The sequence below is a fragment of the Lemur catta genome, chromosome 15 (genome assembly GCF_020740605.2).
Source record: "Lemur catta isolate mLemCat1 chromosome 15, mLemCat1.pri, whole genome shotgun sequence".
NCBI lineage: Eukaryota > Metazoa > Chordata > Mammalia > Primates > Lemuridae > Lemur > Lemur catta.
In genome coordinates, this window is record NC_059142.1 from 16,734,199 (window position 1) to 16,875,250 (window position 141,052).

A 141,052-nucleotide genomic window follows, 5' to 3' on the forward strand; every position below is an offset into this window, starting at 1 on the left:
GCAAATTAAGTAATCACTTCGTGTTTGGTCTTGAATATAAACCAAATAGAAGTCGTGACTTATTTTTCGTTCATTGGTGGCCAACTGTCTAAGAGTCCAGGAACCCCCAAACGTCCCATATGTAACAGGCAATCCAGTGAGTTTCGAAAGCGAAAGGCACCCGAAAGCGGGAGTAGAGAACGATGAATGGAGGCGCTCCAGGGCCCACGTGAGAGAGCGCCGTGGGAACCGGGGAAATTACCTGCAGCTGGCGGGTAGGGGAGAGACCAGGTCACAGGCAGGACAGTGGCTAGACTGCGTGTCCCCATCCCCCGAGCCCTGTTTGCCCGCTAGTCTCGGCGGTGGGCAGCTGGAGCGCAGACGGCACACAGGCCGGGGCCCTCGGCCCGGTCGCAAGTTGGGCAGACACCGTGGCAGGCGCAGCGGCGACTTCCGGCGAGGGACGGCCCCGCCCGCGGGCTGGCGCGGGGCGAGCTGGGAGCCGGGGGCCGCACGCACGAGCCGGCCCGGACAGTGTTGCGTCCAGCTCCGATGACAGGCGGGACACGCCCCTTTTACGTCCCCGCATCCCCTGAGCGCCTCTTGTCTCAGCCTCTCGCCGTGGCGCGCTCCCCGGAGAGCCCCGCCTCTTCCCCCGGGCCGCACCACCCGGAGGCCTCGGCACGCTCGAGGCCCGCCTCTTACGGAAGCCGAGGCGGACGGTCGGATCCGGAAGAAAAACAATCGCGCGCGAGAGAGGTGTCCAGACCTGGTGTCTGAGACTTGCCGCCCGGAGGCTGCCCCGGCCGGGACCAGCTGGGGCGGCGAGACGCGAGCCTGCCCGACCACCGCGTGGGGACGATGGCGGCCGTGAACTTGCGGAAGCCGACTGGGCTGAAAGGCAGGAAGCTCAGGTGAGGAAGACCCCGCGGCAGGCCAGCCTGCTCCAGGCGGATCGCTGCCTCCGAACCAGTCGGGGTGCTGGCCTGGGGGCGGAAGCAGACTGGGAGAGGACGGCCAGGCTGACAGCCCTGCCGCTGGTGCACAGGCTCTCCCAAGTTCTCCCAGGCCTTTGTCGAGTGCCCTATCTTGGGCCCGAGCCTCGCGCCCCCTCTCAACTTAGGCTGCCAAGCTTGTTCCCACTGGGGCACCCCAAGCAGGTGTCTTAATTGCTTTGTGAAGGAGACAGCCGTGTTGGGCTGTTTGAAGTTAAAGACATAACAGGGCATTCACCTCTCAGCTCTAGAATAGAAATCTTGTTCCTACTTTTGATTCAGCACATGCATCATGAAGTCTGCCTGATCCCGTTGTGACCTCCGGAAATCCGAAATCAGATTTAGATAAGATCCTTTAGTGAAGTGACATAGCCTGGTCTCTTGCCTGCTCTTTCACGAGGAACAAGGCTAATCGCTAGCTTGGTGCAAGTCACAATGCATGGATTTGCTGCTAATCGTTGGACCTGAGAGTGGGGACAAGAAATCCCAACTTTTGCTCTCCAACCACGTAGAGCAGGTCCTTGGGAAAACAAGAAGCCTTTGAGTAAAACGTCTGCGTTCCTTAATCCTCTGTTGGACAGCAGGGGGAGTTCGTAAACAAACGAAGCATGGAATCTGAGCCCCAGTCCCTGGGAAGGTGGTTTTTGTATTGTTTTGTTTATGTTCATATGGAGGGGCAGGAAGTTGCCTTAAGCTGGCCAAGAATTTCTTCAAGTGCTTTTGAGAACATCGACCTCTAAGAACAGGGTCTGTTGGAGAAGAGATGTTTGAGGGCAAACTACCCCTTTCTCCCACTCCCCTGTACCCTCTGCTGTTCTAAATCTTCAGCTGCTGCAGGCCTCATGGTGTACCTGGGACTCACATGAGGCTTGGTGGCTGCTCTTCATCTCTGCAGAGTCTGCAGCTCCTGCCTGCTCTGTGCTCAGCACAGTCTGGGGCTTCCTTGCAGTGTTGCTGTAGCTATTCAGTTAAAGAGCTCTGCAAGTCTCTCCTTCCTCTGAGCCTCTCGTGGGAACAGTGTCATTGAGAGCCCTTGATCTAGGTCCTTTGCTTCCCTAGGACTTGTATGAAGCTGAGGTGGAAAATGTTATCCAACTGATGATTTTTTTTTCCAAGAGAGGGTAGACTCTTGAGAGAGATATTGAGAAACCTGTTACTTAGAAGCGTCTCCTTAGGCTCCCTGAGGTACTTGCAGAATTGGTTGTGCTCCAGGGATGTGCTAGGAGGAAGTGGATGGGGAAGGGAATGCGGTGTTGTTATCTCTGTTATTTTTTAAATTGCCCTATCTTTTTGTTGACCCGGCCTCTCACAAGGTAAAAATCTGAACACCCCCACCCCCCAGGATCTTCCTGATGGTCCTAGGAACCCCTGGGTTGGCGGGTGGGGGTGGGAAGTTGCTGACTGAGCCATAGATGATTACCAAGGTGTGGATGGCTGGACAGACTGCGGGAGTAATAAATTCCTGGCCATCCAGTCCCTCCATCCTTTCCCTTGTCTGACCTCAAAGCCTTGGGACTCCATTTGGCAGCTCTGCTATTGTCAGCAGCACCAGCGCTTACAGGTATGGGCAGCAATGGGCCTGCATGAAGGAGCCAGTCCAGGGTGGGGATTTCCTGCTTCAGGGAACAAAGGTGAAGACAAAAGGCTTGTAGTTCAGTGTCCCTATTCCCACCATCAGATGCAGAAATATGCATTTCCCATCACGACTGCAGGGCATTGTGGTGCAGCCATTAGCAGGCCTAGACCCCTGTCCGTTATCTGGACAAGGTCTGATCCTCCTTCCTCCATAATTTCCCTTTGCATCCCTTCCACAGCATACATGTCGTGACATGGAACGTGGCCTCGGCAGCACCCCCTCTAGATCTCAATGACCTGCTTCAGCTGAACAACGAGGACTTGAATCTGGACATATATGTCATTGGGTAGGTGTCTGCAGGGCCCCTTCACCCATCCCTGACCAGTCCCAAGTTGTCCCCCCTTGCTCTGGAGTCTGGAGGCTAGGCACTTTCAGCCTGCATTGGAGCCAGTCCCATGTCTCTTGCCCTGGGTCAGCAATGGCAAGGGATTGGAGCTCAGCAGCCAGGAGAGGAAGATATCATGGTGATCGGAACCCAGGGCCTGAAGGCCTGTGAGGACAGTACTAAATGTCTATCGCACAGGAAGTACCCTCCAGGCCAGGGGACAAGCCTCTGACCTGGGATGGTCAGTTTGCAGGAAATGAACTCTGGGATCATAAACCGCCTTTCTGATGCTGCCTTTGAAGACCCATGGAGCAGTTTCTTCATGGATGTGCTTTCCCCTCTAAACCTCGTCAAGGTAACTTACAAGTTCATGGGCAATTGAGAACTGTGTCTTACCTCCATTAACCTCCCGTCATTTGGACTAACATGTTCCTCTTACTCCCATTCAGCCTTTCATGTTGTTCCCATTTATTGAAAGGCTTAAACCTCACTTGCACCTGGCTCCCTGGGGCTCCTCCCTTCCCCGTGCCTTTTCTAGGTAGCTAGAGCTGAGCTGCATCTCCAGGGGTTAGGCTAACACCTAGAGATTTTTCAGCTTGGGAGCATTCCTAGGGGAGGTGCCGCAGGGCTTGTCAACACCTCAGTTCCTGCCCCTACCCCAGCTGCCAGTCTCTACACACATGCCCAGCCTAAAGTGTAATAATGATTGTTTCCATTTATCAAGTGCTTACTTAGTGTTAAGCATTACAAATAGCTCTTTATACATATTATTTTAAAATCTTAGCAACTCTCTTGAAATAGCGGTATTTTACAGATTAAAACCAAGACTCAGAAGTCACACAGGCTATCTGGGACTTCAGCTGAAGTCTTTCAAACTTCATAACCCATATTCCTAACTACTATACTTTATTGCTAAATTGGTGAGCTCTAAGACTGACCATGGCTAGCCTGGTGGTATCAGAGGGTATCCTCAGATCACAGTGGACATGCACCTTAAATGAATTCCAGGAGCCCAGAGGTTAGGAGAGAGGAGAGAGATAGGGTGGGGAAAGGTTCACAGTTTGAGAGACCAGTGTACTTTGGGGAATCTTTAGACCATAGGAGAATCCACAGGAAGGCTCTGGGTTGCTGGATCTTCGCCTTGTATCTGCCCTGCACATCTGAGGGATGAAACACACTGCCATGCAAAAGCACTTAGTACACAGCTGTTGGAAATACCAGAATTTACTGTTTCCTAGCCTGGGTGACTATTGTTCTTCAGAAGTAATCGTTACCCTAGTTTGCCTGCAAGTCCTGGGGCAAGAGCTGTGTGTCCTTCAGAGGAGAGCAGAATGGGGAGGGGGGAATATAAGGTTTAGTCTTCTGCTAAGGCTAGAAAATGTCAGTCCCTGAGTCCTTGGATCCCTCTAACTCAGACCCAGAGGCCTCTTCCTACAGACCTGGAGCCAGGTCCTCACAGAGGGCAGACCCACTTCTTTCTCACCACGCACTCCCTTCCCAAGACTGCGGGCCTCCTTGTTCCTCGGCTGCCTGGCAAGGGATTGGTAGGATGGAATCAAGCTGAGGAGATTAGCTCAGCTTGTGGCAGGGACACAACCTATTCTACACATGTAGCCTCCTGAGGTTGGAGGGCCAGACTGAGGGCCTGGCACCCAAAACGGATGCCCTTCCTTCCCCCAGCTTAGGATCACCTGGTTACAGCCATCGGTTGAGAAGCCTGGGGCTGACCCCCTTTGACTGCTCCAGGGTTCCCAGCCACGTCCTGCTAGTTCTTTCTTTAGCTCCTCCTACTTCATTTCCTCCAACTGGAACTTCCCCTGGAAATCTACTGCTTTTCCCCACAGCCCCACCCTTTCTCCCAGTCTCTCGGTCCTTCCCCCATGCCATCCTCTCCTCCCCCCACTTCCATTGCTGCTTCATCACAAAGTGAACGAGTGGCTTTGTGGTGGAGCCCAGTGGCCTAAACCCACTCTATGAGGCAGGATTAAGCTTGGAACTATTCTTGAGTCTTTATCAGCTCCCTGCCTCCGGTGGTGACCCTGGGAACCAGTCCCTCATCGTCCTGCCCTCCTCCCACTTCTGTTATACATGCTTGTGGATGAGAGAGGGAAGACTGGGGGTGGAGGGTGGGGTTGAGGACACATTTGTAGCAACCTCTGGCCAACCTCAGGTTCTCATGCCTCCCTCGCTCGATCTTGGGTTTGGGGTTCCCCCTGCTTTGACTTCTCCACTGTGCTAGTCCTCCTGGCCTGTGGTATCAAGTTTCATAATTCCTGGAAGGCCCCAGTACACACTCCCCACCCGGGGATTTCCTCCTTGGCCTCTACACCTCATGCTCCGGAAACAGCTCCTCGGGTGCTGTGTACAGACGGCCCGAACCCGAGGGGGAGGGCCGCTGGCTACGGCCCGTTCCCACCCCACCTTTTGCAGCTGCAGATAGTAGAGATTTTGTCAGTTCTGGCACTTTGGTGTTGTTATACATGTAGACCTGCTGGTTCCTTAGCCTCCCTGAATCTCAGTGCCCCGTCTGCAGAGCAGGGACAGTGATTCCTTACAGGGTTGGCATGAGGAGTAAGTTAGATATGAAGCCCTTCAGTAGATGTTAGCTGTTCTCCCCAACCTGTGAGCGTGTGTCCTCTATACTCATTGCACGCAGTCTATAGTTATAGGGAATATTTTCTTAATTTTTTTCCACTGAGTTATAACATGTACAGAAAATGTGTATGAATTATAACATATGCAGAAATTAAGTATACAGTTTGATGGATCTTTACATATATATATATATATATGTATATACACACACACACACACACACACACACACACACACACGCACCCATGTTACCATCAGCCAAATCAAGAGACAGAATATTTCCAGCACCTTAGAAGCCTCTCTCTTGTTCCCTCCCTACATTTACTTTTAAGAATTGTTAAACAGTCCAGCATGGTCATTCACACCTATAATACTAGCACTCTGGGAGGCAGAGGTGGGAAGATTGCTTGAGATCAGGAGTTCAAGACAAGCCTGAGCAAGAGTGAGACCCTGTTGCTACAAAAAATACAAAAATTAGCCAGGCATGGTGGCACGCACCTGTAGTCCCAGCTACTCAGGAGGCTGAAGCAGAATGGCTTGAGCCCAGGATTTTGAGGTTGCTGTGAGCTATGGAGATGCCACTGCACTCTAGCGCAGGTGACAGAGCAAGACCTTGTCTTAAAAAAAAAAAAAATCCTTAAACAGCTGGGTGTAGTAGCACACACCTGTAGTCCTAGGTACTCAGGAGGGTCACTTGAGTCCAGGAGTCTGAGGCTGTAGTATACTATGATCACACCTATGAATAGCCACTACACTCCAGCCTAAGCAATATAGTGAGACCCTGCCTCAAAAAAAAAAAAAAAAATACTTCAATCAAAAAATAATAGCTGTCAGGTAATCCTCACAGAATCTATGAGATAGTATTATTCCTGCCTGATGAATGAAAAAATACACTGAGAGACTTGCCCAATATCATCAAATACTAAGAATCAGAGCCAGGATTTGAACCCACATCTGGCTAGCTTCAAAGCTGGTATCCTTAGCCACAATCCTGTGTAGCCACATTCCTCTTTGAGGCCCCGGCCAACAAGGGTTGCACCCTGAGAGTATCCAGAGGATCTCAAGATGGCATCAGTGAGGAGCACCCAGGCATGCGTGGGGCTGGGACTGAGGAGTTAGTGCCCTCCTAATGGCAGGGCACCCTGGCAGCCTCACCCCCTCTCCCCTCCAACCCCAGGAGCAGAAACTGAAACTCAGTTCCCAGGATGCAGCATTTGGCAGCTGAGGGGAAGAAAGGAAAGGGGTGGAACTCTTGAGACTCAAACTTGGATACCACAGACCCTGGGCCAGGGCATTGTGTGTGTCTCAGGGCACTGTAGAGCACAGGGCCTGAAAGGGATGCACTTGACCTGTACTGCTTAACCAGTGACCTTTGCCCTCACTCTCCTGCAGGTCTCCCATGTCCGCATGCAGGGGATCCTCTTACTGGTCTTTGCCAAGTATCTGCATTTGCCCTATATCCAGATTCTCTTCACAAACTCTACCCCCACAGGTCTCTTCGGGTACTGGGTAAGGACTGCACGTTGTCTAAGTCATGAGCTGGGAACTTCAGAGCTGGGCACAGGAAAAGGGTGTGGAATAAGTCTTGGTACTCTGTCCAGCTCAGTGTCCTGCATGCTCGTTCTCCTGTCTCAGGGGGCTTGTTATCCCTGAGACCCCAGGCTGGGTGAGCTGGGCTCATGCATGGAGAGATGACCCTGGGAAGTTTGGTATCCCTGGGAGACCCTGGGGAAGGTGAGACTATCTCCCCACAGGCCTAGGATGTGAAAAGAGGGGTGTGTCCAGCCCAGAGTAGCTTCCCACTTTTCTGTCTACCTGTCCTACCAGGGGAACAAAGGAGGAGTCAACATCTGCCTGAAAGTTTATGGCTACTATGTCAGCATTATCAACTGCCACCTGCCTCCCCACATATCCAACAATGACCAGCGGCTGGAGCATTTTGACCGGATCCTGGAGATGCAGAATTTTGAGAGACAGGATATCCCCAACATCCTGGACCATGAGTGAGCCTGGAGCTGCAAACTGTTATCCCTGCCCTCTCCCCTGTGCCAGCCCAAGCTAGTGTCCTCCACCCAGCCACTGCTCCATCTCCTGCCCTCTCCAGCCCCGTCCCTGATGCCCCATCTGCTGTCCCCCCCAGCAGTGCCCGCCCAGGCTCTCATTCCTGCAGCCCCTCTGTCTTACCTAGAATCCCTCAACATCCCAAGTTAAGAACCTTGTGGTTCCTGAGGTCATCAGAGGGCGGTGGCCAGTTGAGGGAGAGGAAGGGAGGGCTGGAACTGCTCTGTATTTGCCATGTGCCCCTCTGGGCTGGTCTCTTGGCTCGAATGGTGCTTTAGGAGCCATGAGAACAGTTCCATTGGAACCGTGCACGCCCTTGTCCTCACCTGATCCTCTCCTGGCATCTGGCTTCTCACCTGCCCCCTCGAGCTTTCCAGCAGCCCTTGGATTGAGCAGACCTGAGCCACCTGTCGCTCTCCCTTCTCTGAATTCATCACAGACCCTCAGGCTGCCCTCCTTTCTTTCTGAAGCCTTATTCTCTGGTTTGGAGACATGAACTTTCGGATCGAGGACTTTGGGTTGCACTTTGTTCGAGAATCCATAAAAAATCAGTGCTACAGTCACCTGTGGGAGAAGGATCAGGTATCAAGCGAAAGGAGGGTACCAAGGGGTGATCTGAGCCCACAGTGGTGAAACGTGTGGAGCTTGCTCAGGTTCCCAAGCAACTGCTCTCCGTTTCCGGTGGTGCAGGTTGGGGGGCTGTTGAGCAGGGCTTTGCACCTGGGGGTGGGGCAGGCACTCCCGTCAGTGCCTGATCTTCACGTGGAGGAGCTAGGAGACAGCCACTGGTGTGCTTTAGAAGAGGGAGCCAGAGGGCTTTAGTCTGCCATGCCCTGTACCATGCATCAACCCACTTGTGTCCCTGTCATCTTCCCTGTCCCCAGCCTTGCTTGCCTCCTGGAGGACAAGATATCACTCCTTTGGAGAACTCGGGCTACCCCAGGTTCCCCTCTGACACATGTCTGCTAGTGACCCTCCCACCCCCAGAGATGGCATTCAAAGCCTGGTCCCTATAGTCCAAGGACTAGGAAATGGCGGGCAGCTGCCTTCCTTGGGCCAAGTGCTGCCAAAAGGATTTAGCTGCTCTCCTGGGGGTGAGGGTGGGCTGCTGAAGCACGGCCAATGGGGCAGTGAGGAAGTGGCATGGCATTGCTTGACTTTTGCCCCACTTAGGATGGCATGTGTGGGCCATTGGGTTGGGACTGTTGGGAGACGGAGACTGTGCCTTTATCTACAGCTCAGCATTGCCAAGAAACACGACCCGCTGCTCCGGGAGTTCCAGGAGGGCCCCCTGCTCTTCCCGCCCACCTACAAGTTCGATAGGAACTCCAGTGACTATGACACCAGGTGAGGAGGAAATGGGGGCCCAGGAAGTCCAGGAAGTGAGTTTATGCCAGTGCTAGTGACAGTGTTAGGGAGGCAGGAATAGATCTAGCCATCGCCTCTCAGGAGTGACGCCTCCTACCTCTCTCATGAGGCGCTGACTAGGGGAGCTGTCCGAGATTGTCCTCAGAGAGAATGGGAGGGACAACCGGTACTGGCAAGGACAGGGGAGATGGGGAGGCAGACAGGGCCAGAGGAGAGGGTGGGGGCAGCTGACTCCTGGCTTAGGAGGGACTGCACTTCAGCGTTCTGGAAACCTTGCCCCCACTTCCCAGGACCTTCTGGTCCCCAGTTGGAGGACAAAAAGCTTGGCTCAGCCAGTTACTGGTGTTAAGTATCCTGCCCAGCCTGTGAGTGGGGCATGTACTAGGTGAGAAGATGAAGTAGTAGTCACCGGAGAATTTCATGGGGAACAATACAGACAGTGCATCTGGTAGGCAGAGGCACAGCTCTGCCTCTCATCAACTATATGACATTAGACAAGGTGTTTAAGCTCCATTTTGTCATCTATAAAATGTGGATGATAACAATTGACACCTCATGAGGTTGAAGATTGAATGAGACCTCGCTTATGCTTAGCTGTGCCTGGCAGCCAGTCAGCATGGGAGATAACTGCTATGGTTATTTTTTTATTTGTGTCTTCAGGTAGCAGTTTTACTGAAAACCTTTCTGTGCTAGGTGTATGGCTCAAAGCTATAATCCTAGCACTTTGGGAAGCCGAGGCAGGAGGATCGCTTGAGGCTGGGAGTTCAAGACTAGCCAGGGAAACAAAGTGAGACCCTATCTCTGAAAAAATGTTTTAAAAATTAGCCAGGCATGGTGGTGTGTGCCTGTATTCCCTGCTGCTTGGGAGGCTGAGACAGGAGGATTGCTTGAGCCCAGGAGTTGGAGGCTGCAGTGAGCTATGATCACACCACTGCACTCCAGCCTGGGCAACAGAGTGAGACTCTGTCTCTAAAAATTAAAAAAAAAGGTAAAAATTAAAAAAAGAAAACAACCTAAGAAGCTGAGAGGGGCCAAATAACCACTAAAACATAAGGCTTAGGGGCTTAAGCAGAGGAGCAAAAGTACCACTGGCAACAGGTCCCTGACCCAATTTAGGGCAAGGACCCTAATCTCTTTGAAGAAAAGAACCCCTTACATGTTACGTTTCACTTGAAGCAGCTCCTTCATTCCTCCTAGCAGGGCTGTCTTGTAAGGCCGGAGGTGCCTACAGGGCAGCCCAGGCCTTTGGGATTTGGGGAGTGAATAAGTGTCTCCACAGACAGGCCAGGGCAAGAGGTAGAACTGCAAACTTGGCTCTGGAAATGGTATGGCAGAGCCAAAATGTCCTCGGCCAAGGAAACGGGGAGAGGGTGAGCCATTTCAGGAGTGTGGAGCAAGACAGAGTAGGGTCATGGCCAGGGCAGTCCACAGAAGAAGAGGCAGTGAGCACTGGGGACAGAACCCAGGCTGGGCAACAGAACAGACAGGAAAGGAGGTAAGAGGGCAGGCTGTGGCAGGCTGGGTGGCTGGGTCCACAGCTGCAGGGAGACTGCCAGTCCCTGCAACCATCTGTTGGAAATGAGAGTCATGGTGGAAGCTGTAAGGCCTCAGTGGGACAGGCTGGGGCCTTAGGGGCTGGGACTTCTACCAATGGACTTTTAAAAAACATCTTTAAATTAAAAACTGGCCAGCAGGAAAAGCTGCTGACAGGCCATGTGGCCAGGTGTCCCTTTCACCCGGGTTATGGTAAGGAGACCTGAAGGAGATTGAAAGTCGTTGCAAAAGCTGGGTCTGGGCTGGAGTGAGCAGACTGGCAGGGTAGAGAGGCTTCCCCAGGCAGCTCAGCTTAGTGAGTGATGGAGCTGGGGCTCACACTGAGTCTCTGGACTCTGTAGCCAACAGTGCTTGCCTCAGCCTAGTGCCTCAGAACTCACGGCCAGCCTTGCCAGCAGCAAAAGGGAAGGCAGGCTCAGAGTGGCCAACACTGCTAAGGAAGAGGCAGAGACTTATTTCCATGTAGTAGCTCATTGTGATTGACAATATTGAGCGATTACCATGTGCCAGGCGTTGTGCAAAGCGCTTTGCCTGTATCACCTTACTTAATTCTTACCGTACCCTCATTAGGTAGACATGTTATTATTGACTTTTACAGATAAGGAAACTGAGTCTCAAGGAATATCTAAGTAAGGTAGTAACAGACTTAGTGATCAAGCAAGGATTTGAACTTGTCTGTATATCTTTAGACCCATAAGTCTCCCTCCCCTTGCCTGGAGCCCAGGAAATGAGGGAATGTCTGGGCAGGAACAGAGGACATTACAGGGGACATCATAACTGAAATATTGCTGGTTGGAGCCAGGGTCCAGAGGCAGCTGGGAGTTCCCTGGGGTGGGCAGGGCCTGAGCCCACCTGGGGAACAGAGACGTTCCTGCCTAATCAACCTGTTATTTATCCTTGAAAACCCAGTTCAGATTTCAGCTCTCCTAGGAAGCCTTCCCTGACCCCTCCCCGTCTCACTGAGAGTTCCTCTCCTGCCCTGTGCTGCCACCAAGCCTGCATACACCATGCTTTCAATATTGCTTTTAAGGCACAGTGTGCCTTTCTTGCTGCACTCTGAATGCCCAGAGAGCAGAGACGGGATCTGATCTAGGGCCATCCCTAGTATGTAGCAGTACCTGGCATTTGTTTGAATTGGGAGCCAGAGAGGACAAAAGGGTAAGACGTGGTATTTAGGGAGCAGCCAGTCCAGCAGAGGGACTCACGCATGGCAAAGAGATCCCAATAATCATTATCAAGCCCAGGAGTTAGCCAGTAGAAGGTTTCCAGAACTTTCTGCAGAATGCTGGAGTGAATGGTAAGGAGGCAAGCAGCTGAAGCCAGGGGACATCAATCAGACTTCTTCTCAAGAGAGCATCTTGGAGGCAGCAGAATTTGGCAGAAGGGAGAAGGACAGGCATTGTAATCAGTCTTCAGCACCGATGAGAGGCGCCTGGAGGGGAGTCTGACCCAGCAGAGACCCTGGCAGGTCCCAGCTTTCCAAAGCGACTGTGGCTGATGTGTGTGCCAGGCATGGTGTGCAGCTTTGGCCAGCCACTGCAGTGTCCCTGAGCCAAGATGTAATGAGAAACGAGGTCAGCTTCATTGCAAGGGAGGGTGAAAGGGCTGAGGGCAGGGCAGGAAATCCTGTTAAAATCAGCATTTGCACTAGGGCTTTGTTACAATTGCCATTATGAACCCGGACAACCTCTGTGTAGGCAATGAGCAGAGGACATTATGACCAAATCTATTCAAGACTGGTGTCCCAGAGCCCTAACGTACCTGATGAGTTAACCATGGCCCAGAGTTCAAGGAGACACTTAAAACAAAAGCCATCTATAGGGAGCTGAAAGGAACTGTGCTTTTGGACCCAGAAATTGAGCACATCACTGCTTTGGGGTCAGTAAATTGGCTCAGTTTTTAAGTCAAAAGAATCTTGCAAAGATACTTGATTATAATTTTTCTAAAGTAAAGACCTGCAAATTCATCACCAGAAACAATTCTCATACTCAGTCTTAACCATTCAGCGAAAAAGCATGGGCAAGTCCCGGCCCTGGTAGTGCACACTGGAAGATAGTTCCTATCACTGTGAGTAAATTACAGCAAGGCTATTTGGAGGAGACGGAGCTCAGTGGAAGGAACACGGACTTTGTAGGGAGCAGACCTGGGCAAGCATCTGGCTTCCACCTGGACGGGTAGCCGCTGAACTTCAGTGTCTTGCCGTAAAAGGAGAAAAATGTGACCTGTAACTGACGATTGTTGGAAAGATTAGGACAGCCCGTGAGACCCCATCACAGTGCCTAGTGCACAGAAGGACCCAATTTTTGCTATTGCTATTATTAGAAATAGGGAACTGGGAGACCATATGGAATATTTAATTTGTACACGTTTATTTCGCTTATTTGTATCTTGGCTTTTGTCTGTCAGACAAGCTCCTCAAGAACCTTGTCCATCCTATTTATCATATCCCTAGTTGCCTGGCATATAGTAAGGGCTAAGTTAATCTTGCTTGAAAGAATGAATAATCCAGGTGCCTGGTGACAAGCCTGGCCAGGGCATGGGACAGGAGAAAGGGGGGCAGGCTGAGAGGTCCTGAGGAGGAAGGAGAGACAGGCTGCGGGTCAGGCCACAGGGAAGATCCTGACGTGACAGTAAGTGTGTGCTCCTAACCATTGTAGGGAAGTTGGGGTGGCAGAATGCTTTGAAAGAGAGAAGGTACATTATGTAGTTTATTACCAGGTTCTAAGCATTGCCAGGCATCTAACATCCAAGGTAGATTCAAGGATTCACTGTCCTAGCACTCTGGGAGGCCGAGGCGGGTGGGTCCTTTGAGCTCAGGAGTTCAAGACCAGCCCGAGCAAGAGCGAGACCCCGTCTCTACTAAAAATAGAAAGAAATCATATGGCCAACTAAATATATATATAGAAAAAATTAGCCAGGCATGGTGGCACATGCCTGTAGTCTCAGCTACTCGGGAGGCTGAGGCAGGAGGATCGCTTGAGCCCAGGAGTTTGAGGTTGCTGTGAGCTAGGCTGACGCCACGGCACTCACTCTAGCCCGGGCAACAGAGTGAGACTCTGTCTCAAAAAAAAAAAAAAAAGGATTCACTGTCTGTAATCTCTGGGATGGGAATACCACATTCCGATGTCCTCTGAATGTTCCTCAGAAGAGTGAAAGGTTGGCAACAACCCAAGTTGCCAACAAGCAGACCGTGGTTTGGCCAGAGTTACTGCTTCTTGACCACTCCCTTGACGCGCTTTAATTTCCTTAATCCTCAGTCACTCTTTGAAGTAAGTACTGTTATCACCCCATCTTAGAGTTGAAGAAACTGAGGCTTAGCAAGGTAAAGTCACTTGGCCTAAGGGCATATAGCTCTTAATGAACAGGACAGAACCTTCCCTCAACTGGTCTCTGATTCTAGAGACTGAGTTCACCACCATGACGTCATTCTCCTCAATTGCTGGAATACTTACCGTATTGCTGTTGATGTGCCAACAGTATATTAGAAGTGTTTATTTAAAACAGTAGTTGAATAAAGCAGGAGACAAAAATAGTGTTTCCAACTGATTACAAGTATATGCAGCTGTATATATTAACATGAGATAGGCTTTTTTTTTTTTTCTCATAGAGACGGGGTCTCGCTATGTTGCCCAGGTAAGCAATTGAGCTTGGGCTTTTTAGTTAGTGTGGTCAGTTATTGAGTACCTCTGTGCTAGGACCTGTGCTAATGCTAAGGGCACCAAGAAGATGTACTAATGCAGACACCAAGAACCAGTCCTTTCACATACTACCTGATGTGCTGACTGGGAAACAGAAAATTACACCATGTAATTGTATAAGTACTGGCATAAAATGCTTTGGAAGCAGAAAGGTGAAGTCAGGGGTGGCTTTATGACAAAGGCAACATTGGAATTTGGGCCTCTCCCTGGTGAAGAAGCGTGGTCCAGGCAGGAAAAACTGCAAGAGCAAAGGTCGAAAGGCTTGAGAGAGTCACGAGGGCAGGCTGGGTATCTCCATTTTACAGATGGGGAAGCTGAGGCCTAAGAGGGCTTGGCCTGGTGGTTAAGAGCACAGCTCTGGTCATACTGCCTGGCCTTGAATCCTGCCCCCACCACTTAGTAGCTGTGTGACTTTGTGAAGGTGACTTCCCTCATAAGACTCAATTTCCACATCCGTAAAGAGTGAATGACCACAGACACGTAGATGGTTAGCAGAGAAGCCAAATTCAAGCTCCGGTCTGTCTAACTCCAAAATCCAAACCTCAGCTTCTTTGATCTACTGCTGCTTTTGTTCAAGAAAGAAGAAAAGCCGGGCGCGGTGGCTCACGCCTGTAATCCTAGCACTCTGGGAGGCTGAGGCGAGTGGATCGCTCGAGGTCAGGAGTTCGAGACCAGCCTGAGCGAGACCCCGTCTCTACTAAAAATAGAAATAAAAATTATCTGGACAACTAAAAATATATATAGAAAAAATTAGCTGGGCATGGTGGCGCATGCCTGTAGTCCCAGCTACTCGGGAGGCTGAGGCAGTAGGATCGCTTAAGCCCAGGAGTTTGAGGTTGCTGTGAGCTAGGCTGACGCCATGGCACTCACTCTAGCCCGGGCAACACAGCAAGACTCTGTCTCAAAAAAAAAAAAAGAAGAAGAAGAAGAAGAAAAGCTTTAAAATGGAATGTTTCTGAGTCACAATTTGATTCATAAAAATGTGAACTAGGCAGAGGGTCCTTGGCTAAGTCTGACAGGCCAGCACCCTCCTGCCTGCTGCCACATTCCCTCCAGCCCTGTAGACACTGGAGTTAGGGGCTCCAGCAAGCTCATGGGGACACATTCCTGCTCTCATGCTGACCTTTAATTCTATCCCCATTCTTGCTCTTCCCCCACCCCCAGTGAGAAACGGCGCAAGCCTGCCTGGACCGACCGCATCCTGTGGAGGCTGAAGCGGCAGTCCCAGGCCGGCCCACATGCCCCCAGACTGCCAGCCCCCTACTTCTCGCTGTCTCTGAGGAGCTACGTCAGCCACATGGTATACAGCATCAGTGACCATAAGCCTGTCACCGGCACCTTTGACTTGGAGGTGAGTTTCCAGGCTGCCTGCCACTTGACAGAGGAACAGCTATACTGAGCCACGTCCCCCGGCCCTGGAGGCCTGGATCCTAATGTCAGCCAATCCCCCAGGGAAGACCTGTAGAAGGCCATGATTGCCTTTCCTCCCAGGTCAGGTATCCCCGCTCTTCTTAGGAGCTGTTGATGGCTCTGTCTGTCAAAAATGTGTTCAAACCCTTTGTGAATAGGTTTCCATTTCCTCTGGGTACTCTCCCTCGGGGCTAATGAGTTCCATTATGCTAATTGCCTACTGTGTGAAGTAGGACTTCCTTTTATTTGTCCTAAACCTATCTGGATCGGGTTGCAAAGGGAGCTCCCTGCATCCTCCTGTCTTGCCATCTCATGACCAAGGCAGTGCTGACCTCCTTCAGGCTGCTGGCTGGCCCCTCATTCTTCACATTTTCACACTGGTTTCTCTGTCCTTACACTGTTGTGTCTTTCCACACTCTCACAGCTGTTTTCACCAGAGCACCCCCCTCCACAACCAAAATTGGATTCAGGGCTTTGGGTCAGATACCTGGAGGCCCGAGAGCAGCTGCCTGGCTTCTTTCTGAAACTTCTCGGCAGCTCCCCCACTGTCCTCCCTCCCTCCCCCTCAGCACTTGGCTGCCTGTGTTACCTACCTGGCTCTCAGCCCCCATGTCCCTGACAGGACCAGCCACCACCTTGACAGGCCTTTGGCCCTTTCTCTTTCCTTCTGGCCAGCCAAGGTCAGCTGGAGCAGCCTAGTGCAGTTGTATGCCCACCCCTCTGGGGGACCCCTACCCCCGCTGTCAGCAGGGCACCGTGAGGAACAGTTGCTTCCAAGGACGGAATGATGCTATGGGAATTCAATGCCCTTCCCACCCTTGTGTCTAGCTGAAGCCATTGGTATCTGCCCCACTAATCACCCTGATGCCCGAAGAGAGCCTGTGGACCATGGAGAACAACATGGTGGTCAGCTACTGCTCAGACCCTGGCTTCCCCAGCAGCCCCTGGGACTGGATTGGACTGTACAAGGTGATGTGGCAGGCAAGGCGGCGAGTCGACAGCAACAGCTCCCTGGTTTATGCTTCCTGAGTGCTTACGGGAACTGGGCAGGCACCGAGGAACTCACCTTTGTCCACCCCAGGGTCCTCGCCTACCTAGAGGCTGGCGATAAAGGGAGGGGGGAGGCATACAGTACGATGGCCAGCTGCAACAGACCATCCTCTCCTTGAGGACTTGCCACAGGTCCCGTGTCCTCCCAACTACTGATTGCTCAATCCCCTTTCCCACAGGTGGGGATGCGGCACGTTAATGACTATGTGTCCTATGTCTGGGTAGGGGACAACCAGATATCCTTCAGTGACAACCTGAACCAGGTACATCTCCAGCAGGTGGGCTAGCCTGAAAACTCCTCTGTCTTCTGGAAGGGTCAGAATGCTGGAAAAACTTGTCACTGAGAGGTGGGTGGAGCCCAAGACCCTGGAGCTGACCCCGTTCCTGTCCACCCTCCCCTCCAGGTATACATGGACATCAGCACCATCCCTAAGACTGCAGATCAGTGTCTCCTCTGTTATTTCAGCAACAATCTGAATTCCATCGTGGGCATAAGCAAACCCTTCCAGGTAAGGAATGCTGGTGGGAGAAGGGGAAGGGTGTCAGAGAGGACTTGAGCCCATCATCGGTTCCCCGTGGAGCCGCATCAGGTGTGGAGTGGGAGTGACGGGAAGCAGGGTGGAAGGCCTGCTCTTCCCCCTTCTGCCACCTCTTTTATCCTTGCAGATCCCACCTCGCTTCTTTTTGAGGGAGGACCCACTGGGTGAATCCCAACCACAGTTCTGAGCCGGCATGGGAGTGGATCCAGGGCGGAGGCCAGAGCTAGAAGCCAGCTCTCCCTTACCGCTGCCAGGAGTGCTGGGGGCCCAGCCCAGCCCCCCGAGGGGACATAACAAGTGTGCTCTACATACCCACCACCTTCGAGCTCTAGCCAGCCTCCTTCGCTCTCTCCAGTACAGATCTCTAGAACTGGCCGCTTAAATACAGGCTTTTGTTGCTGAGATGTGAGTAAAACAAGGTAGTTTGTCAACAGTGAAGACTTGGGGACAATGCACCAGATGTGGGAAGGACCCTCCAGCCTGCATCTCATTGCTTGATTTTCCCCCCTACACACTTCTAGTCGTGCCAGGCACATGCCCCATCTGGCACAGGCCTGCATTCTTGTCATGCCATCCTGGGTCTCAGGCTGCCTGGGAGGGAGGGATGCTCACATTTGTACAGGCTCTATAGACTGGTTGGCGCAAGCAGCATTGGGTTCCAGGAGTCTTGGCATCTCATAGCCTGTCCCCATGAGAGATGGACAGAGAGTCTGGGATCCCTGCTTTCAGCAGAAACAGTGTGACTAAGCGGGTAGGATGGAGGGGCCCCTCTAGCCAGGCTGTTAGGTAGTAGTGTGAACAGGGTCCTTCTGCTGACACAACCTTCTCCACTAGCCCCTGCGTGGAGTCCAACCAAGGAAGTTCCAGGGCCTGAACAGAGAGAATTGGAAAGGACCCAGGTTAGCTTCTGCCCTCTTAAGAAGGGTTGACAGGTGGTGCAGGAGCTTCAGCCACAGACTTTTCTAGGGTGGGCCTTGCCAGATCAAGCTCTTCTCTCCACCCTTGTCAGGACTTTGGCCAGTAACTGCTCCTCTCTCTGCACCCCCGCCCCCCCAGGACCTAGAAATGGGGGCAGGCAAAGGGAGAGCTGGATCGAGATATTTTGGAGGATCTGGCCCTGGGGGTCTTCCGAGAGCATTCTCCAGGTGCTGTGTGGACATGGCTTGTCCCCACTCCCACCACTGGCCTCCTGCCAGTGGTGACTCAATGGCCCTTCTCAGGAGAAGCCACGTCAGGGAGCCTGCTCAGTGATGGTCCTGCCATCCTATGACCTGAGATTGAGGATCACTCCAGTTGCTGTGCGTTCCATACTGCACCCAGGGAGCCATGTGTATCAAGAACTGTCCCCTGGCTTCTGGCAGGCCATGGCTATCTATGTTCTGTGTCTATTACACTGGGGAGTAATAAGAAACATGGCTTTTACACTTGTGTGTGACTCTTTGATGATGGGGGGCACGTGGCAATGGGCCCAGAACTCCTTGTTCAACTTCAGGGACAAGGGCCCTGTAGATCCAAACTAGTCTTTCTGTGTCTGAGATCAGCAGATGTGGCCAGAGTGGGACTAGGATGAGGTTCTGGGGTGGTGACCCTGTGGGTCCCCAACCCAGGTGGAGCATGTCATGTGTGCTGTTGTTGGATGCTTAGTTTACTCCAGGTAGGATGGGTTTCTTGGAACTGACAGCCCATGGGAAAGGTGCTCTCAGTGGTTCATCCTTCCTCACTCACCACTCTCTCACACCCTCGTCTTTAGCCTGTTCCTGGGTTAAGCTGTCCAAAATGTCACCATCTTTTCTCTCTGCCCCACTTCTCCCCTGATCCTTCCTGCTGAATCTCTCCCCGGGGTACCCTATCCTTGCCCCCAATACATACACCTGGGGAGCTCTGAACCCCCTCACTTGCCCGCCTGCTCTTTCACCCATGCACAACTATCATGAGTGCTGCCACAGAGCACCCTTCATTTGGCAGATGGGAGAACCAAAGTTCAGAGAAGTGTGACCCCTTCAAAGTTACACAGGCAGCTGTAGTGTCATGCAAGACCAGAAATACAGGAATGGGGTCTGGATCCACATAAGAGTCTTAGTTGTCTGTAAAATGCAAATGATGTACCTATTCATTCACAAGATTATTGTGAGAGAACAATTGAAAAAAACACTACGTCCACCTCCCCATTCTGATTGATGTAGCTGCAGGGCTTGATTTCAGGAGTGCCCTGTTTTTCCTCCACGTGCTTACCTCTCTCCTTCCTCACACACCCCTGCCCCTGCCTCCTGTTGCAGGCCCCTTCCTCGCCAGCCCAGAGGGGTGAGCCCAGCGGTGATTGAGAGGCGGAAAGGGGAAGGGGGAGTGCTCTCAGTCCTCTTGGCCCCAGTCAGGATATGGCTGCTCTGGGCCCACCCCGACCCGCTGGGTGGAAACAGGAAATATGTGAGACTTGGTGTGCGCTGGGTCTCTGCGCCTGGCTCCACGACTGATAAGGCCCATTGTGTGGCCGAAGGGGATGAGCCTGCCCTGGATAGATGTGCTTCCCGGAGGAAGGAAGGAAGCTTTGCTGGTCTTTCCTGAAGGAAGCTTTGCTGGCCTTTCCTGGGCGGAGGAAGCGTGGACAGGGGAGGGAAGGGTGCCTGGGGGGAGGTCCCTGCCTCTAGAGCTGTCACTGCCAGCACAGGCCCACTGGACTCCAGCCCCTCCCATGCCAGCCTCTACCTCTGAAAAGGTCTGTTTCCCCCATCCACTTCCCCATCCTCACTTCCTATGAGGAATGGCTGGAGACCAGAAGGCTGAGCCTCAGGCCAGGAAAGTGTCAGCCGTGATTTAGCAACAATATAGAAAACAGGAACATTAAGGGTGGGGGAGCACATGGGGATATGGTTGAAATGTAAGGAGCAAACAGGGCTAGAGGTTGCCCGTACCCAAGGAGCCCAGGAACTAACTCCCCAAGCATTTGAGGCTCTGGAGGAGGGTAGGACAGGGGCCTCCTGCCTCTCCTGACAACTCCCTCTGCCTGGCATGACCAGCCCTCAGCAGCCCTGGCCTCTAAAACTCAAGGGGCTCACCTGCTGCTGTGGGAGGCAGCCAAGTTGGGGGAATGTGCAGGAGAGGCAGTGCCTATCCAGGAATCCTCTTGGATTAGAGGAGGATGTGCCTTCTGGTTTGGGGAGTGGTCACTATGCTCTCTAGCCGATACCAGAGACTGGGCGGCAGGAGCGGCCCAGCCATAAAGGGTAAGGGGAAAGGCTTCCTACCCTTTGACCCGGAGCCCAGGGTCCCCCACGAGTGGCTGCATCAGCTCCTTGGTTACCTGGGACAACAGGCATTTCCTCCATCCCTCAGCTCCTCCTCTTCCTGCCCCAACCCTCCGGGCCAAGAGGCCTCCCAATCAGACCTGGGCTGCTCCAGCTGTGTCCTGAGGAGCTGGACCAGCCACATCCCCTGGGGCTGGAGTTGAAGCAGAACCAAGTGGCCATCCCATCGATAGACCATAGATTCCTGGCTCCGGAGCAGCCAGAGCCAGCGGGCGGACAGACAGCTTTGCACACAGGCCCCAGTGCTCAGCACACTGGCTCTCCGCAGGAATGGCGCTGCAAGTGGAGCTGATACCCACCGGGGAGATCATCCGCGTGGTTCATCCCCACAGGCCCTGCAAGCTTGTAAGCCGGGATGCTCTGGGCTGGGAGGAAGGGTGACAGTGTCTCCCTGGGGCTTGGCGGCCCCCTCTAAGCAAATCCCTCTGGAAAGAGGTGAGCAGTGAGGAGGGGTTCTGATCCTTGGGAACAGGAACAGACTAGACACGAAGGGGTAAGTGGAAGGAAGGAGTAAGGGTTTAAGGGATACTAGAAGCAGGATTTTTCAAAGCTTGGGTCTGGATTGGAATGTTTTCTCCAACTCCCTGAACCTCAGTGTGCTGGGCTATGAACTGGGCACAAGCCGGTGACAGGGCTGCTCTGAGGACAAAGGACTAGTGCATGTCAATCTCCAGGCGCATAGTACGGGCTCAGTTAATACCCCTACCCCTTTCCTGTCTGGTCCGCGGAACTGGGACTGCCCCACGACTCAGAGCAGTAGCGTGGGTGTGGGAGGTGGGTGAAGGGAAGCGGTAGTTAGAAATGGGGAAGAACTGCCCTGCCTGGCAGGCCGGGGGAAGGTCTGTTTTGCTCTGGAGATGCAAAAGGGCTCTAGGATGAGAAGAGAGAACTCCACCAGGCGCTCCCACCCACCAGCACTGCAGTGAATAGGCCGGGTCTTCGGGAGAGTGTGCACGCGCGCGCGTGTTTATTTGTGTGTGGCTGTGGCGCGCCTAGTCCCGGGACCTGGTTGGGGACTGTGCCGCACCAAGTCTGGGCGGACGCCGGCCAGGGTGGGAGCCTGGGCCAAGGCCGGCTGGGGCGGGGCGGGGCCGGGGGTGCGCGCGCGCGTGCCCGGGTCTGGGCCCTGCCCGGGATGACGACAGGCGGCAGCCCGGCCCCTAGCGGGCCCTGGGCGGGGAGAGCGTGTCCCGGCCGCGGACTCCCGAGCCCGCCACGCCGCCCAGCCCGGCCCCCGCCCACGCTCCCGAAGAGCCGAGCCGGTGGGTACATGGGGCACAGGCGCGGGGCGGGCAGCGGCCGCGTGGCCCTGGGAGGCCCCCGCTGGCCGGCGGGCTGGGGGGAAGAGCAGGCGGCAGGGCGCCAAGCCGGGCCCGGAGCTACCGTGAGGGAGGCGGGGGTCACCGGCCAGGGGCCGCTGGGGCCGTGGATCACCCAGCCCGGCCCGTAATCGGTCCCAGGAGCGGGAGGCGCAGGGACTCAGCCTGGTGGAGACTTAGATTACTTGCGGGTAATGTGACGGCGGTGAGGAGCTGCTTGGGTGGCGGGACCCAGGCACCCTGCGCGCCCTTTGGGCCCCTCCCGCTGCCCAGTTCTGCCTCTGGGTTCCGGAGAAGCCGTCCGCGCGCCGCCTCTTCCCGTTCTCCGCCCCTGGGGCCCAGCCACCCAGTGGCCCCTGCGTGCCTCGGCGCGTGCGAGTGCGACGGGTGAGGGGCTCCGAGATGAATGGGAGAATGAATGGCTGGCCCGAGGCCTTGTTCACTCCGGCACGCTCCGGGGGGATCATACTCCCGGGCTCTGAGATTCATTCATTCATCCAGGAGGCGTCCGCAAGGGGGTTACTGAGCCCCCACTGTGCCTAGCTGGTTGTATGCCTGGCGTGGGAACAGTCTCCTGGGAAAGGCCAACAATGAAACAGGCGATTAGTGCTGAGCGGGATAAGGAGAGGCTGTGTGTTCGGGAGAATCAGAAAGGGGTTCTGGAGGAGGCGAGCCCTCAACAGAGTCTCCAAGGATCAGTAAGAATCCGTGAGGTGGGGAGGGAGAGTGCACTGGGCCAAGGAAGCTGCAGGTGCAAAAGGCACAGAAGCTTAGGGAACCACGTGCGGTGGCTGGTGGCAGGGTGCAAGAGGCTTCTCCTGGCTGTATGTTTTGGGTGGATGGTAGGGGAGGGATGGGGACAGGAGAGGGCCACCTGTGCAGTGGCACTGGAATGCAGGAGCAGTGGGGTAAACTGAGGACAGTGGGGGCTGCAGGAGTCTATTTGCAGGGTCCTGACAAGCAGTGAGTGTGAATCACAGGCCTGGCATATGCCCTATAAACCTTCACTCTATTAACCTGAGATGTTATTTATTTATTTATTTTGAGACATTGTCTCACTCTGTTGCCCTGAGTAGAGTGCTTGTGTTGTTAGCCTAGCTCACAGCAACCTCAGTCTCCTGGGCTCAAGCCATCCTCCTGCCTCAGCCTCCGGAATAGCTGGCACTACAGACATGCACCCTGATGCCTGGCTGATTTTTCTATTTTTAGTAGAGTCGAGTTCTCACTCTTGCTCAGGCTGGTCTCCCAGAGTGCTAGGATTACAGGCATGAGCCACCATGATGGCCAACCTGAGATGTTAATTCATTTGATTTGCAAAGGCTGTGGGAAATGGATTGGTAGCAGGAAGGTGAGGAAGTCAGTTAGGAGGTTGCTGTCTTGGTCCAGGAAAGGAGCAGTGACAGAGGAGCAGAGGTGAGGTTCAGCAAGTCCTGATGGCTTAGAGTGACAAGTGGAGGGAGGAGAGCAAGACTTTTAATGCCCCGCTGTGAAGACCAGCTGCAAACATCACCCTCCTCTCTACATAAAGTACACTGAACAGGGAGAATAGGTTAGGGGGCCAGGGGCTCTGTTTACTTTTGCTAGACTCCCAGGCAGAGGTGTCTGGCAGGCCAAAGGCCCACGGTTCTAGAGCCACAGTGTACATCCCTTGATTGGGGCACTGTGAACAATCAGGATGGAGACCCTCAGTCCCCACCTTCCCCTCCTCATTTCCCCTCATAACAATTCCCTGAAGCCTGAAACAGTCCTTGGTGGGGCAGCTAGCTGTCGTTGAGACAGGCTGTGGTTGCCTTTCTGTTACCCCAAGAGGCTATGATCCCACGCTGGGAGAACATTTGAGGCTTCCCACTGCCCCCAGAGGTCAGGCTTGGAGGCACCTGGCCTACACTAGCTGAAGGGCACTGGATGACCCAGGTCTGCTGGGCTGCCCCATCCCCAGTGGTTCCAGTAAACACCTCCCCAGGTGGAAGGAGACCCAGAGGCAGCCTTGGGAAATAAGTCCCGGATCACTCAGGGGCCATGGCTGTACCCTAACCTTCAGCCAGCCCTTAGGCCCAGGGCCATGCTGGAGGAGCCAGAAGCCATGGCCCACTCCTTATCTGCTACCCCTAAGGCCAACACATCTACAGACTCACACAACAAGGAGGGAGCTTGTACTGGATCACTGATCACAGCCTGCCAGAGTAGCCCTGTTAACCACACGGAGAGGCTGGGAGGTCAGGGTAGCCCTGCAGAAGTAGTGAGCAGTAGGCTTGCCGGGTTCCAATCCCACTCCTCCTTTTACTAGTCCTGAGACCTTGAACAAGTCACTTCAACTGCCCAGCTTCAGTTTCCCCTTCTAAAATGGATTAATAACACACACCTCGTGGCTTGGCTGGGGGCATTGAAGGGAGTAACGTAAGAAAGCGCTGCAGCCTTAGTCTTCACACTCTCTGTTCCCTGCCCTCAGGCTCGCGCTTCCGTGCAGTGAGGCGGGGCGGGCCTGGGGGCGCTGGGGGCTGTGGCCGGCCCTCAGCCCCGCCGGCGGGGACACGCCCCTTCCTTCCGCCGCCGGGCGGTGGCTGCGGGGGCGCCAGCGGGCATCCCGGGAATGCGGCGGCGCGGCCCGGGATGGGGGGAAGCCGGCCGGACCCCTCCGCACGCGGATTCCCCTCATTCCAGCCGCTTGACGCGGCGGCGGGCGGGGCGGGGCGGGCACTGCGGCCGCGAAGCCCCGCCCTCCAGCCCGTCCCCTCCGCCCCCGACTGGCTGGAGCCGGAGCCCAGTGCCCCTCCCGCAGGGGGTGGGGAGAAAGCCGAGCTCCTGGTAGGGGCTCTCGGGACCCTCCGCCCCCAGTCTTCTAAGGCGCGCCTCTTTCCTCGGTGGGCTGGGCTGGGCCCCCTCCCGGGTCCCTCTTGGGTTTTAAACCTGGGGGCACCGCAAAGGATCCCCCCCCGCGCCGTGATCCCGCTCCTGCCCGCGGCGTTTGACACACCCTCTCTCCGCTCCCTCCAGTCTCCCAGCTGCGCGCTGCCATACCCAGTCCCCTCGGCCCCTCCAGAGGGCCCCATCTCCCAGCTGGCGCCCCCCCCCCGCGGGGTTCCCCGGGCCGCGGCTCCGGCCAGGCTGTTGTACTTGAAGTAATGAGCCTTCCCCGCGAGGATGCAAGCCCGCACCTGCCGCGGCCTCACCCCTCCCCGGGGAGCCCGTGTCCGAGGCGCTGGGTCCCAGCTCTGCCTTTTACCCGCTGGGACAAGTCAGTATCCACCTTCCCATGCCTCCCGTTCCTTATCTGTCTAGTGGGGGACAGGTAAAGTGCCTTAGAGCTCTGTTTAACTGGCAGACACGCCTGCCTGAGGGGCTTTCCCTACCAGATGAGACGTGGGACCCGCCTGCCCCTGGGCCTGGCTCTTAGTAGGTCTGCCTGGGAGCACGTGTGGAATCAGTGTCCGGCGGAGAGAGGGGAGGGAGAGAAGGGGAGAGGGACAGGTGTTTACAGAGGGCCTGGGAGGTGCCTCAGCGCGTTATCTTAGACTACCCAGCCCACACTTTTAGGCAAGTATCAGCCACATTTTAAGGATGGAGAACAGGCTCCGAAAAGTTAAGTGACTTGCTCGGTCATGCTGCCAGTAAGAAAAGGCTAAGCCTTTTGCAAGCAAGCACTAGGCATCACCATCCCCACCAGCAGTGGGATCCGCGCTAGAGTTCGCCCTCAGGGCAAAGGAGGCTGGTGCGTCCCGGGAGCCCAGCGAGGGTGGGGCTGCTGGAGGCTGGTTTGGGGAGAGGGAAGGCGTCCTGGGCAAAGGGTGTGGAAGGATCCAGAGGGATAAGAGAGGAGAGCGCCCTCCAGAGGAAGGAGAGAGGGGAGGAGCCCCTGGGGCGCAGAGGCCCGAGTGGGGTGTCGGAGATGGGAGAGAAGGGTGTTGGCCCCATATGCCGTAGGTCGTATGCGAATTTCCAGATGGGAAACTGAGACCTTCAGGTGCGCTCGGCAAGGGCACCATGTGGCCGTCCCTGTTCCTGGGGCGCGCGCTCCGTGCTGACACAGGGACCTAAAGAGATTCTGGGGGGACTTAAAGTACGGGACCCGCCCCCCAGAGTGTGTATGGGGGTGGACAGTGTCCTGCACCGAGGCTCCGCCCGCCCGCCCTGGCGCGCCGGCCGTATTTGGACATTTCGTTCTATTTTTAACTTTCCCGGGACTCGAGGTTGGGGGGCGGGGAGGGAAATCCTTCTTCCTCTGGGATCCACCGGCCTCAGCCCCTGTCCCGCGCCTGGCCTGGCCGCGTAGTGTAGACACAAGCCCGGAAGTGGGTTCCGGGTCCGTATAGACGCGGCGGCCGCGCGGGTTCCGGGCTCCACCCTGGAACCAACGACGTCCCTCCAGGAAAACCTGACTCAGGCTGAGCCCAGCCCGGCAGGGAGCCCCGCCCCCGCCCACCCCCGGCCCAAGGGCCCCCTTAAGCCCCTTCCCCACCCCCACCAGCTGGAGGGGGACCCTGAGTCCTGGCCCCGAGGGAGGCGGGGGAGGTCGGGGAGTCCCGCGCTTCGGAGGCCTGCGGAGGGGGCGGTGCGGGGGGCGGGTCGGCCCCTCCCTCGCTGACGCCGCCGCAGCCGCCACCGCCGAGCCCCGGACCGAGAGCGCGGGCAGCGGAGCAGGGCGCCAGGCCGGTCCGGCAGGATGCGCTACCGGGCGTCGGTGAGCCAGGGGGGCGGGCAGGGCTGGGGTCCGGGGTGTCCCTCCCTGCCTCGCGGCGTCGCCTTGGCCCTGCCAGGAAGCGGGCGCGGCCCAGGAATTTCGGGTGGAAAAACGTCCCGGAAAGTTGCAGGGGGAGGAGGCCGAGGAGGGGAGGGCCGCGGGGACGCGCGGACCCTGGGCTGGGCGATTAGCTCCTGGGGACTGCTGAGAACACCGAGACCCCTCACCCGAGGACACGGGGGCGGGGACTGCGGCCAGATTTGGCAGCAGCTTTGGGGCGGGGTTGGAGAGGCCGGTGAGGGACCAGCCTGGGAGAGGCAGGCCCCCAGCCCGGAGGGGTGCCCCGGGCCAGAGATCTGGGACCATCTGTGGTCAGAGGTTACCTTGTGGCCTCTATGGGATCCACACCCCACCACTACCACCACCACTTTGTTCCTCTCTGACCCTTGACACTTTTAGTGTCAATTTTCTAGAGCCCCCAGACCCGTTTTGAAGAGGGAATCTCAGCTCTGATCAGCTGAGCCTACAGGACCCGGAGGCAGCTGGGCTTTCTGTGGCAAAACCCCCACCCCTTGAGCCTTCTCAGGACTCTCTGGGGCGATGGTGTCTGGGAAGCCCAGCAGCTGGGGGGGAGGGAGTGGCCCCAACTACAGGGGGGGAGGGCCACCCCCTTCTGGAGTGGGTGTTGAGCCCAGCTGGGGTGGGAGGCCCTCTCGGGGAATCCGTTTTCTGTAGTCTGGGGGTGGCCTCTTCCGCAGTGCTAAACACCCTAAACCTGGAGATTTTGGTCGGTGGCGGTGGGAGAGCTGGCCTCACCCTGCCTGCAGAATTCACCCTGAGACATTTGTCCTCCAAAGCACCTGTCACACGTGGCCCAGAGCTAAGAGACCTGAGATCACCTGGTCTAACAACTCCTCCTTGAGGAGGAAGCAACCCAGAGAGAGGAGGGGATTTGTCCAAGGTCAACAGAGCATTCTTTCTGCTACTCCAAGGTGTTCCCTCTGCTGACCCCCCTTCTCCACACAAAACCAGTGCCTCCCTGGATTCTGTGGCCGTGCCCACAAGTCCTCTGGGTCCTGTAGGCTCCAGAATCTTGTGTCCAGGTCCCTTGTGCCTCACGTGGTCTCTATTCTGTGTACCTGTGTCCTCAGTGTCCACGTGCCGGCGTACCGAGACCCAGGCCCTCTGTACCCAGCATGTCCTGTGTCTCGTGTCCCGGCCCCGTGCCACATGTCAGTCCTGCAGGCATAGGGGAGGAAGAATAGTGGCCTTACCTTACCCTGCTGGCTCTGACCCTCTTCCATGGCCCATTCTCTGCAGGCTCTGGGCAGTGACGGGGTGCGGGTGACCATGGAGAGTGCACTGACCGCCCGTGACCGGGTGGGGGTACAGGATTTCGTGCTGCTGGAGAACTTCACCAGTGAGGCAGCCTTCATCGAGAACCTGCGGCGGCGGTTCCGGGAGAACCTCATTTACGTGAGGCCCAAGTGGGGAGAGGGCTACGGGTGCTGGGGGTCACAGACATGGGGCTGAGGGGTACTCTGAGGCACCAGGGGCCTCTGGGACAAACTTTTGACCCTCCTCCCCTAACCTCCAGACCTACATTGGCCCTGTCCTGGTCTCTGTCAACCCCTACCGCGACCTACAGATTTACAGCCAGCAGCATATGGAGCGTTACCGTGGCGTCAGCTTCTACAAAGTGCCACCCCACCTGTGAGTGGCCCTCAGCCCCTCCAAGAGTGACTCCCCTATCTCTGTCTGAGATGGCCCCACCCGACCCTCACTCTAACATGACCCCTGACCTCCCACTTGGGTGAGTCAGTATTCACATCTGTGAGGAGTCCCACAATCTCTCAGCCTAGAGGGACCTCAGTCTCCACCAGAGATGACTCTCTCAGCTCCATCTGGGTGGGAGCCCCAGTTCTTCCTCCCCTCACACCCATGACTTATTGCCCAACTGTATGGGCATGGCCCCCCAACCCCTGACCCCGACCTACAAAGACCTCCCAACCCTAACTGTGAGTGACCCTAGCCTCCACCTAAGTGACCTCCAAGACCCCCACCTGTGAGTGACCCTGTCAGTCCTCCATCTGAGCGTGGCCCCTCCTGAACCGTGAAGGATCTCCCTTGATCCACACCTACCAGGGACCCCCATCCCTACCCTCCAGGGTGAGCCCCCACAAGGGAACTCCCACCCACAAGGGAACTCCAACCACATATGGAAGTGGCCCCCCCAGTCCTACCTGTGGGACTCTGCCACCTGCAGCCACTGGGCCCTCCACCCCCCACCCAACTCCCTGATGAGCCTCTGCCTCAGGTTCGCAGTGGCCGACACTGTGTACCGCGCACTGCGCACGGAGCGCCGGGACCAGGCAGTGATGATCTCCGGGGAGAGCGGGGCAGGCAAGACGGAGGCCACCAAGCGGCTGCTGCAGTTCTATGCAGAGACCTGCCCAGCCCCCGAGCGAGGGGGTGCTGTGCGGGACCGACTGCTGCAGAGCAACCCGGTGCTGGAGGTGAGGGGACAGCAGCATCTGAGGGGACAGAGGGGCAGGGAGGGAATGCCAGGCATCCCTCATACTGCCATCCACTCCTAGGCCTTTGGAAATGCCAAGACCCTCCGGAACGATAACTCCAGCAGGTTTGGGAAGTACATGGACGTGCAGTTTGACTTCAAGGTACCTGTGGGTGTGGCAGGGCGGGGGAAGGGGTGCCCCCATTCAGCAGGCTCAGCATGTGTTGAGCACCTGCTATGTGCCAGGTACTGTTCTAGGCACTGGTGGTACAGCAGTGAAGCAGACAGAAATCCTGCTTCCCGAGGTGACAGACAATAAACTGAAAAATAATAATTCAGGCCATGGCAGAAAATAAAGTAAAGTAAAAGCTGGGGGGCAATTGCAATTTTAAATAAGGCAGATAGGGTAGGCCTCACTGAGAAGGTGGCATTTCAGTAAAGGCTTATGGCAGACAGAGAAGCAAGCCGTACACATAGCTGGGGGAGAGAGTCCAGGCAGCAGGGGTAGCCAGTGCAACGGCCCTGAGGTGGGGTGCCACTTGATGCGTTCAAGAACAGCCAGGAGTGGCCAGAGAAAAGAGCAAGGGGGGCCAGGTGCGGTGGCTCACGCCTGTAATCCTAGCACTCTGGGAGGCCGAGGCGGGAGGATCACTTGAGCTCAGGAGTCCGAGACCAGCCTGAGCAAGAGCGAGACCCCGTCTCTACTAAAAATAGAAAGAAATTAGCTGGACAACTAAAAATATATAGAAAAAATTAGCCGAGCATGGTGCTGCATGCTTGTAGCCCCAGCTACTCGGGAGGCTGAGGCAGGAGGATCTCTTGAGCCCAGGAGTTTGAGGTTGCTGTGAGTTAGGTGGACGCCACAGCACTCTAGCCTGAGTGACTCTGTTTCAAAGAAAAAAAAAAAAAGGAAACTGAACCTCCCTCCTCACGGCCCCCCCTAAAAAATTTTTTTTAAAAAAGGAAGAAAAGAGCAAGAGTCTGAGGAAGGTGAGGCCAGATGGTATAGGCCCTTTTGGGTCTTTGTAAGAACTTTTTTTTTTTTAAACTCTGAGTAGAAGGGGAGTCACCGGAGGGTTTTGAACAGAAGTGTGTTGTGATCTGACTCTCCTCTTAAAAAGATCACTCTGGCTGCTCTGTTGGCAATAGATGGCAGGGGAGCCAGGCCAAGCCAGGAAACCGGTTAAGGGGCTGATGTAATAATGCAGGTGGCAGGTGACAGGGGCTCAGAGTGGTGTGGTGGCAGTGATTGGATTCTGGATGTTTTGGAAGTTAAGGCAGCAGGATTGGCTGTCTGATTGGATGTAGGGGACGGAAGAAAAGGAGGCTTCCAGGAGGACTGCCAGCTTCTTGGCCTGAAGGACTAGAAGGATGTAGTCACATTGACCAAGGTGGGAAGACACTAACAGAGCTCGTTTGAGGAGGGGGAAGATGAGTTCAGTTTCAGGCCTGTTGAGTTTGAGATGTCTGTCAGGCACCCACGTGGAGATGCCAAGTAGATGGAGTTGAATCTCCCCATTTCTTAGATTAAGAAACTGAGGCCAGAGGGGGTATCATGCCTGAGCTCACACAGCTAGTAGAAGGGCTGGAATTAGAGCCTGGGTCTGGCCGACTCCCAAGCCCAGGAGCGCAGAGGAGAGAAAGGGGAAGATGGGCTCTATTCCCCAGCCCGTGACCAATCCCTGTGCCCTGTCCTGCCCATAGGGCGCCCCCGTGGGTGGCCACATCCTCAGTTACCTCCTGGAGAAGTCTCGAGTGGTGCACCAGAATCACGGGGAGCGGAACTTCCACGTCTTCTACCAGCTTCTGGAGGGGGGAGAGGAGGAGATGCTGCGCAGGCTGGGCCTGGAACGGAACCCCCAGAGCTACCTGTACCTGGTGAAGGTGAGTGGCTGGCAGGTAGGGCGGGTGCCACCGAGGGGGCCCGGTGCCAGGGCTGGCAACCCAGCTGTGCCCTTCCTCCAGGGCCAGTGTGCCAAAGTCTCCTCCATCAATGACAAGAGTGACTGGAAGGTTGTCAGGAAGGCTCTGACGGTCATCGACTTCACTGAGGACGAAGTGGAGGTGAGGCCTCTTCTGGGGACCCTCTCTTTTCTCCTGTCACACCCCAAAGGTCTCCTTTTATTTTTAGTTATTTATTTTATTTTATTTATTTTATTTTTTTTTTGAGACAGAGTCTCACTCTGTTGCCCGGGCTAGAGTGAGTGCCGTGGCGTCAGCCTAGCTCACAGCAACCTCAAATTCCTGGGCTCAAGGGATCCTCCTGCCTCAGCCTCCCAAGTAGCTGGGACTACAGGCATGTGCCACCATGCCCGGCTAATTTTTTCTATATATTTTTAGTTGTCCAGCTAATTTCTTTCTATTTTTAGTAGAGACGGGGTCTCGCTCTTGCTCAGGCTGGTGTCGAACTCCTGAGCTCAAATGATCCGCCTGCATTGGCCTCCCAGAGTGCTAGGATTACAGGCGTGAGCCACCACCCACGCCTGGGCTTCCTTTTACTTTTAAAACCCATTTCCACTTCTGGCCCCCTCCTCCTCTCAAACACTTCATTTGCTCCCTGCTCTTCTCACCATCCATCTCTTGGGGTTCTCTGTCCCCACCTGCTCCCCCAGGACCTGCTGAGCATAGTGGCCAGCGTCCTACATTTGGGCAACATCCATTTTGCTGCGGATGAGGAGAGCAATGCCCAGGTCACCACTGAGAACCAGCTCAAGTACCTGACCAGGGTGAGTGGGGTGGGCAGATGGCAAGGGGCAGGGTGGCAGGGGCAAGGGGGGTGCACCCTCACCACACCCATGCCCCACCCTTGGCAGCTCCTCGGAGTGGAAGGCTCGACGTTGCGGGAAGCCCTGACACACAGGAAGATCATTGCCAAGGGCGAAGAGGTGAGCCCGAGCCTTTGCCTCCCCAGCTGGTGGGGCACCACGTGTTCCAAGGCAGCCCTCCTGCTCCCATCATTCCCCCTTCCCTGGGGGGCTCAGAGAGGCACAGCAAGCTGGCCAAGGTCACACAGGAAGAATGACAGAGTCAGGCTGGAACCAGACTCTCACTTCGAGAATGAAGCTTCTTGTCCCTATGCCACCTTCTCTCTGGTGTGGTTACTCAGTGCTCCCCTGGCATCCCTCTGCCACCACCATCCCCAATCCCTGGGCTCACTGGAGCTGGAGGGCAGGTGGTCACAGTCTCCTGCTCTTCTGCCTGAGCCAGAAGGGAAGGTGCGATGCAAAACTGTCTGTGGCATTCATCTGCTTGTCCCATCCTACACCGACAGCTCCTGAGCCCACTGAACCTGGAACAGGCTGCATATGCACGAGACGCTCTTGCTAAGGCCGTATACAGTCGCACTTTTACCTGGCTGGTCGGGAAGATCAATAGGTCACTGGCCTCCAAGGTGAGGCTCAGTCCGTGCTGTTCCCAAAGCTGTCAGGAACGGTGGTCCAAGGGGGCCGGGGGCTGGAGCAGAGGGGTAGTGAACAGTGAGACCCACGCTCTCGCTTACGGCTGGCCCTAGGATGCTGAGAGCCCCAGCTGGCGGAGCACCACGGTTCTTGGGCTCCTGGACATTTATGGCTTTGAAGTGTTTCAGCACAACAGGTCAGTGCCACCCTTATCCCCTGCCTGTCTCTCCTCCTGTCCCCGCTGTCCTGGTCCCTCTCTTCTGTCCCCCAGCCTCGATCATTCCTGCCCAATGACTCCCCCAGCCAGCCTGAGTCCTGCTCTGTGTTCTTACCTTACCTGCTCAGGAGACTTGTCCTGTCTTTTCCCTCTCCTGCTCTGCGTCCCCTTGAGCTACTGTGGGCTTTTCTCTTTCCTGCACAGCTTTGAGCAATTCTGCATCAATTACTGCAACGAGAAGCTGCAGCAGCTCTTCATCGAGCTGACGCTCAAGTCGGAGCAGGAGGAATACGAGGCAGAGGGCATCGCGGTGCGTGCAAGCCTGCGGGTGCCCCCCATGTACCACGGGGAACCCAGGCATCGGGGACTCTGGGAGAAGGTACTAAGACCCCACGATGGTGCCTCCCCTCCCTTTTTCCCCTCAGTGGGAGCCTGTTCAGTATTTCAACAATAAGATCATCTGTGACCTGGTGGAGGAGAAGTTCAAGGGCATCATCTCCATTTTGGTGAGTCCTCGGCTCCTCCAAGACCTCGGGCTGGGGGCTGGCTGGGAGGATGTCCCCCCATCCATCCCCTTTCTCTCCAAGCTGGTCCACAGAGAGCCGGAGTTTGGGGATGAGCAGGGACAGGGCAGGGCTGGGGGGGGTGGTGAGGAGCTGGCCCAGTCTGGAAGCTGTCTGTGGGAGGCTTCCTGCACGGTGCCCCCAATCTTCTCTGCTCTTGGCTCCCCGGTACATCCCTCCCCCTGTGCCACACACCCAGGATGAGGAGTGTCTGCGCCCTGGGGAGGCCACAGATCTGACCTTCCTGGAAAAGCTGGAGGACACAATCAAGTACCATCCGCACTTCCTGACGTGAGTGGGCTGCAGGGCTGCTCGGGGTGGGGACGCACGTGGGGCAGAGCCTGTGGAAGGCGGGGCCCGTGCACAGCCACAAAACACCAGCCACAAGGAGGTGACCAGGGGAGGTGCTAAGGTAAGCACAGCTCTTGTGCATCCAGAAAGTAAGAAGCTAGTAGCATGGCTTCCTTCTCATGCTTTTTTGAAAATGAAACTTGCTAAGATTTTTTAGCTCCCTTATTTGGAATTTGCTTTTTATTTAAGGGATCTCCTAATGTAGGGAGAGGTAGAAACAAGCACCTCCGTCTAGGTTGGTTCTGTATATTTTATGCACGTCATCTCTGAACCTGCAGTGACCCTTTCCGGAGGTGTTCTTGGTGTGCTTTCCATTTTACTGAAAGAGGCGAAGGCATTTGCCCAAAGTTATCTCACATCTAGGTGGCAGGGCTGGCGCTCAGTCCCAGGGCTGTCAAATGCCAAAGCCTCAGGGCCTGAGCCCTACTTATTAGTATAATAAAAACTTGTTTCTGATTACAAAAATGATATTGCTCATTAGAGAAAAGCTGGAATGCGTGCAAAAGCCACTTGTAATCCTGTCACCCAGAGGTCATCCCTGTTAACAATGTGAGGCATTTCCTTCCTGCCTTTTTCTATACATTTTTTTTTCGCAGTCGAGAACTTATTGTGTAGAAGGCTCAGGATAGTGTTGTATCATCAAACAGAAAGTTTTCCTCAAAACACTTCCTCCAATGGCTCTAACCCTCGGGTACTCCAGGGTTCTCACCAAGCCTTCGGGGGCCCCTGGCCAGCCCCCAGGTTTCTGCTGCATTTAACAAGGCTGCCACAGACATCTCTGTGCCTTAAATCTTTGTCTGTATCTCTGGTTAGTTGCTTGGAATAGTTCTTAAAAGTAGTAAATGAGGCCAGGCGCAGTGGCTCACGCCTGTAATCCTAGCACTCTGGGAGGCCGAGGCGGGTGGATCGCTCGAGGTCAGGAGTTCGAGACCAGCCTCAGTAAGAGCGAGACCCCGTCTCTACAAAAAAAAAAAAATAGAAAGAAATTATCTGGCCAACTAAAATATATATAGAAAAAATTAGCCGGGCATGGTGGCGCATGCCTGTAGTCCCAGCTACTCGGGAGGCTGAGGCAGTAGGATCGCTTAAGCCCAGGAGTTTGAGGTTGCTGTGAGCTAGGCTGACGCCACGGCACTCACTCTAGCCCGGGCAACAGAGCAACACTCTGTCTCAAAAAAAAAAAAAAAAAAAGTAGTAAATGAGCTAAAGGGTTTAACGTACTTAAGACTTAAGTGTTCTCTTAGGGTGGATTCCGTTCTGAAAATGATAGTGGGCAGCTCACCATTTTCTGAGCAGTCCTGCAGTGGCCAGAGGCAATGAAAGTAGCCCTCTGCCCTTCGAGCCGAGCCCTGGCAGTCCAGAGGCCTGGGTCCTAGTGCTCGCACTCTGTGACCCTGGGCAAGGCCATTAACCTCCTTGAGCCTCAGTGCTCTCCTCTGTGCAGGGGGCTGCTGGCCCCACCTTGCCTGTCCCATGGCAGGTGGGTTGCAGGACGGCCCTCCTGAGCAGGAACCAGCTCGGGAGGTCCCTGCAGCAGGCAGAGGGCACAGCTCAGGTCAGCCATCTGTAGCTTCCTCTCCCCATCACCCCCAGGCACAAGCTGGCTGACCAGCCAACCAGGAAGTCTCTGGGCCGAGGGGAGTTCCGCCTCCTGCACTATGCTGGAGAGGTGACCTACAGTGTGACAGGTGAGGATCCTGGGACGGGGTCCCCACAGGGCCAAGGAGGGGGAGCCCTCCCTCACCTCACATCTGCTCTCCCCCTGCCTCCAGGGTTTCTGGATAAAAACAATGACCTTCTCTTCCGGAACCTGAAGGAAGTGAGGAGGACACGGGGGGTCGGGGGGCTCAGGACGGGGGCTGGGGGAGTGCACAGCTCTGCACAGGAACCTGCCCCGCCTGCCCCCGGGCTTCCACCCTGACCCCTGCTCTGCCCGCACAGACCATGTGCAGCTCCCAGAATCCCATCATGAGCCAGTGCTTCGACCGGAGCGAGCTCAGTGACAAGAAGCGGCCGGAGACGGTACAGAGGATGTGGGACCCAGGGGGACGCGTGTGTGCCCGAGCATGAATGAGTGCCCGCATGATCCCGGGAGCTGGCAGTGTGTGTTTGAGCATGTGTGTTTGTAGGTTTGTAGGTGCCTGTGTGCGCATCTGTGTGTGTCTGCAGGGGGCTGTGTGGGCCTGTGTGCGTGTGCCTGTGTCTCTAAGGGCATCCATGTGTACACACCTGTCTGCGTGGGTGTCCGTACATTACACCTGTCTCCGTGGGTGCTTTCGCGTGTCCACCCACTCAGCAGACATTTGTAGCAGACATTGCTAAGCACTGAGGATACGAAAATGAGTAGGTGCACTCACGGAAATGTGTGCAGAGTACTTTGGAAACTTAGAAGAGGGAGCAGCAAACTGCCTGAAGGAGTGGAAGGAGTCAGGGGGTCAGGGAAGGCTCCCTGGAGGAGGAAACATTTGGGATAACTTGGGAATGAGTAAGTGCTTGTCAGATGGACCTGTGGGAGGGCGCTGTGGGCAGCAGGAGAGCCCAACACAGACGCAGGAGAACAACACCATTCGGCAGAGGGGCTGGGAAAGGCAGGTGTGGCCAGCGGTGCCAGATGCAGGGAGAGCTCTGGTGAGGTCTGGCTGTTGGGCTTGGCAAGAGGAGGGTCAGGGCGGCCCCAGGAAGAGCAAGGTCAGTAGGTCAGCAGGGAGGTGGGAGCCAGACTGCTGCAGGCTGACACGTGTTCACCAGGGAGGGCATGAAGGCGTGTTGCCCAGGGTCTGGCTCCCTGGGACCCTGCCCTCCTCACCCTCTCCCTGAGCACCCTCATCCTCCTGGCCTCAGTGTCTCCCTGCTGAGGACGCTTGCACGCCCACTCCTGCCCAGGCCTTGACAGCAAGCCACAGATTCGTGTATCTAGTGATCTCCCCCCAGGGACCCCCAGGGACCCCAGACTCCACTGCTCTGTAACCAGTGGGCCCTTGGTTGCCCAGCAACACCCCCTCCCAGGCTTTCTCCTTCTGTGTCACTAACTCAAGACAGGGATCACCCTCCACTAGTCCCCCAGGCCAGAAACCTGGGCATCATCTGTGGTTCTTCACTCTCCACCATCTCCCTCATCCAACCGCTGGATCTTGCCCATGGCTGTTGCCTGAGTACTTCTCAGCTCCTTCCCTGCAAGCCCTGCTCCAGCTCAGGCCTTGTTATCTCTCCTCTGAGCTAGCCGGCCTCCTCCCTGGCCTCCTCCCTGGCCTCCCGGATTCCCACCTGCCCCTGCTGGCCCGTTCTCCACACATCTGCTGTGGAGATATTCCAAAGTGCATGTTTGTTTCTGTCAATCTCTTACTACAGATTCTTCATTGGCTCCCTAGTTCCCTCAGGCTAAAACCCAGTCTTCCCCAGTGTGACCCTCCCATGATACTGCCTTTGCCTGTCTCTCTAACCCCACTTTTTTATTCCCTGCCTTGATTCTTACATGGCTCGGAGCTCCCCATGTACATCAAGCCTTCACTCAGCCTGTCCTGCCTGGAATGCCTTTCTCTCCTCTCTTCCTTCTGGCCATTTCTTGCTTATCCTTTAAATCTCACCAAAGGTCATTTCCAGAAGGCCTTTCCTAATGCTCCCTACCCCACAGACTGGATTAGTTGTCCTTTCTTGGTGCTCCCAGAACCCTCAGGCATACACCCCTATTATTAATGGGACCACAGGGATTGCAAATCTTTGCCAAGGAGACAAAATCTTTGCCCACAGGCCCGAGATCCTTGAAGGCCCTGCAAAGCAATGTACAGAGATAATGGTTGAATGCATAGCGTAGGACACACTGCTTAGGAATGTATCCCTGAAGTTCTAGAAAGAAAAAGAGTGTTTGCTAAAGGGAGATGTAGGATTGAGGCTGCTGAGAGACCTCAGCAGGATTTTTAGGCCTGAGTGAGGTTCCTAAGCCGAGGGCTCTCGCTCAGCCCAGGATGTAGGGCGGAGTCTGGCCCCTCCTCTGTTGTGAGGGTGGGGTGTGGAAGGAAGTAAGGGCCCAGCAGAGGCCAGGGGCTGCTGAGGGGTCAACAGCTGGGGGGGGGGGGTGTTCCGGTGCAGGGGTCAGTGGCTTCAGCCCCGCTCCGGCCAACCTAACATTCCCCCTTGGCTTGCCAGGTGGCCACCCAGTTCAAGATGAGCCTTCTGCAGCTGGTGGAGATCCTGAAGTCTAAGGAGCCCGCCTACATCCGCTGCATCAAGCCTAATGACTCCAAACAGCCCGGTAGCCCCTCCCGCCCCATGGGGCTTGGGGGCTGGGCCTCCCCTGCAGGGCCAGCTGTCAGTTAAGCCTGCTGACCACCTTGTTACCCCTCTCCCAGGCCGCTTTGATGAGGTGCTGATCCGCCACCAGGTGAAGTACCTGGGGCTGATGGAGAACCTGCGCGTGCGCAGAGCCGGCTTTGCCTATCGCCGCAAATACGAAGCTTTCCTGCAGAGGTGGGGGGCCCGGCACCGCTCCAAGGGAGGGGAGTGGGAGGGTAGGGGCCTCCTAAGTCCCACGAGGGAGGACAAAGATTCTCTACCCTATTTTAATTTTTCAAATTTATTTTCAATTTTTATTTTTTTGAGACTAGGTCTCAGTTGTGTTGCTGGTCCAGAAACTCCTGGGGAGCGATCCTCCCCCCACAGCCTCCCAAGTAGCTGGGATTGCAGTCAGGTGCCACCAAACCCGGCTCTTAGTCCTATTTTATTTTATCTTATTTTATTTATTTATCTTGGGACAGAGTCTCACTCTGTTGCCTGGGCTAGAGTGCAGTGGCATCAGCCTAGCTCAAAGCAACCTCAAACTCCTGGACTCAAGGGATCCTCCTGCCTCAGCCTCCCAAGTAGCTGGGACTATAGGCATGCACCACCATACCTGGCTAATTTTTTCTATTTTTAGTTGCCCAGCTAATTTTTTCTATTTTTAGTAGAGATAGGGTCTCGTTCTTGCTCAGGCTGGTCTCTAACTCCTGAGCTCAAAGAATCCTCCCGCCTCAGCCTCCCAGAGTGCTAGGATTACAGACGTGAGCCACTGTGCCCGGCCAGTCATCATCTTTAAAATGGGGTCAGTGACAGAGCAACCTCCGGGCTTTCTGTGAACTCTGAGCAAGTCAATGGGAGCACCCAGCAGGTGCCCAGGAAAAGCTGATTTGGGCCCCCAGAGAAGGGGGCTGGCTGAGGTGGGGGCTGGGTGCATTCCTGCTTCTCCTGTCCCAGGTACAAGTCACTGTGCCCAGAGACATGGCCCACATGGGCAGGTCGGCCCCAAGATGGGGTGGCTGTGCTAATCAGACACCTGGGCTACAAGCCAGAAGAGTACAAGATGGGCAGGTGAGTGGTGCCCATGCCTGGTATCTGGGGAAACGGGGGTGGCAACCCAGGGCTGATCACTGCTGCCCTCAGGACCAAGATCTTCATCCGCTTCCCCAAGACCCTGTTTGCCACGGAGGATGCCCTGGAGGTCCGACGGCAGAGCCTGGGTGAGAGAGACCCACCCTTCCTGTCCCACGGGGGGTCCACTCTGCGAAGCAGGAAGAAGGCGCTGCTTTGGGGCTCCTTCTCCAGGAAGTCCACTGGCCCATGTTCAGCTCCCCTCCTCGCCAGCTCTAGCCTGAGCCCCACCCCGCCATCCTGCCTGCCTGCTGGAGGCAAACTCTGGGCATATTCCCACAGTCATTTGCTCTCTTTCATTCACTCTCCTTTGACTCATTCACGCTCTCACTGGATGGCTTGTTCAGCCACTCCCTCATTCGCGTCACTCACTGAGCTCAGGCAGTGCCAGGCTCCCTGCTGGCTCCCTGAGCTCTGGCCAGTGACTTTCTTTCCCAACCACAGCCACGAAGATCCAGGCCGCCTGGAGGGGCTTTCACTGGCGGCAGAAATTCCTCCGGGTGAAGCGATCAGGTGCAGGGCCCACGGGTCTTCAAGTGGGGTGGGGTCAGAGACCAGGGTGGGCCATGTGACGAGGAGATAGAGCTCAGCCATCTGTGGTCTCCACAGCCATCTGCATCCAGTCGTGGTGGCGGGGAACGCTGGGCCGGAGGAGGGCAGCCAAGAGGAAGTGGGCGGCACAGACCATCCGGCGGTGAGCGCTCAGGCTCCATGAGGGGGCTGCAGAGGAGGGGGGCCGGGGGGTTCATTGCCAGGCTTCTCACCCCCAACCCTGTCCTGCCTCCCACCCCCAGGCTCATCCGTGGCTTCATCCTGCGCCATGCCCCCCATTGCCCTGAGAATGCCTTCTTCCTGGACCACGTGCGCACCTCTTTTTTGCTTAACCTGCGCCAGCAGCTGCCCCGGAATATCCTGGACACGTCCTGGCCCACGCCCCCACCTGCCCTGCGTGAGGTCTGTGGGCCCTCCCTGCTGAGTTAGGGGCCAGCAAAGCACTCGGCAGAGGGGTCTGAGTATCATGTGGCCGGAAGAGCAGTGCAGGGGTGTGTCGCGGGTGCTGGAGCTGGGCCGCCGTGAAGAATGAGTTCTCTCGAGAGAAACAACTCGGGAATGGAAGTGTTGTCCAGGTGTTAACCAGAGGCCTAGGGGTGGATGCGTATTTGATGTCTTCAGAGGGAAGGGGCCAGGCTGCCTAGGTGCTCTGACCTCGCTCCTCCCCTCAGGCCTCGGAGCTGCTGCGGGAGCTGTGCGTGAAGAACATGGTGTGGAAGTACTGCCGCAGCATCAGCCCTGAGTGGAAGCAGCAGGTACGGAGAGCAGGAGGCCGGTGGGGTGGGGGAGCACGGGCGTGGCACAAAGGGTGCTGCCCAGGGAGTATCTTACCATGTTTACTGTGCGACTTCAATTGGATGCCAGCCTCTCTTGGTATCCTCTCTTGTGTAGGAAGTGGAAGCTGGAGTAGATTTTGGGTGGCAAATAGGGTTCATCTTGCGATTGATTGGTAGAGACTGCCCCAAACCCCATGTTGAAAAGGCTGCATCTTCACCCTGATCGATTGGTGATGTCTGCTACAGTTACAGAGACTGGCACTGGTGGTTGATGTGCCTTGTATTTGGCAACTCAGTGTTGGATGGTGCTGAGGGACCCCCCCAGCTCAGATAATCTGTGGCAGCTTTGAGTATTGGCTCTCCTGTTGCTGGGACCAGAGAGCAGGTGAGGGCGGCTGTCTCAGTTCCTGGGATGGTGCCCACCCCTCACGACATTCTCCCCACTCCCCTTGTCTCCTCAGCTGCAGCAAAAGGCAGTGGCTAGTGAGATCTTCAAGGGCAAGAAGGATAATTACCCCCAGAGCGTCCCGAGGCTCTTCATCAGCACGCGGCTCGGTGAGCCCCTGACTTCCCAGCACGCCAGCCTTCCCTGTGGTGCTGCTCCCTCCTCTGACTTCCCTCTGCCCCTCTGGGTCGCAGGTGCAGATGAGATCAACCCCAGAGTGCTGCAGGCCCTGGGCTCTGAGCCCATCCAGGTGAGACCCCACCTGCAGCCCTCACTCCAGCAGAGTTCTGCTGCCCCGGGGCTGGAAGCGGGTGAGGGCACAGGCAGAGGATGAGGAGGTCACCCCTGGAGCCCCTTCAGCCTGTGCTCTGTCCCCAGTATGCCGTGCCTGTGGTGAAATACGACCGCAAGGGCTACAAGCCGCGCTCCCGGCAGCTGCTGCTCACGCCTAACGCCGTGGTCATTGTGGAGGACGCCAAAGTCAAGCAGAGGATTGACTACGCCAACCTGACTGGTCAGCCAGAGTCCAGGGCTGCATGGGGAACATGGTGGGCCCTGCTCTGACCCTTGATCTTTGACCTCTGCCCTTGCCTCTCAGGAATCTCTGTCAGCAGCCTGAGTGACAGCCTATTTGTGCTCCATGTGCAGCGTGAGGACAATAAGCAGAAGGTGCCCCTTGGGGACTGGGAGGTGGGCAGGGGTCCTCTAGCTCCGGGCAGGGCCTGACCCATCCTCCTCCTGTCTGGGTCCCCCCCAGGGGGATGTGGTGCTGCAGAGTGACCATGTGATTGAGACACTGACCAAGATGGCCCTCAGCGCCGACTGTGTGAACAACATCAACATCAACCAGGGCAGGTGAGGCAGGTGGGCCAGTAGGCCATGTGGGGACAGGGCGGGGACCCACCTTGGGGGTCGGTCTCTGTGAGGAAGTCCTCACGCATTCCTTTCCTTCCAGCATCACGTTTGCAGGGGGGCCCGGCAGGGATGGCATCATCGACTTCACACCCGGCTCAGAGCTGCTCATCACCAAGGCCAAGAACGGGCACCTGGCTGTGGTGAGTGGGGCCAGGCTGGAGCCTGGGCACCCCATCCGTGGATCTTAATCCAGAGGGCACCATACCACCCTCTTCCTCCCAATGCCCACCTGTGAGGGGCTGTTTGAGCCCCACGGTGCAGAGGGTCATAAAGATGGCAGCAAGGGGACGATCCAGGGTGAGTGGGGGTGTGCCAGGTGGGTGGAGAGGCCCACTCTGGTAGGGCAGCAAACATTCCTATCGGAGCAGGATCAGTCTCCAGCATGGGGGCCAGTAGGCCCCAGCCTGCTACTGCCTGTATCCAACCCAGAGTGCAGGTACCCGGAGCACCTCTGTCTGCTTCCCCCTCACCACGTGGGCTTCTCTCTCTGCCCTCACAGGTGGCCCCACGGCTGAATTCTCGGTGATGAAGGCGCCACTGGACCCTGTCCCAACTCCCAATGCTTTGCTTATCTCCTCCTCCCTTTCCCAATTACCAAAGACTCAAGCTTCCAGACAGGGACCCAGGGACACCTCAAAGCCCACCTGCAAACTCCTGCCTCCTGCCCACCCCTCTCTTGAGGAGCAGCAGGGGCCAGGGAGCTACCCCAGGAGTGGGCCAGGCCGGGCCACAGCAATAGGAAAGCTGGGGCCAGAGCAAGCCATGCCGGCCCCGCTGCCGATGCCAAATATTTGAGAGAAGGGAACTTTTGCTGAGGTTTTCTCTGAGATTTTTTGATGCTTTATAGGAAACTATTTTTTAGAAAAGCCATTTTCCCACCCCAAGACACACTGGATGTGTTTTCCCTGACTCCAACAGGGCAAGGAATGTAGAGGAGACGTTGGGTGGGCTGGGCTCTGGTGCGCTCTTCCCTGGCCAGGCCACCCTCTCCTCATTCCCTTAGAACCTTGTCTTTCTGTCTGTCTGCTGCCTGCCCACCCACCTGCACCTTTTGCAGCCCACTCTGGCCTCCACCTGGTGGCTGAGACCACCCTTGCCTGCCCCCTTCTTCCTGCCTTAAGAATGCCCTTTTCGTATCATCATCCCAGTCTGAGGGCAAGCTGGAGTGGGGAAGGGGGTCTTAGGCCATAGAACTTGGAAGACTGAGAGATCACCTAGTGCAGCCTCCTGATGTTACAGAGCAGAAGACAGACGCCCAATGAGGGGACTTGCCCAGGGTCATGCAGAAGGCTGCAGTAAAACCGGGACTGCAGCCCTGTCCTCAGCGTGCCTCACTGCCACTCCCAGGGACAGGGAGCCCCATAAAAACACAGGTCATGTCTTACGTGTGCATCTGGCTCCCTGACCAGCAATCACCCGCGGGGGCCACCAGGTGGGAGGAGCACTTCTGCCTGAGTCCATGCCTTAGGATGACAAACACCCTGCCCACACTGGCCCCATTCAAAGATGTGGGGCCTTCACTGGCCCCTGACCCCTCCCTGGCCTGGGAGCCTGGGGGAGGGGCTGGCTGCGGGAGGCGCTGCAAGAGCACCACCTCTTTCTGCTGCTTCCCCCACCCCTGCCCCTAGAGGGCCTGGGGGCTGCCCACCTGCCTCTGTGCCCTCCAGGGGTCTCAGCCCACTGCTGACACTTCTGCAATCCAGAGAAACACTAAATAAAGCAATATGTGTTTGCCAACATGGTCTCCTTGTGGATATCAGGAAAGGAAGAAGGCCTCTAGAAGACAACCAGCGGCCTTGTATTGCATCTTTGCCTCGTCCCCAGAAGGAAGGAGGCAGGGCTCTTACCCAAGGTTCCCCAGGAGCTGCACAACAGACTCACTCTCATTGATGGCCTGTGTAGGCTGGGAAAAAAGAAGCATCACACGGACCTAGGCCACATGGTCCTCAGCTGGGCAAGCTGAGCTGGTGGACAGAAACACAGCCCAGTGCAAGTAGTTCAGGCACCAGGGCACACTGCTGAGAGACTGGCTCAGGAGGGAGGGCTTGTAAGCATTTCATAGAAAAGATGAAGGTGAGTCTCAAAGGATTGTCCCCTACCCCAAATTCTGTTGCAAGTGACAAACTCAGTCTAAACTGGTTTGGGGCATTTATTAGCACTGGCAACTTAATAGTACCAGGATAAGGCTGCTTCCAGGTGCTCAGACAACATTGTCAGGATTGTGTCTGGAACCATCCGTTGGCTCAGCCTTCCTCTATGGTGGCTGCTTTCTTAAGCACGTTGCAGTGAGGTGGCCACCAGCCACTCGGGGCTTTCATTCTACGAGTTTAGCCCTGGAGGCAGAAAGAGAGAGTGCCTCCTTCCCAATAATTTGAAAGTCTGAGTCCAGATTCTCTGTGGACCGACTTGAATGAGGTGCTCTGCCCTGACCCAATCGTTGTTGGGGGAAAAGGGTGTGGCCTGATCAGCCAGGCCTAGGCCACATGCCCGCCCCTGCAGACAGAAGCTACGTGAACCACACCGGAAACCCGCAAGGACTGAAAGTGAGAGTAGACGACTCCCCAAAAGCAAACCAGAGTGTTGCCTCCAGAAGCAGGGGAATGACTGCTGCAACCACAGAGCTCCTGGGCACACGGCTATGAGTTTTCCTGAGGGAGGTGCATTGTGGAAGGAAGGAATGGTGCATGCGGGGCTTAGAGGCAAGGAAAGGTTTGCCTGAGGAGTTTAGATTTGTCACCCAGGGCAGAAGTTCTCAAACAATGAGACACCATGCAATGTATGACTATCTGGGGCTTGACACTATCCTGTGAGAACACCTAGATTTTGATACCTCCCCCCAAGATTAGTTTACAGAAGGATGAAAGCACGCAATAATCAACAATCTGTCCATGCTATCAGTGTAACAGTGGCTCCAAGAACTTGATAGATAAGATAAGCATTGAGTTAAGTGCAATTAGCAGCTTTATAACTGTAACAACACTCCTCTCCCTAGCACATTGGAACGTGTGAGAGTGATGTCACAGACATAACCCAGATGTCAGCTGAACACACTGTCCTGAGAGGTAACCAAGAATGGTTTCCGCCCTGAGCTCACATCCTGATGAAGTCCAGTGCCCTCCAGGACACATCTGCCAGGCGTAGGAAGTTAATTTTGGCTCTGGACAATAGCTTCCACCAGACTCTCCATTCATTTATTCCTTCAGGCAACCAATATTTACTGAATTGAATGCCTACTATGTGCCCAGACCTCTGCTAGGCATTTGGGACACAGCAGGAACATTTATGGAGTTTACATTGCCGAGGGGAAGAAAGACAACACATAAATAAACAAAATATATGAGAAGGAGATAAGTGCTAGGAAACTAAATAAAGCAGAGAAGAGGAGAGGGAATGTTGGTGTGTGGTTTGCAGTTTCAAATGGGCTGGTCAGGGAAGGCCTCACTGAGGAGGCAACATTGGGACAGAGACCTGAAGGAAGAGGAGAGGTGACCACAGAACTTGTGGTACAGGCAGAGGGCGCAGGAAGCCTGAAGCCCTTGAGGAACGTGGGGGCTTATTAGAGGACAAGTAGGAAGGTCAGTGGGGCTGGAGATGAGTGAGAAGGTGGAGAAGAGAAGATGGTGCACTTGCCTTTTACCTCCTTCAGATGTTCTCGAATTTTCTCGGCTCTGGGAGGACAGAGACAAGGAAATTGGCACTTTCTCCCTGATTCCACCCCCCAAAAAGGCATTTGTGTGAGCAGCTTTCCTAAAAGATGAGGGCAATGAGGAAATGAGGGGGGTCTATACTGCAGCAAAGCAAATAACCCATTCTCAGTCCTGCAGCCATGTCACCACTGGGAACATCTCTCTGGCCTTTCTGAAAGCTCCAGACTCTTGCCAGTTTTCCCAGTCCTCTCTCCACCCCAAGACCCTCCTTGCAGTCCCCTCACGTTCCTCCACCCCCAGCTTTCCCCTGGCATCTGCTTCCAGACCCTACCTTTGCACATTTTAAGACTGGTCCTTGTCTCTGCAGAACGAAGGACTACCCATCTGGGGCTGGGGCATCCCTTTTTCATGGTCCAGAAACTCCATCAGAGACTGGACATTTCCCTGTCTCCATACGAGGATGAGAACAGGGCAGAAGTGTCTCTTTTCACTAAGACAAATTGTGCGTGCACACACTCACCCCCTTTTCTTTCTCTCTCACACACACTTTGGAAGGCGACACTGTCAGTTTTCTCTTTAAATAGCAATTTTTGTCATCTTGATACAAATACTTTTCTTTCTGCTTACTTTTTTGCTTAAAGGAAAAGTGGGACTAAGTAGCCCCATTCCAGAACATTCCATTTACATAGCACCCTGAAGATATGCAGTACACAGCTGCATGATGCCGCTCGGGTCCCGTTCGGGGACACGGAACAGGCAGGCAAGCGGGTCACTGACCTCCGGCGGCGTCTCCTCCATTGCTAAAATAAGGAGCGCCTTTCTTTGGTCAGGAGAGTGGGAGCAGGGAGTGGTATTTTCCTCTTGGACAGGGCAGCCTTCCGTTCTTGTCCCCTTTCGAATCCGCTTCTCCTTCGGGTGCCTCCCTTCTCCGTCCCCTCCCTGCCACCCCGATCCCAAACCCTCCGGGAGCTTCCCTGAGACTGGAGGTCGGTCGCTTTGTGGGGCAGGTCTCAGGTCTAACCGGGGGGCCAAAGCCACCGTCGTAGCTGCAAAGCCGACGTGGGAGGGGCCGGGGAGGAGGCGCGGGAAAGAGGAGGAGGGGCAAGGTGGGGCCGCCGACTCCGGCCCGAGGCCTCCCCGGCTGCTGCCTTGGTGGCCTCTGGGTTTGTGGATTCCCGGTGCTCTCAGCAGGGACACACTAGAGCGGCTGCCTGCGGCTGGGTCCCCCCTTCCTGCCAATCTCCTTGCTTATTTTCCAGCTCAGTCAGGATTTCTTCTTCTTTCTTTCTCCTTTTATTTTTGATTGTAAAGAGACGGGGGAGGGGCGTCGCCATCGCAGCCGCCGCCTCGGGGCGCGGGGGGCGGGGGACTGGGCGGAGGGGGAGGGGCCGCCGCGCGGGGCTGGTGCCGCGTCGCCCCTCTGAAGTCTGCTTTGACAGGAAAAAAAAAATTGAAACATTAAAAAAAGAGAGAGAGAGAGAGAGACTCGGTCTCACTGCGTTGCCCAGGCTGGTGTTGAATTCCTGGGCTTAAGCGATCTTCCTCCTGTCTGAGCCTCCGAGTAGCTGGATCACAGGCGCGAGCCACCACGCCTGGCTCCTTATTCTTCCTTTTAAAATATTTTTTTCCTGTCATTTCCACGTGGCCGACGGAGAAGGGTGGGAGGTTCGGCTTTGGTACCTCACAGGCAGCCTCTGGGTGAGGTCCTGTCTCAAAGCCCGACAGCAGGCACTCCTCTTTCCCAAAGAGCCGGAATTCACACTGGGATGGCTTCTGCTGCTGGCTCTTGGTGACAGGCAGTGACTAAGCCACGGTCACGATGAGTCACTCACAGCAGGGAAGGTGCCCTTGTCCCAGCCCCCCTTCCCAGAGCAGCCCAAGGATGTGTGAGGTGGGTCCAAAAGAGCTGTGCTATTCATTAGACCATAATCCAGGACTGGATGATTTTTTTTAAATGCAGATTTCTGCCATCTCTCCTCCCAATTCGTATCCTAGAAATGTGAGGATATAGCTGAGTGACCATAGCCCTCTTCCTGGATTTGAATGCCAGCTCCTCACTCAGCAGCTGAATATCTCTGGACAGGTTATTTAAACTCTCTGAGATTTGGTGTTCTCATCTGCAGAACGGGCATAGTTGTAATATACTGGTTCATGAGGTTGTTGAGAGGATTCCATGAGATTATCCATATAAAGGCAGTCAGCACCATGCCTGGCAGGTAGCAATCCTGAATAAATAATAGTTCTTATTATATTCTTTTTTTTTTTTTTTTTTTCCTGAGACAGAGTCTTACTCTGTTGTCCGGGCTAGAGTGCCATGGCATCAGCTTTGCTCACAGCAACCTCAAACTCCTGGGCTCAAGCAATCCTCCTGCCTCAGCCTTCTAAGTAGCTGGGACTACAGGCGCCGGCCACCATGCCTGGCTAAGTTTTTGTTTCTATTTTTAGTTTATCAGCTAATTTTTTCCATTTTTAGTAGAGATGGGGTCTTGCTCTTGCTCAGGCTGGTCTTGAACCTGACCTCAAGTGATCCTGCTGCCTCGGCCTCCCAGAGTGCTAGAATTACAGGGCATGAGCCATTGTGCCTGGCCTTATTATGCTCCTGTCTGGCTGCCCCTAGCATGTGGAGTACCCCCTAGGCTAGATGCTTGGACTTTGAGTAACTCTAGCATGGGACACAGACCTGTAATTGAAAAATTACAGTATAATGGGAAGAGCTACAATAGGAATAATATGGACACAGTGCTGTTGATGCAGAGAGGTGATGGGATGGTCAGGAAAGGGAAGACATTTGAGTTTGGGATCCCCAAGGGAGAAAAAGAGCATTCTCGGAAGAAGAAATACAGGATGAGACTGTGGAGCCAGGTGCAGTGGCTTGTGCTTATAGATCCAGCTACTCTTGGGAGACTGAGGTAGGAGGATCCCTCGAGCCCAAGAGCTAGAGTCAAGCATGGAAAAGTTTTTTTTATTATTACTAAAAAAAAAAAAAAAAAGGATGAGACTGTGGCCCAGTTTTCTGCTGTGAGCTAAACTGGGAGTTCTAACACCTGAAAACTGTTAAAAGTTTTATACATCATTGCAACAGACTCAGATTTGCATTTTAGAAAACTCACACTGGCAGCTGTTTGCAGTGTAAATAGGGGCAGCCAGACTAGAGCACCAGTGAGCAGACTGTTCACAGGAATAGTCAAGAGATGAGTAGGAGATACCCATAGCCACAATTTAGAGTTTAGCAGATGACCTGAGAGCTTCAATAGAGAGAAGAGAACTTCATACTTCTACCTGGCTTGGCACACTCCGTTCCCTTTGCCTTGAATGCCCTTCCCCACATGCCGTTCAATAGTCAACCCAAGCCTTCTCAGGTTTCTCTACAGACTGGATCAGGGGGCTCTACTGTGTGTCCTTGTGTATTTCCCGTCACTGTACTTGTCAGTTCTTTGCAATTGACTGTTTCCTGGTTCCTCCCACTGGTCTGTGACTGCAGTGAGAGCAGGGCCCAGCCTTGACCATCTTTGCCCTCACAAGGCAAGTGAGGTGTCAGTAACCGCTTGCTGGAACGAATCAATGAAAACAAGAACTTTAGCCGGCCTGTGGAGAAGGGGGAGGAAGGAGCAGAAAAAGAATGGTATCTCAGGGAACCTTGCTGAGAACTCAGGCCCTGGGGCCACATTTATCTTTTCTATTCCAATTCTATCTGGGAGTCCGTTGCCTAGAAGTTCTGGGCCTTCCAAGAACTTGAAGCCTGGTGGAGAGAATTACCCCACGGCCAGGGGCGCAAACGCAAATCTCTGCGGACTGCGGGCTGAGGCCCTGCCTCTCGGCCCTAGGCTCCGCCTCTCCATCCTCTGCAGTCCCAGTCGGGGCCAGGCGGCGACGCCCATGAGGCCGCATGCGCAGTGCGCGCAAGAGGGCTATTTTGCCCTTCTCCCAATGGCGGGCCGTGGTCCCCTTCCCGGCAGCCTCCCTCGGGCAGGGAGTGCGTCATTTCCGGTGGGGAAGGCCCGCGGCCGCCGCCGCCATTTCGGGCACTGCTGTGAGGCTGAGACCGGAGCCGGTCCGCTGGGCGGCGGGCGCCGGGGCTGGAGGGGCGCGCGCGGCGGCGGCGGCCCAGCGTGTAGGCGTGGAGGCGGCCATGGCGGGCAACTTCGATTCGGAGGAGCGGAGTAGCTGGTACTGGGGGCGGTTGAGCCGGCAGGAGGCGGTGGCGCTGTTGCAGGGCCAGCGGCACGGGGTGTTCCTGGTGCGGGACTCGAGCACCAGCCCCGGGGACTATGTGCTCAGCGTCTCCGAGAACTCGCGCGTCTCCCACTACATCATCAACAGCAGCGGCCCGCGCCCGCCGGTGCCCCCGTCGCCCGCCCAGCCTCCGCCCGGTGAGGGACTGACGGGACGGGAGGCCCTGGGCGGGGTGAGGGCCGCGGAACTCCCAGCCTGGCCGGCTGCTCCTCGAGAGCTGACCACCACGAGGGATGTGGGCAGAAGGCTCGAGTGACCGTGGCCGGGGGGCAGCCTGCCGCTCGGGCTTGTTCTCACCGATGAGCAGGAGCGTGTGGGGGAGGAGGAGCCGCTGACCGAGGCCTCTGGGTGTGCCTTGGGAGGACAGCCCAGGGGAAGGGGAACTGCTTCGGCCCCAGGGTGGGGCTAGCGCCCGGCCCAGGCACTAGGGTAGGGCAGGGCAGGGCAAGGCAACGTGGGGACAAAGAGCTGAGGGAGATGATGGCACTGCGGGGGCATCACTTGGCAGCGGTGCCCAGAATCAATCCGATAATCCTACAAGTGGCTTTTAGGCTTGAAACATTTCCTGCGGTGTTGGAGAGCCCGGTTTGGCCTTCTGTAGGAAGTCACCACATACTGGCCGGGAGGGATGGAGACACCCTCAGGAAACTGGTCAGCCTTTTCCTTTCTTGGGCATGTTTCCAAAATACTTTTACCATCCTCTCCCCCTCTGGAGAACGAAGGTGGTGAACAAAGTGCCTTGGTGATAAAGAAAGCCTTCTATGATCAGCCCAGAATAAGTTGCCTGGCTGTGTCCAACAGTTCTTAGTGTCCAGAAGACTGCCCTCCACATTTAGGGGTCCTAATTTTCAAAATATTTAGTGGAGGAAAGATTTTTTTTTTTCCAGAAAACAAACCAGAAATAAACCAATGGAAATAATCAATCCCTTCCCTGAAAGTGACTAGAACTTCATTTTCCTTGTTGTCAGTCTGTACCTCAGGGCTTCTCCTTGTTCTTTAAGTTGAGGCTGTGGCCTGAATCTTCCTGGATATGGGGAACAGACCAGCTGGGAGATCCTTCAAGAATGTAAATTATCTGCACTGGGTTTTCTTTGCCAAGGATCAATGAGATGTGACTGTCTCACCCATGCTCTTGGAGTTGTTTTGGGAATATTAAGGAAATATACGTACTTAGTACTTGAGATTTGAGAGGTACAGAGTAATTCTGAGGTTCTCTGTATCTGTGTAACAGCATCAAGAGTCCGAAGTGCCTTCTCACTGTTCCCAAGTTGAAGCAGTTTCCTCCTGACCACCTGAGACTAGATCCAGGCCAGTCTAATGAATTAGGAGGCTCCTGAGCTAGGCTTTGCAGACTTGCCCTTTTAGGATAGCCCTAATTCAGATTTACTCACTCTGGCCAGAAATGAAGAGATTGTTGTTAACACATACCAATTTTTAAAAAATGAGTATAGGGTCTTTAAGTTCACAAATTATTCTAGGTCTTTCTCAGTCTCCTCAGTTTAATAGTATTATCATATGAGATGGGAATATTGATGTACATGTATTTGCCCTGAACCACATATGTTCTACTTTGATGCCACCTGCATGGAATCTATGGTTTTGCATTACATTCAGTAACACAATGGCAAGCTGTCATTGAAATTCAGTTTTCAGCCTTTTGTGTATGTGATTCGTTGGTTGCAAAATTTAGAAATGGCAGTAGGCAGGTTGGTTAGCTTGATATTTTTCCACACCTTAGCACTATGATTTTATATCTCAAAACTTACCTTGATATTGAGCTCCACCTTTTCAAAACAGGTAAGAGTTCAGATCCTTGGCCTAGGAGAGAAGGTGAAGATTACCAAAGTTTGTGGATAGGGTGTGGAAAGTTCATGGGCATTGTGGTAATGCTGCCAGGTACCCCATTTCCCACATGCCATGTGCCCCATTTTCTACACAGGACAATCTATTTCAGTTGCTGTCTTTATAAAGATTACATAATCTTTGTTATCCCCCTCCCCATCAAGCCCTTTTTGTTTTGAAGCCACCCAGAGGAATTTCTTTAATTTTAGAGAGGTGTATGCAATATTAATAGCTAACATTTATTGACTGGTTTATTCTATGCCAGGTACTTTACTGAGTACTTTGTGTCTTATCTCATTTACTGTCTATAACACTAGTGAGGTAAGTACTATGATCTCATTTATTAAAATATTTCGATTTTATAGAGGAGGAAAGTAAGAATCACAGATTCAGTAATTTGCCTAAGGTCATACAGCTAATGACTGAGCCAGAATTTGAACCTTGACGTTCTGACCTTAGAGCTGACCCTTTTACTCTATATTGTTTTCTGATAATACACATCTGCTGTCCAAAGCCAGTGATGAAGAAGAGGCTTTTAAAAACCTTATTTGGCACATGGAATGTGAAAGATGAGCTTTTTGCTTAGGATTACATAGTGTGTTTTTTTTCAGTTTTTAATTTTTATTTATTTATTTATTTTTAGACAGAATTGCCCTCGGTAGAGTACACTGGCTTGATCATAGCTCACTGCAACCTCAAACTCCTGGGCTCAAGGGATCCTTCTGCCTCAGCCTCCTGAGTAGCTGGGACTGCAGGGCTTGTGCTACCGCACTCAGCTAATTTTTCTATTTTTTGTGGAGATGGGATCTCACTCTTGCTCAGGCTGAACTTGAACTCCTGAACTCAAGTGATCTTCCCACCTCGGCCTCCCAGAGTGGTAGGATTACAGGCGTGAGCCATCGTACCTGTAGGCCAAGGATTCTCAGCCTTTTCCAGTGAACCTGTTTTTAACTTACCGTAGGTCTTCAGCTCCCATAGGCTTCCTGTGCTGCCATAGCTTGGGTGTGCCTTGGCCATGCCACAGGATCACAGGGAAGGGCTTGGTCAAGTCTGCTGGTCACATTCTGTCAGGTTGGGCTTCAAAATGGACTTCTTGGGAATGCTTGCAATAATCAGTTCATTAGTTTTTCCCTCTTGAAACAATGAGGGAGGGACTACTAGAACTTGACCAGTAGACAGTTGATAAAACTGAGTGTGAATTAGAAGTAGTTACAAGCTTGAGCTCTGGAGCCTGGGTTTGGATCTTACCTGTCAGTTAATACTTGTGTAACTTTGGGCAAATTATTTAACTTCTCTCTGCTTCAGTTTACTCATCCATCTGTGAAAGAAGGAAAATAGTAATACTGACTTCATTGTTGTAAGGATTAAATGAGTTTAAATATATCAAATACTTGGGATCTTGCTATGTTGCCCAACTTGGATTGGAACTCCTGGGCTCAAGCAATCCTTCTCAGCCTCCTAGCTGGGATTATTGGCAGCTGTTGTCTGTAATCCCAGATAGCACTGCATGCATATGTATGTTAATCTTAAGAACAGAACTATGAGGTGGGGAGGGGGGTTTAAACAAAATGGAAAACTATTCTCAGCTTTGAGAGGTTCCCTGGCATGCATGGTGGGGTTCGTAAGAACTGGTGAAACAGCTTGTTTCAGGGAATAAGTGCTGGAGTGGAGAGGGATGGGGTGCATCAGTAAGTGTGAAAGGACCTCGGGTCCAGTACATGGAAATAGGATAGTGCCTGCTGTTACCTGCTCAACCCAAAGCTTTCCAGCTATTGCCTCGTTTTGGAAGTGGGTGGCAGAAGTTAGGCTGTTAATTGAGATGCCTCTTCAAGGTAGTGCAGGGCCAAGCCACTGCACTATCTCCACTGTGGAGATAGTGTGGGACTACTGATTACCCATTGCCACCTTTTTGCACCTTCAGCTTCTGTATTTCATTTGTTTACTTCACCTTGGCAGTTCACAAACCTGATTCTCATGTCTTACTCTTCAATGTCAGAGTATCCCCTTCATTCAGTGGTTCTGGAGAAGTTCTTCAGTGAGTTACTTATAGGTTTTATACCAAAAAAATAATTCTATAGTAAAAGGAAGTAGGTTTATTTATTGCAGGACTTCTCCAAGTCTGCATGTGAATTATGACTTTCCAAGAGAAGGTACTGGGTTTTTCAAACCTTTTTGGCTGCAGAACGATTAAGAAGCATCTTAAAATTCCGTAGAATCTTCTCTGGGAAATAGTGCAGTGGACTCTGGATTTGGGGATGAATTGAAAATTTCTGAAGGAATTCAGGGGGTTGGGGGTGGTTTAAGCTGAATTTACCTGTTTTTTTTTTTTTTTTTTTTTAAGATTCCTGTGGAAAGTACTAAATTAGCTTTTTATGGAGCATCTATAATGTAGCCACTTTTAGGAACTTCATTAGACAGATATTTGGCCCCATCTTACAGACTCAGGGGCTGAGGCACAGAGAAGTTAGATAATACCTCATATAGCTAGTAAATGAGAGCCAGAATTCATCTAGCCCAGTCAGTCTAAATCTGGAAGGTGCCATCCTGTTATCTACCATTTTTAGAAAGCTCTATTTGCTTAGGAGCCCATACATCTTGATACCTCTTTAGGATACCTTCTCAGATGGAAGTCCATAGCCTTTTTAGCCCTTTGTATTTATTGGACAAGTGGTGGGTATTTATCTAAGCAACCTCTGTAAATGTCATAGGCAGAGGAGAAGGAAGAGAGAGTGGGAATTAGGAAAGATGAAGGGAACAAGAGGAAGTACTGGGAGAGCAAGGAGAGGCTGATGACAGAGCTGCACGGTACCTGTGCCAGAAGTGACCTGACCTGTTTTAGCCCACAGGTATTCTTCATGAAACCTTTAGGGATTGATACAAAAACTGATAACCTGAGGGGTGAAATGCTTAAAAGTAAAGGGTTGAGCAGGTACAGACAAACCAAAAGAGTATCCACTGCTGGCATTGATTTTGATTTCTGAATGTGTTAATTCATAACTGCACATTCAGATCCGGCACAGGGTTGATGTAGAACAAGTCAGTGAGGTTTTCCAAGTCCCCGATAGCTGTGAGAATTCTGTCGTTGGTTCTATTCTCTAGACTGACTGACTGTCTCCTTCCTTTCCCGCCCTTCTATTTCCTGCCTTTAGCTGTTTGTGGTTGGAAGGAGATGAAGGAGGGAAAAAGAGCTGGAACACGTAGCTGTGGTGAGGTTTGGGCTTATCTGGGACTTATGTATGTTCTGTTCTCCTCCTTTCCCTTCTGGAGTTTGGATCAATGAGGCTTGATTGCCCCATGTATCTAACTGCCCCACCAGTACACAAAGCAGGCATTTCTCTGTGGCATTATTACAGTGTCAATAGACTAGAAAAATAATTTACAGGTAAAGCATATTAAAGGCATTCCATGGTGGTATGCCTGTATTTCTGTGTTGGGATTGCCAAGCAAAAAAAGTCATGGTGAGCCCAGTTCACACCATGTGGTATTTGAACAAGAAATGAATTAAACCTGCTTCCTACGTTTGTGCCAGATGAGCTGCCAATTTTTCTTGCAGTGATCTTTCAAAGGGACTTGGCTTAGTAGTCCTATTTGTTCTCTTAACAAATAACAAATTTGTTCTCTCCCCAAAAAACACATTTCACTTGGCCAGTACAGTTATAGAGGAACCATAACAATGGATGGCAGGGAGTGGTTGCCTTCCTTAGAGTGAAAAGAGTACCTTGGGAATGTTCAGGGATGGTCAAAGTTGCTCTTCCATTGTGATTTTGTTGTATCTCGGGATACAGTTTGTTGCTACTGTTTTTTTGCAGGAACATAACTCCAGTTAAAAGTGAAAGTGGTGGTGATGGAGGTGTCTTCCTAAGACATGCTGTCTTGCTCCTTGCTCACCAACAACACTGTGCATGCCTTTGTATCTCCAGCTGTGCTGTGAGCTTCTCAAAGCTGGAACAGATTTTCATTTAGCTTTCTCTCACTTCAGAGTTATGTTCCTTGCTCACCAACAACACTGTGCATGCCTTTGTATCTCTAGCTGTGCTGTGAGCTTCTCAAAGCTGGGGACAGACTTTCATTTAGCTTCTTTCTCTCACTTCAGAGTTATGTTCATTAAGAATAATATCTCTTGGCCATGCATGGTGGCTCATGCCTGTAATCTTAGCACCAGGGAGGCCAAGGAGGGAGGATTACTTGAGGTCAGCAGTTCGAGACCAGCCTGAGGAAGAGCAAGACCCCATCTCTACTAAAAATAGAAAATATTAGCTGGATGTGGTGGTATTCACCTATGGTCCCAGCTACTCAGGAGACTGAGGCAGGAGGATCACTTGAGCCCAGGAATTTGAGGTTGCTGTGAGCTAGGCTGATACCACAGTACTCTAGCCTGGGCGAAAGAGTGAGACTCTGTCTCAAAAAAAAGAAAAATATCTCTTTGGAAGCTGAGGTTGGAAGATTGCTTGAGGCCAGGAGTTTGAAGTTTGAGACCAGCCTGCGTATCATAGCAAGATGCCATCTCTATAAAAAATAAAAATTAGCCTGGTGTGGTGTGCACACCTGTAGTACCACCTACTCTAGCATCTGAGGGAGGAGGATAGCTTGAGCCCAGGAGTTTGAGGTTATAGGGAGCTATGTTCATGCCACTACACTCCAGGCCTGGGTGACAGAGTGAGACCCTGTCTCCAAAAAAAACCCCAAAAAACAAAAAAATAATATCTAACGCTGAGCACTTAAACTGCCAACCACTGTCCCAAAAGGGCAACTAGTAAAATCCATTTTGGCCACTGTACCTTCCCATGTAGTTGGATAAATTTTAGCAAGGAAGCTTTTCCCCCTAGGTGTAATCCAGGACCATTTGTTCTGCTTGTCCCTACCAATCTGCCCTGGAGCTTTCTTGACCAGGCAGTGCTAAATAGGTCTCCACACTCACACTGACCGTGACCTTAACATAGTTGATCCTCAGGCCTAAAAGATCATCCTGAATTAGCCTGGTAATGATAGGCGAGGTGGCCATGTAGTTCCTTGCCTACCAGACTTAAATAGGAATAATTCTCTATCAGTGATCTCCTTCAGTGAACAGAAGCTCCAGAATATAGTACCGCCATGCTCTGGTATGGTCATAACCAAAGTCGTCTCTCCAGTCCTGCACTTGGAACTATTGGGATCATGTTCTGCTGGTGCCTGACGAATATTTGCCATTCGGACAGTCCTAGGTCTGGGCATCTCTTTTAGTGTTTTAAATTGGAGAGACAGCCAGCATTCCTGAATCGGCTATTAAGTTGTTTTAGCTTAAGCCGTGCATTCTACAGGTGGACTTTCTGGAATATAAGAAATGTACAACTGTCTTTTAAATTGTGTCTTGGTCTCATCATTCATATGGGTGAAAACAAAACAGAAGGTACTCAGCAGTACTCATTCTGCATTGAAGACTTATGGTTAACTTCCAAAGTTAAAATTTTATCTTTTTACTTCTCCCCAGTAGTAGACTTTATTTTATTTTATTTCCTTTTTTGGAGACATGGTCTTGGTCTGTTGCCTGGGCTAGAGGGCAGTGGCATCATTGTATCTTACTGCAACCTCAAACTCCTGGGCCCAAGCAGTCTTCCTACCTCAGCTTCCCAAATAGCCAGGACTACAGGTGTTCACCACCACACCTGGCTACTTCTTCTATTTTTTGTAGAGAATGGGTCTCACTCCATTGCCCAGGCTAGTCTTCAACTCCTGGCCTCAAGTGATCCACTCACCTTGGTCTCCCAGAGTGCAGGGATTACAGGTGTGAGCCATTGTGCCTGGCCTAGACTGAATTTATAAGTGAACAAAATAATTAGGTCTCTACTTAGGTGCAATATCGCATGCCTGTAGTCCCAGCTACACGTGAGGCTGAGGCAGGAGGATCACTTGAGGCTGTGATTTCAAAGCCACAGTGTGCTGTGATTGTGCCTGTGAATAACCAGTGGACTCTAGCATGGGCAACATAGCAAGATCCCATTTCTTTCTTTCTTTTTTTTTTTTTTGAGACACAGTCTCACTCTGTTGCCCAGGTTAGAGTGCTGTGGTGTCAGCCTAGCTCACAGCAACCTCAAACTCCTGTGCTCAAGCAGTCCTTCCACCTCAGCCTCCTGAGTAGCTGGGACTACAGGCATGAGCCATCGTGCCTGGCTAATATTTTCTATATATTTTTAGTTGTCTAGCTAATTTCTTTCTATTTTTAGTAGAGACAGGGTCTCGCTCTTGCTCAGGCTAGTCTCAAACTCCTGAGCTCAAACGATCCACCCGCCTCGGCCTTCCATAGTGCTAGGATTATAGGCATGAGCCACCATGCCCAGCCTAAGACCCATTTCTAAAAGAAAAAATAAAAATAGAAAAAATTAGGTCTCTTTTTAATTAATATGTGATAGTTGTACATGTTTTTGAGGTACGTGTGATATTTTGATGCGTGCGTATGAAGAGTGGCAAGTTATTTTAGACTTCTGGAGTACCACAGTGCCATCTTGTTGATAGGAATAGAGTTAGGAATGGAGATAGGCCATTTTCCCTTAACAAAGGACTTGAGCAAGTAATTTTCAACATACTTGTTTCAAAGAAGCACAAATAGTCAATAAACATGAAAAACATCAAATAAAAGTAATATTTATTTTTTTCCTTTCATTTATTTATTTATTTGTTTGAGACAGAGTCTCACTCTGTTGTCCTGAGTAGAGTGCCCTGGCGTCAGCCTAGCTCACAGCAACCTCAAACTCCTGGGCTTCAACTATTCTCCTTCCTCAGCCTCCTGAGTAGCTAGGACTACAGGCATGCACCCCGATGCCCGGTTAATTTTTCTATTTTTAGTAGAGATAGGGTCTCGTTCTTGCTCTGGCTGGTCTCAAACTCCTGAGCTCAAGCGATCCTCCCAACTTGTCATCCCAGAGTGCTAGGATTACATGTGTGAGCCACTGCGCCCGGCCTAAAAGTGATATATATTTTTAAAATTTTTTTTTAGGCAGAGTCTGGCTCTGTTGCCCGGCCTAGACTGCCATGGCATCAGCCTAGCTCACAGCAACCTCAAACTCCTAGGCTCAAGCAATTCTTCTGCCTTAGCCTCCCGAGTAGCTGGGACTACAGGCATACGCCACCACGCCTGGCTAATTTTTTCTATATATATATTTTTTAGTTGTCCAGCTAATTTCTTCCTATTTTTAGTAGAGATGGGATCTTGCTGTTGCTCAGTCTGGTCTTGCACTCCTGACCTTGAGCGATCCTCCTGCCTCAGCCTCCCAGAGTGCTAGGATTACAGGCATGAGCCACCGCGCCCACCTAAAAGTAATATTTAAAAAGATAGCATTTCTCCTCATTAAATTGGCAATGATTTTTAAAATACCATTTTGGCAAGAAGATGAAAGGAATGGGAACCCATCAACTACTGGTGAGAGTATAAGATCGCACAAACTTTGGAGCGCAATTTGGCAACATAAGCCTTAATGTTCCTCATCCTTTGATCCCATGATTGCATTTCAAGGAGTTTATCTTAAAGAAGTAATTTTTAAAAAATCATCGATGGATAAAAATGCTCATAACAGCATTGTTTGCATTAGTGAAAATTTAGGAATATTTTACTATCCAATGACTATACTCCCTAGCCTAATGGCTAAAGTCATGTTCTGCAGCTGGGTGGGCACAGTGGTACATACCTGTAGCACTACTTAACCAGGGTGAGGTGAGAGAATCGCTTGAAGCCAGGAGTTCAGGGCTGTAGTGCCCTATGATTGCACCTGTGAATAGCCCCTGCACTCTAGCCTGGGCAACATAGTGAGACCCTATCTCAAAAAAAAAAAAATTAAAAAGTCATGTTCTTGAAGGATAATAGGAAAATAAGGCAAGATATAAAACTATGTATAGTAACCCAGTTATAATAGACATATATGCTGGGTACGGTGGCTCACACCTGTTATCCCAGCAGTTTGGGAGGCCTGGGTGGAAGGATTTCTTGATTGAGCCCAGGAATTTGAGGCCAGCCTGTGCAATGGAGTGAGACCTTATCTCTACAAAAAATAAAATAGCTGGATGTGGTAGCGCATACCTGTGGTCCCAGCAACTTGGGAGGCTAAGGCAGGAAGATCGTTTGAGCCCAGGAGTTTGAGGTTGCAGTAACAGTGATCACACTGCTGTAGCCTGGGCGACACAGACCCTGTCTCAAAAAAAAAAAAAAAAAAGACATATATGTATTATATACACACGTATAAAAATATATGTATTTTAGGTCATTAAATATGAAATGTCCAATTTCACATGAAAAGTGAATTTCACAAGAAGCAGTACAGTTAAAGTATGCACCTAAACCATCGACACAGTTTTGGCATCTTAATGGTATCTTGTTTATGCCGGCAGCAAAGAAGCCTGGAGACCGAGTGGCAATGAAATTGCCAAAGGCATTTTTCCATAGTTTGTTGAGAATTGAATATTTTTCCTTGCAAGAAGTAGTAGTCAGTTGGTGCAAGGTCTTTTGAATCCAGTGGATGACAAGGAGTGTCCAAGTCCAGCCTCTGTAGTTCTAGTAGCATTGTTTGTGTGAGATGTGGTCCATCTGGTTAATCGCAAGCATCCTCATCATTTCATCCAGTTGGTCACAGTACAAATCCGCTATAATCGATTGACCAGGTTTCACAAAGCTGTAGTGGATAATACCAGCACTGGACCACCAAACGGACACCATTAGGTTTTTTGGATGAATATTCGGTTTTGGACTATTTCGGCACTTCATCTTTATCCAACCATTGTGCTGAATGATTGTGATTAGCAAAAAGAATCCATATTTCATCACACCTAACAATACAGTGTAGAAATGGTTTGCCTTTATGTCATGACAGCAGAAGCAATCTTTGAGACGATGTCTCTTGACGCTCGTTAAATTCATGTGGAACCCATCTACCCAGCTTCTTTACCTTGCTGACTTGGATTTTTTATTTTTGTTTTTTATTTTTTGAGACAGTCTTGCTCTGTTTTCTGGGCTACAGTGCCATGGCATCAAACTAGCTCACAGCAACCTCAAACTCCTGGGCTGAAGTGATCCTTCTGCCGCAGCCTCCCGAGTAGCTTACCATCACACCTGGCTACTGTTTTTTCTATTTTTAGTTGCCCAGCTAATTTTTTCTGTGTTTAGTAGAAACGGAGTCTCGCTCTTGTTCAGGCTGGTCTCGAACTCCTGAGTTTAAGTGATCCTCCTGCCTTGGCCTCCCAGAGTGCTAGGATTACAGGTATGAGCCACTGGACCTGGCCTTACCTCGCTGATTTGTCTCAAATGGTCCAATATTGTTGGAATAGTGACATCAAACCTTGCTGCTAATTCACGCTTAGGTTGAGATGAATTAATTCACTTCCACTACAGCTTTCAGCTCATCATTATCCACCTTGGTCTCGGGTCACCCACGTGGCTCATTTTCAAGATTAAAATCACCAGAATGGAACTTCTCAAACCATTGCCGTACTGTGCATTCATTGGCCACATCCTTGCTAAACACTTCGTTGATGTTTTGAGCTGTCCACGCTGTATTGGTTCCATGACGGAACTCATATTTGAAAATAACATGAACTTTTGACTTATCCATACGTTCACAAAAATCTCTCTCAAAAAATATTTGGAAGATAACCACAAGCCAAGCCATGCATTTGAAGGAATGAGGATGTACCTTCACAATAAAAATAAAACAAGAAGTGTTAGAGTGAAATGTCAGGGATATCAACTGTCAAACTTAGTATTTAAGGAAATTGGACATTTCATACTTGATAACCATATATATATATATATATATATATATATATATACACACATATATCATATATATATATTTTTCAGGTAGGTGATAACACAAAATGCTAAGAGCGGTCCTGTGGCAGGGTTAAGGCTGATTTTAAAAAAAAACAAAAAACCCACAAAACCCAAATTTTCTATAGAATTTTCATTACTTATCAAGAAGCCAAAAGGTAAAAAAATTCAGTGAAAATGATTTGATATTTTGGATGCTTAGCAGAGTGCAAGTTAAAGGTTTGTATTCCTCATTAGAGACTTTGTTTCTTGTTTAAACTGATACATGTTCATTTGTTATCCTTGAATTCTAGAATCTCGGGATAGGGAGTATATTCTGAAGTATGCCCTGTGTTTAGAGCTATTATACACACATACATACATATTTATGTCTTTTGAATTTTAAGTGTTCCTAATAAGACCTTTGTCTTGGGTCTTCAGTATGTTATCACAGTTTGAATATTTTAACATTTCTTTATTTCCCCAACCATCCTCTTTTTTTTTTTTTTCTTTTTTTTTTTTTTTTTTTGAGACAGAGTCTCACTTTGTTGCCCGGGCTAGAGTGAGTGCCGTGGCATCAGCCTAGCTCACAGCAACCTCAGACTCCTGGGCTTAAGCGATCCTACTGCCTCAGCCTCCCGAGTAGCTGGGACTACAGGCATGAGCCACCATGCCCGGCTAATTTTTTTGTATATATATTTTTTTTAGTTGGCCAGATAATTTCTTTCTATTTTTGGTAGAGACGGGGTCTCACTCTTGCTCAGGCTGGTCTCGAACTCCTGACCTCGAGCGATCCACCCGCCTCGGCCTCCCAGAGCTAGGATTACAGGCGTGAGCCACCGCGCCCGGCCTCCCCAACCATCCTTGTTTTTCTTTTTTGTAACCTGTTTCCTTCATAGGGAACAATCTGGTTTCCATGTTTTATTTAAGTAAAGACATTAGAAATTGAGTTTAAAGCAGTTAGCTTCTTATTTTCTCTTTCTTGGCTCTTTGGTTCTTTTGCCTAATTAAGCTCTTTTAGTTGTCCAAGATGAAATTGAGATCAGCAATCTTAGATCAAAAAGATAGTTTTCAAATGTTTTTCTTCTGTGGAATTATACCTTGTAGATATGAAGAGAACAGATGTATGAGCTCAGTATAATCTCTCCTCACCTCTTCCTGGAACAGCTGTTGGGATCTTTGGAAAAAGAGAGCTTGCTACATTACCTAAGGTTGAAAAGAAGATTGCAACAAAACCTTGAACTTCATGCTACTCTGTAAATGGGGTAGCAACAGACATATTGGGAGAATGAACAAAAAGTCCCCATGTTGCACTGTCTTTGTAGTGGGAGAGCCCACTGTCCTGGCCCTCTGTTCCTTCTGTGGAGTCAGTGGTGATGGACATCTTTCTTCCTAGGGGATATTTCATCTTCAAAGTGTGATGTTTGCATACTGTGAAGAGAGGAGTTATTTTCTTCTAAGATAGTTTTTTTTTTTTTTTTGCGTATTAAATGTTGACTAACTGTGTGGAAAATGCTTACAATCTGCATTTCAGCTGGGTATGGTGGTATGCACTTCTAGTCCCAGCTACTTAGGAGGCTGAGGTGGGAGGATTGCTTGAGCCCAGGAGTTCAAGTCCAGCCTGGGCAACATAGTAAGACATGGCTCTAAAAAATAAAATAAGAATAAAATCTGTATTTCATCTCTAGTATAGTACATCTTTAAATAATACCCTGCTCTGTTTTTTCCAGCGGTGAGCCCCTCCAGACTCCGAATAGGAGATCAAGAGTTTGATTCATTGCCTGCTTTACTGGAATTCTACAAAATACACTATTTGGACACTACAACGTTGATAGAACCAGTTTCCAGATCCAGGCAGGGTAGTGGAGTGATTCTCAGGCAGGAGGAGGCAGAGTATGTGCGAGCCCTCTTTGACTTTAATGGGAATGATGAAGAAGATCTTCCCTTTAAGAAAGGAGACATCCTGAGAATCCGGGATAAGCCTGAAGAGCAGTGGTGGAATGCAGAGGACAGCGAAGGCAAGAGGGGGATGATTCCAGTCCCTTACGTCGAGAAGTATAGACCTGCCTCCGCCTCAGTATCGGCTCTGATTGGAGGTAACCAGGAGGGTTCCCACCCACAGCCACTGGGTGGGCCGGAGCCTGGGCCCTATGCCCAACCCAGCGTCAACACTCCGCTCCCTAACCTCCAGAATGGGCCCATTTATGCCAGGGTTATCCAGAAGCGAGTCCCTAATGCCTACGACAAGACAGCCTTGGCTTTGGAGGTACATAATGTGCAAAATGTAGAAAGAAGAGATCTGCTACAGGGTCTCCCTTTCAGACCTCTTAGAGCTTTGTAGGAATGCTGAATACGAGCACCAGCATTGTGATGTTGTAGATGTCAAACCATTAAGTATTGATTTTGGCATTTAATGTTGGGTTTTCTGTTTTTTATAGAAACCTATTTTGGAATGAGTAAGCTTAAAACTGTATAACTGAATGTTCTGATTGATCTACTAAACATACTTTGACTACTTTAATAACACCACCTGAATTCACAGGAATTAACCTAAAATATTTTTTCTCATCTCCATCCTAATCTGTTTCTTGCTTTCTGTTTCTCATTGTCTAAAAGAAAGTGGGTTCACACAGATTTGAGTGTAATAAGTGGTCTCTATGAAAACATTTAAAAGAAGTTTTTTCCCACAAAAACACGTTTTTACTTTAGGGTACACGAGATTCCTTATCATTAATAGTGTTCATCAAGTAAGAATTAGAAGGAAACAGTGACGCCTAGCATAGTACAAGTGTGAAAGGAATCATACCTAAAAGTATTAATTCTAAGGAGCAGCAGATTTACTTGGTTTTTGTTGTTTTAATGCATTTTACAGGTGAGAAACCAGTTCTTCCTGAGGAGTTGATTTTTGCCTTTGGTGAAACATCCTTGGTAGCCTGTCTCCTTCTGGCCAACCCTTACATTGTGTTTATTCCTTTATTCCTCTCTTTAGCAATCACAGCTTTGTCTCTTACCCTTTCTTTTTCCTCCCTCCCTCCCTCCCTTTCTCCCTTCCTTTCTAAATTACGCAGAGCTAGTGGTTCAGAATAAAAACCAGTACAGAAGTGGTATGCATTCCCATCTTCCAGAGCCTACTGATACGGTGGCTTGAATGTAAGCAGGTAGCTTTCATAAGCACAGGCTGAAGTTACGTGAGCACAAATTAGCAGAAAAGGGGTAAAAGCGTGTTTTCATAAGCTGAAATCTTCTCTAACTTTTTTTTTCTTTGGGTCATGTTCATAGACTGAGGAGTAGGAGCTGCCCTCTAAGTGGGAGTGTTAGCCTACCGAATAAGCTAGGATTTATTTGAACCCATCTCCGATATTACTGGATTTGAAATTTTCCTTTAGGTTCTGATCTAGTGAATGCAAAGGAGGGTTAATTGAGTTTTCTAGGTTTGACTGAAAAAAATCGGTGTTTTTAAAGTTTGTATTTTTTGAGATTGTGTTGTAACTTAAAAGTATCATGTCTAGCTGGGTGCAGTGGCACATGCTTATAGTCCCTGCTCCTCAAGAGGCTGAGACAGGATCATTTGAGCCTAGGAGTTCCAGGCCAGACTGGGCAACATAGCAGGACCCCATCCTTAAAAAAAAAAAAAGTATCATGTCTCTGATGAGAAATGAAATGTGCATTATTTAGGCCACATCACTTCTTTTTCCCACTTAGAGTTTGGAGGGTAAGGAAAATAAATTTCTAGCCTCATGTTTTCATTTAAGTTCAGATGATGTTGACATCCAATACGGTGCTGTGCACATGATGGATGTGGCTCTTGACATTTATTGCATACCTTGATAGTACTGCACTGCAGTCTGAAAACAGCATTGATGGAACAAGCCAGCTAATACCCAAAAGAGAATAGTTATCACATTAATGTTGCTTCCATTTGCATTTCCTTTCTCAAAGAGAGTTATTTTTAATGATACCTGCCTTGATTAGAGGCTTTAATGCTCAAAAATGGTTGAACTGCTCTCCCTGCTGTGAAATATAAATCTTGTGAAATAAAGATTTGAGTAAACCTGCCGGCACGCTGTACAGGTACTTCCAGCTCTAGGCAGCCAGGCATGTTTCTAATCCTAGCTACTGGTGAAGCTGAAGCAGGAGAGTGGCTTGAGCCCAGGAGACCAGCCTGGGCAACATAGTGAGACACCGTCTCAATTAAACAAATATTTAAAAAAATAAAAACTTCCAGGCTGCCAGCTCCCACAAGTTGTGTGAGCTAATTCCTTACTTTCTGTTTCAGAAATCAGACCACATATTCTGGAGTTAAAATTGAGGGAAGGGGAGAGATGGGCTGGATCCTGGGCCCTAGTCTGCCCATGCCTGAACAGGAAAGCACAAGTTTGATGGGGTGAGGGGTATCCTGTTCTCCTTAAGGGAATTATTTTGGGACCCTTCTCCTGAACAGACAGACTAACATGTATTAATATATAGATCTGATTTGAGCTTGGCACCCTGACTATGGTAACAATGCCATATTCTCAATAAATTCGTCTCTTTTTCATGTCCTTGTATGGTGCTTAGTGCTTACCCATGCTTTAGCCATTAATGCCCCACTTTGGTACATTACTAGCAACCCTAGCCCCAGAGCTACAAAGGGAATTCCAGGTTTCTGAGAAGTTATAAGTGCTCTCCCATGTTCTAATCAATATTACAATGGTTATTAAACTACTAAGGGTGCCGATCAGAACTTGTAGACTAAGAGGCTCAGCCATCAATATTTACATTTGAAAAGGTCTTAAATTCTGAAATGAAGGGGTGGAGAATACACACCACTACTTACCCAGTGCTACAGGCTGGACTAGGAAACAATCAGTGGGCTCAGTCTGCTGGATGTCTTTTGTAAAAATATATTTTGAAAATCACTTCAGTACCTGACGTTAGGTTATTACTTGTTTATCAGTATTTTGTTTGGCCTTTTTTCCTCCACCTCTGGTAACTATTCCTCTTATATAAAAGTTTATTAATATCACTTTTAATAAAAAAAAGATGTGAGTTGAAAACTAGCTTATGAGTTCAGTAAGTTTTCTTTTAGTTTGGATACTGGTCTTGAGCTGCATATGTTTATTGCTAAAAATGGCCTCCTTTAAGTTAGAACAAATACCGCAAGTAGTAACCTTAAAACACCATTTCTTATGGCACTTGAAAAAAAATGTTGTTTAACATCAGCATTCTAGAGCTGGAAAGAACCTTAAGATATCCTCATTCAATATTTGGAAAAAATTGATGTTTAGACAGGTTGAATGGGTCGTTTAAGCTAGTTGGAAATGGAGATGTGACAAACCCACATCTACCTTAGCGCCTTTCTACCAAACCCAAATTCAGTCTGTGGTTCCTTCTCTTTTGTGTCAGTGCTGCTCTCCCCCTCAGTGCAGGTTTTGCCTAGTTTCAATGACAGCACATCCTCAGTTGTGCTGTCTTTGCAGGGAGGCATAGTTCTTTCCTGTCTCTGGTTTTTCACAGGAGCTGATGCCTACTCCCTACTGTGATGAGTCTGGGAGGTAAGAGTAGGAGACTCTGACCTTCTCACCTTAGCATTTGGGTAAGAAAAACATGCATTGGCCGGGCGCGGTGGCTCACGCCTGTAATCCTAGCTCTGGGAGGCCGAGGCGGGTGGATCGCTCGAGGTCAGGAGTTCGAGACCAGCCTGAGCAAGAGTGAGACCCCGTCTCTACTAAAAATAGAAAGAAATTATCTGGCCAACTAAAAAATATATATACAAAAAAATTAGCCGGGCATGGTGGCTCATGCCTGTAGTCCCAGCTACTAGGGAGGCTGAGGCAGTAGGATCGCTTAAGCCCAGGAGTTTGAGGTTGCTGTGAGCTAGGCTGATGCCACGGCACTCACTCTAGCCCGGGCAACAAAGTGACACTCTGTCTCAAAAGAAAAAAAAAAAAGAAAAAAAAAAGAAAAACATGCATTGAGATACACTGATAATCAATTGACCAGTATTTGTATATATATCTCATATAAATGAAGAGTAATCTGGCCCACTATAAACCCAGATCTGTAAACCAGCTAGGTACATTTTAGTGTAGTTTCAAATCATTTAATTTCATAATTGGGCAGGTCCAGAAGATAATATATAAGACGAGCAAACTTCAGACTGCTTCTCAGTGCCCTAAGAGTTCCCAGGAGGTGCCTAGGGAGAGGAGGAAGCTAAGGATGCAAGGCTCTGGGTTTCCCCCTCTTGCTCGAAGCAAAGCAACTCTAATTGTGTTATATTTTGCGGTCTCTGTTAGATTTTCTTTGAAGAAAGGGTTTCTGTGCTTTAAAAAAAAAAAAAAAGGATGTAAATAAACTATTCTAAGATCTACCTCCCTTCATCTTATGGATGGATGTTTCCTGTGTAGTGTATTTGCCATGATCAGAGTCCTGCACTAGATTATAAGTTATTAGATATTTCCTCTTTCCCCAAAGTAGGGATATTCCTCTGCCCAATATAGTTCTGTGGGTCAATCAGTCAGACATATTCTGGGGGACTATAACAGTGAGCCAGACAGACACCCTCTGTTCCGTCCTGGAGCTCCTGATAAAGACAGATATTAGCCGGGCGCGGTGGCTCACGCCTATAATCCTAGCCCTCTGGGAGGCCAAGGCGAGTGGATGACTCAAGGTCAGGAGTTCAAGACCAGCCTGAGCGAGACCCTGTCTCTACTAAAAATAGAAAGAAATTATCTGGCCAACTAAAAATATGTAGAAAAAAAAATTAGCTGGGCATGGTGGCGCATGCCTGTAGTCCCAGCTACTCGGGAGGCTGAGGCAGTAGGATCGCTTAAGCCCAGGAGTTTGAGGTTGCTGTGAGCTAGGCTGACGCCATGGCACTCACTCTAGCCCGGGCAACAAAGTGGGACTCTGTCTCAAAAAAAAAAAAAAAGACAGACATTAAAGAAATACAGTTATACTGTGTTTCGAAAGAGAAATGCTAGAAGAGTGAAAAGGCATCTTTCATTTTTTGATCTTAGATTCCAATTTTTTGTTTTGTGTCTTCTTGGGAGCTAGGATTGTGATATATCTTACCTTGTAAATGCAGGTGTTAAAAGTTTATTTTATGCCTCTGTAGACTTGTCCAAAACAGTCACCTTTTTTGGTTCAGACAGGGTCTTGGCTTGCTCTGTTGCCCAGGCTGGAGTGCAGGGGCATCACTGCAGCTTCCAATTCCTGGGCTCCAGTGATCCTCCGCTGGGACTACAGGTGCTCACCACCATGCCTGGCTAATTTTTAAAAATTTTTTGTAAAGACAGGGTCTCACTGTTTCCCAGACTCCTCTCGAGCTCCTGGCCTCAAGTGATCCTCCCACCTTGGCCTCCCAAAGTGCTAGGATTACAGCCATGAGCCACTGCTCCCTTTTTCTTTAAATGTACAGTCATGTAACTTGCATTCTCTGATTCATTCTGCCATTTTCCTATGATAGATGGTAAGACTCGAGAGTAACCAGGGAGCATCTCAGGTATTCTCAGGCGTGGACCTTGATAGGGAAGGTGTAAAGTGCTTTAGGTCCTCAGTGACACGCAGCAGTGACTACATCAATTCCTTATTTCCCCATGTAGAACTCCAGGAAACCTAAATTTTTAAGGCCTTTTGACTTGTGTGTGGAAAATTAGAGAAAACACCCCTCTGATGTATCCTTCTATTAGAAAAAGAGATGAGAATATGAGCAGTGGCAAATCCTTGATGTATCCAGTTTGTCTTTTTCTGGAACTGTAGCTATAGATTTCTGTCGTGTTCACTGAGACAGATGTCTGCTTTCCCTCTCCCTTCCATCCTCTTTGGGCATCTCCTTCATTTCCAATCACAGAATCTCAACGGGAAGGAACTTTGGAAGTAACAGATCCAGCTCTTAGACATTGAAGGCAGGCCCTCTGGTATCTTCACAGATGATTTTTTAACATCTGTTTGAATATCTCTACTTTTGGAGAACTATCAACCACAACAGTATCATTCAGAGGTTCTAAACTTTCTTGCTTCACAGTGCCTTTAGTGTCTCAGTATTATTTCACAGTGCCCCAAGCCAAAATAAATATCTAATGGTTCCCTTTATTAAGTAGCTAGGTCTAAACAACTTAAGTATTTATATCCTAATAACCTAGTAGCCATTTTAAAAGATAATAAACATAATTAAAAGAAAATATTTTTATTTTGTTATTAAATGACCACAATTACTTAACTAATGAGATGTGTACATCTCTCAGACACTGCACACTTTCTCAGACCTTGGGATCATATTGAACCTTGCCACTCTCATTTCCTGTTTTACATTTATTTTTATGAGGTACTTGCTTTTTTAGTATAACAATTTCTAGTACCCAGCTTTACAAAGATATATCTTTGAAAGGAATGTATTGTAATCTAATGTTGAAATTGGGAACTGCTTTGAGTTAGTAGTTCACATGGCATCACAAATGTCAAGTATTGCTGTTTCCCTCAAACATTTGAATTACTTCATGGCACCATGTGCATTTACTATAGTGCCTCCTGATACTACACTTTGGGAACCTTAAGGCAAATTTATTGTATAAATGTTGAGCCAAAATGTAGCCATGTACGGTACTATGTATGGTACCTCCTCACTTCTCATGAAAAGGATGGGGAGTTTAGTATCAGGCATTATTAGTTGTTGAGCTAGAGAAGATCATTTCTGACTTGGACTATAACTAGGCTAAAGCCTATCTCCCAGGGTCTTGTGGGATGCTTAAATCTGAAAGACCTGCAGCTTCCACCAACACAACTCATTTCAGTCCATCTCTGAGGCAGGTGAATCATTAAAACTGAATTGTCCTCATTTGTTTCTATTGATTTGAAATACTGTGGATGGACCCTAAATATTACCTATTCTTAGATCAGAGTCTGCAAACTTTCTGAAGGCCTTTGACAGCCTTAAGATCTCTGTCACAACCATTCAACTCTGCCATTGTAGCAGGAAGGCAATCATAGACAAAACAACAAATGAGCTTGCTTTGTTCCAAAAAATATTTATAAAAACAGCAAGCTGGCTTTGGCTCACAGGTCCTGGTTTGCTGACCCCTGCCTTAGATTGCTGTAGTTTCCTTAACTTTATTTTCCCTCCAGCTAAATCTTGAAATATTTACTAAAACTGTGTTTTTGGTATGTTTGAAAATGTTTAAAGATAAGGCTCCTGTATTGCTTTTCTGTACTTGGCTTTTCCCTTTTATTTATGTGAATTTGTGTGCTTCTTGACCTGAGCACACTGAAATTCTGCAGCAAATCTGGATCCAAGGAATGCTGGCAGATGTTGATGTCTTCTGGTCCGATAGTAGGGACAGAAACTAGAAAAGTGGTCACCTAGAGTTGCACCAGCAATGGAGGTCACACCGTTCCCTGATATTACCTATATAGTCAACTCTAAAAATTAATGCCATTTGGATTCCGTTTCTTTCTCATTATCACTGGAACTCATTGGTGAAGATCAGCTGGGTAATCTTTTGCTCCTGGACCAACTCTAGATTTGATTGTATCTGTACCAGGATCATGATTGACCTTGAAAATTACACAGAGCTTAGGGAATAAACCAGTGTTCATTAAGTTCCCTGGGAGCAGAGAAACTAGAGTAACCACATTTAGTCCCCTTTACAAATGACTCGATGATTTATGCTCAGACTTGCTCCTAAGAATGTGTTATAGGATCAGGAGGCTGAGGACCAGACTGGACAATAAAAGATCCTCAGTGGTGAAAGAATCATTAGGCTCTTTCCTTGGTAGTGAGGTCTACCTCATGAAAAGAAAGGTTAACTGCCTCCTAGTACTTTGTCCTTTGTAATGTCTTATTCATTGTTAGTGCATATTAGGATTTTTCATTCCTATTTATAACTAGAGTTTTATTTTATTTTATTTTTATTTTTTTGAGACAGTCTCATTCTGTTGCCCAGGCTAGAGTTCCATGGCCTCAGCCTAGCTCACAGCAGCCTCAAACTCCTGGATCAAGCAAACCTGCCTCAGACTCCCAAGTAGCTGGGACTACAGGCGTGTGCCACCATGCCCGGATAATTTTTTCTGTATATCCTTTTAGTTGTCTATATAATTTCTTTCTATTTTTAGTAGAGACAGGGTCTCACTCTTGCTCAGGCTGAACTCAAACTCCTGAGCTCAAACGATCTACCCGCCTCGGCCTCCCAGAGTGCCAGGATTACAGGCATGAGCCACCGCACCTGGCCCATAACTAGAATTTTGAAATAAGTAGTGTTAGAACTACTGTATTACTACATTCGCTGATTAGTACCTTCCTTTATATCTTAAGATTGTAACATTTCTTGGGCAAGCATTCAATTTTACTTTCTTTGTTTTTGAAGTAGTACGCCTAGTTTCAAACCTGTATGCATCCTCCTCACCTTCCTTGGTCTGGTCTTCTGGAATTATGCTTTAGTAAGTTGGTGCCTAACAGGAGGAGGGGCATCATTCTGGCTTTGTTTCTGAATTAGAAAAAGAACTGCACTTAGTGGAGCAGGGTGTTCTTAGACTGCTGTGTCCCCTCCAGCTCCGTTCCTCTACCTGCCTCCTGCAGGGTTGACAGCCACCCCCTTTTCCAAACTGTTGAAGAGCTAGGACCTCGTGTGGTATAACAGGAAGCCCTGGTCTCTAAGTATAGTCATGTTGCCTTTGGGACTTGTCTATTCCTGACCCCAGGAGAGTCCCCATGTGTTTTAAACATTTCAGGAGAAAAACCACATATAGTACAAAGGGTTATTTAATTTTCATAAAGTCTTCCTTGAAGTATTTGTACTTTAAGGCTATTTTGGGCAGGTTAATTAGCCCAGTTGACTGCTTTCAACTTTTCTGTCTTACCCATTTAAAAATCAGAATCAGGCCAGGCGCGGTGGCTCACGCCTGTAATCCTAGCACTCTGGGAGGCCGAGACAGGAGGATCGCTCGAGGTCAGGAGTTCGAGACCAGCCTGAGCAAGAGTGAGACCCTGTCTCTACTAAAAATAGAAAGAAATTATCTGGCCAACTAAAATATATATGTAGAAAAAATTATCCGGGTATGGTGGCGCATGCCTGTAGTCCCAGCTACTCGGGAGGCTGAGGCAGTAGGATTGCTTGAGCCCAGGAGTTTGAGGTTGCTGTGAGCTAGGCTGACGCCATGGCACTCTAGCCTGGGCAACAGAGTGAGACTCTTGTCTCAAAAAAAATAAAATAAAATAAAAATCAGAATCATTCAGTGTGAGCAAGAGCGAGACCCCGTCTCTACCAAAAATAGAAAAAATTAGCCAGGCGTGTCTGTAGTCCCAGCTACTTGGGGGGCTGAGACAGGAGGATCACTTGAGCCCAGGAGTTTGAGGTTGCTGTGAGCTGTGATGATGCCACTGCACTCTTACTCTACCCAGGGCAACAGTGTGAGACTCTGTCTCAAAAAAAAAAAAAACAATCATTCTATCCTTTTGTAGTTCATAAGCATGATTGGGTTTTCACACTTGTGTGTGAAATGTACCTCCCTCAAACCTTGTTAACAGCACCAGCACATTACCTATCTGACATAAAAGATAATCAGAATTATTTCAGTTATGGCATCGCCTTTCTTTCATCTCCTGACATTTGGACTTCTCTGCCAAGAATCTAATCAACGGTAAAAAAAAGTTTTGTTGCACATGCTCTCTTTTTTTTTTTTAAAGAGACAGGGTCTTGCTATGTTGCCCAGGCTGGCCTCAAACTCCTGGGCTCACACAGTTCTCCCGCCTCAGCCTACCAAGTAGCTGGGACCACAAGCACGTGCGCATGCACAGCATAAAAAAAAAGGTTTTAGATTTTAGAATATGATGTGGTTCTTCTGAGTGTTCCTCTGTAGAGTAGAACCAAAAGAATCTGATGTGGTCCAAGAGTCTTAATTTACACATAATTTCTTCCCCCAGTAATATCTTGCTTTTTCTACCCATTTCTTCCTGAGAAGTCAGAAAGAAAAGGTCTGGGGGCAAATGAGCAAGTTTTGCTCTATATCTTTTTTTTTTTGAGACAGAGTCTCACCGTTGCCCGGGCTAGAGTGCTGTGGTGTCAGCCTGGCTCACAGCAACCTCAAACTCCTGGGCTCAAGTGATCCTCCTACCTCAACCTGGGACTACAGCCGTGTGCCACCACACCCAGCTAATTTTTTTCTATTTTTAGTAGAGACAGGGTCTCATTCTTGCTCAGGCTGGTCTCGAACTCCTGACCTCAAGCAATCCTCCCACCTTGGCCTCCCAAGAATGCTAGGATTACGGGTGTGAGCCACTGCACCTGGCCTTGCTCTATTTCTTGAGAAGCTGGTGTGGTTCTGTGGTACTGGTAACAGCAAGGGGCTGGTCCACACTTCAACCTGCCTTTCACTTACTAGAGCTCTGTGGGATACAATTTGAAACTGTACTTGAATGCTTAAGAATAAAGACAATATCACAATGAGAGAAAAGAGGGGTGTTTAAACCTAGATTTTGCTGTCAAGCAAAATGGTGGACTTAAGGCTATATCCTAAAGAATCATCTTCTACAAAACACCTAGAAAAGCTGAGTAAAACATAACAAACATCCTTTTCTTTTCACTTTTTCATTGGAGTATGAAATCATTTAGCAAAATGTACTAATCTCAAGTATACAATTTGATGAGTACATGCATGTAGAACTGTGTGATAACCAGCCAAGGGAAAGTATAGAACATTTCCAGCATTCCAGAATGTTCTCTCATGCATGCATCTTGTGTGTTTTTAATATCAATAAAATAATGGATTCAGATACAGTAGATATTGAGGGGTGTTAGCAGGGAAGATAGGCCTGATGTCATCAGACCAGCTCCTTGAAAGAAACTGACCCTTTAGTCCCCATCTAGAGGGGAGCCTAACCTGAGTGGCAGTTTAAAATTTTGATATGAGCATATATATCCCCTCCAACATTTTTTTCTCTCTAAAATTCAGAGACTTGTATTATTGTGGGTCTGGCCACCAGAATAGCACTTTATATGCCATAAGTGCTTAATAGGCAATACAAATAAATACTAAAAATACTAAAAGAAGTGCTGCACTTGATATAATTGACTTTAACATATCAAGTGACTAGCAGCACAGAGACATTAATAACGTGTGTGTCTGCACACACATGTATATGTGTAAAGGGTGAGGGGTCAAGGGTAGTTGAGTCATAAAGGAAAATTCACTAAGGAATACTCGAATGTTACGGGACTGGTATTAAGCCTAGCTTCTTGCAACACTGTAAGATTTTTAAAAACAAGGGAGTAGGTCAGGCACAGTGGTTCACTCCTGTAATCCCAGCACTTTGGGAGGCCAAGGCGAGAGGATTGCTTGAGCTCAGGGGTTAGAAAACAGCCTGGGCAACATAGCGAGATCCCTGTCTCTACAAAAAATTTAAAAATTAGCTGGGTGTGATCATGTGCACCTGTAGTCCTAGCTACTCGGGAGGCTGAGGGAGGGGAATTGCTTGAGCCCAGGAGTTGGAGGCTGAAAAATAAAAAAAGAAGGGAACAAGTGAGATGAAGTCTGAGAACTAGGGTTGGGGATAAAGGAATAAATCTTACTAGCAAGTGAAACTGCACTTTGATGTCCTAGTCTTGCTGTCCTCAAAAACTGTATGAAAATCTTTGCTTGTCATAGTTGATCTTCTTGTATGTCAGGAACTTTGAATTGGAAAATTGCTGGGAGTGAACAGAACCCTGGTGCTACCAGCCTGTAGGGAATAGATCTGTCTGTCTGTCTGCAAGGATGGGCATACCGTATCATCCTTCCCTCTCCTCCCTTTCCCCAGTAGCCATATTCACAGTATCGGCAGATTGAGCTGCTGCTTTTTCTCACCCTCTGTATCTTATCTCTTGTCTATTATTCCCTTGTTTCTGTCCTCCTCTTAGCATCCTATGACCCACACAACCACTTTAGGCCTCTGTGGTTTTCAGATAGTTCTTTAGGAAATAGGCTAATAGGCAAGTTGTTTTGTCTGTTAGTGAGATCAAGAAGAGGCTCTGGGCCTGGACTTGAGTTAGCTTTGGCCAGAGTTGGCCTAGAGACACTCTTAGGGAACTCCTATGTCCCTAAGAGCATAATTTGGAAGTTCCTGGTATAGTAGAAAAAACACAAATGAGCCAAATAGTTCTGGGCTCAAATCCCAACCCTGTCACTAGCCCTTTGACCTCAGGTATATCATGTAATTTCTCTGAACCTCTGTTTTCTCACCCATAAAATGAAAACAGTTCTGTCTTGCAGGGTTATTATGAGGATTGGAAAATAATTTATATCAAATGCCCTCTACCATACTATATAATAGTTGGATAAATGGTAGTTATTAATTTAATAAAACCAAATGAACAAGGCCGGGCACAGTGGCTCACTCCTGCAGTCTCAGCACTCTGGGAGGCTGAGACGGGAGGATTGCTTGAGCTCAGGAGTTTGAGACCAGCCTGAGCAAGAGTGAGACTCTTGTCTCTACTAAAAATAGAAAAATTAACCAGGTGTCGTGTGCGCCTATAGCTATTCAGGAGGCTGAGGCAGAAGGATCGCTTGAGCCCAGGAGTTGGAGGTTACAGTGAGTTATTATGATGCCATTGCACTCTACGCAGAGCTACAGAGCGAGACTCTGTCTCAAAAAAAAAAAAAGCAAAACAAAACACAACAAAAAATGAATGAACAGAGTATGCTGAGAACTCCAGTGTTGTTAATTAAAGGATAGTCATAGATTTCTTTAGTCTAGTGACATCAATATTTTGCCACAAGGTGAAGCCATTCATCAGACCTCCTTTGTCTTAAGTTTCATAACAGGATAGCGGTATATCTAGATTGTTAAAACCTTTTATATTTGATGTTGCAACGAGATTTTTTTTATAACTAGAAGCAAAAATATGATAGTTGGGGGTTTTTTGGTTTTTTTTTTTTTTTTTGGTCCTTCTGTTGAGTAATGATCAGGTGCCAAGTGGCATTGAGGGAGAGTGAGGGGCCGGGCGCGGTGGCTCACGCCTGTAATCCTAGCTCTGGGAGGCCGAGGCGGGTGGATCGCTCGAGGTCAGGAGTTCGAGACCAGCCTGAGCAAGAGTGAGACCCCGTCTCTACTAAAAATAGAAAGAAATTATCTGGCCAACTAAAAATATATATACAAAAAAATTAGCCGGGCATGGTGGCTCATGCCTGTAGTCCCAGCTACTCGGGAGGCTGAGCCAGTAGGATTGCTTAAGCCCAGGAATCTGAGGTTGCTGTGAGCTAGGCTGATGCCACGGCACTCACTCTAGCCCGGGCAACAAAGTGAGACTCTGTCTCAAAAAAAAAAAAAAAAGTGAGGTCTGTCAGTAGACGGTGGGATTGAGGGGCCGGCAGGCAGTGGCCTGCCAAGTAGAGCTTGGGAAAGAAGGTGGGGGCTTTGCAGGGAGCTGGGGGGATTTGGAGTTTTGGCCTATCCCTGCCCAAGTAAGCGGTAAAAGGCTTGCCTTAGTCGGGAGGTAATAGGAACACTTAGTTTTCTGGGACCAAGTGAAGTGTGCTTGCCATGATCGCCTTCTGCTGTGTAAGCAGCGGTAGGACAGGATGTGTGTACGAGAGTGGGCTGGGGGATTGTCCTGCTGCCGATGCCAGGCGGGGAGAGGGCCTCTTCCCCTAGGCCAGGGTCTGTGGAGCAGGTGGGAAGTTGAGGGTAGTGGGAACAAAGAAAGGGAACACTAGCTCACTTAAATTGGGATTGCTCATCCAGAGACACTTGAGATTTCCAAAAATTACCATTTTTTCCCTAAAAAGTATCATTTTCTAGGATCCCTTCTACTTTCTATATTCTCTATATTTTTCCGCACTGCTAAAAACATTTCTTCTGCCTGCATTAACCACAAGTAATCAGTTTGGTGGCCGGGGCTGGGGAGGCAGCAATAGCCTTTTCTATTAACATCAGCCCTAGAGCAATCACGTGGGCAGGGGATGTGTAACCAGAGGATGGAGTTTTTCGGCTTGCATTCTTAACTGGAAATAAAGTGCTCTCCTTATTCTCCTCCTGCAGGTCGGTGAGCTGGTAAAGGTTACGAAGATTAATGTGAGTGGTCAGTGGGAAGGGGAGTGTAATGGCAAACGAGGTCACTTCCCATTCACACATGTCCGTCTGCTGGATCAACAGAATCCCGATGAGGACTTCAGCTGAGTATAGCTCAACAGTTTTGCTGACAGATGGGAACAATCTTTTTTTTTTTCCAACTGCCATCTATACAATTTTCTTACAGATGTCAAAAGCAGTCTAGTTTATATAAGCATTCTGTTACCTGTGATCTTTTTTAGACTGAACTACTCCATTCCTAGTCTTATTTACCATATTCAGGGTACGAAACTGGAGGGCTTGTGTGTTAACTTCTGAATTGGCAATTTTAGGTGGTAGTGGCCATGCCTGTGTATATCAGAATGTCTTGCCTCTTTTCTCTCAGGCAGTGCAAATCAACCTGTGGAAAACTGATGGCCAGGAGAGGAGTGTACACACTGCTTACCCTGATTTATTCAGTGGTTTTGTTTTCGTTCTGAAACTATACTATCAAATGGCAATAGACTGTTCCCTTCCACCCCCGTGAAGTAATCATGCACCGTGTGAATAGTACCCAGTGGGATTGCTTTTTCATTTATGGAACATGACCGTCGTATGACTCATTCTGACATTTCCAATCCTGAGAATTCTGAGAACACTACTAGAGGCATTTGTCTTCCTTCCTAGTCAATGCTTCATACTTTTTCTTGGGATTCTTTCAACCCTTGTCATTCTTTTTCCCCAAACATACAGATAGGTTAATTTCTAAGATAAGTGTATATTTTCATTCCAGGTGAGAAGCAGTATGTGCAGAGCACTTTATTCAGTGCATAGCTTTAAGCCAGTATTGGATTCACTAAGTGGACAGCCAAACTCCCAGCTCTCTGCCTTCCCCCAAGGAATCCCAGCGGGTTACCCTGCTATAACTAAATAGACTCCTGGCTAATGGGATCCAGCAGGGCCATTTCTCCTAAGTGTCGGTATCCTAATAGGAGAATCTTGGAATTCTTAGATTCTACTTGGAGTGGGAGGACCAATCACTTACATTATTCCTTGGAAGGTTTTGGGGCCAAATTCTGCCCTCTGCATTACATGCAACTTGTGTAAAAGTCAAGTTAGAATTACATGAGTTTGGGGGTAGGGTTAGAGCTTTGAAAAATGTTTGAACCAATCATGAATTACTTATGTATTAATTTCACAGGGGCAGAATAGTGCTTGAAGTACATTACGTTATAAACTGCCTTCATTTTTGGTTCTTTTTGTTTATGTTCGGGTTTAGTTTACAAGCCCTTTTAAGTATGGAATGATTTATATGGGGTCAGGTGCTTCAAAGAATAGACCTACAAGACCAAAAATGATCTAGGCTATTTAGACCACAACATGAAACTTTCAAAGTTAGTTCCCAGTCTATAAAGGCACTTACTGGTCTGGTGTGGTATGACCAATAGAAACACCTTATACTTTGCTTTGGACCTCATTGTAGAAAAATAATGTACCTTTCTAATTGTTCTGCATAGGTTAATACAAGTTTGCATTCTTTGAACACGTACCAAATCATGGTATCCCAGTGACTAGCACATTGCCAGAGTTGATGTGCAGATGTCTGTGTGAGCAAATGAGAGGAGTGCAGAAGCTTATTACATGGCACAAGGAAGCCAGCTGGCATGGGTTACGTACATTACCACAAGCAAACTAATGAGTTGACGCTAATTTAATATATTTTTACCTCACACTAAGGTAATGCTTGATAAAGACATTAATACTCAAGTATCAAAATATTAGCACAGTGCTATGCACGTAGTGGGTGCTCATTATTGTTGAATGGACAGATTTGCAGTACTAGACTGAATTCCATCTGACTACTTTGTTAAATTTTCAGTTAGAGCATAGATACTGTAAAATCCAAATGCACATTAAATCTTGTTTTCCTGAAAGTATGGCATCTAAAGTATTTGTAGAAAAACTTTGTCACAACTGATTTGAATGTTTGTATTTTCTTTTGCCTTTGACTATGATACTGGCTTGTGATGTCTCTTTGCACCATGTTAGCGGAACATGCAACTCTACCCAAATCATAAGAATTGCTCAATGATCAGTTGTCCAGAGACATTACATGTACTGTTGGGTTGGATTTGGCTGGGTGTGGCAGTTATTGGACCTCAAGAAATCAAAGGACTTCTTATAAATATCTTCCAAAATAAAAGCAAATGCTAGACTCCTATTCAAGTGCATATGTACATTGTCATGAAGCAAAGTAAACTGAAATTGGCTGCTATATTTTATATAATCATTTCTGCAAAAGCCCATTTTTTTGGATACTAATATTTGACATGGTTAATTCTTATTAATTTGTTGGAATTGTTTATTGTTAATAATGCAAATAGATAATTTTTAATTATCCACAGGTAACATTTCACTATTAATGGTTTGAAATGAGTGATAAGCAAACCAATTTGAAATAAAATATGAACATGTGCCATTGTATTATAACACTATACACTTTCTTGACAGTTAAATTTTAAAAAAATGTTTTTTTGTAGCATGTATTGTATATGTTTATAGTATATGTAGTAAATAAAAATATGGCCAAATATTTGGCTTGGTGATCTTTTAGAGAAAGTAATCTTTGAATATTTTTCACAAAAGAGCTAAATCTTTATGCCTAAGGAATAGAGAGTGTGTGCCCTCAACAGCCTATGAACAATCATGTAATAAGATAAAGAAGTAATTATATACACTCTGTGGGTGCTTATTAAAGATAAGATTAACCATTGGTGATATTTTTAAAGGTCTCCACAAGTCACGAAATATTGATTTAAGGGGAGCATCAAAGAAGAACCATCATATAAAGATCTGGAGACTGAAATGATACAGAGAGAGAACATCAGACTTGTCCAGAAATGGATATATGTGGGCAAATAGTCCTTGTGAGTTTGAGGGGGGAGGCTAAGAATTTGGAGCTTTGCTGCCATTCATGTCCTGAAGAAAATGAAATGAGGAGAAAAGGTAAAGGGCAAAAAAGAACTAGCTGTCAAGAAGTGGGGTTCGGCCGGGCGCGGTGGCTCACGCCTGTAATCCCAGCACTCTGGGAGACCAAGGTGGGAGGATTGCTTGAGCTTAGGAGTTTGAGACCAGCCTGAGCAAGAGTGAGACCCCATCTCTACCAAAAATAGAAAAAATTAGCCAGGTGTGGTGGGGCACGCCTGTAGTCCCAGCTGCTCAGGAAGCTAAAGCAAAAGGATCACTTGAGCCCAGGAGTTCGAGGTTGTCGCGAGCTTTGATGACGCCACTGCACTCTACCCAGGGCAACAGAGTGAGACTCTGTCTCAAAAGAAAAGAGAAAAAGAAAAAATAGATTCAAAAAGAGAGCCATTTCATGTACAGCCTGGGCAACATAGACCCTGTCTCAAAAAAGAGCAGTACTTGTAGATCCTCCAAGGATACAGGCATAAAGTGAGCAAAAATAAATGCATGCCCTGCTGGCTCATGGTCAGGGGGATACTTCCAGTGTTTTTGTGGTTGGCCCGATTTACTTAGGGTTTTTTGTTTTTGTTTTGTTTTTGAGATGGGGTCTCAGTCACCCAGGCTAGAGTGCAGTGGTGTGGTCATAGCTCACTGCAACCTCGAACTCCTATGCTCATGTGATCCTCTTGCCTCAGCCTTGTGAGTAGCTGGGACAACAGGCAGGTACCACCACACCTGGCTAAATTTTTTTTTTTTAGAGGTGGGGTCTTACCGTATTGCCCAGGCTGGTTTGTTTTTTTTTTTTTATTAATTTTTTTTTTTAATGGGTCTTCCTGTGAGGACCGGAAAACTTGCTAGACAAATTCTAAAAGAGCTGTAACACTCCCCGGCTGGTCTTGAGCTCCTGGCCTCAAGTGATCCTCACCCTCCTGAAGTGCTGGGATTACAGGTGTGAGCCACTGCACCTGGCCTACTTAGGCTTTAGACCTGCTTTGAATCTAACAAAGTGGGCACTCAAATGTTGACTAAGTAGTCAAAGGTAAACTGGCTTGTATTAACCTTTTGTATCATCTTGCTTCAAATGGGGAGATTTTGTACATTTTAGCTTTCTGGGGGATGGAAAGAAGAATAGTTGTCTATTAGACGGGGAGGTGGACTTATTCAAAGCCCCGGTTTTTCCCTGTAGAAAAAGTTCTTGGAGTTTCTAGCCTCATTTCAAGCTGATGGGTCAGGTGAGCTACTCCAAGGCTCTAAGTACCAGCAAGGGAACTAGAAAAGTAGAGTCCTGAGGTGAGGTCTAAGATGGGCTCCTCTTTTCGCCTTTAAGCTGGGAAGTGTCTGTGGAGTGGTGAAAATGAATTTGGTGCTATGTAAGGGTACAGTAATGCTGTTTGTTGGGTACCTCTGGGCTACCCTAGGTTTTGTGTAGTGCAGGGTGCAGGTTCCTATACTGACTTGGTGCTGCCTCGCCCTCCTAGGCCTGCGGCCTGAACATGGCTTCCCAAGTGCCCCTCATAGCCGTGGGCCCTAACACAGAGCTTTGGCTGCCTTGGCTGGTGTTACCACCGTGTCCGAGGGTTGCCTGCAGCGGGGTTATAGCAACCATAACCTCATTCATCATGTTTTTGTATCTGTGTTGAGAGAGTAGCACATGAACCCAAGGGTACCTCTAGTGCCACAGAAAGGGGCTACTTTAAATATGACGTACTCATTCGTTATCACCAAAGGGTGGTTTGACTCCACTTTGGTTTGCTGTTTAGCTTCAGCAACTGGGAATTTTGATCAAATTACAGCAGTCCTAAGTGTGGTAGCTCCTCTGGAATAGACTCTGCCCTTGTGAGTCTTACATTCTAGGAGTAATGACAAAAACACAGCCATAACTCCCACAGGGGTTCCTGCTGGCTTTTTGGAGGTAGGTGGCCAGGCTCATAGCATTGCAAATACAGGCAAGAGTGTGGTTTGGAGCCCCTCTTTGCCTCCTCAGCTGAGTACCCTTGTATAGTAAACAGTTACACTGGCTCTCAGCAAATATTAGCTTCAATTACTGCCTTTACTGTTCCAGTTGGCTGCCAGTTTATAGACTTCCCTCTTCCCCCATGTCCAGTTAAGCATTTTATCAGCTCTACCTCCAAAATATTCTGTTACACATTTTTTGTTTGTTTTTTGAGATGCACAGGCTGGAGTGCAGTGTTGTGATCATAGCCCCCTGCAGCCTGGAACTTCTGGGCTCAAGTGACCCTCCTGCCTCAGCCTCCTAAGTAGCTGGGATTACAGGTGTGCACCACCATGCCCGGCTGATTTTTTTTTTTTTTTTTTTTTTTTGGTAGGGGCAGGGTTTTACTACGTTGCCCAGCCTGGTCTAGCACTCCTGAGCTCAAGCGATCCTCCTGCCTCAGCCTCCCAAAGTGCTGGGATTACAGGAGGGAGCCATCGTGCCCAGCCCATTACACATTTTTATGCCTCTCCCACCACCACCCAAGCAGCCAGCATCTCTCCTGTGGACCACTGCAGCAGCCTTCCCAGCCATCCACTTTCCTTGATCTGTTCATTACAGAGCAACCAGGGTGATCTTTCCACAAACTTGATCATGGCATTCCTTTCCTTAAAAAACTTGAATGGTTTCCTTTGATGATAAGATGTAATCTGCATTCCTTAATGTAGCCCACACAGGCCAATTTTGTTCTATGAGCTCCTGGCAGCCCTTCCTTCAGCAATTCAGGTGGGGAAGCTCTTTCCCACTCCAGGATTCTGCCTCCCATCCCCCCAACTCTTACTCTCTTGCTTCCAGCTTAAATATCACTTCCTCAGGGATGCCTTCCCCCAACCCCTAAATTCCATTTATAATTATCACATCATTTACCTAAACAATGTTCTCAATGTGATTTTTAAATTTTTGTTTCAATTTTTTTTAGAGACAGGGTCTTGCTCTTTCAGGCTGGAGTGCAGTGGCACAATCATACCTCACTGCAGCCCTAAACTCCTGGGCTCAAGGGATCCTCCTGCCTCAGCTTCCTGGGTAGCTGGGACTACAGGCTCACATCACACAGCTCCTGGCCAGACTGTGATTATTTAATTCCATCTCTGTAAATCAACTCCAGCGGGGCAGGAGCAGCATCTGATTGTACTCATCATGACATCTCCAGAGTCCAGCGCAGAGCCTGACTCACAGCACACAAGAAATATTTGTTGAATATTTTCCTCAGCAGGATGTGACGCTGGAGAGTAGGGACCCAGGCAGTCACTGGTCAGCTGCCTTCCCTAGCTAGCATCCCTGGTCTTATGTATGCTCAAAGCAAGGTTCATTTTAATATCGATCAGAGTACAACCCGTTTATGGAGGTTCTTCTGTTGCAGAAGCATGAAATGCTTTTCAAAGACCACCCTCAAAATAGGGGGCTTCCCAGTATTTGTGATGAACCCTGGGGCTATGCCCCTCCTGAACGCGTAGAGGGGAGCTATAGTCATACAAGGAAGGTTATCCATTGGTTCTATCTTATTCTGAGTTTCTGGCTTTAGCCATACTGTTAAAAAGGCTGAATCCTATTACCTAAAATACTAAAATTATGTCCAAATTGTTTTGTTCTAAAATGTTTTGCAATGGAAATAGCTTAATATACCCCAAACACTTCAAAGTAATTACTTCTGACCCTGTTATCATTTAGGTCTCTCGGTATTACAGACCCCAAAGGCAGCAACTCAAGAAAGCAATTCAGCAGGCACAGGGTCCTGGTGAATTCTCTCTGTGCATGCTGGCTAAAGTCATGACCCGTTCTGACGTCAAGGTAGGTAGGAGGTAGAGAGAACTGGCCTGAGTCTGAGGCCCAAATCCTTTCACAAGCCTTGTGACATAACAAGAAAAAAGGAGAAAGCCAGAATCCTGTCCCCAATAAATGTAATAAGAGAAAGTGGTTTATTTAAATTCTTTGGACCCATCTTTTCCCCCACTAGAATCAGTGCTTCCTCTTTCACTTGTTCTTTCAAATAAAAAATTGCCCCAGTTTCTCATTTCCCTTGTTAGGCATGCCTGTGGGATTAGGTTTGTGTCTGAACCAGCTAGTTGCTTCTTGTTCCTCAGCAAGCCCTGCCATATGATCAAGGGCAGGCTGTTGTGTTGTCATGGTGACCAGCATTTACATAAGCAAGAACTGGGGGGAAAACATTTGTTGTCTGGAATGACTTGCGGTAAATTTCATCTTAATGGAAAGATAAAACACCAACACGATGTGCTAGCGACTAGAATTTGGAAAAACAGGATGAACTTTTTCTATTTCTTTTGGTGAGATTAATTAATGGGTACCACTTTGGCCATCAAAAAAACCTGCGATTTAGACAAGTTTCTGAGACTTTCTCAAAAAATGAAGAACTGCAATACCTAGGAAAAAAAAGAATGAATGTCATGTTTTTTAAATTCTGTCCTTGATCACATCTCCAGTAGCAAGTAGAATGTGAGGTTGGTTTGTGTGTCTGGTCTTCTAAAGCAAAGGTTATTATTAATCCAGAATCTTTTGACCCCTAAGAGATGCACAGATGGACCTCGTAAGGGATGTGGCAGATTGCTCACTCAAATCCATGTTCTCGTCTTTCTTCACACCCTGCTTAACTACATTTCCCAGCCTCCCTTGCCACTGTGTACGACCATGTGACTGGGTTCCAGCCACGGGCTGTGTGCAGAAGTGCCTGCACCACTTTCAGGCCAGGCCTATGGAAACCTCCCACAGGTGTCCCACCACGCTCCTCCCTTCTGTCGGGCTGGAAGGGAGATGACACCCAGGGCAGAGCCTTCATCCACTTGAGCCCAAAATGACTATGTGGAGAAGGCCCTCTCCAGCTTAGTGACTGGCCTAGTTATCAAGAAATAAACTGGTCAACCATTTTAGGTTTTAAGGTCTAATAGTTATAGCAGTTAACCCATTCTGACTGATGCAAGGTACTTGAATTGTACAGGTGAGGAGTTAACCATCTGGCATGTTGTTATGACCACAACAATGTCACAGCTTTGTAGAAATAGGTAAGATGCTTCAGGTACCTCAACTACCCAACGCATAATTTTGTGTGTGTGTGTCCCATGTTAGCCAGGTGGAGTAGACAACATTTTATATATCTGCTTACTATCTAACTTGGAAAAAGGAAGGACAGGGAGTGGCTGATAGTTGAGGAGTGTAGAGACTAGAGGCTCCCGAGATTGAACAAGGGCACTGGGAAAACAGTGAAAGAACTGGAAGGCTAGAAGATCGGTAGTCCCAAGCAAGGTAAGCTTTCATCTTAATGGAAAGATAAAACACCAACACGATGTGCTAGCAACTAGAATTTGGAAAAACAGGATGAACTTCTTCTATTTCTTTTGGTGAGATTAATTAATGGGTACCACTTTGGCCATCAAAAAAACCTGCGATTTAGACAAGTTTCTGAGACTTTCTCAAAAAATGAAGAACTGCAATACCTAGGAAAAAAAAGAATGAATGTCATGTTTTTTAAATTCTGTCCTTGATCACATCTCCAGTAGCTACTCGTGAGGCCAAGGTGGAACAATCACATGAGGCCAGGAGTTCAAGGCCAGCCTGGGTAACATAACGAGACCCTGTCTCTAAGAAAAAAAAAAGGATGTCCCATGTAATATCAAATTTAGGTTGGTCCGAGTGCAGTGGTGTCTACAACTAATTGATCATAACCAGTCACAGATTCCTTTGTTCCTTCTCCACTCCCACTGCTTCACTTGACCAGCCTTAAAAATAAATAAATAAATAAATAAAATAAAATTTAGGCCAGGTGTGGTGGCTTACGCCCATAATCCTAGCACTCTGGGAGGCCAAGGTGGGAGGATTGCTTGAGCTCAGAAGTTCAAGACCAGCCTGAGCAAGAATGAGACCCTCTCTCTATTAAAAATAGAAAAAATTAGGCATGGTGGTGCATGCCTGTAGTCCCAGCTACTCAGGAGGCTGAGGCAGGAGGATCGCTTGAGTCCAGGAGTTTGAGGTTGCTGTGAGCTTGCTGTGAGCTAGGCTGACGCCATGGCACTGTAGCCCAGACAACAGAGCGAGATTCTGTCTTTAAAGAAAAATTTTTTTTAAGTCTAACTGGGCACCCTGTATTTTTATTTGGTAAATCTAGCAACTCTATGCCTGGCCTGCCCTTTACAGAAACCCTGCACCAGGGCTGCTGCTCTTTCTTACAGAGGAACCACATTCCTTCCGAAGCAGAAGCAGCCCTCACCAGGACAGCTGGGGCCAGCGAGATCATTCTATAGCTCACATTCCTGTCATCTTTGCCAACTGCCCCCAGTGTAAGTCTTTCCAGTCACTTCTCATCTTGTTTCTGGCATCCTCAAACTATTATAGATTTTCTCTTCCCTGACCATACATACCCCCATTTTTGGACTTTACTCCATCTTTGAACCTCCTGCCATACTGCTATGCCCACTACCCCCCAACCTTTACTGTCATCAAACAACCTTCCTCATTTATTAAAGATTGTGTGTCTTTCTTTACCCCAAAGCCTGCTGTCATCTATGATCCATCCATAACCTCCATGGCCTCTCTATTTCTTGGGCCTTAAAATCCTTAAATCCAACCAGGTGCCGTGGCTCACACCTGTAATCCTAGCACTTTGGGAGGCCAAGGCCAGAGGATGCTTGAGGCCAGGAGTTCAAAACCAGCCTGAGCAAGAGTGAGACCCCATCTCTACAAAAAATAGAAAATTTAGCCAGGTGTGGTGGTTCCTGCCTGTAATCCCAGCTACTCAGGAGGCTGAAGCAGGAGAATCGATTGAGGCCAGGAGTTGGAGATTGCAGTGAGCTAGATTGCGCCACTGCACTCTAGCCTGGGCAACAGAGTGAGAGTCTGTCTCAAAAACAACCCCCAAAATCCTTAAATCCAATGTTTGGTACTGTTACATCCTGGAATCCTAAATATCATACCTTCAGACCACAACCTTGTAGCCTTCCAGTTCTCTCACTGTTTTCCCAGTGCCCTCATTCAATCTCGGGGAGCCTCTAGTCTCTACACTCCTCACCATCAGCCACTCCCTGTCCTTCCTTTTTCCAAGTTAGTGAGAAGATATATAAAACGTCAGGTCTTCCTAGACGGACATCTCCATTTGGAAGTCCCGAAGGCACCTCAGACTCAACATATTCCGAGCTGAATTCATCATCCCTTTCCCCATCTGCTCCTCATCCAGTTTCCCTATCTCGACGTTTATCACCATTTGGCCGAGCCAAAATCAGAGCGCAGTCCTTTATTCATTCCTCTCACTCACCATCCCATATCTGGTCATTTACCAAGTCCCAACTCTGGACCATCTGAAATTAGTTCGCTTCTCTCCGTCCTCATGGCTCCACCTTCGTTCAAATGGCCAATGTCTCTCATCAGGACGACCTCAACAGCCACCTAACTGGTTTCTTGCCTCAAGGTTTGGCCCCTCCAGTTCATCCTCCGCATTGCAGCCCCCATTAGCTTTCTATAATTCATATCGTATTAGCTTATATTCTCCTTCAGCAGACACCGAAACTCCCTGCAGGGGGATACAGAGCTCTTCACGTTGCCCTCCTGCTCACCTCTGCAGCCTCATCTCTCCTCACTCTCCCTTCTGTACTCTGGGCTGCCGCCATACCGAATTTCTTGCCCTCTCTCTGCCTGACCCACCTGCTCTCCCCTCTAGGCTTTTGTACACTCTGCACCTCTATCTGGCTCACCTCATTTTCAAAGATCAGTCTTATCTGAGGCCCTAACCTGGGTTAGGTGCCTGACCTACGTCCTTTCTCGCTAATACATACTTACTGTTGTAACATCACACTGAATTGAAATCGCTCATGCATGTGTCTGTCACGAGACCAAGACTGTTCTTTGTTGTATTTCTAACACCTGGCCCTGCTTAACACACGGCAGATATCCTGGGTAAGTATTTTGAACAGAAGAATGAAAAACAGCTGGGCATGGTGACAGGCGCCTATAATCCCAGCTACTCAGGAGGCTGAGGCAGGAGGATCGTTTGAGGCCAGGAGATTGAGGTGATAGTGAACTATGATCACACCACTGCACTCCAGCCTGGGAGACAGAGCAAGACCCTGTCCCCCCAAAATAAAAGTCAAGTGGGAGTAGTGGGTAGTGATAATCCTAGGGCTTAAGAAAGTTACTGTATCAGTTAATTTTTGCTGCAAAACAAACCATGTCAATCCTTAGTGGCTTAAAACAACAATCATTTATTTATCTTATAATTCCACAGGTCAGCAATTTGGGTTGCGCTCAGCGGGGCAGTTCTGGTCTTGGCTAGTTTCGCGCGTACATATGAGGCCAGCTGCTGGTTGGCTGGAGGCTGGCTGATCTTAGATGGCCCTCAGCTGACACGGTTTATCTCTGCATCATGTGGTCTCCCATCCTCCAGCAGGGTAGCTGATTCTCATAGCTGGTTGGCAGGGCTCGAAGAGAGCAGGAAGCATCACCCAAGGTCTCTTAAGTCCTAGCCTTGGAACTGACACAATGTCAATTCCACTGCATTCTGTTGATCAAAGCAAGTCACAAGGCCAGTCTAGATTCAAGGAGTGAAGAAACAGACTCCACCTCTTGGAATGAGATGCTGTAAAGTCATTGCAAAGGGGTGTGGATATAGGAAAAGATTGTGGCCATTTTAGCGATCTACACAGATACCCCATAATAAGCGAAGAGACTGTTTGACTAAATGTGTAAAGAAGCACGGATAACTGAGAACTGTCATCATTGGATGAGTCAATACCCGGATGGTCATGGTTTTTCTTCATTTCATTTTGAACTTGAACATTTTGCATGTGGAAGCATGATTTTTAGTCCCTGTCAAAGTAGATGTTTGGAACTGGCCATGGGGCCTATTGGAGCAGGAAGACACATGGGAAAAGATCACTGTGAATGAAGAGACTGACAATAGGCTTCATAAGGGCTTTTATCTATAACATCACACATGATTGGCACGTGGAGAACATCTCTTGGCGGAAGGTAAGCATAATAGCGAACCTCTATTTACTATTGTAAGGAAGGTTGTAAAGGAGAACCGAATGAGCATTTCTGCTGGCAGCGCTGCTGCTTGTGGATGCAGGGGTACTCACCCAAGGGCACGCAAGGCGGGGAGAATGGAGCTGAAATCCAGCCTGCACTCTGCTCTCCAGAGGTGGGCCTGGTCCCTGGCTTTGTCTTCCTAGGGGGTCATCATTTTTTTAAATATATATATATATTTTTTTTTCATTATCCAGGATGCACTGGTGCAAGAGGGTCATCACTTTTAATTCAAACAAGGGCACATTTTGCTTGACAAGCAGCAAAGCCCCCAGGGCTGCATTTGTTTGGAAGGGGTACCTTGTTTTCTGAGTCTCACAAAAACTCCCCATGGGCTAGCAGGGCCCTGAGGCTCAATCTAAAGGTAACAAACACAGAACTGATTACTAAGCCCTTTGAGAAGGCACAGAATGCACAAAGCAAGAAAATAAAGCAAGCACAGAATTAGAGACACAGTTCTTTTTTATTTTTATTTTTCATACAGAGAGCTGAAGAAATGTGAGAGGAGAGAGATCAATAAAGGCTGGAGTATCAAGACATAGTTCTTATAAATGAATCAAAGTAAACAAATGAGGCACTGAGAGAAATGGGTGCAAGTCACAAAAACCAAAGACGGAATTCAGAAGCCAATTGAGAGTTAACAGAGATACCAGGACAGTGAATCATGCAAAATATGATTTGTTTCTATAAAAGGCAAATCTATGGAGATAGAAAATAGATTAGTGGTTGCCTAGGGCTGAGAGTAGGAATGGGGATTGATTGTAAATGGGCACAGAGTTTCATTTTATTTATTAGAAAATAGATTAGTGGTTGCCTAGGGCTGAGAGTAGGAATGGGGATTGATTGTAAATGGGCACAGAGTTTCATTTTATTTATTTATGTGAGACAGAGTCTCACTCTGTCCCCCAGGCTAGAGTGCCCTGGCATCAGCCCATCTCACAGTAACCTCAAACTCCTGGGCTCAAGAGATTGATCTTCATGCCTCAGCCTCCCAAGTAGCTGGGACTACAAGTAATCACCACCACGCCTGGCTAATTGTTTCTATTTTTAGTAGAAACAGGGTCTCGCTCTTGCTTAGGCTTGTCTCAATCTCCAGACCTCAAGTGATCCTCCTGCCTCGGCCTCCCATAGTGCTGGGATTACAGGTGTGAGCCACTGTGCCAGGGAAAAGTTTCATTTTAGTGTGCTGGAAATGCTCTACAATTAGATTGTGTTGATGGTTGTACAACTCTGTAAATATATTAATACTAGAATTCATTGAAATGTATGCTTAAAATGGCTGGATTTTAAGGTGTGTAAATTATATCTCAATGAACCTATTTTTAGAATACTGCTTGTCACTTGTCAGTCTTAGCATCTCTGAAAGTGAACAAAACATTGCATGGCTCTAATGTGAGGCCACAGGAAGCTTGCAGCAAGCACCATTGAACTTGACTCTAATCCAACTGTCAGTTTACAGGAAATAGGAGGAATAAGGAACAAGTGAAATAGCACCACAAACAAGCAAAGAAACAAATCCAGAATGTGAGATATTTTACAAGGTGAATAGCCCAGAGTCTTCTCAAATATATGGCATGAAAATTAAAAAGGACAAGAAAGCTCTGTTATGGTTAAAAAAGACTTGAGACCTCTTGACTGATAAACTCATTTATATACTCTGTGGAAAAAGACACTTGAGACAGTCATGAGAAATTGAACGTGGACTGGATATTAGATGATATTAAAAAATAAATGCTAATCTTGTTGGATGTGATGATTATATCGTGCTATATTAACAAAATCTGTTAGTGATACTGCGGTAGTAGATAACGGTCTCCCAAAGATGTCCTAATCCCTGGAACCTGTCAATACGTTACCTAATATGGCAGGAGGGATTTTGCTGTTGTGGTTAAGTTTAAATAGCCTTGACATGGAGAGATTATCCTGGTGGGCCCAATGCGATCACAAGTGTCTTTTTTTTTTTCTTTTTCAAGAGATGGGATCTCACTATGTTGCCCCAGCTGGAGTGCACTGGCTATTCACAGGCCCTATCTCACTACTTACTGATCAGCATGGGAGTTTTGACTGGCTCCATTTCCGTCCTGGGCTGCTTCACCCATCCTTAGACAAGCTGATGGTCCCTCTGCTCCAAGGCATAGCGCACTACAGCCCAGAACTCCTGGACTCCAGCGATCCTCCCGCCTCAGTAGCTGGGACCACAGGCATTCACCACTACATCCGGCACAAGTGTCTTTATATGAGGAACACAGGAGGTGTCAGAATCTTAAAAAGGAGATGAAACAATGGCGCCAGAGGTTGCAGTAAGGGACTTGGAAGATGGAGGAAGGGGCCACAAGCCAAGGAATGCAGGCCGACTCCAGAAGTTGGAAAAAAGGCAAGGAAATGGATCTCTTCTAGAGCCCCCTAAAGGAACACAGTCCTGCTGACACCTTAATTTTAGGACTCATAATCCCCTAAAACTAAAAAATAAATTTGGGTTGTTGTAAGCCACATTTGTGGTAATTTGGTACAGCAGCAATAGGAAAATATTACAAATATCTTCATGAATCTTTTGGTTCAAATGAATTCTTTTTACCACAGATTCCCAGGAGTAGGATTACTGGGTCATTTTTTTTTTTTTTTTTTTTTTTACTGTTGTCAACCCAGAGTAACCTGGAGAGCACAAACTATCATTTGACTTTTTTTTTTTTTTTTGGTTAAGACAGGATCTCAATCTGTTGTCTGAGATAGCAATGATGCCACCGCATCATCATAGCACACTGCGACCTCAAACTCCTGGGCTCAAAGCAGTCCCCTGCCTCAGCCTCCCTAGTAGCTGGGACTATAGGCACACATGGCTAATTTTTGTATTTTTTGTAGAAATAGGGTCTTGCTATGTTTCCCAGGCTGGTCTCTAACTCCTGGGCTCAAGTGATCATCCTGCCTCAGTCACCCAAAGTGCTAGGATTACAGGCATGAGTCACTGCACTTGGCCCATCATTCAACTTTTTATTTTTTTTGAGACAGAGTCTCACTCTCTTGCCCAGGTTAGAGTGCCCTGGTGTCAGCCTAGCTCACAGCAACCTCAAACTCCTGGGCTCAAGCAATCCTACTGCCTCAGCCTCCCGAGTAGCTGGGACTACAGGCATGCACCACCATGCCCGGCTAATTTTTTCTATATATATATTTCAGTTGTCCATATAATTTCTTTCTGTTTTTAGTACAGACGGGGGTCTCGCTCTTGCTCAGGCTGATCTCGAACTCCTGAACTCAAACGATCCACCTGTCTTGGCCTCCCAGAGTGCTATCATTCAACTTTTTAAAAGATAATTTAGTAGGTTTAAAAGTACCTATGTATTCTGTAGACTGGGTGGCTTAAAACAAAACAAAAGTGCCTGATTATCTTACACAACAATATGAATGTACTTAACACTTTTCAACTGTACACTTAAAAATGGTTATGATAGTAAACTTTTCTTTTTCATGGTAAGCACAAAACAAGGTTTATTGAGGAGAGAAAGATAGGATTACAGAGCATGAGCAAGATATAGGTTTACAGAGGAAGAGCAAGATAACTTCACCACAGAATGGTGAATGGGCCTCTTGTCCTAACAAAAAGCATGATAGTAAACTTTATTTATATTTTACCACACTTAAAAATAAGAAAAAAATTTAATTTAAAAAAATGAAGTAAAATTTTAAAAAAGTATATCTCAGTCACCTTATTCTTTTTTTAAACTTGTTTTATTTCAGAATATTACAGGGGTACAAATGTTTTGGGTGCATGTATTGCTTTTGTACAGTTTGAGTCAATGTTATAAGTGTGCCCATCACCCAGATAGTGTACATTGTACCCATTAGGGGTGAATTTACCCAACCCCATCTCCCCAACTCACTTGCTTGATTTCAACTGAGTTTTACTTCCATATGTGCACGTAAGTGTTGATCAATTAGTTTCAGTTTAATGGTGAGTACATGTGATGTTTTTTTTTTCCACTCTTGTGATACTTCACTTAGAAGAATGGTCTCCAGATCCATTCAGGTTGTTACAAAAGGTATTAGTTCCCCATTTTCTTATGGCTGAGTAGAACTCCATGGTATACTTATACCAATTTTATTAATCCACTCATGTATTGATGGGCACTTGGGTTGATTCCATATCTTTGCGATTATGAATTGTGCTACAATAAACACTCTAGTGCAAGTGTCTTTTTAATAAAATGACTTTTTTTCCTTTGGGTAACTGCCCAATAGAGGGATTACTGGATCAAATGGTAGGTCTACTTTTAATTCTTTGAGGTATCTCCATATTGCTTCCCATAGAGGTTGTACTAGTTTGCAGTCCCACCAACAGTGTGAAAGTATTTCTTTCTCCCTGCATCCACGCCAGCATCTCTTGTTTTGGGACTTTTTGATAAAAACCATTCTCACTGGAGTTCGGTGATATCTCGTTGTGGTTTTGATTTGCATTTTCCTGATGATTAAGAGATACTGACCATTTTTTCAGAAGTTTATTAGCCATTAATTTTCTTCTTTTGAAAAGCTTGTGTTCATGTCTTTTGCCCACTTTTTAATGGTTTTTTCTTTCTTGCTGTTTTGCTTGAGTTTTTTATAGATTCTGGTTATTAGCCCTTTATCAGATGTATAGAATGCAAATATTTTCTCCCATTCTGTAGGTTGTCTGTTCGCTCTATTAATTGTTTCTTTGGCTTTGCAGAAGCTTTTTATTTTTTATTTTTATTTGCTTATTTATTTATTTATTTTGAGACAGAGTCTCACTCTGTCACCCTGGCTAGAGTTCAGTGGCATGATCTAGCTCACTGCAACCTCAAACTCCTGGGCTCAAGCCATTCTCCTGCCTCAGCCTCCAGAGTAGCTGGGATTACAGGTGCTTGCCACCACACCCGGCTAATTTTTCTATTTTTGGTAGAGAAGGTGGTCTCACTTTTGCTCAGACTGGTCTCAAACTCCTGACCTCAAGTGATCCTCCTGCCTCGGCCTCCCAGAATGCTAGGCTTATAAGCATGAATCACCTGCACCCAACCAGGAGAAGCTTTTTAATTTGATCAGCTCCCATTTATTTATTTTTGTTGTTGCTGTGATTGCCTTTGGGCTCTTCTTCATAAATTCTTTGCCTAGGCCAATATCTAGAAGAGTTTTTCCAACATTTTCTTCCAGAATTCTTATAGCTTCATGCCTTAGGTTTAAGTCTGTTATCCATCACAAACTAATTTTTTTGATTGGTGAGAGGTACAGGTCCTGTTTCAATCTTCTACATGTGGCTATCCAATTTCCCCAGCACCATTTATTGAATAGGGATTCTTTTCCCCAGTGTATGTTTTTGTCTGTTTTGTCAAGATCAGATGGCAATGTGAGGATGGTTTTATATCTTGGCTCTCTGTTCTCATCCATTGGTCTATATCTCTGTTTTTGTGCCAGTACCATGCTGTTTTGCTTACTATAGCCTTATAGTATAGCTTGAAGTCTGGTAAATTGATGCCTCTCGATTTGTTCTTTTTGCTTAAAGTTGTTTTGGTTATGCAAGGTCTTTTCTGGTTCCAGACAAAGCATAGAATTATTTTTCTAGATCTGCAAAAATGACATTGGTATTTCAATGGGGATTGCATTCAATCTGTAAATCACTTTAGGTAGTATAAAGATTTTAATGATGTTGATTTTGCCAATTCATGAGCGTGGTAACTGTAGTCTATATTTGGATATTTTTATCATCAGTGAGAATAAATGTATTTCCATTTATTTACCACTTGAATTGCCTCATATATGAATTATTATTCTCATGTTTTATTTATTGGTTTTACTCCTTATTCATATAGTCAGTTTTTACTTTCAGTGCTGAACAGCATTCTTCTACAGATCTGACAGAATTTCATTCTATTTTATATTGGTACAAACATATAAAAAACGAAGCCAGGAGCAGTGGCAAGGTGCCTGTAGTTCCAGCTACTCAGGAGGCTGAGGTGGGAGGACCACTTGAGCCCAGAAGTTTGAGACCAGCCTGAGCAGCATAGCAAGAACCTGTCCTTACATAATAAATAAATAAATATTAAGGAAAAGTTACTCCAGAAATCCAAATATGGTTCAATATTAGGAAATCTATTAATTAACTATACTTACTAATTAAAGAAGAAACCATAGTTTTTAAAAATAGAGCCTGAAAAAGCATCCAATAAGAGTCAGCACTCATTTTAACAATCACTCTTACCAAATTAGAAATAGAAGAGTCTCCTTAACTTGATAAAAACTATTTATCAGAAAGTAATAGTAAACCTCAATGGTGATATATTAAGAACATCCCCATTAAAATCAACAATTCAACAATAATGTTAATTTTTATCTCTCTTATTCAATGTTTCTCTGAATCTGCAAGTCTATGCAATAAGAAATTAGAAGTATATAAGAACTATCATATTATAAAGGAGAGATAAAATTATTAGTTCACTCTTAAAATCAAAGCCAATTAACTGAAAAACCATTAGAACTAACAAGTTCAGGAAGGCAGCTGGATGTAAGATAACTATTAAAAATCATTGATTTTGCTCTCTTTGCACCCTCCCTTTGGCTCTCACTTTGCTGCAACAATGGGTCCGGTCGTCATCTGTGGCGTATGTACCATGCTCTGTAAACCTGTATCTTGCTCTTGCCCTATAATCCTACCTTTCTCTCCTCAATAAACCTTATTTTTGTGCTTGCCTAAAAAAAAAAAAAAAAAAAAAAATCATTGATTTTCATATATATCAGCAGAAACATAAATCAATCAGAAATATAAAATAGAAGATCCCATTTATAACATCAATAGCCTCCTAAATAAATGGGAACAAAATTAACTAGAAATATGTAAGACCTCTATAAAACTAACTATACAAATGTATTTTAGTTCACCTTCTTATCCTCTAAAAGTAATATATAAAGACATTTATGAAAACACAGAAACAGTTGAAAAAACACCTATAATTCCTAAACTGAACTCATTTTAACCTCCTTTTGATATATTTTTTGGATCTTTTTTCTAGGTATAATTGTATTTTTAACAATGCAATAATACTGACTATGTAATTTTATTTCTTGACTTTTAAATATACATTGTGAGAAATTTTCATGTGAATGAATATGCTTATTTAAATTATAAAGGTAGTATATATACATAGTTAAAAAATATAACAAGTTTAAAAGGTATAAAATAAAAATAATAAGCCTTACAAATTAAAACACAGTGATGATGACAATTCTTTAAAAAGGCACTAAACTGCAAATTCCTCAAGGCAATGACTAATCATATTTTTTTAAACATCTTGTTTCCTTCTCATAATGCTTAGTACACTGCCATGTACCTATGGACACTCTACTCAAGACAGGTCAAGTGAATTCTTGTTTCTTTTTTTTTTTTTTTGAGACAGAGTCTCACTCTATTGCCCGGGCTAGAGTGAGTGCCGTGGCGTCAGCCTAGTTCACAGCAACCTCAGACTCCTGGGCTTAAGCGATCCTACTGCCCCAGTCTCCCGAGTAGCTGGCACTACAGGCATGCGCCACCATGCCCGGCTAATTTTTTTGTATATATTTTAGTTGTTTGGCTAACTTCTTTCTATTTTTAGTAGAGACGGGGTCTCGCTCTTGCTCAGGCTGGTCTTGAACTCCTGAGCTCAAACGATCCACCTGCCTCGGCCTCCCAGAGTGCTAGGATTACAGGCGTGAGCCACCACGCCTGGCCAAATTCTTGTTTCTATTAAAGCAAATTCTTCAATAAAGTTGGGAGATTTATACTTGAGGGTGTGTCCTAATGACCTGGTGATTGTTATAAAGAATTTTTAATAGAATGTGAAGTGTCCATTAACACCGCAGTGGGGAAAAGTGCAGGCAGTACCATATCCTGACAGCTGCCTCAGCACAGCACCATGATCTTTTAATCTATAATCTCAGATGATAAATCAAAAATGTTTCTCTCCATATTTTTGGTGCCCTATAAACAATTTCTGCTGTTTTAGTTCTGTTTATTGAGAGAACAGGCAGTACAGTTAAAGAATCAATCTGGGTTTAAGATTTCTGCCTTCTCAGCAGTTTCTTAGGCAGAGGCACCTTTGGATAGACTTCAGCTAGTCTTGGGCGACTATTCAGGAGCTCCTTTGAGAAAGAAAAGATCCAGAAGGTAAAAGGTGGTTACTCCTAATTTCTGCATGGCCCTAACAGCCCTGTAATCAACCTGGCACCAGAGCTGTCTTTGTAGGGGAGGGTCCGTTTTATGAACATGTGGACCCAAGCCATTAGTTGGCCGCCCCTACTGGCACTCATTTCTCTCAAATTACCACCCTCTCTCTCTTCACTGCTATTCTTGAGACCCCTACACTTACCACTTCCTCTTTCTCGTCTTCTTTTGTGCTTCAACCAAATGCAGTCTGGCTTCCAACACGCTTTTGAAACTCCTCTTGAAGGTCACTAATGACATAATTGCTATATCCAATGGCTTTTCCTCAGTGCTAATCTTACTTAGGTCTCTGCAGAATTTAATACGACTGACACCCCCTTATTTTCGAAACTCTCAATTATATTTTATGACAGTAACTTCTCCTGATTCTCATTCAACCTTGGACCATGGAAACATTAATAAATAGAGCTAACACTCATTGGGTTGCAGGGACTTTTCATGTAATCTCCCACTTAATTCTCATTGAAATAAGAAAAACATCATTCTCAGGTGAGAAAACTGAGGCATAAAGGAGTTCAATAATTTCCCCCATTGTACAGGCAATAAGTAGCCATTGAACCTAAACTATGACTTTAACTACTATGACGTGTCCTATAGAGGTGGAAGAGATTTCTAGAGGTCAGCAAATCTAGTTTTTGCATTTTATTTCTGCAAAAAATGCCATGGGGATTTTGATAGGGATTGTATTATCTGCAGATCCTTTGGTTAATACTATTATCTTTTTTTTTTTTTTTTTTTTTGAGACAGAGTCTCACTCTTTTGTCCGGGCTAGAGTGCCATGGCGTCAGCCTAGCTCACAGCAACCTCAAACTCCTGGGCTTAAGCGATCCTCCTGCCTCAGTCTCCCGAGTAGCTGGAACTACAGGCATGCGCCACCATGCCCAGCTAATTTTTCTATATATATTTTTAGTTGTCCAGATAATTTCTTTCTACTTTTTAGTAGAGACGAGGTCTCGCTCTTGCTCAGGCTGGTCTCGAATTCCTGAGCTCAAACAATCTGCCTGCCTCGGCCTCCCAGAGTGCTAGGATTACAGGTGTGAGCCACCGCGCCTGGACTATCATGGGAGTTCTTGGCCTCCATAATCACACGAGCCAATTCCTATAAGAAATCTCCTTTTATTTATATTTTTATATATCCTATTGTTTCTGTTTCTCTGGAGAACTCTACTTTCTTATAAGTTTTTTATTAATTTTGTAAGGTCAGTAGTAATGTCCCTACTTTCATTTGTTTTTTTTCTTTTTGAGACAGTCTCACTCTGTCACCCTGGGTAGAGTACAGTGACATCATCGTAGCTCACTGCGACTTCAAACTCCTGGGCTCAAGTGATCCTCCTGCCTCAGCCTCCTGAGTAGCTGGGACTACAGATGTGTGTGCCACCATGCCTGGCTAATTTTTCTATTTTTAGTAGAGATGGGGTCAGGCTGTTTCCGAACTCTGGACCTCAAGCAATCCTCTCACCTTGGCCTCCCAAAGTGCTAGGATTACAGGGATGAGCCACCAGGCCTGGCCCCCTTGCTGTTTCTATGGTACCCTCCCTTCTTTTTGGAATGCCAGTCCCCTTTTCCAACTCCATGGTGGATATTTCTATCTGGGTGATCCTTAGGTACCTCAGAACCAACCAGTGCTAAAAGGAATTCATGTGTTTCTCAGCATTCCATCAGCAACTCCTCCTACCATTCCTACTTTTTGTTAATGGTACTGCAACTCATCCCAGCAACTCAGTGTGGGAAGATGGAAAGTCAATTTTTATTTTTTCCCCCTCATAAGATCTCCACATCTGATTAGCTACAAACTTTTATGGCTTCTCTCTATAGTGCTATTCCTATTTGTCCTTTTCTTTTTATTCTTACTGCTACCATCTATTACTTTTTGCCTCGATTACTGTAATAGCCTGATAATTTATCATCCTTTTAAATCATTGCTATGCAATACTTATCTTTCTAAAGTAAAACTATGATGGTGTCATCCTCCACGCACAACCATCACAAAACAGCTCCCCCCCCCCTTTTTTTTTTTTTTGAGACAGAGTCTCGCTCTGTTGCCCGGGCTAGAGTGAGTGCCGTGGCGACAGCCTAGCTCACAGCAACCTCAAACTCCTGGGCTTAAGCGATCCTCCTGCCTCAGCCTCCCGAGTAGCTGGGACTACAGGCATGTGCCACCATGCCCGGCTAATTTTTTCTATATATATTTTAGTTGGCCAGATAATTTCTTTCTATTTTTAGTAGAGACGGGGTCTCACTCTTGCTCAGGCTGGTCTCGAACTCCTGACCTGGAGCGATCCACCCGCCTCGGCCTCCCAGAGTGCTAGGATTACAGGCGTGAGCCACCGCGCCCGGCCTAAAACAGTTCCCTTTTGTGCCACAAGACGCAAAGCCAGGGAGGTGGCCCACACCTGTAGTCCCAGCTACTAGAGAGGCTGAGGTAGCAGGATCCCTTGAGCCCAGGAATTCAGGAGTTTGAGGCCCCCTGAGAAACACAGCAAGACCCCCATCTCTTAAAAAACAAAAAAATATGCAAACTTCCTTGCCACCCAAGGCTCTTCATAATTTGTTTCTAACCTACTTTTTCTTCCACATCTAACGTGGACACCACAGTTTATGTTCTCGTTACGTAAGCTTCAGTCTTGCAACAGATACTGAGTATAAGGCGCAGGGAATCCATCGGGAAGTAAAACTGATAAGGTCCTTGCCCCCCGGAAGCAATTTCCTTGAGTTATTCCTGCCTCCTCAACCTCAACTCGATCTTGGCCCAACTCTTCTGTATCCTGTACTCCAGACCAGGCTCTTCTTGCAATTTCCCTGCTTCTATCCATGGGGGGCCCAAGGGGAGAAAAAGGGCCACAGGGTAGCAGAAGAAAAAGATCACAGTGTGTGAGCGTAAAGCTGTCGCGTGAAAACTGTTGCCCCCATTTCCCTGGCAACTATGGCAGTGCCCAGTTCTTTACCCCGGCTTTAAAAGGATCTGAAAAAGGCCCAGGAATGGGCTTGGCCAAGAAAACTGGGGCAAGATAGGAGAGAGAACAAGCTGATTTCAGTGAGGAAGACCTGCCATCACAAAAACCGTTACAGCCTCCCGCTTTCTTTTCTCTCAGGCCAGGCCTCAGCCCTCAGTCGCGGCCCAGGCTCTCTCGCTGGCTTCTTCAGGCGCAGTCGCTCCCTCGGGGCCGCCGTCCTTCTCCGCAGTCGCAGTTCCCGCCTCGGTGCTCGGGCGCCTGCTGAACCGAGGGAGGAGGGGCCTCTTCCTGGTTCCAGCCTCTTCGGGCGCCGAGCTCCAGGACCCGCCCCCCGCGCCAGTTGCCAGGGAGCGGTTGCCATAGAGCTGAGCAGTTGTCCGCGTGCGCAGGCGGAAGTCCCGGATTGAGGCGCCGCCATTTTTGCTGCCCGGACGCGGAGCGAGAGGCTGAGAGAGTCGGAGACGCTATCCGCTTCCATCCGTCGCGCAGACCCTGCCGGAGCCGCTGCCGCTATGGATGATCGGGAGGATCTGGTGTACCAGGCGAAGCTGGCCGAGCAGGCTGAGCGATACGACGGTGAGTTGGGGGGGCAACGGGGGTCTGGAATTCTCGGACCCTCTGCCGCCGCCCACAGAGGCCGGGAACGGGAGACAAAATGGCGGCATCGTCTCCGAGCCTGGCCCGGGGACTTGGATTGGGGAAGCAGAAAATGGCCTGTGAGCTCCTGGAGCGATGGGAGGCTCCAGGCCCAGGAATTTGACCCCATTGCTGTCCTTAGCTGCAGACACTCGCTAGCCAGGAGGCGAAGGCGATAGGGTGGAGGAGTTGGTTGTAAAATGGCGGCTGGGGGGGAGGGCGAGTCCCGGGGCGGGGGAGGGGGAGGAGATGGCGGGTGCTGTCTCCGGGTGAACAATCCCCAGGGGAGCTACTGGGACAGTCTTGGGACATGGAGAGCAGTTGGGTGGGTGAAGGGCTAAGAAACACCCCCCACATGGTAGAAAGTGAAGACTGGGAGGTGTATCGCGGGCGCCTTTCAGGGAAATATGGCGGGTGGGGGCGGTGGCTTTTCCCCGGAGGCCCAGTGTGGGGCGGCGGCTGTGGAGTCTCACAAAGGAGAACACCAGCAAGCGGAGGGCTTTGGGCTTGTGGTGGGGGGCCGTCTGGGGGATGGTGGGGGAAGGGGAGAGGGAATCACTGCAGTTCATCTTTGGGCGGAGGCAAGCTGAGATGCTGCGATCGGGTTTCTTTCCCTTGGGCCGGCACACCTTGTAGTGAGGATTTCTGGGCTTTTCAAGCTCGCCTTTTTCTGGGAAGGTCCAGAAAAACCTCACTCACGCTCCCTTTCCTCGGCCTTATCCCAGAGAGCTCGAAGTTCCTGTAGTCTTTTTCTGGCTACATAAGCAGTGGGTTCTGGTGGATAGTACGTTGAACAGGAGACAAGGGGACCATGATTCTTAGTTTTAGCGTTTGCAGTGGCCGTGCCTCAGCCTACCAGTTTGTAAAAATGATGACTTTCCTGTTTGCATGTACCATCTTGACTAATAGAAAAAGACCTGTTGAAGATTAAAGTTATTTCCAATAGTGTTTAGTTAAGTGTATTTTGGTTGACTGCCTAGCCTTGGAATGCGTGTTCGTACTTTGTTGGGGATCTTAACCTATTCCAGGCACTCAGCTGAGGCTTGGATTCTCGGATTATGAATGTAGGAGATCCTGTTTTCTTTTTTGCATTTTATAAATGGTTTTATATACAAATTTTAGTTGTTGCTCTTTGTTCATTGCTCCATTGCCCTTAAAGGTTCTTCAGTCATCTTCCAGAACTTTATTGAAATATCCATTGTCTCTGTCTAGTCAGTCCCTGGCAGTTTACTTTTTAATCCTCTTTCCTCCACATTTTGGACCTATGTGCCTGAGTTACCCTCACATTTATACTACTGTAGTATTCTAAGAATGAAAAATCATAGATGTGGTTCCTGTAGCTTTAATCTTTTGTGGAGTCAGGTAGGGTGGGATAAGACAGGGTGGGAGTCAAGTGCCATTGGACCTTAGATTTTTCTTAATTAAGCCATTTATATTTAAAAATGTTATATAGGGCCCTTGCTTTCCTTGAAATGCTAGTTTGGTCATGTGAATAACCTCAGGGCTAGTCCCAGTGTATCATCAGAAATTAGATTTTAGGAATTTGAATATTATGAAAAAAGACCTCTAGAACTCAAATGTAGGGAAGATACTGAACTAAATTTCGTCTTGTAAATTCTTAAATTGCTATTTGTATTGAACAAGGTCCCCTTTGGGAGGGGGAGGGGAATAATATGGGGAAGTACAGCTCAAGGTCAGCTTTGTCTTTATTTGAGTGTTTGAAAATCAAACAAATGTAGGTGTGCTTGTAATGGAAATCTCTCCCCCTCCCTTGTGCCCCAAATAGGTTCCCCTCTTAATCTGGAGCCCTTGGGAGTAAACAAATTATTATTTGAATGCTTTCTGTTTTGTGGGGATTTAGGCTCTGAGTAAACTTGCGGTGATAATCAAAAAGGATGTGAGGGAAGGTCTTTTATTTTTAAATTCATTTTTAAAATCGATTTGGAAGCTTATGATTGTAGCTTCCAAGTAAATGACAGGTTAGTGATAACCATGTTTTGGGTTCCAGTGCTGAGGATTTTTGACCAAAGCAAAGCTCTTATTGGTTATTGAATGTAGAACTCTTTACATAGAACCGCGTCATTGCAGTTTTTAATGTTGGATGTCTGCTTCAGGATCTAAGGGGGAAGGAAATAGGATCTACCAGGTGAGGAGGTACTTCTATGACTGTTGGGGCATAAGGTGGGGATTCAGTGGAGAGGGAGAGGAGGAGTCATCCTGAATCAGCTTCTGTGTCCACTCCTCTTTTGAGTCCAGTAATTCAGCTTTGTTTGTGGTGACAAAAAGTGATCCCATAGTTCTAGTCACCAAATAAAATTTATGAGGTGTAGGAAGTGGAAGAAGGTGAGAGTGCATTGGCATGATTTGTTTTTTGGGCACTTGGATATAAATGTTGGCTTCCCAGCTGCCCTTTCTCTTTTCTCTGTTCTACTACAGTAGGATTATCTTTTATTTTGCATGCTGTGATGAACCTAGTTCCTAGACTTGTTTGTAACCTCATTTAACTCTATCCTGGGGGATTGGAATCAATTTATTTGGATTATTTAATGGTACTGGAGAAAGAGCTAATCTGTTTCAGGAAAAGGACAATTTTGGCTTGCAAATAGGAAATATTGAAGTTTGGGGCTGGGCCTTGAAGATTAAATCTAGCATCTCATCACTTTTAACAAGCCAGTAGTCTAAGGAATTGTTTTTATATTATTTGTAGCCATATTAATCAAGTCCATCATCTCTTAGTGTTCCTGAACGAAATCTTACTGCCCTGTATTTAGGGATTTGTCCAGAAAAGTGGGGAATATAGATGGGGAAAATGAATACTTTCCCCATTTTTTGGGGTAGCAGAGGGGCAACATAAAGTACATTTGGGCTTGTGGGGTGGTTGCTGGTTTTGTCCTTTCCTAATCTTTCTTCTTGGCTTCTTGGGAGGTGGGGATGAAGTTTTGATGGTCTCTTTTGGTTCACTCTGTGAATGCATTAACACCAGGAATGCATCTCTTCTCAGTCACTTGAGAGTGGTCCTTTTAAAACACCAGAGCTTCGCATCTAGCTCACCGAATTAATTCCTTAATACTTGTCTTGTTAGGAAAAAAATAGGTAATAGTAAATTAACTTTGATGCATTTAAAAGCATTCGGATTACCTACCAATTCTTTGATTATAGGCCTGAATAAATTTTATTTTTCTCTGACCTAAATGCATAAATAAAATTGAGTAATAAGATGTTAAAAAGCTCTTCTGGAGGTAGCTTTTAGCCTATATTTGAAGCAGATGCTCTTTTTTTATTTTTTATTTTTGAGACAGAGTCTCACTCTGTTGCCTGGGCTAGGGTGCCTAGCTGTGGCGTCAGCCTGACTCACAGCAACCTCAAACTCCTGGGCTCAGGCAATCCTCCTGCCTCAGCCTCCCGAGAAGCTGGGACTACAGGCATGTGCCACCATGCCTGGCTAATTTTTTCTATATATTTTTAGTTGTCCAGCTAATTTGTTTCTTTTTCTTTTTTTTTTTTTTTTTTTTAGTAGAGACTGGGGTCTCGCTCTTGATTAGGCTGGTCTCAAACGCCTGAGCTCAAAGGATCCGCCCACCTCGGCCTCACAGAGTGCTAGGATTACAGGTTTGAGCCACGTCCGGCTGAAGCAGATGCTCTTTTGAGTATACTTTAAACTTTTATACAGTATTGGGCATACTCTGTTCTTACACAACTTTGGGATACAATAAAATCATGAATCACTGCAATTTGAGGTGACAGGTAAACTCTTACTACTGTAGATGTTCCTAGGAACCTTTTTCACCTTTATATGAAAAGGTCTCAACTTGAACTCTATGGTATAGGAAAGAATAGTCATGACAAGTATTAAAATGGAGCAAATTTTGAAGTCAGTAAGTACAAGCAGACATATTGAAAGTTCATACAAACAGGCTTTTCATAATTGTTTTATAGTTTGGTTGAGGGAATAGGAAGTATTTTCAAAATTTCTTGGCATTACCCTGGTATATCAAGTGAAATTGCAGCCTGGTAGATTAATGTATCTAATTTTACAAGTGCGTTTTAAATACTTTAAGAAGGTGATCTGAAAGCATGATTTTTTTTTTTTTAATGGAAAGTTTCAAGGTTGATTTTTTTGCAGGAATTTTTTTTACCTTGTATTTCAAGAAAACTTTACATGTATGTATATAAACAGTAATGGCAGGCATAGGGTGAAAGCTAAATTTTTAAGCTTTGTATTATACATATTTATATATTACAACATTTATATAGAGCTTCACAATTCACAGAACACTTTTCCAAGAATTTTTACTTAATTGGCCGGGCGTGGGTGGATCACTCGAGGTCAGGAGTTCGAGACCAGCCTGAGCAATAGTGAGACCCCGTCTCTACTAAAGAATAGAAATTATCTGGCCAACTAAAAATATATATAGAAAAAAATTAGCCGGGCATGGTGGCGCATGCCTGTAGTCCCAGCTACTTGGGAGGCTGAGGCAGTAGAATCGCTTAAGCCCGGGAGTTTGATGTTGCTGTGAACTAGGCTGACGCCACGGCACTCACTCTAGCCTGGGCAACAGAGCGAGACTCTGTCTCAAAAAAAAAAAAAAAAGAATTTTTACTTGATTTGTATAATAAGATTGAAGTAGGTAGAGTGTTGCTTCCATTTTATGGTTCAAGAATGTGAATTTGAGAAGGTACAGTGATTTTTCTATGATCACATGACTAGTCACCTATTAAATGATAAAGTCAGAACTTATCTGTCTGCTGACCTTTAGACCAGTGCTTTCTCTCCTTTGCCATTCACAGAAGACCTGTGTAACTAAATAAAGTGGTGCCTTTTGGGTGTGTGGGGAGTAAGAATAGGTATACTCGTTCCCTTAGCAGTTGCTTCACATAATATCTTGATGTTTATGATGAATAATCTATTGTGAATTGTAGATAAAATATCTTCTCACTTTTTTTAAAGAAAGCTGGTGCTTTCATTCAAAAACAAAATCCCATTTAAAGGCACAAGAAATGAAGTTAAATTGGAATTTTAGGCAATCTCACAATGTGTGTTCACATACAGGTTTTTGCTTAACCATGGTTTATAATAATGTCTGTACTGGGATATGGCTGATGCCATGCGTTTCTGTAAAATACTTTTTTCAAATTTTTTTCAAATGCTCCCCCCCTCACTTTTGTCTTAACAAAACTGTTAATGATGTAGTCATAAAACTTTTGCGGGGGCAGGGGGGCAAAGCTTGGCAAATGATTCACAGATGTTGCTCCACATAGTTGCTTAGATGGATGTCAAATGGAATCCATTAAGGCAGCAGTCCCTAACCTTTTTGGCATCAGGGACCGGGACTGGTTTCATGGAAGACAGTTTTTCCACAGGGGGTTCAAGGGTGATTTCAGGATGATTCAAGTGCATAACATTTATTGTGCAGTCAGACCTCTCTGCTAATGATAATGTGTATTTGCTAGCATCACTGCCTCAGGTCCACCTCACATCATCAGGCATTAGATTATTATGAGGCATGCGCAATCTAGATCCCTCACAAGCTTAGGGTTCTCGATCCTATGAGAATCTAATGCTGCTGCTGGTCTGACTGGGGGCAGAGCTCAAGTGGTGATGTGAGTGATGGGGAGTGGCTGTAAATACAGATGAAGCTTCTTCCCTTGCTTGCCTGCTGCTCACCTCCTGCTGTGTGACCTACTTCCTAACTGGCTATGGCCTTGGGGGACGGGTGCGGGGCGGGGGTTGAGGGCTGCAGCATTAAGGGATAGTGAGGAGCAGCAACAAAAAGTAGTTCTTTTTACTGTTTTTGAAATGGTCAGTTAGCAGTTTGATACAGTTTAAATACTGATACATCCAAATTGACAAATTAGGTTACCATTGTAACTTTATGGTTTGAGCTCATTAACTAAATGTCCATGCTAGTCACGGCCCTAGGAATGATTTCAGAAGTTCATTGAAATTTACTAGATTGTAGCAAGTAATAATAAAGGGTCATCATAATTTATCATCCAAATGAGGATACCTTGAAAAAATGTACCAATTCATAATCAAGCTGGAACAGCAGGCATAAATGGGATTGTCCTGGGCTACAAACTTGCCCTATAGTTATTCTACTTAAGACCATTTGTTACTAGTGTTTTCTCATTTAGATTCATAAAAAAGTTTCCTAAACTTTATCCATCCCTCTAACACAGAAATATCTTAAATCTAATCCCTAGAAGATTGGTTTTCTTCTCTCTCAAATGAAGTTAGCATTTGGCAGAACATAAGATTAATCAAAGGAGAAGTATGATACTTCGTCCTTTTCCATAGTATGCAAAACATTTCCTCCTCCCAGCCCCCTTCTCCCCAAAATTGAATGGGAAAAGTCAAAGATACTGTGGTTGCTGAAAAATAGAGCTTGCTGATATACCAACTACTCAATCTGACTGATAGTGTCAAAGCCAAGTGTGTTGATTTTGCTGTGTCTTCCTTGAGTTAATTCCATGTTTAAAAATGTGGTAGACTTGGGTGTTCCCAACAGTGTCCTAAGCTCACAATTTTCCCCCACATGAATTAAAAAAAATTTTTTTTTTTTTTTTACCATTTAACTTTTTTTCTTTCTTTTTTTTTTTTTTTGAGATGGGGTCTTGCTCTGTTGCCTGGGCTGGAGTACAGTGGCATGATTATAGCTCACTGCAGCCTTGAACTCCTGGGCTTTAGTGTCCTCCTGCCTCAGCTTCCCAAGTATCTAGGGACTACAGGTGTGCACCAACATGCCCTGCTAATCCCCATATAAAATTTTTTTGAGATGGGGTCTCCCCCTGTCGCTTGGGCTACAGTGCAGTGGTGCCATCACTCACTGTACAGCCTCAAATTCCTGGGCTCAAGCAATATTCCTGCTTTAGCCTCCCAAGTAGCTAGTACTACAGGTGTGGTTCATGCCCAGCCCACACATAAATTTTTAAAATCTCACCCACACCTTGTTATGACTGTTCTGTGTAGAACACTGAATCCTGTATACCTAAAAAAACATGACCATGATCTTGGTTTATCTTTTTTGAAATTTAATCTTGAATTTATTGCCCTTCTGATGATCTGTCGCAGTAGCTGAGCAGATCTGTCATTGGTAGGCTTGATTTGTGATCAGTACAGGATATTATGTAGCTAAAGCAATATGAAATGTGTTCATTTATATCTAAAATCGAAGGAGAAGAGTTATGACATTATTTCATACTTTGGCAGATGTGGTGTATCTGCTACCACAGAATTCTTAGGAATCAGTGAGTTCCTCATGTATAGAATGGGGATTAATGATGTCTTTCTTGCCTGTTAATTGCAGTGTTACGAAATTGTGGGCTTTTGTAAGTTGCAGAGTCTACTATTCGTCAGTATTATTTGTTGCAAAACATTCTTACCCAGTGTGAAAAGTCAAATAGTTCTTTATGCTGCTGATCTACTAGGCTCATATTAAGAGAAGATAACCTACCTTTTTGAGTTATTCTTAGCAAGTGTACTCTTCTGGGCTTAGTCCTTAAGTAACACCTACACAAATAGTCTCAGAAAAATCCTTAATCTTAATATCTGAAGATTTGCATATCTAGAAAGTGAAGGTTGTCTAAATTATTTATTCCCAAGCAATACTTTTGTCATGTTGAGCTGGTATGTAATTATTTTGGCATTAATTTCAGAGTAATAATTGAGACTGTTTCTCCTTAGCAACTGTAACACTTTTTGTTTGTGGATTTGGGATGAAATTTCCCTAGTATGAAAACGGAAATCAGTGTTAAAATATTTGCATATTAGCTGTCTCAGATTACTGTGAAAATAATGATATTACATGTGATCAGTTTTGTGAAATGTGATCCTAAAGGCTTAGGCTAAGCCTTGGGCAGTGAATGGGTTCTGATCAACAGAAAGCTATTAATTAATACTGGTGGCTAGTCTTTTGAGGACTTTGTAGGACCTTGGAATAGTTGTTGTGATCAACTTTGTGTTGAAATGTTAAGTGTTACAGTTAAGGATTTGTGGGATTAATGAATTATATTTGATCATAATATGGTAAAACATAAATTAGGTGGTAAAAATTTATTACAGGATTACCATGGAATTTTCAAGAACATTGTGTGTTCTTTGACCAGAGAATATCATCACTATCATGACAGTTAAAGCTTTGTAGGTTTTTCAAAAGGCGTTCATTCATGAATATGAAATAGTCTATGTAAAGTCTACTACTTTTAAAAATGTTAAAGTATACTGTAAAAGTGCTGAAATTTTGATGAGGGATTCTTGGCTCATGAAAGACTTCAGAAAACAAGTCAGATTAATAAATCTGAATGTGTAGTATAATCCTACTAAACTATCAGTGCAAGGGTTATTTCTGGTCATTTTCTTCCTGAGTATTTCAAAACAGAATTTAAAGATTTTTTGTTTTAATGTTGCTTCTAATTCTATAAAAATTGTGTAAAGAGATTTAGACTTTGAGCTTGCTCTTTTTCCCTACTTCAGTGTTTTAGGTCACTTATCTCTCTGGCCTCTCTCTTATTTTCCACCTCTGCTTTCACTGGAGCTTCACTTTTTTGGTTTTACTACAGCCAAACACATTTGACTGCCTGAGGAAGTATCCCTTTAAATTCAGAAAGGAGAAATCTGTTTTGGTGGAGTAAGAGGTAATCCTCCCATCCCCCATATTGAGACTGATGGGAGAAACTCCTTTCTGCAGTTAAAATTGTAGAATCTGGGTAAAAGATTGTCGATTTTTTTTTTTAATGTAGCAGCCCCTAATTGGGAAAGAGATTCTAAAGTTCTTTTAGAAGGCTGAACAATTTGTGTTTTCCTCTTGGTGGGGAATGTGTGAGTTAATTTTCGAGGGAGGACAAGCTCCTTTGTTTATATTGGTACATGAGAAAGAAAAATTGTACATACTTGAGTACTAAGATTATTGTGTTTTGGGCTGGGCGAGGTGGCTCATGCGTGTAATCGTAGCACTCTGGGAGGCTGGGCCGGAGGATCGCTTGAGTTTGGGAGTTTGAGACCAGTCTGAGCAAGAGGAAGACCCCGTCTCTACTAAAAATAGAAAAAATTAGCTGGACATGGTGGCATGCACCTGGCCTGTAGTGCAGCTACTCTGGGAGGCTGAGGCAGGAGGATTGCTTGAGTGCAGGAGTTTGAGGTTGCTGTGAGCTAGGCTAATGCCAGGAGTGACACAGCAAGACTCTGTCTCAAAAAAAAAAAAATCATTTTGAAAAACCTTAATCTTCAAAGTATTAAAAGTAAGTTTTAAAATCATTTGGCACGTTTTATTGAGTGCCAGCTATGTACCAGGCACGGTTGTAGACACTCGGGATTCACCATTGAACAAAATAGACAAAACATCTCTTCAAGGAACTTATATTCTAGTGAATGTATAAATGCTTTCAGAATTATTATTCTGTTAGTGTGTGTAAGAGTTGATTCGAATTATTAACAACAATGGTGTCTCCTGTATGGAGGGTACTGTACCAGGTGTTGGTCTCTGTCCCATATTAAATAGAGACTGTAGAAAGCTGCTTACTTAATTCATTGGCTACTGGTGTAAAGTGGTACTAAGAAATTGAAAAACCTCTTGAAAAGAACTATTTTCATTGGCTGATAAGACCCTATAACAATAATATCGTCTATTTATTGACTGCTATGCTAAGTGCTTACCATTGTCTCAATCATCCAAGCAACCCCACAAGTAGGTTTCACCCATTTTACAGATAAGGATTAAGTACTTGAGGAAAGGGAACATCACTAGTATTCAGTCAAGTCTGTTTTCACAGAAAAGCTGATCGCCTTCTACTTCAGTATTCGTTGTTGTATGTAGACATCAGCTCAAACTGCTTGAGGCTCTATTTCTGTACCTTAGATTTTAATTTTATCATTTAAAAGTTACTTTGAACAGTCTTGGCTTAATTTTTCACTGTTACATTTCACATGAAGAAGACAGAATGGTATGTGGGTTGAGTACATTTTCCAGTGGACAGGCAACAAGAAGACATGATGGAACTAGCACTGGACCAGGAGTCATTAAATTTAGGAGGGGGTGGTCTGTCTATTCTAGGTTTTCTCTCTTGACCACTGTCCCTTTTAGACAGGTTACTTTGTTACAGGGCTTGTTTGATCACCTGTATAATGAGGGATTTTTTTTTCTTCTTCTTTTTTTTGAGACAGAGTCTCACTCTGTTGCCCAGGCTAGAGTGAGTGTTGTGGCGTCAGCCTAGCTCATAGCAACCTCGAACTCCTGGGCTCAAGTAATCCTCCTGCCTCAGTCTCCCGAGAAGCTGAGACTACAGGCATGTGTCACCATGCCCGGCTAATTTTTTTTTCTATATATATTTTTAGTTGGCCAGATAATTTATTTCTATTTTTAGTAGAGACGGAGTCTCGCTTTTGCTCAGGCTGGTCTCGAACTGCTGACCTCAAGCGATCCACCCACCTCGGCCTCCCAGAGGGCTAGGATTACAGGCGTAAGTTACCACGCCTGGCCCCCAGTTTTCTTTTCTCCATTTTAAAAGCTAAAAGAATTTGGGGACCTTAGTAGCTTTAGCAGTACATTTTACTGTGTATGACTTTGAAGACAGATTAGGAGAATGTTTGGTTTGCAACTATTTTAAAGACCCTCAGGTCAAGTCTGGATAGATCAGCAAGTAGACTTACTAATCAAGATGTAATTTAAATTTAAAGTATTAAAATATGTGTTTTCCTCTCATATCCTTACTCTTGACATCATTCAGGCATTTTAAACTTAGGGAATATGAAACTTCTGGGTGCTGCCTGCACCTCTAGTCCCAGCTACTTGGGAGGCTGAGATGGGAGGATTGTTTGAGACCAGGAGTAGAGTTCTAGACTGTAGGGTACTATGTTCACACCTGTAAATAAGCCACTGACTTCAGCATAGTGAAACTCCGTGTCTTAAAAAAAAAGAAAACATCTGAAATGGATTTTTAAAAAAATTTCTATGAAGCAGAGAAGAATTCTTTTTATTTATCCTTTATTTGGAGGACAGTCATTACTAAAAAGAGCTGATTAAGTTACATTAAAATAAACTTGAGCAACTTGTATATTTTTCACCTAAAATATTTATTCAGTATGTTTTTTGTATTTTTTCAATGTAGATGTACATATTCTGGAATATACTGGGAATAAAACACAAAATACTTGGTATTTTCTTTGTAGATAGTTTACCATTTCATTATGTTTATAGATAACATCTTTAAATCTGCCTGAATTTTGTAACATGGACTTTTTTTTACATCATGAATTGCTTGTGAATGTCTTTATTGGCTGTATAACATATCCAGTAATAAGCTATTTTGAGTTTTTGGCTAGTATATGTAACACTGCAATAAAATATTTATATCCAAAGTACAATTTTCTGTAATTTGAGTTATTTGCTCGAGAGAATTCTGAGAAGTGAGATTTACTATTCAAAAGCAAATGAACATAAGTCTTTTGACATGTATCATCTGTTTGCTTGCTTTCTTTCTCCCCCCGCCTCCCCCCCCCCAGCGTCTTGCTCTGTCACCCCAGCCTAGAGTGCAGTGGTATCGTCATAGCTCACTGCAGCCTCAAACTCCTGAGCAGCTAGAACTATAGGCAGGAACAACCATACCTGGCTAATTTTTCATTTTTTATACAGATGTTGTCTTGTTATGTTGCCCAGGTTGGTAAAGTCCTGGCCTCAAGCGGTCCTCCCACATAGCCTCCTGAAAAGCTCTGGGATTACAGGTGTGTGAGCCACCGTGCCAACTTTTTTTCTGAAAGGGTTTCATCAGTTGATAGTACCAGCAACTTAAGAATGTGCAGTGTAGACATTTTTTAGCTACAAAACTTGTACATTTAAATTTTTAAACTTTAAAATGTGAAATGCAATCTCTTCACTTCTGTTTTGATTATCTTACTACAAAAGATAAAATTAAAGGTAAAAACCAAACAGTACAACCATACCAAGTAAATAATGAAAACTGCATCCTGCCAAAAGCAACTATTAATAGTTTGAATCTCCTTTCAGAATTTTTTCTTTGCTCAAGTGCCTATGTGTGTTTAAGCGTAAAACATACCTTATGTATGTTGACTGCAGTATGCCATCAAAGTGTCACTTTACATAACATTGATAACAAATGCTAATTGTACCGTGAAACACCATTGCCTAAGAAAAATTTGGGTTTGGGAGATTTTGATATGAAAAAGTGTTTGCTGACATTCATTTGTATAAGTGATACATACTTAATGCTTCTTTCATAGAAATAACATGTTATTCAGTAACTTACCTTTTTCCCTTGTCAAAATGTGAATATAAGAAAAAATACTTTAGGGCTAGTGTGGTGGCTCATGCCTATAATCCCAGTGCTTTGGGAGGCTGAGGTAGGAGGATTGCTTGAGCCCCAGGAGTTCAAATCAAGGCTTTAGTGAGCTATGATGGCACCACTGCATTCTAGCCTGGGCAGCAGAGTGAGTTCCTGTCTCTCTTTTTTTTGTTTGTTTTTCTTTTTTTCTTCCTTCATGTGACCAGGGTATGAACCAGGCATAGGCACAGACCCAAAGCCAAGCTGGGATAAACAAGGGATTGCTTTGTTCCTGGCTGATATGAGATGGGCACCTCCAACCAGATGCCACTCTACCCAGGTTTGGGACATCCCTGTCTCTTTAAAGCAAAAATTGGACCATTATAGCCAGATTATCATGAAAACTTTACAAATGTTTGGTTTGTTTACCTAGGTCACCTTTAAACAAGAAAACCTTCCCAGGGAATTTTAATATATAGCCAGGGTCAAGAACCACTGGAATTGTTTGTCAAATATCTGACTGAATTAGAATCACTTGGGTGCGTATTAAAATTTGGACTTTTGGTCTGCACTCCAAATTTAACGGATATCTATGGGTATGCAGCTGGTTCAACCAGATGACCTTTTTTTTTTTTTTTTTTTTTTTTGAGACAGAGTCTTGCCCTGTTGCCCGGGCTAGAGTGCCATGGTGTCAGCCTAGCTCACAGCAACCTCAGACTCCTGGGCTTAACCAATCCTTCTGCCTCAGCCTCCCGAGTAGCTGGGACTACAGGCATGCGCCACCATGTCCGGCTAATTTTTTCTATATATATTTTAGTTGGCCAGCTAATGTGTTTCTATTTTTAGTAGAGACGGGGTCTCGCTCTTGCTCAGGCTGGTCTCGAACTCCTGACCTCGAGCGATCCACCTGCCTCGGCCTCCCAGAGTGCTAGGATTACAGGTGTGAGCCACCGCACCCGGCCCAGATGACCTTAAAGCTCCCTTCTAGAGCTTGTGTCAGCAATTTTTTTCAGCAGATAACATACTGCCAGAAATCTTGAGTTTGAGGTTATTGGAGGGTATATGGCAATAATGCATAGCTTTTTTTCTGTTAAAGTTTTTTGATGGTTATATTTGTGTGACTGTATTTGCCCAAGTGCAGTAGGGGTTACTACTGCCTTGCAGGTGATGAAATATTTAACATAACTTTATTTTTTAATTGTTATTTTATTTTTGTAGAGACAGGTTCTTGCAGTGTTCCAAACTCAAGTAATCCTCCGTCTCAGCCTTCTAAAGTGCTGAGATTACAGGTATGAGCCACTGTGCTCGGCCTTAACATAATTTTAGATTTAAAGTTCTAATCTATAAATGCTAATCAAATTTAACCTGACTTTTTTTTTTAAGATACTGTGTCTCACTGTGTTGCCAGGCTGGAGTCCACTGGCGCTATTATAGCTCACTGTAAACCTCGAATTCAGACTGATCCTCTTGAGTAGCTGGAACTACAGGCCAACACCACCACACCTGGCTAATTTTTGTTATTTTTTTTTCTAGAGATGGGATCTCCCTGTGTTGCCCAGGTTGGTCTTAAACTCCTGGGCTCAAGTGATCCTCCTGCCTCAGCCTCCCAAAGTGCTGAGATTACAGGCATGGGCCACTGTGCCTGGTTTAATCTGAGTTTTAAAATATAAGTTAGCTATCTTGTTTTAGGGTTACACTATATGTCTTATAGACTTAGTGTTTCTTCCCTTCATTCGCTATAGCTTCGTAGCTTGTTGATATCCTTCACTCTTCCTGTGTCTGCCTGTGTACTTTTGTGTTACATTATGATTAGTTGGTAGTTAGGAATTCCCCTCCCCTCTTCAAATGCATTCCTAAGAATTTCTCCTTGTTGGGCATTTTAATCAATAGGTATTTATTTAGCATGTCTTGGGAACAACTTTACCCTCGTGAATAATAAAATAATTTCTTAAGGTACCTACCGTAGTGCTGGGTGCAGTAGCTCATGAAAAAAATATACCTACTGTGGAGGAGTTTACAGTCTAATTAGAATTGTGACTAAAACCAAGAATCGGCCGGGCGCGGTGGCTCACGCCTGTAATCCTAGCACTCTGGGAGGCCTAGGCGGGTGGATCGCTCGAGGTCAGGAATTCGAGACCAGCCTGAGCGAGACCCCGTCTCTACTAAAAATAGAAAGAAATGATCTGGCCAACTAAAAATATATATAGAAAAAAAAAAATTAGCCGGGCATGGTGGCACATGCCTGTAGTCCCAGCTACTCGGGAGGCTGAGGCAGTAGGATCACTTAAGCCCAGGAGTTTGAGGTTGGTGTGAGCTAGGCTGATGCCACGGCACTCACTCTAGCTAGGGCAACAAAGTGACACTCTGTCTCAAAAAATAAAATAAAATAAAAACAAGAATGATAATTGCCAACTTCTATGATGTAGGAATTTTAGAGAAGGAGAACACAAGGGCATTGTAGACTATAGTTGTCTGGGAACACTTGAATAGTAGATGAGACATTCATTGGAATGGGTAAGATTTGGATGGTGGGAGAGGTAGGTTCTTTTGGATATGTTGTTAAAGGCATAGATATGGGATTAAGCATATGAGACATAAGAATGAAATATCTGTTTTAGAAAACCTGGAGCCAGATTATACAAAAGGCTTTATTAGACTTAGATTCTAAGTTTTGTGTTCTTTATTTAGCTCTTCACTGCATCAAGTACATTAATGCCCGTAAGTGCTTACATCCATCTAGATTCCTGTTTTGTTTTTTAATCTTGAAAGTCAAGCAAGCAAAGAAAAGGAATTAAACATATGATTGATTAGATTCATGTTATATGTCAGGCAATTTACTGTGCAGTTTCATTTGAGCTCTCATAACCCAGTGAGGGGTGGGTAGTATTCTCCATGTTATAGATGAGGAAACAAGCTCATAGAGGTTAAGTGACGTAGTTGAGGTCATATAGCGTGTAAATGAACAATTAGGCCAGAATGAAAATCTAGTCTCAGTCTTTTTCTGGCTATAGAGGTGGTGTTTTTGCCGGGTGCGGTGGCTCACACCTGTAATCCTAGCACTCTGGGAGGCCGAGGCGGGCGGATCATTTGAGCTCAGGAGTTTGAGACCAACCTGAGCAAGAGCAAGACCCTGTGTCTACCAAAAATAGAAAGAAATTAGCTGGACAACTAAAAATATATAGAAAACTTAGCTGGGCATGGTGATGCATGCCAGTAGTCCCAGCTACTCAGGAGGCTGAGGCAGTAGGATTGCTTGAGCCCAGGAGTTTGAGGTTGCTGTGAGCTAGGCTGACGCCATGGAACTCTAGCCCGGGCAACAGAGTGAAACTCTGTCTCAAAAAAAAAAAAAAAAGAAAGAAAGAAAAAGAGGTGGTGTTTTTTGTGCTGTGGTATTATCTTCCCATGCTGTGCTTCCCAGAGTGTGTGTCATTTGGTCTAACAAATATGAGTGCAAGTGGTGTGTAGATATTACAAGAATAGTGAAAGTGTGAGTGGATTAGAATAGGACCTCTTCAGAGATGCCTCCCAGGCTTTCCATTATTTTTTGTTTACAGCATCCTGTGTCATCTTTTTCTTTTTTCTTTTTTTTTTTCCTATAGCATATACAGACTTGGACATCCTGTGTCTTCAATAGTATTCAAGACAAAGTAATTTACATGTCACTTTATTACTCCTGTTCACTTTAAACAACTTTAAATCTTTGCTTAAAGCAAAACAAATCCCAAGAGAGTGGTTCCTAAATCTTGTCCAGCTATTTACCTCAAATTATTCCTTTATAACTGTTTGTAACACCCGCTGGGATACATCTCATGATATTTTGCTGGTTTTAATTAAATACAAGTAGTGATTACTACTGTAGCGTTTTTATCTCCCTAAATGTATGTGATGCAGGACTCAAGGCTACACATCTCAAGATTTTTATTGTATTCTTAGATTCTTTCCATGTTAGTTAGAATTAGTTAAGAATTCTTATGAGTTGGACTAAAATTAGAATTAGGTAAGAGTGTTTTTCATGAATTATAGTTTTGAGTAATGTAAAATCTTGAGTGTGTCTTAGCATTCCATAGAGCTCTTAAGTGATTTGGAAGCACACGCACATGAGTGTACAAATAGTTAACCTGAACGTGATGACATCACAGACTTAGTGCAGGCTTAAGGAGTGGATTCACTTTTTTTTTTTATTTCAAATGCCCTCCCCCCCCCCCCCCCCCCCCCGTTGGCCAAACACAGGTGTCTGTAAGTGGATGTACTTATGATAACACTAAATTGTTAGGTTTGGGCAGGAATTTAAAGCTTAAAAACCAGTATAAGTTAGTCTAGCCTTCACAGAATGTTTTGTAACTAGCTTAACCTGATGGGCTTATTAGAGTGCAGATCAACAATCAAATGTTCCATAGGAGGCTAGGCAGGGTGGCTCATGCCCATAGTCCTAGAACTCTGAGAGGCCTAAGCTGGAGGATTGTTTTGAGTTCAGGAGTTTGAGACCAGTCTGAGCAACAGTGAGACCCCTGTCTCTACAAGAAATAGAAAAATTAGCTGGATGTGGTGACATATGCCTGTATTCCCAGCTACTAGGGAGGCTGAGGCAGGAGTATCATTTGAGCCCAGGAGTTTGAGGTTGGAATGAGGTATGATGACGCCATTGCCCTCTAGCCCAGGTGACAGCAAGACCCTGTTTCAAAAAAAAACTTTCATACTGATCATACTGAATTTCTTTTACGGTTAACTGGTAGTACCTGCTCTTAATAATTGTACAGGTCAGATTTCTTTGACATGCTTTATGGTACAGAACTGATGACTCCCATGGAGTATTTGACAGTGTGATAGAGAAAGGTGCGTGGTACTTATTTTAGAAAAAATTTTGCCCCTATCTGCATATTGCTAAATATTAACAGCAGAGTGCTCTCTTCACTACCAAGATATTGGGACCTTTTAGAAATCGGTAAGGCGGGTTGGGCAAGGTCGCTTGTGTCTGTAATCCTAGCACTCTGGGAGGCCAAGGCAGGAGGATTGCTTGAGCTCAGGAGGTTGAGACCAGCCTGAGGAAGAGTCAGAGCCCCCTGCCCTCTTCTCTACTAAAAATAGAAAAATTAGCTGGGCATTGTGGTGTATGCCTGTAGTCCCAGCTACTTGGGGAGGCGGAGGCGGGAGGATTGTTTTAGCCCAGGAGTTTGAGGTTGCAGTCAGGGACAATGACTTTACCTGATGACTTTACCCATTCAGGTACCCGGGGCAACAGAGCAAGACTCAAATCACTAAAGTGAGAAATGAAAGTAGGGACATTACTACTGACCTTACAAAAATTAAAAAAAACTTAACAAGAGTATTTAGACATCTGTGAGTTGACTCTGTTTAGTGATTGTCAACATTTTGCCTAGCTGGTCACTCATTCATTCATTCTTTGGAGGTTGTCTGAACTTTATCAGATTATTGCAAGCAACATAACATCTGGACACACGTGTCAATTTTTTACAGAAATGCCATCAGTGATTTTGTGAGACCAGAAGTATCTATTTGAAGATTGGTTCTCTTGTGTAAATCTAGTCAAACATTTTGTGTGACTTTCTTTTTAAGTAAAGGTCCACATGGTAAATGCCTTAGGATTTAGTACTGAGGAAGTATTTTTCCCACCAAACTTACATACTCCTCCCCCCACTACAATGAAAACAGTTTAACTTGAGATGGTTTAAGTTGTTACTTTGATTAACATTAACCATAGACAAAATTAGATTTGTGGTTTGCATTAACTAGTTGCTCATAATTTGTGTCTATATCTGTGCCCTTTAAAATGACTTCTGCCTTGGCAGCCTTTTTTAGTGAGGTTTCATTGGCTTTTGTCGGGGAGTGGCATATTAAGACGTTACAGTGCCTCTCCTCTTTGCCAGCCTCTTGTATTTAGGCAGCAGGTTCATGTGAGCTTTTTGGTAAGTAAAATGTGAGCAGAAATTGTATGTGTAACCGGGCAGAGGATCGTGAAAAGTCTTTTTCTGATTCTTGTCTCTTGTTTCTTTGACTAAAGAAGCTTCAGGTACCAGATGGTGCAGCTACAAAATGGTGGACCCTTGATTAAACACATGAGAGAGAAATTTACTTGATTGTGTCAAGCCACTGAGATTTGGGGAGTGATTTGGTTCCTAAGCACACCTGTTCTCTCCTTTGGGAATACAGAATTGTCATTTGCAATTCAGGACTATTAATTCTTCAGAAAAGGTTTAAAACATGTTTACTGTCTCTTGTGCTTTCAGTTTTGAGATGCTAAATAGAATACAGTTAGGCTTTCCTGCCTTCTAGAATCTTAGGGGAGCCAGAGTTATTCCAAAATTATGTGCCAGTTTTTCTGAAGATGAATAAAATCATTCTTTGGCTGGTATGTTAAATACATGCATGCTGTCTGAAGGGCATTTGAATTCCATGGCATGACTTGTAATACAAGCAAATCATGCAGCCTGATTCTCTGGTGGGGTTTCTTCCATTCATCCCTTGATTTCTAAACCACATTTCTTCAGAATTAAGTATTGAGATTTTAAGGGAGAGATTGCTTACATCAAGTTCTTTAACCATCCTGAGCTCTTTTTTTATCTTAAATGTTTTGGTATTCCCTTTGGTCCTCAATTAGCTTATCTGGTCTGGTATTTTTAATTCATTTGGGAACACCAGCCTCCGAAAAACAAAGTCACACATCATGTTTTTCTTAGCTATTGTGCCTTTCTTTTCTCACTTGTATCTCAGAAACATTTTTCTATGTACAGTGTAAGAGCCATTTGTCTTTTTACAGGGATCCCAGCTCTCAATGTTAACAGGAATTCTCTGATAATCATAAGATGGAAACATTCCTAAAGTTTACACTACTGATACTCTCTATCACACGTTCACCTTTCATTACCATCAAAGTATAAAAAGATTTTTTTCCTAATTACCCAACAACTGGAGAAATGCTTCAAGCTATTTGTTCTTTTATCCTTGCTGTTCTCTTCTAGTGCAGAATGACTCTGATGGTGAATTTTTTCTCTTTATTATGCTACCCATATTTTTAGGGTTTTAGATAGTCTGTGAAGGGTCTATAAAATAACAGTCATCATGAGATAAAGCTCAGTGTGAGGGAAGGGTGGTGGCTTTTTATTGAAAAGTGCAGCTCTTACATTGCCACTTGTAATTCAACAATGGATCTACTTTTTTGAAGAAGTGCTCTTATTTAATAGAATTATTACTATAATATTAGTTTATCTCAGGAGAATAAAGACTTCTCCATATGTCATTCCTTCCAATCATATGCATAGAAAATGTATTCTTACAGATTCCAGATGAACAATTTCTTTTTTTTTTTTTTTTTTTTTGAGACAGAGTCTCACTTTGTTTCCTGGGCTAGAGTTGAGTGCCATGGCGTCAGCCTCGCTCACAGCAACCTCAAACTCCTGGGCTTAAGCGATCCTACTGCCTCAGCCTCCCGAGTAACTGGGACTACAGGCATGCGCCACCATGCCCGGCTAATTTTTTCTATATATATTTTAGTTGGCCAGATAATTTCTTTCTATTTTTTAGTAGAGATGGGGTCTCGCTCTTGCTCAGGCTGGTCAGGAACTCCTGAGCTCAGAAGATCCACCCGCCTCGGGCTCCCAGAATGCTAGGATTACAGGCGTGAGCCACCACGCCCAGCCCCAGATGAACAATTTCAGTCATGCCTGATAACCAATAAGTTGTCTAGGGAGGTTTTTACTGAGGTGTTTGTTGTTGTTTTTTTTTTTTTTTTTATAGTGACATAGAGGTGAATTTTACAGAGCTTTACAATTTACAGAGGTACTCTGCTTTTCCCCCTGACTTTTTCTCATCTTGGATCTTGGCAAGAGATTATTTCTTTCCAACAGTTCCTCCTCAGTCAACTGAAAATTCTGTCATGTCATCATCATTTCTGACATCTGGATTATTTTTATTGAGAGGGGGAACTACAGAGTTTAAGGCAGAGCTACTGGGATCATCTTAGTCTTTCAAAGAGATAAAGGGAGGAGCTAGGTTTTAACTGTCCAGCTCTAAAGGGGTCCTAGGGGCTCTTGATTGGGAATCAGATCTGTTTATTATATAAAGTTGTGCTTTTCTTTCTCTCTTTTAGATTGCTTTTGTGGGCTTATTTCTGCCTTCTCCCCCTTTTTACACTATCTAGCCACTTTTCCATGTAAAGACAAATTATAACCCTGCACAGTCTGTGCCTATTCATTATTCATGATAATCTATAGTAGACAAACTGGTAAGGCTTTCTAGATTATAGTGTACCAGTTTCTCAGCATATCCCCAAATGCTTTGATTTTTGAATTAGGAAATATTGTTGGTTCTCCTTTTAGTCATGTCACGTACAGGATTCAAGATTAGATTACAGTTGATCCTTGAACAATACTGGTTTGAACTGTGTGGGTTCACTTATATGCAGATTTTTTTTCAGTAAATATATTGGAAAAGTTTTAGGAGATTTGTGACAATTTGAAAAAACTTGAAGATGAACCATGGAGTCTAGAAATATCAAATCAAGAAAAAGGGATGCATAAAATACATGTGGAATACTAGTTTATGTTGTTATTCAACTGTTTATATTATTGGTAAGGCTTTTGGGCAATGGTACATTATTAGTAAAGTTTTAGGGGACTCAAAAGTGGATTTCAGATTGCATGGGGGGTCAGCACACCAATCCCTGCATTGATCAAGCGCCAGCTGTATATATTAGACACTTCATAAATCGCTGTAGATGTCACAGTCTTGTTAATTGAAAATATTAATTGACTGTATAGGTACTTTGCTAAACTGTGGCAACAGAGGACATCTAAACTAAACTTTCATTTAATTATATAGTTGATAAACAGACCTTAGCCCTTCAAAAATGATTCTTTGTATTTCAGAGACTTCTTTAGGGATGGATATTACCAAATTTCCCACTAAATAAAATGGGCTTCAGAAACAGGGCCTGTTGAAATTGCCCAGAAATGATTACAGAATCTAGAGGGACCCTTTACCTAGGACATACTTAGTCATGCCCACTAAAATATATTTCAGTCTCTAGCACTGTTCGTCTTGGCCTCTTCATTCTTTAATCAAATATTTGTGTGCCTTTTGTGGCATTAGATACTGTGCTCCTTCTGGGAATATAGAGATGAAGATACAGTTTGTATCTTTTTAGGAAGGTAATATTTGATAGGAAAATGAACATTGATACTTAGTGCAAAGAAATATGAACATGGATGGGAAAACACAAGAAGGCTTTACATAATGAGACATTTGGATTTGATCCAGAGGAATGAATAGATTCCTAGGCAAAGAGGAAAGGTAATTGGCTAATTGATTAAGCCTTATGTAATGCAAGCCAGGACCTCTCCAGAACCTTAAGTGACAGAGCCATTTTAAGGTTGTGTCTGAGGCTGTGATCTTCTCTTCCCTTGGTGTGATTATCTTCAGTCTTCTTAGACGGAAGAATTTCTTTCTATGAGCACTCTCCTTGGGAAATAAAGTCAAGTGTGGTTAAGAGCTTATGCTCTTAAGTCAGACTGTCTGGGTTTGAATTTGGGTTTTACCATTGTGTGACTTTAGGCACATTGCTCTTAGCCTCAGTTTTCTGTCTTTAAAATCAGGATTAGGTGGTATAACAGCCAGCAAACATTTTTCCCCTGTTGGGAAAAGTTCGGGTTATGACCCTGTATGCTTTGGTACAAGGTACAGTAATGCTGTCAGCCAGTACAGAGCCTGCTCATTTTCTCCATGACTGATTCTGAACAGTTTGTTTCCTTCCTGACCCTGAATCTCATTAGGAACTGTAGAATTGAGCCTTGTGGTGACTTGTGAGTCTGATGGGTAAAGACCTGTCCCCCTTTTAGATTTTGTACTCTGTCTTTATAAGATATAATTGAAACTCAGCAGAGACTTGTTTTATAATACCAGTTGACAGGGACAACCTTGGGAGAATCAAGCTTGCTGGGATATTGGTGTAGAGATACTAGGGGCATGAAAGTAAGCTTTTTGGAGATAGTGTTCTGGAGAGGTTGACCTCGAAGTGGAAAAAAAATATTTTAAGCAGGAATAAACCATTTTTTAATATATTAAACTTGTCTCTCTGATAGAGTCATTGAAATAGGTATTTCACATCTGTTCTTATAGGAGCAAACAAGGATCCCCATACAGATGAATTCAGATAAATACTCAAATCTACAGCAATGTGATTAAACCAAAACAACTCTGAAGTCATGTTGCTTGGATTGTAATCCACTGACTTTGTGATCTTCAGCAAGTTTGACCTCCATGTTCTTTAGTTTCATCGTATAAAATGGGATAATGCTGGTACCTACTTCAAAGGTCTGCTGAGAAGATTAAATATATGTTAATAAATGCAAACCATTTGGAACAATGCCTAGCATATGGGGTGTTTTGTGAATGAGTTTGTTGAATGAATGTGTAAGTACTTCAAAGAGCACAACCAAGAACCAAAGCTAGATTAAAGTCAATGTGGAAACATTTGACTTTCCTGATGGTAACAAATAGAGATGTCCCAGCTGCAAGCTTGTTCCATGTAATTGATGTCTAACTAGGCTATTCTCACACAAAGGAAAATGACTTGGAACCAAACAGACTTAGTGTTTGATTAATATGCTCCCTCTTTTTTAAAGAGACAGGATCTTGCTTTGTTGCCCAGGCTAGCCTTCAACACCTGGGCTCAGGCCATCTCCTGAGTAGCTGGGACTATGGGTGCATGCTGCCGGCTGATATGCCCTTTGACTTGTGGGGATTATGTATTTCACAGTTTGTATAACAGGGGTGATTTTTTGATTTGCTACCCATTGTCCCCAGACTATCAAAAGTCCCAGAAATTGTATTTCATTATCCAGCTTTCATATGCCAAACTGCCTGTGCGTCTGCAAGTAGTGATTTAACCATTGAGGTTTTCTGGCTCAAAAGTTATGATTGTAACTGCTGTAAACAAACACATGACAGCCTTCCTCCACCCCAGAAAGGCTTAGATCACATTGATAAAATACTAGCTTCAGGCCAGGTGCAGTGGTGCATGCCTGTAATCCTAGCACTCTGGGAGGCTGAGGTGGGAGGATCACTTGAGCTCAGGAGTTCCACACTAGCCTGAGCAAGAGCCCAGTCTCTACAAAACATAGAAAAATTAGCCGGGCATGATGGCACATGGGAGGCTGAGGCAGGAGGAGGATCACTTGAACCCAGGAGTTTGAGATTTCAGTGAGCTTTGATGATGCTACTGCACTCTAGCCAAGGCAACAGAATGAGACTCTGCAGAGATGATTTTCGTAAGTACTAGCTTTGTTGAGGAATTTTGAACGTACTAGTTGGTGTTAATACTCTGCTGATAGAGGTTTTAAGGGTGTGGTTAGTTTAGAGTTTTGGGTAAATCAGAGCCTTTCTATCATGTTATGGGGTCTATTACAGTTCTAGGTTTCTGTTGCTGGTGATAAAAGGGTAAGGATGTCACCATTGTTACAAGAGCGCTTCATTATAGCCATAATTTGTACAAATTGGTAGAAGGCACTGGTTTAGAGGGATTAAGAAGCTATCTCCTTACTCATGTTACTACTATCCCTTAATTTGCCACCTTAAATATTGGGAGAAATTCCTGAAGATGAGGGGCTGAGAGGAGTCAATTGGGATTTTAAAAATGAACCACTCCTACATATCAGTAATAACAGACAGATAACTCAGATAATTGGCTAAGTATCTGAATAGCTATTTCTCCAAAGAACATAACACAAATAGCTAATAAGCGTATGGAAAATATGCTCAGTGCCATTAACCATCAAAGAAATGCAAATCAAAAACACTTTACACCTTCTAGGATGACAAGTTTAAAGAAACACTTGTTCATGAGGATGTGGAGAGATTAGAATCCTCGTATATTGCAAGTAGGAATGTAGTAATAAAAACGATGGAGCCCCTGTAGAAAAAAGTTTGGCATGTCCTTCCTCAAAAAGCTAGAGTAACTGTAAGACCCTGAAGTTCCTCTTAGTTACATACTCAAGAGGACTCAAAGCACATATTTATACAAAAATGTTGGCCGGGCGAGGTGGCTCACGCCTGTAATCCTAGCACTCTGGGAGGCTGAGGCAGATGGAATGTTTGAGCTAAGGAGTTCGAGACCAGCCTGAGCAAGAGTGAGACCCCGTTTCTACTAAAAATAGAAAGAAATTAGCTGGACAACTAAAAATACATATATAAAAAAAATTAGCCGGGCATGGTGGTGCATGCCTGTAATCCCAACTACTTTTGGAGGCTGAGGCAGAAGGATTGCTTGAGCCCAGGAGTTTGAGGTTGCTGTGAGCTAGGCTGACGCCACGGCACTCTAGCCCAGGCAACAGAGCGAGACTCTGTCTCAAAAAAACAAAAGAAAAATGTTTACAAGACTGTCACAGCAACAGCATTCTTAATAGCCCTGCAGTGGCAAAAATCCAAATGTCCATTTACTGAGGAATGGATTTAAAAAGTGTAGCATATCCATACAGTAAACTGATACATGGTGTGCTCTGGATGAATCCTGAAAACATGCTAGGTGAAAGAAGCCAGTTACAAGAGACCACGTATTGTGTGGTTTCATTTATAGACATGCTTCATTTTATTGTGCTTCTGCAGATAATGCGTTTTTTTTTTCTTTTAACAAATTGAAGGTTTTTGGCAACCCTGTTTCTAATGTCTATTGGCACCATTTTTCCAACAGTGTGTGCTTATTATTTCGTGCCTCTGTTCACATTTTGGTGATTCTTACAATATTTGAAACTTTTTTCTTATATATCTGTTGTGGTGAGCTGTAATCAGTGATCTTTAATGTTACTATTGTAATTGTTTTGGGGCACCACGACCCAGGGAACTAATCGATAAATGTTGTGTGTATTCTAACTGTTTCCCCATCTGTCTCCCTCCCAGGCTTCCCTGTTCCCTGAGACACAGCAATATTGAAATTAGGCCAATTAAAAGCCCCATGATGTCCTCTAAGTGTTCAGTTGAAAGGAAAACTCACATGTCTCTCACTTTAAATCAAAAGATAGGAATAATTAAGCTTAGTAAGGAAGGCATGTTGAAGGCCAAAGTTGTGAATGCAAAGGAAGAGTTCTTGAAGGAAAGTGATAAAAGTGCTACTCCATGGAACATGTGAATGACATGAAAGAAAACAGCCTTATTGCTGATGTGGAGAAAGTTTTAATAGTCTGGATAAAAGATCAGACCAGTCACAACATTCCTTTTGGCCAAAGCCTAATCCAGAGCAAAGGCCCCAACTTTCTTCAATTCTGTGAAGGCCAAGAGAGGTGAAGAAGGTGTAGAAGAAAAGTTGAAGCTAGCAGAAGTTGATTCATGAGGTTTAAGGAAAGATGCCATCTCCATAACATAGACATGCAAGGTGAAAGCAGCAGATGCTGATATAGAAGCTGCAGCAGGTTATCCAGAAAGATCTGGTCAAGATCATTGATGAAGGTGGCTACACTAAATGACAGGTTTTCAAAGTAAACAAAATAGTCTTCTGTAGAAAGAAGTTTTCACCTAGGACTTTATTATAGCTAGAGAGAAGTCAGTGCCTGGCTTTAAAGCTTCAAAGGACAGGCTGACTCTCTTGTTAGGGACTAATGCATCTGGTGTCTTTCAGGTTGAAGCCATTGCTCATTGACCATCCTGAAAAGCCTAAGGCCCTTAAGAACTATGCTAAATCTACTCTGCCTTTGCTCTATAAATGGAGCAACAAAGCCTGGATGACAGCACACCTGTTTACAGCATGGTTTGCTGAATATTTTAAGCCCACTGTTGGGACCTGCTGCTCAGAAAAAAAGATTGCTTTCAAAATATTGACAGTGCACCTGGTCACGCAAGAGCTCTGATGAAGATACACAAGGAGATTAATGTTGTTTTCATGTCTGCTAATAAAGCATCCATTCTGTAACCCATGGATTAAGGAGTAATTTCGAGTTAAGTCTTACCATTTAAGAAATACATTTATACCTTCTATAGATAATGATTCCTCTGATGGATCTGGTCAAAATTAGTTGAAAACCTGTTGGAAAGGACTCACCATTCTAGATGCTATTAAGAACATTCATGAAGGAGGAGGAGGGAGAGGAGGTCGTCAGAATAACATTAACAGGAGTTGGGAAGAAGTTAATTCTGACCCTCATTGATGACTTTGAGGGGTTCAAGACATCACTGGAGGCCGGGCGCAGTGGCTCACGCCTGTAATCCTAGCACTCTGGGAGGCCGAGGCAGGTGGATCGCTCGAGGTCAGGAGTTCGAGACCAGCCTGAGCAAGAGCGAGACCCCGTCTCTACTAAAAATAGAAACACATTAGCTGGCCAACTAAAATATATATAGAAAAATTTAGCCGGGCATGGTGGCGCATGCCTGTAGTCCCAGCTACTCGGGAGGCTGAGGCAGAAGGATCACTTGAGCCCAGGAGTTTGAGGTTGCTGTGAGCTAGGCTGATGCCACGGCACTCACTCTAGCCCAGGCAACAAAGTGAGACTCTGTCTCAAAAAAAAAAAAAAAAAAAAAGACATCACTGGAGGATAGATGTGGTAGAAATAGCAAGAGAACTAGAATTAGAAGTGGAACCCGAAGACGTGACCGAATTGTTGCAATCTCATGATCAAACTTGAACGGATGAGGAGTTGCTTCTTATGGATGGGCAGAGACAGTGGTTTCTTGAGATGGAGTCTACTCCTGGTGATGTGAACATTGTTGAAATGACAACAAAAGATTTGGACTATTAAATAAACTTAGTTGATAAAGCAGTGACAAGGTTTGAGAGGACCGACTCTAATTTTGAAAGAAGTTCTGTGGGTAAAACGCTGTCAAACAACATTGCATGCTACAGAGAAATATTTCACGAAAGGAAAACAATCAATGTCACAAACTTCACTGTTTTAAGAAATTACCATAGCTACCTCAGCCTCCTTAAGGAACTGCCACCTTGGTTTGTCAGCAGCCATCAACGTGGAGATGCCAGAGCAAAAAGATCACGACTCGCTCAAGGCTCACATGATACCATTTTGTTTTTAAGAATAGCTTTTTTGGCCGGGGGCGGTGGCTCACGCCTGTAATCCTAGCACTCTGGGAGGCCGAGGCCGGTGGATCGCTCGAGGTCGGGAGTTCGAGACCAGCCTCAGCAAGAGTGAGACCCCATCTCTACTAAAAATAGAAAGAAATTATTTGGCCAACTAAAATATATATATAGAAAAAATTAGCCAGGCATGGTGGCGCATGCCAGTAGTCCCAGCTACTCGGGAGGCTGAGGCAGGAGGATTGCTTAAGCCCAGGAGTTTGAGGTTGCTGTGAGCTAGGCTGACGCCACGGCACTCACTCTAGCCCGGGCAACACAGCGAGACTCTGTCTCAAAAGAAAAAAGAAAAAAAAAAAAGCTTTTTTTGTTTGTTGGTTTGTTTGTTTTTTGAGGCAGAGTCCCACTCTGTCACCCTGGCTAGAGTGCCATGGTGTCAGCCTAGCTCACAGCAACCTCAAACTCCGGGGCTCAAGCAATCCTCCTGCCTCAGCCTCCCGAGTAGCTGGGACTGCAGGCATGCGCCACTAGCGTGAGCCACCGCCAGCCCCAGATTGGTCTTGAACTCCTGGCCTCAAGCAGTACTCCTGCCTCACCCTCCCAAAGTGGTAGGGATACAGGGGTGAGGCACTGTGCACGGCTTGGGCCTTTTCTTTTTGAAGTGATGAAAATAGTCTAAAACTGTAAAGATGGTTGCAGAATTCTGTGAATATACTAAAAACCATTGAATGGTACACTTAAAATGGGTGATTTGTTGTTATGTATCAATAAAACTGTTTAATAAAAGATGATAACTGCCACTTCTGTAATTTTACTACACAGTACTGTGTGTGTTGTTTTGTGGATGTCTGAGTGAAGGCAGTTATACTTAGGTGAATCAACTAAATATATTTACCCTTGCATTATGAAAATATTAAATGTTCATTATTGAAAATTTGTAAAGCACGGAAAAGTGAAGAAGGCCAGTCTTGGTGCCTCATACCTGTAATCCTAGCACTCTGGGAGGCGGAGGCAGGATTGTTTGAGCTCAGGAGTTCGAGACCAGCCCTAACAAGAGAGAGACCGTGCCTCTACTAAAAATACAAAAATTAGTTGGGCATCTTGACATGCACCTGTATTCCCTGCTACTTGGGGGCTGAGGCAAGAGGATCGCTTGAGTACAGGAGTTTGAGGTTGCAGTGAACTACAGCAATGCCTCTGTGGTGTATCCAGGGCAACAGAGGAGACTCTGTCTCAAAAAAAAAAGAAAAGAAAAGAAGAAGAAGAAGAAGAAGAAGAAAATCTAAATCATTTGCGGTAGTATCCAGAGATACATAACTGTTAAAACTCTGTATGGTTTTCCCACACATAATGTTGCAAAGCCCTACAATTAAAAGAATTAATGGTTCTATTTTTGGTGTAGCTGGGTTACTTATGAATTGCTCTGTTGGGGCCAGTTTATGAAGCTGAATTATTGGTTCACTTGAGGTATTTTTGACTTGTTGGGTTTTGAGAATAAACTAATATGAAAGTGAGGTTACTTCACTGCCTGTAAATTTAGCCTTTTTCATAGCCATGGTTTAGAGAACAAAATTGGACATGTGTCAAATGAATGCTTTCAGACTCCAACAAATGAATCAATGGTCTTACTACCATACCCTAAAGCTTCTTTTTTGAATGCTTCAGAATTGAATTGTATTTTAAAAAATCAGCTTGAGATATAATTTATACAATAAAACGTACCACTTTATATATACAGTCCAGTGAGTTTTGAATAAGGTATACAGTTGTGCAACCACCACAGTAGAACAGTTGGCACACCTCCACTCCCTCCCCCCGCCCCCCACATTTCCATTGAACTCTTTTGCACACATTTTACCCCCACACCTTGGTAACTGCTGTTTGCTTTCTGTTTTTTCAGTTTTGCGTTTTTTATAACTTGATAAAAATTGAAGTCTTTGTTTTGAGACACAGTCTACCTGTCACCTGGGCTAGAGTATAGTGGCGTCGTCATAGCTCACTGGAATCTTCAACTCCTGGAATCTTCAACTCCTGGCCTTAAGCGATCCTCTTGTTTCGGCCTCCCAAAGTGCTAGGATTATAGGCATGAGCCACTGTTCCTGGTTTTTTTTGGGGAGGTGGGTGGCACAGGATCTGTCACCCAGGCTGGAGTGCATTGGCCTCATCATAGCTCACTGTAGTCTCAAACTCCTGGGCTTCAGTGATCCTCCCATCTCAGCCTCCTGAGTAGCTGGGACTACAGGCACATGATACCATGCCCAGCTAATTTTTCTATTTTTTTTTGTTGCTCTGTCTGGTTTTGAACTCCTGATTTGAAGTGATCTTCCCATTGTGGCCTCCCAAGGACCTAGAATTACAGGCACGAACAAGCATGCCTGGCCCATATAGTCTTTTTAGTCTGGCGTTTTTACTTAACATGATGTTTTTGAGATTCCTCCATGTTGCTTTTATCAGTTAATTTTTTTTTATATTTGAGTAGTATTCCATCATATAGATGTGTAACACAATTTGCTTATTCTTTCTGCCTCTTGGTGTACATTTATTTCCGCTTCTTGGCTGTTACGGAAAATGTTGCTATGAACATTTGTGTAAAAAAAGTCTTTGGATAATACTTAAAACTGAGTTTGCTGAATCATCTGGTAAATGTTTAACTATAAAAGAAACTGCCAGACTGTTTGCCAAAGAGACTTTACAACATCTTAGTATTTTTATTAATTTTCTGATACTCTTGAAAGGATAATTTTCAAAACATATTTTCTTGTGGTTACACATTAGGAAGACTCCCCTTAATTTAGCAGGTAGTGTTTAATAAAGTCATCATCTGCATGATACCTGCTTAGGTATGCTGGCCTGGCACAGTGGCTCAAGCCTGTAATCTTAGCACTTTGGGAGGCCGAGGCGGGAGGATTGCTTGAGGTCAGGGGTTCGAGACTAGCGTGAGCAAGAGCGAGACCCTGTCTCTACTAAGAATAGAAAAAACTAGCTGGGTGTGGTGGCACATGTCTGTAGTCCCAGCTACTGGGAAGTCTGAAGCAGGAGGCTCGCTTGAGCCCAGGAGTTTGAGGTTGCTGTGAAGCATGGGCCAGGGCACTCTAGTCCAGGTGACACAGTGAGACTCTGTCTCAAAAAAAAAAAAACCCGGTATGGATATGTTTAGAGTGTTAATGTATGTTAAGGGTGCTTGTTAAAATGCAGATTCTTGGGTCTCATTTGTTAAAATATTTATTCAGTTGGTATTTATTGAGCTGATTTTAGTTCTTCCTTTACATTCCACACACTGTTGCATTATCTATATTTTCCTATGCTTAGGGGTATTCATACGCAAGGTTTATCTGGCCCCTTTGTTTGCTCGCCACCTAGTGGTAACAAATAGGAACCATCAGTAGTTTTACCAATGAATGAGTTGGAAGAAGGATAGAAAAATCTGAAAGTCTGTGTGTGTGACTCATCATGTGCTCAGTATATTTTTTGCTATATGAATGAATTCCCTTTCCTCCCATGACTTTGGTTTTGGGTACATGCAGTTTATTTGTAAGGTAATATATTTTAGAGTCTGTAAATTTTTAATCTTCAACGGCTGAGTTATTTTTGCTGAAAAAATGTTTGTATTCCTAGTTCCTTTATTTAATGAGTTGCTGGAAACATACTAAATTATACTAGATATTATATGAAATAGTCTTCTGATTCCTTATAACTTATATTCCAGTTTTTCTTGTGTTGGCTCTTAATTTCTTCTACATGTTTTTTGGGTTTTTACTCACATTAGTTTTGATGATTGTGAAGTTATTTTTGCCACAATTCTTTTGTTTTCTGTTAGGTTGGCAGGAAGAAAGAACTGTTTAGAAAGGAATATGTTAACAAAACTTTTAAGTTTGTAAGGTCTCTGATATTGCTTTCCATTTATAGAAATGGTGGAATCAATGAAGAAAGTAGCAGGGATGGATGTGGAGCTGACAGTTGAAGAAAGAAACCTCCTATCTGTTGCGTATAAAAATGTGATTGGAGCTAGAAGAGCCTCCTGGAGAATAATCAGCAGCATTGAACAGAAAGAAGAAAACAAGGGAGGAGAAGACAAACTAAAAATGATTCGGGAATATCGGCAAATGGTGAGATTATTGTACAGTAGTCCCTCCTTATCCACAGTTTGAAGAGTAAGATATTTTGAGAGAGAGAGAGACAGACACACCATCTGTGGTTTCAGTATCCACTGGGAGTTTTAGAATGTATCCCCCTAAGATATACTGTAATTTTAAAGAAAATTGGTTAGTGTTTCTTAAGTATAGGTGTTGATATTGGGTTAATTTGTAGAGTTTTGGTACCATTTGTCTTTTCATTGAAAGAATTTTTATGTCCAGTGGTGTGATTTTTTTTTTTTTGAGACAGAGTCTTGCTTTGTTGCCTGGGCTAGAGTGAGTGCTGTGGCGTCAGCCTAGCTCACAGCAACCTCAAACTCCTGGGCTTAAGCGATCCTACTGCCTCAGCCTCCCGAGTAGCTGGGACTACAGGCATGCGCCACCATGCCCAGCTAATTTTTTCTATATATATTTTTAGTTGTCCAGATAATTTCTTTCTATTTTTAGTAGAGATGGGGTCTCGCTCTTGCTCAGGCTGGTCTCGAACTCCTGACCTGGAGCGATCCACCTGCCTTGGGCTCCCAGAGTGCTAGGATTACAGGTGTGAGCAGTGTTGTGATTTTTATCTTTGGATTTTATACAACAGAAAGAGGTGGGGAGGTTGTGTGTTTGGGGTGGGGGGTTGTTACCTGAAAATGTTCTGATTTTTGCTTTTTTATTTTGATAGTTTAAAAAAAAAGTTGTCTAAGGGAAAAGAGACTTATTTCTTATGAGTGTCTGGCTTAAGTGTCAGGCTTACAGCTTTCAGCAGTTTGGCCTTAACCAGTGGAATTTCAGGTCACAGCACACCCATTTATATATAGTGTACATTTCATAACTTAATGGATTTTCATCTTTTATTTACCTGGATTAGAAATTACAGGCTACTTTAGGATAGAGGCAAAGAACTTTTTTCCCTAGAAGCTGCAGAGAGTGGTGGTCAGTTTTCAGCACTGCACAAGTAGTTTTTTGTTTTTATGGTGGTAACTAAAACACCTTGTTGACTACTTGAAATTAATATTAGGTCAGTTTAACTAATATTTGCATTCCTCTTCTGTGCCACACAATTTGCTAGGGACTGTGGGTTCAAAAATGAAGCAGATATAAATAGTACTATCCTTAAGGAGGCTCAGTCTAGTCATTGTTTTTTAAACAGAATAGAGAATACCAGAAGTGGACACTGTTAAGGGTAAGAATTATTTTATGAAACTATTACAGATATTATGTGTATGTATATACATATATAAAATACTTTCCTTACTCTGGATCTTGTTCAGAAAAGTTTGATAGCCATAACTCTAGTGCAGGTTTTTTTCCCCCCCAATTCAGCATATTATGGGGGTACAAATGTTTAGGTTACGTATATTAGTGCAGGGGATTTCAACCAGAGGTGATTTTGCACTTCATAGGACCTTTCGCAATGTCTACAAACTTTTTTTTACTGGAGACAGTCTCAGTCTGTCACCCCGGCTAGAGTGCAGTGGCATCATTATAGCTCACTGCAACTTCAAAACTCTTGGGCTCAAGCAGTCCTTCTGCCTTAGCCTCCTGAGTAGCTGGGACTCCAGGCATGTGCCACCACACCCAGCTGATTCTTCTATTTTTTGTAGAGATGGAGTCTTGTTCTTGCTCAGGCTAGCCTCGAACTACTGAGCTGAAGTGATTCTCCCGCCTCAGCGTCCCAGAGTGCTAGAATTACAGGCATGAGCCACCACGCTTGGCCTAGAAACATTTTTGATTGTCATAATTTGGAGGGTGCTGTTGGCATCTAGTGGGTAGAGACCAGGATGCTGCTAAGCATCCCACTGTGCGTGGTGGAATAGTCCCCACAACAAAGTTACCCTGCCCAAAACATCAGTAGTTCTGTTGTTGAAAAATTGATTTTGGTGGAAGAGACGAGGTAGTGGGGAAGCATAGTTACTAACTTGCCATCTCTATCTTTGCACTGTTCTCAATAGGGAAATATTTCTATTGTATATATTTGTGCAAGGTATTACATGTACTTGATCTTTAAGATGACTCTGGAAGGGGTATTATCCCAATTTATCGATGGAAAAACTGAGGTTTTCAGTGGTTAAGTAACATACCTATGATGAGTTGGAATTGATGTTACTATTACCCTCAAATATGTTGGGACAAAGAACATATGTATGGGTTGTGTCAGTAGACAAGGTTTGGTGTCTCGGAGGAATGAGGAAATGAGAAAGTTAAAAGGGCTGAAGAGAGCAATCCATGAGGTGTAGATTGTAAGGTTTGGGTTAATTAGGAAAGGGAAGCAGGAAACAGAGCAACTGATAAATTGGAGGAGATGAAAGGTTCAAGAGTCTGTATGTCTTGATGAGTCCCCAAGTAGAAATAAGAGTAAAGGAACTAAAAAAAAAAAAAACATACATATATGTATATGTGTGTGTTTGTTTTTGGTTTTTTTTTTTTTTGAGACAGAGTCTCGCTGTGTTGCCCAGGCTAGAGTGAGTGCCGTGGCGTCAGCCCTAGCTCACAGCAACCTCAAACTCCTGGGCTGAAGTGATCCTACTGCCTCAGCCTCCCCAAGTAGCTGGGTCTACAGGCATGCGCCACCATGCCCGGCTAATTTTTTCTATATATATATTTTAGTTGGCCAGGTAATTTCTTTCTATTTTTAGTAGAGATGGGGTCTCACTCTTGCTGAGGCTGGTCTTGAACTCCTGACCTCGAGCGATCCACCCGCCTCGGCCTCCCAGAGTGCTAGGATTACAGGCGTGAGCCACCGCGCCTGGCCTGGAACTAAAAATATTAATAAAAGAAGTTGTAGGCCAAGAGTGGAATATTAGAATTTCAGACTTCTAGTATGGAGCAGCACAGTTAGGAGTACTGGGAGTACTGATGAGTGAAAGCCATGGTGTAGAGATCAAAGAACTGTGTTGAATGGAACATGGATGATAATACCTTGGCATGATATCAGCTAATTGGAGAAGTAGGCTGGAGATACTCAGTGAATGTGGAATAAGTGCCTAGAGCTCTATTGATGACAGAAATTGAGAAATAGAAGGTAGATTGTGAACTTCTGAGGAGGGCAAGGCTTTGGAGTAACAGACCAATCGTATCAAGTATGTGAGGAGCTAGGAGACCTTCTCCTACAGAAGTCTGTACTTGACAAGCCACCAGGGAGGTAGTTTATTAAAGCTTGTTTTACTTAGGATAAAGACAAAATTATAGGAGATTTCCAGAGGCACGAGAGGAACCTAGAAAGGTTCGACAGTGCCACACCATGAATTAATAGAAAATGGGGAGCAAGATGGGTGTGTGTGTTTAGAGGTGGCGTGTGTTTTCAGCATCATGAACTGATAGAAATGAGTGGCAGCATTTACTTTGGTACAGATTTTTGTTGCCTTTAACTGGTTATGGATCTCTACCACTGAAGTGATTGGTGTTGAGCCATTGTTATTAGGTTACTAAGTATGAAATGTTCGATTTCCTTAAGTACTAAGTTTGACAATTGGTATCTCTGACGGTTCACTTTGACATTTCTTGTTTTATGTTTATTGTGAAGGTACATCCTCAGTCTTTCAAACGCACGATTTGGCTTACGATTATCTCTGAAATTTTTTTTAGAGCAATTTTTGTAAAACCTTGGATAAGTCAAAAATTGATGTTATTTTCAAATATGAATTCTGTTGTGGAACCAGTGCCGCGCAGGCAGCTCAAAATATTAACGAAGTGTTGGAGAAGGATGTGGCTAACGAACGCACAGTATGTCAATGGTTTGAGAAGTTCGATTCTGGTGATTTTAATCTTGAAATTGAGCCATGTGGGAGACCAAGGTGGATAATGATGAGCTGGAAGCTGTAGTGGAATTGAATTCATCTCAACCTAAGCGTGAATTAGCAGCACGGTTTGACATTACTATTCCAACAGTATTGGACCATTTGAAACATATTAGCAAGGTAAAGCTGGATAGATGGGTACCGCGTGAATTAAACTTCTCACACTTGAGTGTGAGAAGAGACGTTGTCTTAGCTTGCCTTTCTTTGCTGTCACCACATAAAGGCATACCATTTCTATACCTTATTATGTGTGATAAAAAATGGATTCTTTTTGACCATTGCAAGCGTTTGACACAATGGTTGGATAAAGATGAAGTGGTGAAATAGTCCAAAACCGAATATTCATCAAAAAAACCTAATGGTGTTTGTTTGGTAGTCCAGCGCTGGTATTATCCACTACAACTTTGTGAAACCTGGTCGTCGATTATACTGGATGTCTACTAATTGAACGAAATGATGAGGATGCTTGCAATAAGCAGCTGAGATTGGTCAACAGAGACAGACCGATCCTCTTGCAAGACAACACCTGACCACATGTTGCACAAACAGTGCTGCTCAAACTACAGGAGCTGAACTTGGAAACACTCTGTTATCCACTGTATATTCACCAGACCTTGCACCAACTGACTACCGACCACTTCTTGCAAGGAAAAATATTCAATTCACAGCAAGCTGTGGAAAATGCCTGTTGTGATTTTATTGCCATTTGCCCTCCAGGCTTCTTCACTGTTGACATAAGCTACCATTAAGATGGCAAAACTGTGCCTATAATTTAGGCGCATTTTTTGATTAATTGTAGTGCTTGTTTGAGATATAGTAAACTTTGGATATGAAATCGGACATTTCATATTTAATGACCCAATAGGCATATTAGGAATGTGAGTGCTGGAGGCAGACTGCTTCGGTTTGAATTCTGAGTTCCTGCCTGGACTGAAATCCTAGCTTTCCCACCTTTTTTTAAGTTGATGATCTTTAGTATCTTAACCTCTGTTTTTTTCATGTAAATGGAGACAGTAGTTGCTACTTGCTTAAAAAGTTAATTCAAATGCCCAACACTTAATAAGAAGTAATCAGTGTTCACTGTAACTCATTGGCAATTCTATAGTTGAACCCTGTGTTGTGTTTTTTTTTTTATTTCAACATATTATTGGGGTACAAATATTTAGGTTACGTATATTGCCCTTGTCCTCCTTCCCCCGTTGTGTTTTTTAAAAGCATATAACCTGTAGCATGCAAAAAGGAAAAGATACTTTTCATAACCTGGAAACATTTTCTTTACTTTTGTGTCAAGAGGGAGGGAGGAAGGGACTTTGGAGAGGAATATATGTTCTGTTCAATACTAGGTTGTCTTCCTCAAAACCAGAGGTAGATAGAATGTGTAACAATTGATAGAATTTGTAGATTTAAACAATCTGTGATTTTTAATTTAATTTTATTTTTTCAGGTTGAGACTGAACTAAAGTTAATCTGTTGCGACATTCTGGATGTACTGGACAAACACCTCATTCCAGCAGCTAACACTGGCGAGTCCAAGGTTTTCTATTATAAAATGTAGGTTCTATACTAGAAGGGAAAATGTAAGATTAAAAGTTGGCCTTCTTAGAATCATGACTTTTTGTATGTAGGTCTTCAACTTTTATTTAAGAATAGTTCAATGTTGGGAGTATAAAAACATGGGAAGAGTGATTGTCAGAACTTAAAAAATTTCTTCGTAGTCACTTGCAAATTAACTGCTAATGAAGAATTGATGTTACTGCATTTACAATGGCCAGACTATTATAAAAATATATTTGCCTTTGCTTTGCCTATTTATATTTTGCTTTTGTGGGTCCTGTCCTGTGGTGTTGCCCCCCACCCCCCAACGGCCTTACATTTCACAGTATAGTCTTAACATCTTAACATTTTATATAGGTGTTTTTATTTTATGATTATTAAACTGTTGTTTAATTCTTTGGAACCGCTTACTTTCCTTATTCTAGTCTATCAAGTGATTTTGACAGACTAGAATTTTTTGTTGGTTTTTGAGACCTCTTCAGTTAATTTCTGGGATTTTGCTTATATTTGGCAATATGAAATCTCTAAGGAAAAAATTAAATAGACAAGCCAATCATTCCTGAAAGAGGTTTTTTAAGTTATTGAAGTACATCTGTTAATTGTTACATATATTTTTGTCACATTTTATTTTATTGTAGCATAGAGAATTTTTAACATTTTCCTTTAAAAGTCATTGTTCTTGGTATTTTAAAATTTTTTAATTTTGATTTTGTTTTGTTGTAGGAAAGGGGACTACCACAGGTATCTGGCAGAATTTGCCACAGGAAATGACAGGAAGGAGGCTGCGGAGAACAGCCTAGTGGCTTATAAAGCTGCTAGTGATATTGCAATGACAGAACTTCCACCAACGCATCCCATTCGCCTAGGTCTTGCTCTCAATTTTTCTGTATTCTACTATGAAATTCTTAATTCCCCTGACCGTGCCTGCAGGTAAGTCATGGGGGAGAACAAAAGCTTCTCAGTGTGAAAGTGGAAAAGGTTACAAAGGAGGATTGTTACTTGCTTTTCTGTCTTGTTTCTTGTTTCATGGCTTTGCCATGCAGTAATTCTTTTGGCTTTTACTGAAACTGCTTTGGATATAGTATTAAGGCAGATCTGTCTCAACCCACCAGCATAGCAGTTAAGATAATTATGTTGATGGGGGAAATTTTTGTCATTGGTAGATTGAAAAGAATCTAACTTTTATAATGAGTAGAGGAAGGAAATGAGAGTAATTAGAATTATCTTAATTTTTGTATATTAACTTTTAGTCTTTATGGGCATATTTTTAGTACTTATGCTCCTAGGGAACATATGTTCTACTTTATTATATAAGCAATTTTCAATATTATTGATATGTATTAAACTACTCTCCTATTTATACCTCAGCTTGCTCCCAGTTTTTGATAAATTTAAAGAATATGTTTATGTACATAACTTTTTACTTTTGAAAAATTGTGGTTAAATATACGTAACATGAAATTTATCTTTTTAACAATTCTTAAGTGTACAGTTCAGTAGCATTAAGCATATCCACGATGTTTTATAATCATCACCACATTTTGTTTCAAAACTACTTCATCACCGTACCCAAAACTGTAGCCATTAAGCAAAAACTCCCTATTTCCCCTTCTCCTCAGCCTGTGGTAAACCTATATTTTACTTTCTGTCTCTATGAATTTGCCTATTCCAGGTACCTCATACAAATGTAATCATATATTTGTCCTTTTGTGTCTTGCTTCTTTCAGGTTAATCCATGTTAAACTGTGTATTAGAAGTTCAGTCTTTTTAATGACTGAATAATAATCCATTGTACATATATACAACATTTTTAAATTTATTCATCTTTTGATAAATAGTTGGGTTTGTTTCCTTTCCACCTTTTGCCTATTGTGAGTTAATGCTCCTACGGACATTGGAGTAATAAGTATTTGTTTGAGTCCCTATTTTCAGCTCCCTCTAGGAGTGGAATTGCTGGGATGTGGTAATTCTGTGTTTAACTAATTCAAGAAACAAGCCAAACCGTTTCCTACAGAGGTTGTACCATTTTACATTCTCACCAGCAATGCATGAGGTTTTTATTTTCTCTAAGTCCTTGCGAATACCTGTTACTCCTCATGTTTTTGATCAAAGCCATCCTTATGGATGTGAAGTAACATCTCATTGTGGTTTTGGTTTGCATTTCTCTAATGACTAATGATGTTGAGCATCTTTTTGTTCACTTATTAGCCATTTGTATATCTTCATTGAAGAGGAATATTTAAGTCCTTTTGCCCACTTTTATTTTTCTTTTTGAGATGGAGTCTCACTTAGTCACCTAGGTGGCCTATAGTGGTGCGATCACAGCTCACTGCAGCCTCACACTCCTGGACTCAAGCGATCCTCCTGCTTCAGCCCCTTGAGTAGGTGGGACTACAGGTGTGCACCACGATGGCCAGCTAACTTTTCTGTTTTTAGGAGAGATGGGGTCTTGCTCTTGCTTAGGCTGGTCTCAAACTCCTGAACTCAAGCAGTTGTCCCACCTCAGCCTCCCAGGGTGTTAGGATTACAGACATGAGCCACCACACCTGGCCAGCAAAATATGTTTTTTTTTTTTTTTTTGAGACAGAGTCTTGCTTGGTTGCCCGGGCTAGCGTGAATGCCATGGCATCAGCCTAGCTCACAGCAACCTCAAACTCCTGGGCTTAAGCAGTCCTACTGCCTCAGCCTCCCGAGTAGCTGGGACTACAGGCATGCACCACCATGCCCGGCTAGTTTTTTCTATATATATTTTAGTTGGCCAGATAATTTCTTTCTATTTTTAGTAGAGACGGGGTCTCACTCTTGCTGAGGCTGGTCTCGAACTCCTGACCTCGAGTGATCCACCCGCTTCGGCCTCCCGGAGTGCTAGGATTATAGGCGTGAGCCACCGCGCCCGGCCATGTTTGTTTTTTAATGAAAGCATTTTAAAGACTCTGGAAGGGTGATTAACTAATTGCAACTGATGTATTCTTGAGTATGTGGGAATCAGATATGTCATAAAAGGCAAACTTTTCTTCTTTTTTTGTTGTTTGTTTGTTTTGTTTTGGATTTTCTTTTCTTTCTTTCTTTCTTTTTTTTTAATGAATGCTTCACAAATTTGCGTGTCATCCTTGCTCAGGGGCCATGCTAATCTTCTCTGTATAGTTCCAATTTTAGTATATGTCCTGCCGAAGTGAGCACTTGTTTTGGATTTTCTTTGAGACAGGGTCCCACTCTGTTGCTGGGGCTAGAGTGCAATGTGTCATCGTAATTCACTGCAACCTCAAACTCCTGAGCTCAAGTGTTCCTCCTGCCTCAGCCTTCCAAGTAGCTGGGACTACAGGCACCCACCACCATGCCCATTTAATTTTTCTATTTTTTGTAGAGATGGATTCTTGCTCAGGCTGGTCTTG

The 141,052-nt window shown here is 46.2% G+C and overlaps 4 protein-coding genes and 4 non-coding genes across 12 annotated transcripts in view; 5 read left to right on the forward strand and 3 right to left on the reverse strand.

Moving 5' to 3' along the window:
- Window positions 1-670: 670 nt before the first annotated feature.
- On the forward strand, window positions 671-18,632 carry INPP5K (inositol polyphosphate-5-phosphatase K). 2 transcript variants are annotated; one of them, XM_045526157.1, is made up of 12 exons: window positions 671-893; window positions 2,789-2,896; window positions 3,182-3,290; window positions 6,923-7,039; window positions 7,358-7,533; window positions 8,062-8,173; window positions 8,829-8,938; window positions 15,376-15,562; window positions 16,450-16,590; window positions 16,851-16,934; window positions 17,076-17,180; window positions 17,338-18,632. In XM_045526157.1, the coding sequence occupies exons 1-12, from the start codon at window positions 841-843 to the stop codon at window positions 17,395-17,397; spliced, it is 1,362 nt and encodes a 453-aa protein (XP_045382113.1). In that variant the 5' UTR covers window positions 671-840; the 3' UTR covers window positions 17,398-18,632. The 2 variants fall into 2 exon arrangements, with proteins under 2 accessions (XP_045382113.1, XP_045382114.1); XM_045526158.1 differs by lacking the exon at window positions 671-893 and having other exon boundaries at window positions 2,805-2,896; window positions 3,189-3,290.
- A 1,830-nt stretch (window positions 18,633-20,462) lies between these two features.
- MYO1C (myosin IC) lies at window positions 20,463-43,378 on the forward strand. 3 transcript variants are annotated; one of them, XM_045526159.1, is made up of 32 exons: window positions 20,463-20,857; window positions 27,830-27,985; window positions 28,107-28,222; window positions 28,827-29,025; window positions 29,107-29,187; window positions 30,729-30,908; window positions 30,990-31,088; window positions 31,637-31,750; window positions 31,838-31,909; window positions 32,296-32,415; window positions 32,536-32,618; window positions 32,844-32,949; window positions 33,065-33,145; window positions 33,402-33,493; window positions 35,147-35,241; window positions 35,326-35,372; window positions 35,495-35,575; window positions 37,697-37,802; window positions 37,900-38,017; window positions 38,780-38,893; window positions 38,966-39,042; window positions 39,398-39,466; window positions 39,563-39,647; window positions 39,748-39,907; window positions 40,177-40,260; window positions 40,743-40,836; window positions 40,921-40,976; window positions 41,105-41,240; window positions 41,325-41,395; window positions 41,484-41,581; window positions 41,682-41,781; window positions 42,141-43,378. In XM_045526159.1, exons 1-32 carry the CDS (start codon window positions 20,783-20,785, stop codon window positions 42,165-42,167), a joined length of 3,192 nt encoding a protein of 1,063 aa, XP_045382115.1. In that variant the 5' UTR covers window positions 20,463-20,782; the 3' UTR covers window positions 42,168-43,378. The 3 variants fall into 3 exon arrangements, with proteins under 3 accessions (XP_045382115.1, XP_045382117.1, XP_045382116.1); XM_045526161.1 differs by lacking the exon at window positions 20,463-20,857 and adding an exon at window positions 21,670-21,774; XM_045526160.1 differs by lacking the exon at window positions 20,463-20,857 and adding an exon at window positions 26,281-26,509.
- A 5,896-nt stretch (window positions 43,379-49,274) lies between these two features.
- On the forward strand, window positions 49,275-79,720 carry CRK (CRK proto-oncogene, adaptor protein). 2 transcript variants are annotated; one of them, XM_045526172.1, is made up of 3 exons: window positions 49,275-49,658; window positions 62,863-63,398; window positions 77,121-79,720. In XM_045526172.1, the coding sequence occupies exons 1-3, from the start codon at window positions 49,418-49,420 to the stop codon at window positions 77,256-77,258; spliced, it is 915 nt and encodes a 304-aa protein (XP_045382128.1). In that variant the 5' UTR covers window positions 49,275-49,417; the 3' UTR covers window positions 77,259-79,720. The 2 variants fall into 2 exon arrangements, with proteins under 2 accessions (XP_045382128.1, XP_045382129.1); XM_045526173.1 differs by having other exon boundaries at window positions 62,863-63,228.
- Window positions 72,555-72,656, forward strand: LOC123621424. Its single transcript, XR_006729148.1, has one exon. It is a non-coding gene; the product is annotated as a small nucleolar RNA U13 (small nucleolar RNA).
- A 1,196-nt stretch (window positions 79,721-80,916) lies between the features above and the next one.
- Window positions 80,917-80,978, reverse strand: LOC123621373. Its single transcript, XR_006729103.1, has one exon. It is a non-coding gene; the product is annotated as a U7 small nuclear RNA (small nuclear RNA).
- A 19,532-nt stretch (window positions 80,979-100,510) lies between these two features.
- The window catches only part of YWHAE (tyrosine 3-monooxygenase/tryptophan 5-monooxygenase activation protein epsilon), a 47,904-nt gene continuing 7,362 nt past the window's right edge, over window positions 100,511-141,052 (forward strand). The window contains exons 1-4 of the mRNA XM_045526188.1: window positions 100,511-100,836; window positions 132,098-132,297; window positions 137,551-137,657; window positions 138,384-138,590. Of these exons, the coding sequence (XP_045382144.1) occupies window positions 100,773-100,836; window positions 132,098-132,297; window positions 137,551-137,657; window positions 138,384-138,590 (578 nt within the window). The 5' untranslated portion in view covers window positions 100,511-100,772. The remainder of the gene's footprint in view (window positions 100,837-132,097; window positions 132,298-137,550; window positions 137,658-138,383; window positions 138,591-141,052) is intronic.
- LOC123621407 lies at window positions 113,385-113,519 on the reverse strand. Its single transcript, XR_006729135.1, has one exon. It is a non-coding gene; the product is annotated as a small nucleolar RNA SNORA48 (small nucleolar RNA).
- On the reverse strand, window positions 140,734-140,840 carry LOC123621335. Its single transcript, XR_006729071.1, has one exon. It is a non-coding gene; the product is annotated as a U6 spliceosomal RNA (small nuclear RNA).

What these genes read in the sequence shown, in the direction of transcription:
- INPP5K (XM_045526157.1), top strand. Translation starts at nt 841, where the DNA reads ATGGCGGCCGTGAACTTGCGGAAGCCGACTGGGCTGAAAGGCAGGAAG. An exon ending in TCAGTGACAACCTGAACCAG is followed by an intron (nt 16,935 to 17,075) that starts GTACATCTCCAG and finishes CCTCCCCTCCAG; the next exon opens with GTATACATGGACATCAGCAC. An exon ending in GCATAAGCAAACCCTTCCAG is followed by an intron (nt 17,181 to 17,337) that starts GTAAGGAATGCT and finishes TTATCCTTGCAG; the next exon opens with ATCCCACCTCGCTTCTTTTT.
- MYO1C (XM_045526159.1), top strand. Translation starts at nt 20,783, where the DNA reads ATGGCGCTGCAAGTGGAGCTGATACCCACCGGGGAGATCATCCGCGTG. An exon ending in GCTACCTGTACCTGGTGAAG is followed by an intron (nt 30,909 to 30,989) that starts GTGAGTGGCTGG and finishes CCCTTCCTCCAG; the next exon opens with GGCCAGTGTGCCAAAGTCTC. An exon ending in GAAGAGTACAAGATGGGCAG is followed by an intron (nt 38,894 to 38,965) that starts GTGAGTGGTGCC and finishes TGCTGCCCTCAG; the next exon opens with GACCAAGATCTTCATCCGCT.
- CRK (XM_045526172.1), top strand. Translation starts at nt 49,418, where the DNA reads ATGGCGGGCAACTTCGATTCGGAGGAGCGGAGTAGCTGGTACTGGGGG. An exon ending in GCCCGCCCAGCCTCCGCCCG is followed by an intron (nt 49,659 to 62,862) that starts GTGAGGGACTGA and finishes TGTTTTTTCCAG; the next exon opens with CGGTGAGCCCCTCCAGACTC. An exon ending in AGACAGCCTTGGCTTTGGAG is followed by an intron (nt 63,399 to 77,120) that starts GTACATAATGTG and finishes CTCCTCCTGCAG; the next exon opens with GTCGGTGAGCTGGTAAAGGT.